The sequence below is a fragment of the Syngnathus leptorhynchus genome, chromosome 6 (genome assembly GCF_054491065.1).
Source record: "Syngnathus leptorhynchus isolate UIUO chromosome 6, UIUO_Slep, whole genome shotgun sequence".
NCBI classification, from domain to species: Eukaryota; Metazoa; Chordata; class Actinopteri; order Syngnathiformes; family Syngnathidae; genus Syngnathus; species Syngnathus leptorhynchus.
In genome coordinates this window covers 7548494-7678063 of record NC_141200.1, presented here as the reverse complement: position 1 = coordinate 7678063, position 129570 = coordinate 7548494, and the positions used below count along the sequence as shown (strand labels likewise).

The 129570-nt window shown below is 41.3% G+C and overlaps 3 protein-coding genes and 1 long non-coding RNA gene across 6 annotated transcripts; 3 read left to right on the top strand and 1 right to left on the bottom strand.

Annotated features, from left to right (window-relative positions):
• The first annotated feature begins 26686 nt into the window (after positions 1-26686).
• On the top strand, positions 26687-43605 carry sema3ab (sema domain, immunoglobulin domain (Ig), short basic domain, secreted, (semaphorin) 3Ab). Of its 2 annotated transcripts, none has more exons than XM_085914931.1 (17): positions 26687-26909; positions 32747-32907; positions 33227-33289; positions 35192-35311; positions 35779-35869; positions 36375-36494; positions 37290-37432; positions 37842-37956; positions 38042-38111; positions 38189-38333; positions 38409-38628; positions 38718-38809; positions 38885-38926; positions 39358-39515; positions 40325-40392; positions 41004-41149; positions 41746-43605. In XM_085914931.1, exons 1-17 carry the CDS (start codon positions 26789-26791, stop codon positions 42253-42255), a joined length of 2385 nt encoding a protein of 794 aa, XP_085771057.1. In that variant the 5' UTR covers positions 26687-26788; the 3' UTR covers positions 42256-43605. The 2 variants fall into 2 exon arrangements, with proteins under 2 accessions (XP_085771057.1, XP_085771058.1); XM_085914932.1 differs by lacking the exon at positions 26687-26909 and adding an exon at positions 29470-29509.
• A 9744-nt stretch (positions 43606-53349) lies between these two features.
• Positions 53350-72875, top strand: sema3e (sema domain, immunoglobulin domain (Ig), short basic domain, secreted, (semaphorin) 3E). Its single transcript, XM_085914933.1, has 17 exons — positions 53350-53488; positions 64156-64316; positions 64488-64547; positions 64762-64881; positions 66797-66890; positions 67037-67153; positions 67337-67479; positions 67587-67701; positions 67779-67848; positions 67917-68061; positions 68919-69144; positions 69433-69524; positions 69803-69844; positions 70064-70230; positions 70445-70515; positions 70614-70747; positions 70876-72875. Exons 1-17 carry the CDS (start codon positions 53350-53352, stop codon positions 71359-71361), a joined length of 2382 nt encoding a protein of 793 aa, XP_085771059.1. The 3' UTR covers positions 71362-72875.
• LOC147055721 (uncharacterized) lies at positions 54806-63228 on the bottom strand. Its single transcript, XR_015066471.1, has 4 exons — positions 63027-63228; positions 62692-62745; positions 55953-56105; positions 54806-55651 (listed from the first exon to the last, which is right to left on the bottom strand). It is a non-coding gene; the product is annotated as an uncharacterized LOC147055721 (long non-coding RNA).
• Positions 72876-83924: 11049 nt separating the features above from the next.
• pclob (piccolo presynaptic cytomatrix protein b) lies at positions 83925-127645 on the top strand. Of its 2 annotated transcripts, XM_085914905.1 has the most exons (37): positions 83925-84743; positions 85341-86009; positions 87516-88268; positions 88343-89149; positions 89748-90665; positions 90736-91569; positions 91738-92490; positions 92594-93721; positions 93798-94826; positions 94919-95260; positions 95408-95956; positions 98744-99529; positions 99638-105998; positions 106314-107857; positions 107943-108208; positions 108539-109373; positions 109471-110515; positions 111248-111316; positions 111643-111669; positions 112788-112876; positions 114574-114649; positions 114731-114856; positions 116310-116418; positions 117119-117186; positions 117260-117501; positions 118489-118536; positions 119025-119155; positions 119723-119749; positions 120123-120216; positions 120834-120905; positions 120986-121277; positions 121610-121804; positions 123190-123334; positions 123420-123478; positions 124419-124556; positions 124861-125006; positions 125137-127645. In XM_085914905.1, the coding sequence occupies exons 1-37, from the start codon at positions 83925-83927 to the stop codon at positions 125278-125280; spliced, it is 21735 nt and encodes a 7244-aa protein (XP_085771031.1). In that variant the 3' UTR covers positions 125281-127645. The 2 variants fall into 2 exon arrangements, with proteins under 2 accessions (XP_085771031.1, XP_085771030.1); XM_085914904.1 differs by having other exon boundaries at positions 94919-95956.
• Positions 127646-129570: the final 1925 nt, after the last annotated feature.

Genomic DNA, 129570 nt, shown 5'->3' with positions numbered 1-129570 from the left:
TTTCTCTTTATTGTGAGCAAACTCTGAGCTTTGTGATGTAACTACAAAAGGCACCAGGCTACCACCTGTTTTGGTATCCCAGCAACCGGAGTCAAACATTGACACACTTGCAGTCATTGTCCACGCATGGATATGTTTGATATATATTTTAAGCATTTCTCCGAAACTAATAAAGGAGAATATTCAATATGTCTCCTTAGTGCAATTAAACTCAATACCGAGGCCTGGAATTATCTTCCTAAATTCAATATTTATGAATTGACTTGGGCACACCCCGACCCAAAGTGCTGTTTCCATACATTGACCACAGTTGTACGGTCAGTTTGGACTTGTGTTCAAAAACAGCCTGTGATTACATTTTGTCTGCGTCAAAGCTTTGTCAATACACAACATACATTCTTGGCATTTTCGCTTGATACAAATATTATCCCACCATGTTTACGCGCTGAACGAGTGTTGGTCTGACTTAGACTTGAGACGGTTCTTATTAGATGGTGAACATATGCTGAATTAACTGGGAAGAGGTGTTATTTGACATTCCACTATTTAAATAATCTTGGAGTCCTTTTGTTGATGGAAGGGTTTAAGAAGAGCTTGGAGTCAGCCTCGGACTTTTGCACTTTGTCTGTTTTTAAAGTGTCAACCTCACGGTTTTCTTTTGACAAAGAGAAGACTAATGTTCTGGTTCACTTTAAAAGTATGAATTTGAAAAACCATCAAATGGGCATCCGTTTCTATTTTCAACATATTGCTTAGATTAACCACTTATCCAGAACTAATGTATTCCAAGTGGCGTAAAAAAACATGACAGTAATAAAAGAAACACAAGCAAAATCTCAGAGTACTCTCAAGAGGAAAGTGATGTATGCTGTTTGAGTCTCATAACACACTGGGGTAACTAAACATTAATGTATCAAATGATTCAGTGCAGTTCAACACCACAAGCACATTGTAAACATGATAAAGAACGACCAATCAATCATAAGTCAACAACATGATATTTGTTCTGGTGGAGTTTTTTGACACAGGTCTCGTGTTGGACCTTATTTTTTCAAAGCATGCAGCCTTTCCAAACAATGTTGACACGAGATTGAATACATGCTGGAGTCAGTGGGAGTCTTAATGCATCACAGATTACAACATTGCTTGCGTCCAATGCCAGAAGAGATCATATTCCACACAAAGTTTGTTATGTATGAGCGTGTGAATATGCGTTCCTCATGTTTCCGAGACTTTGATTATAGAATTAAAAAGAGAAGAAATGTTTCTGCAAATTTTCTTTCCACTTTTGTTAACTCACAGTTTTCTATGATTTCATATTTTAATTTATTGGATCATATAGGATCATATTTTCACTTTGTGTCTTATGTGTATTGTTTCTACAGTGGATGCCTCCTTGAAATACATTAGGGGGGTTAAATACTATTTATAAAAAAAAAGCAAATTGGTTCAATTTGGCAGCATAACAGCCGCAGCATGTGTGTGTTTGAAGCACTAACCCAGGCCAGCAAGTCATCATAGTCTGTTTATTTTATTATTATGCAGGTATGTGACTACATTGTTCTCTCAAAGGCTGTTTAGTGAGGGACTTATTTTTTTTCTTTCGCCATAAAACACACAATGTACTTTTATGTTATTGATGAGCCACATCCTCAAGCCAAACATGTTGCACAAAGTCTGTCCAGGTTTTAATACGAGAACAGGCAACAGGAACAAAAAGAGCAGCGTATCCTTGCTGCGTTGAAAATACAAACTACCTTTTCCGATGCAGCACCAATGCCCCAAATTTTTCAAGGGTCTGCGCTTTATTTCTATGATGCATTTTTACTTTTGTTTACTTCTGTATTCTCTATTCATGACGTTGAAAAAATAAGCTGTATTTTAAAAAACAAAACCAAAATGATTTGGAGGAGCAAAATTCTCCCCATCTCATTTTTATTAACTGAAAAACAGTTTTTCTACTGTTTTTGGTGAAACAGCTGAAAATGAAAAATGTATTTAACCCGGCCTGAAAGCAACCCGCTGAACGCAGCATGTCGCTACATGTAAAATTGATGGATGATTCAGGGATTTCATAAAGGGGTACAATACCTGAAAGTAGAGCCGAAACAGCTGGAATTGTGAGACGACACACTGACAATGTCATTTCACCGATCCATCTTGCCCAGCTTCAAGCTGTTCAAGACCAGGCACAAATAAAAGCGCAACGTTCCACTTGCCTTGTCTGGTCTCCATATGAACAGACTACAGACTTTTGAAACAATGGCTGGCCCAGATGTTACCAAAAGTGCAGTCTTATCAAAACTACCAAAAATCTCCCGCCGCCTTTCCATATAGTTTCTATTGAATATTTTGCAGATGCACTCTTTTGTTAAACAAACTATCTGACTTGACAGGTCAACACGCCTGGCCTCTCTGTCAAAGGAATTATCTTAATGACCTCTTGGTTTGTTAATGATTTAGCGTTATCGTACCTGAGCAGATGCTAGATGACAGTGGAATAAATTCAGTTGAATTGAAGCTTTTGGTGCTTAATGAGCACATCAATCAATCATTTTAAGTATGAACTACTAGATATCCAAGGCAAACAAAGTAAAAAAGGCTTTTTGTTGAATAAAATGAATCAGCATAAGAAATCAGTTGGATTTAGATTTTATAACCAGTTTCACAAACTATTATTGCCTGTCACAACACATTTTCCTTTATGCCTTGCTCTTTGTGCCGTGTCCAAATCTGCTCTCCAGTTGTGGTATGTATTCTTCATCAAAAATGCATACTGCACATTCTTGCTCGACTGTGTTGGAACATAATAGAAAATGTTTTTTCAGTGCTAGTGCTAGTGCAAGTCAGTCTTAATCCTGAAAAAAGTAAAAAAAAACAATAAAAAAAAAACATGAATCTTGTTAAAAAATTAAGCTCTTTTGACATAGCTGTTATCACTCCGATAAATATTTAGGTACCTTTTTCTTACTTTCATGCAATGCATTTTCATTGGATCATAAATTAATTAAATATTTTTTTTATTTTGTTGTTATTTTTTTAACTATAGTTGAGCTAATTCAATGTTAATGTTCAAATGTGCCACTGTGCATAGTAATATATAGAGTGTCTTACTACAATGTTAGGGAAGAATACCTCCGTCATGTTTTGACAACCACGTTGTTGTTTGGAATTTTAATGTTTATGTTACTTGGAGAGCCAAGTATTATTTTTTTTTGAGGTGGTACTTGGCATACAAAATTTGCAAACCATTGTGAATGACTAAACCTATCTCTCAATTTACCCCTCACTAGTTTAGTTGCCGGCATCCTAACTTTGATAGCAGGTTTGGAGAGGTTATTTGAAGAGAGGAAAAAAAAATATTGATATTGAGGAGTGGCAGTTAAGGAGTGGCAGCACAGTGAGTGGCACTAAGTCTGCACTTTTGGCAAGCGTGAAGGACGCGGCAGCGCTCATCAGGCTGGACCACTCTCCCTGGGTGTGAGACGACCTCGCTTGCAGACATTTTATGGCTCCTTCCGCAATGCTTAATGCTGAATTATGGCTGAGAATAAGCAGGGAGTATATTTCACAGCGGACGTGGAGGTCACGTACGAGCAGTTGTGAATTTTATAGCGGTTCAAATTGCGAGACGGGTTGGGGGGGAAAGGCCGGGCGAGAGACATGAAATGAAAGTACTAGCTATCTTCTTGATGAATGGCAGAACATTGTCAGGGAAATGTGTCATTTGCAAAGATTCATTGGTCTTGGCAAGTCTACCTGTTTGGACCACACTGAATGCGCCTTTTTATTTTATTTTTTTCTTACTAAGCATGTCAAATGGTTTTAAAGACTTCATACAGTCTGGAACAAATTAATTCAATTTTTGATTTTAAAAATGAATGATGTACAAGGCCTAAAAAACCCCAAAGCATTATAAATCTAGATTGTTGAATGTTGTGACTAATAGCTTGTTACATATTTTAGTATGGACACCAAACACACTCAAGCACAAAATTATTCTTAGATTCATGATTTGAACAGCTTCATTACGTTCATAGCAAAGATATTCAGTGGAAATATTACAAATGAATGACCAATTATACTTCTGAATGGTGAGCACACAGAAACATGTTTGTGGTATTCTTTCAACGTGACTTTTATGATTATTAGTTTTTATGTTTTCATTTTCCTTTTGTGCCATCTGGTCAATAAAATGTGAGATCACATTCTGCATGTTTCCCTTTATGCAAAGTTCCTGGTAATATGAATTATTTCTAGTTTGCATTAAAGCATCTGCTTTTGTGAGATAAAGGTGAGAGAGAATGATCGCAGTGAGGAAGGCCATCAGTCGGGCTGCAAGTATTGTGAGGTTGATGCTATTATGCAGATGAGGGCGTTAAAGGTAGCGGCACACCAGCCGGCGTGTCATTAAGGCTGTAATGCCAATGGAGTTCAATATAGCAAAACCAGACATCATCCAGTTATTGCCTTTAATATGCTAAGCTTCTCCATCTGTGTATTATTAGTGACAGGGGTTCTGCTCCACACATTACAAAAACACCCCATGTGTTATTTATTTTCTTCTCTACTTGAACTGCTTAATGTAGGAAAAGATGTTTTCCCATGTTGTCAAATAAATTCAGCCAAAATACAATAAGGTGTAGCGGTAAATTACAACCACAATATAACATTTTGAAAAGAATCCTGCTCTGTGCCCTCCTTATCCTTTTGTGCTATTATTCAGTTTCGAGTCAGTCCAACATTGCAGTCACTATTCCAAGCCAAATATTATCCGAGTTGAAATGAAAATAAATCCAATTACCATCCTACTATTGGACCGAGTGTCTATGTGACATAAAAGGTAGCATGAATACACTCGTGCCGTTTTGTTATGATGAGATGGAACACGGTGGAAACCCATTACCTCAATTACCCAATTACATCAAATGATGGGTGATTATCAGACATCACCCACACCACTGCTGCAGTAGACCTGTTTAATAAAACTATACACCATTTTGTACCTTCAACACATTCATTTGGGTGTTGTTTTTGACGAACCTCTCAGCTGTGGTCTGACGTTAACGAAATATTGTTTTTGATAATTTTGTCCTTTCCTTGGGTTTGACTCCCTTTTGGTTTAATCCTGTTGGACAAGTTCCAATAAATTGGTATATTTTTCACCCAAGTTTTGGTGGAACCTTTGAGCACTTAGAGGTCAAACTGAAATCCACCTGACACCTCTGTCTTGTCATCAGAGATAAGAGTCCAAGGTGACCATTGATCCCAAGCGGATCACTTCATCTGACCTCAGTGTCTCCACCCCTCGTCTGTCCGCGTCCTTCCCCTCTTCAGCGCACACCACCTAAAACTCACGGCCATCAGACGCCAGTGATAACGGGCAACTTCAGCACGGTCCCACTGTTTGCTCGCTCTAAAAATAAGAGGTTAGGTTCCAAGTATGTTCGGCATGTCAGTCGCAGCTTGTATTTAAGAGCATGCGTGTTTCTGCATTCGGGATAGGTGAGGGGCTATGGCGTGGATCAGCCTGAATTTACTAAAAGGTCAAATTTTTAAAAGTGTGTATGGAAATTAGTTAATTAATCATGTGCAATAAAAATGATCACACCTGGATGACTAGCAAGGAACATACAACCTGACACTGCTTTGTGTCACAATCAAGTATGTTGACGTAAAATAAGGCGATGGGGAAATATGGATCTTGTTGAAATATCAGAAACACAATTTAGCATGATGTTATTTTTTGTATCGCAACAGTGATCAATGTCAACAGAAAACCCAGAGTGGGGCATTCTGCGACAATCTCCCGTCCCAAGAGTCCTCAACTGTTCCACTGACTGTCGGTAATACATACAAGGGGAGGGGCTATTCTTAGATTCTGTCAAGCCTGTCTCCGGGGAGCCGTCGAGGGGTCTCCATTACAAACACGCACATGCACGCAGGTGTCCTCAGACATCTCCATTTGATCTTTATGAAGCAGTGAAAGCCAATTGGAAAGCATGACGTTCCAAGTACGTGATCATGTTCTGCCACATGTGATAACTCAATTAATTGAGTGGTGTGCAGATTGGGTTGCCACCAGCCAGCAGTTGTTGCACGTTAATATAGAGCGCCCTGGTGGAAAACAAAGAGCATGCGGCGTTTATGTGACGCTGAGATCAGCCATTCCTTCACTCTAGAAAAGGAACATTTTATTTGTGTCACTAAACACATTTACAGACTTTAACGATGACATGATTACATATAACACGGTTATATTTAAACAGAAACAATGATTATGAGGTCAGTTTCAATGTTTGCTTGTGATGTCATGTTTTCAAAGTCGGGAACTTTACATGGGGTACATCATTACATCATTTAAGTCATGACATCATTTTAAATCAGGCCTGTCCATAACCAAGAATATCAAAACTCGTGTCACACTGATTTGAAGCTTTTGTGTGACTATTCCCTCAAATCTCACTGTTTGGGGAGCCCCAATACACACAGTTGTTTTTAAAATGTGTTGTTTCAGTTGTTTTGAAAAACTTTAAAGAATGCAGTGACGCTTTATCGCTTGGCTAAGCATTGGGGAGATTGAGGGAAATGTTGTCCTGGGGGCACAATTACACAGAAGCAAGAGGAGGAAATAGTATTCCTGTGCAAGTAAATGATGTAATTGACCTTCTCTTCCATCCTGGTAACCTTAACGTCACGATAGCTTGACGGCCGTAACCCAACACTCCTTTTTAGATGTGATGCCTGGGACTTTGATCATTTTGCTTTTTCTCGATCTCACTATACGTGTCCCCATTTGTTGCGGAGCCCGTAGCACCTGGCAGTTGGGGCCAGTTTTGACCCCCCCCCCCCATTACCCCATCGCGCTCCATCACATGTAAATCCCGAGGTAGGCGCTTTGAGCACATAGCACCTCATAACGAGGGCATTGACTTACAGACCACACGCAACATCGACGAGGGTAGAAATTCTGTCCACGTGTGTGGTGAGCTTGGGAGAAGGTTTGACTCCATGCAGCTGTCCTTACAGTTTCAGGATTCCAACATTCATCTAGACAATGGCAAATTGTTTCTACCCTATTGTGTGTTACGAGAATGAAAACGCAACCTCGATTTAATATCCCGGATTTACACTGCAAGTCCAACTGTCCAATTCAGATTCAGTGCTTATGCTTGGTTGTCTCCATGTACGCTTCATGTGACATGCATCCATCCCATCAGTGTTGTCGCAATACCTAAACTCTGAATTGGATCACTATATATATAAGTACCTCAATGCAAATACTGAAACGATACCATAACAAATAATTTAGAAGAGGTCTGATTTGGATAAAAAAAAAAAAATCAATGCTGTCTTTTTTATCGCCTCTTTTTGCTGCCATAAGGTCACTAAAATTTGGTATTGCAACATCTTTCCCGACTGCAATGTTGACTCACACCCACACACAGAGCGATTTCTTATTGTGGGTTCAAAATGTGAATTTGAGAGACAGATGCGATATCCAAAATAAACTATGTGCTAGCACAGCCATAAAAACGTACAATACTAACTATTATTGTGCGATTATCTATCTATTGTTTTACTGGCCAATAATGTAAAGGGGTGTTTTACCACAATTCTGAAGATCTGTTTGAACTGCCACGTCACTCAGTGTGTGCTTGACTCAACACTTGCGCAATGTGCGAGGTTCTGCCAAAATAATTTACGAGTGACAGAGTTTTGGCCACTGGTTTTCAATTCAAAAATGAAATTGCAATTGTATGAGACATTGCATGACACATCTCAAATTATAAGCAATAAATATGTAAACAATGCCTCAAAATGATAGAAATACAGTGTTGACAGTAGACAGTGTTTCATAACAATAATTCACCATAATTCATATGTGCCTGTGGATGGATTGGTAAAAATAAATGCAAACGTACTGCACTGGTTACATTCAAATGGATAACAGCAAGCCACACTTTTCAAGATATCTATATTTTATCATCCTTATCCTCTCTCATGTTCTCTTTTTGTAGTACCTTGCTATTATGTATTCTCCAAATGCAGACTTCCTCTAAAAATGTCTAATTGCAGATGACATTTTTACTTAGACACGTTGCTCTCGCGAAAGCAAATCTGTAAAAGTTAAAAGCTGGGTGAAAGTGCACCTGTAATATTTGTTTAGAAGGGGTTGACTCTCATAAACTCCATGTTGTGTGTTCATAAGGAGGTTTCCATACCTTGTGCTGGCTCATTTTTTTGTATCATTTTGACATATTTTTGCTATCTTATCGGCAGTTACTTGATTAAAAAGATTGTTCTTGGGTTTCCAGAAGCGGATGGCATTCTTCTATACTAGGCTGCTTCAGAGCCGTCAAAGATTGGCTTTCCTTGGAGGTGGGTTAGGCTCCTAATCGTCCAGATTATCTTTTTGTTTTGGGTAGAATCCAAAGGGTAGAACAACGTTGTACTTGGATATCTTCTAATACTGTACTCTATGCATGATAGGAAGGTTAGAGTTGGCTTTTGTTGCTCACTGATGGATTGTGCGCCTGCGGTCGTTTGCTCTGCAAGCAGAGCTCTAAAGCTATGTTTCTGGTGTTTAATGGTCTCCCATGAGCCTGCTCCCGTTTTTACTGGCCAGCTCGTGCGAGGGCGGAAAAGACAAATGTGATGATGCCTGAGGGGGAAAGGAATAGAGAAGGGGAAAAAAAAAAGATACGATGCGGTAGCTGAGTTTGTGGAAGTATTGGACGCATCGATAGGAAAAGAGGGTAAGATGGACGTTGACAAGTAGGTAAAAAGAAACAGAGACGCGGGACTTGTGGTGTAAGGTAACTCAGAGCGCTGGACTCAGTCTGACTTGCGCTGATGGATGGGCTGTTCCACAGGAGACGTCTGACGACTGGATGAAAAGGCTCGACTTTAACCACATGACATCCCCTTGAACCCAATATGCTCTCCAACACAGCGCTTGTCCACAAATGTAAGAGCATGGCCGAATGCACCGCTCATAAATCTGTCACTTTTACTTCAGTACTTTATCATTTTGCAAGCTCTTGCAGCACCTTATTGAATTAATACTAAACATGTGCCCCCTCCCAAAATAAATGAAATTTTGTTTCTTAAAAGTAAAAAGTGACGGGGAGAATAGTATATTGTTGTGGATTATTGTTGTGGCTTTGTTTTGTTTGTAAATCAATTTGTGTGATATCTAATCAATTTCCACAAGTGGAATAAATTGACATGCCATGTATCCATTCCAGCCTCCCAAAGTATATTTTAAAAGAGAAACAACATATAATTGTCAAAGATAAATATGGAAACACAATGACGGCATGGTGGAGTAAAGGTTAGCATGTTTGCCTTACAAGTCTGAGATTTAATTTGTCCTTAGCTGTTTTCCAAACTGTGACATTAAAAATGTAATATTTGCAAGACTTTAATGAAGCAAAAAAAAGTCATACTACAGTTGTTGTTGTTTTTTAAATTAAAAGTGGGACTTGGGGATCAGATTCAAGGCTGGTGACAATATAACCCAGCTTGTATGCTTTTATTGGTTTCAGCAGGTCCACCATCAAGTTCAGGGTCACACTATCAGCCATTCATCACAAAACAGACTCCAGCATAGAAGGGCCACTTCTCTTCCCCAATTTAGGACAGCTGAGAATGCAATTCAGACATTTCGCTCTGTAAAAACAGTTTTCAATGTACCTAAAAGTACATGAAAAATATACTTGAGTACTCACTTTTTACTTCTCCCTGTGTTTGATAACATATCTGTACTTTGTATTGTCAAAATAGGCTCATATCTGTACTCCTACTTAAGTAACCTTCGTAACCTCAGATGATTTTCCATCTGATGTGGTGGCAGGAAGTTGGTGACAGAGCTAATTTGGCAGTGGGTGTTTCTGGGTCTCACTAAAAGCTTCATTTGAGGCTTGCTGCAAAACCAGCGGGAAGTCGCGGTCGTACTTTACGACCTGGGTCGTCTGAAGGGATGGAGTCAGTTACAGGGCAGAGAGATGGGAACCTGCACGCAACCACCAGCACTGAAGATATATATAGTGGCTCTCCTCCACCTCCCCCACAGCCCCACCACCCTCCCTCAGAGGTGAACGGGTCGTATAAAAAACACATTTTACAGCTTATATGACCTGCTTTCACACAGACTTCCAAAGCTTTTATTTAGGATGTGGTTGGGGCCACTCTCATATGGTCACCATCACGACTCCAATGTAATTCATGCATTTTTTATGTCAAATATTCTCAAGTAATCACAGAATAGTAATGCGGTCCCTAGTGCATTTAACTCTGAATTTTCTTCACCTCGAATCATCCAGTCAAATGTATTTTCAGATTGTGTTCACAAAATTATCAATTTCAGAATTCGCAATTTAGAGTTTCCATTAAAATTAATCTAAACAACATTTTTCAACCACAACTACCCAGGGTCACAACATGCTGTACTGCACAGGTGTTAAAGAACTGCCTGACAATTCTGTAAGAAAAGTGAAATGGGGTAGGGGCTTTGCGTCGGGGTGGGAAGTGGGGTGCTGACAGCAACAGGATGCATGGACATTGTCACGGGGGTTGACTTGGGGCCCTCCCATAGTGTCGCACACTGCCACCATTGTCCCGAGAAGAGGACTGACCGCTTGTTTGCTCTCGTTGACCAGGTACCTCCATACCAGGTCACCCAGTCCAGACACTCTAAAGCCAAATCTTAATTTGAGGTAAGGGCTGAAATTGATTCATTTTAATCATTCACAGATTTACCTTGACTGACACGATTGGTCATCAATAAAAGGACAGTGACGACAATGAATGAAAGAATAAGTGAAATCAATACAATAAAAATGACTATTTCTCACCATATGGTCTTAAAAAATAAATAAAAATACTCCAGAACAGAAGAGAACAGAACCACTTGAGAATCCAGGTACTAATTCTTGAATGTTGTACGTGCCTAATAAAATACAATCGGTCTTATGTCTGATTGCCAGTAGATGTAGAAGGAATGCTGTTAACATTGCTAAATGCATGTGCCATATGTACTACGTTGTGTATTTAAGAGTCCGCGCCTTGTGCCAATCACCTCCGGTGCGCTGAGAAAATATTTATTCATGTTTAGCACTTCCTTTTGTTACCCTCTGTTTCGTCTCGCACTCCTACAGTGATTTTTCTCTTCACTTGGTACCATGTGGAGTTCCTGGTGTGTAAATCAACACCTTGGCTGACACTCCACAGCATCAGGCTAATTGCTCATTTAACTGACACCAGCTTTACAGTAAATGCAAATTATAACCTCATGCAACACTGAATCGTGACAAAACCAGGGACACGTGCCCGAGATGCTCTAACAAACCCGTATGGTCGGTGCCACAAGCAGCTGGTGCCCCACTGTCCTCGAAACAATAAAGGCAAGAGAGAAGCTCGATTGTGGGAGTGGTGGGAGCTGTTCGAGAACAACTTTGGCTGGGTGAAAAAGACAAAAACAAGCTAAAAGGGTATTGGCCTCTTCGGAGGACTGGTGGCTAATCACACATTCCTAAAACTTGGATCCATCCGTCCATTTCCAACACTGCTTATATGCATTTAAAAGCCACTGCGTCAGAAAAGAAAGGCACATAGTAACACATGCTTGGAAATGCATATGGTGTTCATCACGACAGTGGTTGTCAAAAGTGTAGTACCGTCACTGCATATGGACCACCCAGTGTTAATGTTCTATCTCAACGATTATTTTTCCGTCACTTCATTTTCACACAGTGACAATGTAACGTGTTGGTCATCCACCAATTTTCCGTTGTATCAGACTCATAACTTGTTTGCAAGCCTTTCGGGAAACAACAGTTTGAGGCACCGCATACATAATGGTGCCTTGAAAATTTGGAGTTATGGGTTGCGGTAGTATTAGCCATTTTTATTTATTGCATTTTAAAAGTGGAATTTTGATCAGGTTTCCAACATTTCCAACTTTCAGCACAATGAAATTAATGAAATATAGACCAAATATTCAAATATGTCGTTGGGCATCACATTACTGAACCACAATTGGACGATTCAATTCTGTGTGGCCCGTAAAAGGTTCTATGTGAAAACAGGACATGATTGCGCAACCCGTTTTTGACTTGGCATGATGTACGCTAGTTGTGCTTTTCTGTTCATCCTTTTTTTCATTCCTAGTCATGTGTCCTAAAGGCTTGTCGGTTGAGATGATCCAGTCAAAAATGATGAACATCTGTTCTGGTGATAATGTGGTCATTTGTGTGGGAAATGAAGCTAAAATGAGCTTGTGTCCTGGTCGCTAGTCCTTTTCATTGTCAGCGAGGCTGGACAGTTGTCATTGCGAGACTTATTGGACCACTGTTGGCATGCAGAATTAAAATCCACAAGCTTGCTTGTAAAATTGTGCTTTGGTCTCATTTAATGGGAATACATAAAACATTTGCAATGTTATGTTATGAAAACGAGTTAAAAAATATACTAAATAACTAAAGTGAAATATGGCATGTTGTTATGCTGGCAAAGCCTCTTTTATTTTGTGTTACCCTGACCACAGAGAAAAAAAAAAATATAGCTCGTAAAATGTCTCTTGATGTTCTTGTGTGTCTGCATGTTTGTCAACAAGGCAGTCAGGAGCACAGTAAACGTAAAATGTTTACGTGCTTCAAATCAAACCCAATAAAACTGGACACCATTGAAGAGCAGTTTTTAAATGACTCATTCAATGACAGCTGCTTTCAATGTAGAGTTCTTCATATTGCCAGCCCTCAGTTTGACAGATCTGTCAAAACCCACAGAAAATTTTAATTTAATGCTGTTAGTTTGTATTAAAGTATATTTATGGATATGGTGAAGGCAATCAGATCTGCTGTGCATGCTGATGGGGTGTCAGGAGAAACTAGGAGAAATTCTATACTGTATTTGTCAGAGGATATTAAAATTCTTTCACAACATTACACTGAATAGAAATCAGCAACACCGCTGCTACAAAGTGTTTAACACTTGCTAACAAGGAATCTTACATTTCTTGATACGCAAAAGTATGTTTTACCACTGATGGGAATTTTCATGTGTCAAACTACATCAAGCAGATCATCATCTCGCATGAAAAATTCCTGTCCAGTATGTCGTATGTTTGCCGTTTTCCGCTGTCATATCAGACTGTCTGGTCAGGCGTCAGCATATCAAATCACCAGGATGAAGAGTGCGTATGTTCTGTTAACACACTCGCGTGAATGAAACCATCTGCACGGCATTAGAGCGACAGTCTGTTGCCTTTTTCTGCAGATGTATGAAAACACACACCAGCCGGCCACTCTAATCTGACTCGGTCTGCTTTTGCTGTTTATTATTTCAAGCCGAAATGGAAATGTGCAGTAACTGGACTTGCGCTGGACTGACAATTGCAATGACAATTCCACCGAATGTTGAAGAGGAGGTGTCCGGCAGCACTGCCAACAATTAAGCTTATACCGTAAAAAAATAAATAAAGATGTGACGTACCTCAGCTACTGGTCTCTCTGCGGGAAACCTTGAGGGAGAAGTAAATGTGAAAGTCATCGTAACAATCTTCTTGTATATTGTTTTATCCTAACTCCTGCCGAAATATCTTATCACTGAGAACAAGAGCGCCTGGAGGACAGTGGAACACCAACAGCAGCCAAAATTCATATTTGGACTGTACTTCCGAAATGTTAATTTTCTGAGCATGGGTAGCAGTTTCATAATTAGATTTTGAAGATTTTCGGTGATTGGATTGGACGCGGTGCAATTTAAGTGTCTGTACATCTACTTTGACATTCACTCCATTAATCCTCTTCAACCACAGCTTCTCCGTTTGTTTTTTTCCCCAATTCCTTCTCACACTTTTTCACTGTAGTATCATGCATGTTCCTGCAGTCTTCGTCTATTCCGTCCCTACAGGGGCAGGCATGCCCGACACCATGACCTGTGTACCCTTGAGGTCAGCTCTCTCCACACCAAAGCCAAGACTTCTACTTCTCACAACTTGAACTAGCGGAGGAAATATGTGCACCAACATAATTGATAAGTGCAAATGAGGAATGCTAAGCAATTTCCGTGCTGCTGGAAATACAAATATACATGACCAGCCATCACACAACCTAGACAGATTCTAAGATTGCTTGATGTACATTTTCAACCTTAACAGCCAACCTTAAATTTTGTAGACGAACTAAACCATCATGCTACATTTGGTGTATTCCAACACATTCCTCGTAAATAAATCAGAAACTGCCTATGGACTATAATGCAGTACAAGGAGCAACAATTTATATTGTACGTTTCATACATGAAACTATCTTTTATCCTGAAGTGGTACCTCGGATATCATGTTGCCACGGTGGCAAGTTTACACCTTTCTACAAGGCAGTACATTAAGTTATTGTATTGCTATTGCACTCGGGAACAGACGTGATAACATTAGGAGAGAATTTGCCTTGGGGCGAGACAGCACGACTTGATCTCAAAGTGAGATGTAAATATGTGGTAAATATGCGGGTAGTAACTAAGAGCAAGCATGCCGGCGTGCGCTTTATGATGACATGCAGCCCACTTAATGGATTGATGGAGTGCTCAATGTTTGCTCATAAACTTGCGGCTTTTATAGAGTCTGTATAGGCTCATAATACGAGTGTGAAAGTGTTCTTCCGGGAATTGAAACACTCGCAACTATCGGTGCGACTAGTAGTATCAGTTTTACAGCAATAATAACTCAATAATGATGACTTTGGAATTTGACCAAAATTTACTGGGAAAAAAAAATCCTATTAACCCTTCCCATACATCAACAGTCCAATCAGCACTTCATGTCATTGTTTTACTATTATTGCTCGTAAACATGGCACCAAATACTAAAATTAGCACTTCATCCCAATTTTTTATATTCTGATTTAAGTGCATGTTAGAGAATGTACGTGCGAATGTTTTACATTGCATCATTTTGGATATGCTATATCCTAAAATCAAACTCTACAAAGAATAGAAGTTAGTTTTTGTCTTTAAATGAGAAAATGACCATGTAAACATTCTTCATCCATTCAGGCCTCATTATAAAGTAAAATATGAAAACCCACCACGGCTGTGTTAAAAATATTTCAGTGGTGTCCAAGATCAACAAATAAAGTCCACGCGTCAAATGGAAGGCCTTCCAGAAAAATGTACTGCATCATTATCAATCTTTTCACTTTGACTGGAACAAAAAAGTCAGTGTGTCTGGCACAGTACGAAAATATAAGCTGAAGCCAACGTGCTTGTGTGTCAGTGGGAGAGTGGGAGAAGTTTTCAAGTTTAATAGCGTCGTCAAAAAAAGGCGTAAGAGTTTGTCCGCTGCTTCAATGTGCTGAGAGGACTGATTGTTTAGATCACAATGGCCTAATAAATAACACGTAATACAAACATCATGAGAGTGGACTTGCCTACTTTCCAGAATCATAAAAAAGACATGTAGTGGCATACACCTTTTCATAATGCTTGTAAACAAAGGTACACACCATCATAAGGTTGTTTTTGTTCTTTGACTTGAGAGCTTAAATTTCAAATATGAACACCATATATGGTGGCAGTAGCTATACTCAAATTTAAGTAATTTCTTAACTTTAAGCCTTGAAGTATACTAACTAAATGTCAACAGTTATGGGAAAATGTCATTGATGCGCTAACACATAGCATCTATGTGGTCGGGTATAACGCAACGGATATTTGAACACAACCGGTGCAGGACATTTAGTCAGACAATATAACAATAATCACAGACATATATTTTTTATCCTCTGCAAAGAATCACTAATATTACTCGCGCTCATTGAATCCCAGAGATTTTGAAACTGTAGTTTCGTTTATGACTATTGCTCAGGGTGTTCCCCGACTACTGCCCGATGACTGCTGGGATAGGCTCCAGCATGCCCGCGACCTCCGTGGGGACAATCGGTATTAGAAATGGATGGATGTATTACACTTCCCCCTAGTGGCCAAGTCATGCACAACAGAAGCCGCTGTGATGATAAACATTTTATCACAATTAAACTTTTAAACAATGTGTTTTTGGGGTGTGTTCTTTGAAATCGTAAAGATAATTTGACATTTGAGTGTTTTGAGTTCCGAGCATGATCATGATTTTTCTCAAGGCACCACTGCATTGAAAATAAAAATCAAGTAATTTTGAACTTCTCAAAATTAAAAAGAAACAAACACTCATACTCATTGTTGTGTAAATGTGGACTCAATCAATCAATGCATCTTTAAAAAAATAGTTATATAATAATGTCGAGAAGCACTGTGTCATTTATTCCCCGTCTTTTGCAGTGTTATGGAAGGCGAGTGTGAGAGCTAATTGGGCCTTAAGATGCTAAGTAGAAACGTGCTGTCAGCCAGCTTCCAGCGCAGTCTGTCACTAGCATGCACAGCAAATGGGAGTTAAGTGGTTGTTGTGGTTGCACTGCCATCGAACAATCCTTCTTGTTCAATGTCTGCACATATTTTTCTCTCACTGGAGCCTCTTTGTTGGAGAAGCAGACGTTATCTGGTCTCTACCAATGTGGTACTGCTTAGCTGGAAGAAATTCCTGAGATTGGAGTGGTGAGGTTTTGTGCACTATTGCTCCCTTCATACTTACAGTGAATTTATCACCAAGGATGCAATCCAGACCCACTTGCCAAAGGTGAAGGCAATGTAGAAAGTACAGCCTATAAGTATGTATTTTTTAATTCTAGTATTTATTTGAATATATATATGTATACATATATATATATTATATATATATACACTATAAATATATGTTAAGTTCAACAATGTGACTATTGCCAGTCATGTTGCATCAGATTCACGTTTCAATAGAAGAATGTGAAGCCTTGATATTTGTTGATGTTGTCGTGTTGTACATTATACTCTCTAAGGAGCCTTTATGGCTTGAAATACATCCCAGCTTTCATTTAAGTGTGTTTGTTTCTGGGTTGCTACATTTGAGAATTTTTGAACCACTGTCCTTATATTGTTCTTGTCCATGTGGTTGTCCTTAAAAAGAAAAATTGCTCTGGATCATCCTTCATTCATGTTGCTCCATGCTTTCTATCTGGTTGCTATTATTTCCTCTTCATCCTGTAGCTTCCATCATAATTTTTCCCCATTTTAACAGTTTACCAAGAGCCATGCGTAAATTCAGTTGACAAAGCCATCATTGGGCACGCTATCACACAGACCAAACATTCATTCCAGGGTGGCACTTGAACATGTGAATATTTATCCATCTGAACGATGCTGAAGGACAAAGCCTACAAGCCATCATTTGGTACTTGCTTAACTTGCCGAATAATCTGTCTCGGCCCTCACTTAAGACATCCCAATTAGTCAAACGAGTCATTAATTTTTAGCAGGGTGTTATTAAGATAAAGTTAATGAAGGTAAGGCTAATTAGGTCACGATGAATCGATGTGTCTGGGGGAACCATTAGCACGTTATCTACTGCTGTTATCACACACTTGTCCGCTTTTACTGAAATACTTAAAAACTTTATAAAGTGTCGCTGACTTTGATGAAAGTTAATTTATCCATCTTCAAAACACTTTTAGACATAATGGCTGTTCGTGATTAGTTTTTTTTAAAAGGTTTAGTGCTATGCAGATTATTATGCAAAGAAACATAATGCATGCCCTTGAAGTTTCTATGATGTTTCCAGAAAGTGAGCGAGAGAAAGTGAAGCAAACAAAAAAAAAAAACACCCGAGAACACCAAAACTCACATTATGGCAAGTTGTGTTGAGAACAGTACGGAATTCAGATTAAACCCTTATTCGTCATCTAATTGGAGGCCATGAAAATGTCTCCAGATGAGTGAACAGTTTGTTTCTGCCCAATGACATCACAGCAGCATAATTCATAAAAATGCCATCACTTGCAATGATTAAAGGGATCTACCAGATAAACTATAAATCTGTCCAATATGGCACTAAAAATGGTTCCAGTTGACAAGGCATGCAGAGCAAGTCAATTCTCATAATGTAGACAGGGATAGTTATTGCAATTATATATTTTGTAAAATGTTATGTCAATCTGAAATGAGCGTTTACGAGGCCACATTACAAGTTAACATTGCAGGTAAGCATGGGCCAGAATCAGAATCAACGATATGTTGACCGTGACATAAATATCACAGTTTTGTGATTACAACTCTAAAATGTATTTCAAAATGTAGGTATTTTCCTTCAAACACATTCAGATTTGACTTTGTTTGGGGAAAACCCTTTAAAGTGTGCCATTATTTGTCACTCACCCAAACCACTTATTAAGGTAACCACGTTCGCGAGAGAGAGCAGGAATTAGACCGGCCGATAATATGATTGGATTTGTTTTTGTGTGGTGCTAAATAATCACTTGTGGTCAACAGCTTCCCGATGAATAGGGACCGAGAACACTTGAGGGGAAAACACAATTACGATAAACAATATTGCAAAACTTGTATAATTGGGATGTTATTGACAAAATAAATGTTGTTTGAGCTTTCACAACTTTGCCAATGAGTTGAGGTTTTTTTTCATTTTGCGGTAGCCCAGCATAATGCAATACATCGCATACCACAGAGAGACCAACGGAACTTAAGATAGTTGCAAACATGTTCTTAATTTTGTGTTGTGCTTTAGTCACATCGAATCAGTTCACAATGGCCTTATTAGCCAGTGTCCCGTCTGAAAGAACAACAAAATTATTCATCTATGGTGAGTGGTGTGTATACTAGAAACAACATGCTTTGTGGAGCGGAAAAACTGTTGCAGATAGGTGGCTTGGAATACAACTGAATATGGACCAATAATCAGCTACATGAACTCATTTTTATTGGCTCAGATATCCATAAGGCTATCAAGACCGATGTCAAGGATGTACTCCTTGAATGTAACTTTACTCTATTTGATTTTGGCTTTGTTGTTTTTATTTACCAGTAGCTTGTAAATAAATTGCTTGTGCCTGTAACACCGACATGTCTCCTCGATTTGATTTTGATGGATTGCATCATGATGCAGTTGCATGAATCAAATAGACTTGCCAGGAGGTTTGGTACTTTCATTTGTGGTGATCATGAGCGGTCGGGTCAGAGCTGTGGAGTATGGGTCATGCACCAGAATAGAAAAGCTGCGGATGTCGGTGTGGTTGACTTTTCTTTCTTTTGTTTGGGTTTGAGTGCAAAGCAGCAGTATTATTACAATGTGTCTGCTCAGTGGAAACAAAGGCTCCCTTCATGTTTGTTCACCCGTAGGTCATTTAGGACCCTTTGGGTGCCATAATGAGGCACCCAAGCAAAACAAGCTAAATGCTTTGATGTAGAGATTTGGGACGGGAATTGTAAGTGAGACTGGAGGAGTGTAGTTTGAAAAGCATTAGGCAACTTCTCATTTTCAACATCTTTAGATGAACCACCCAAAGTCTGAAGTACATCAAATTAAATTGCTTGCAATTTATGCGAACTCATTAGTTTAAACACTGTTTTCTGAATAATATTGCATTTTTTTCATCCAACTTGGGCGGGCTGCAATTCCTACAAAAACAATAGGGACATCGCTGTGGTTGCTTGTGCTCAGGCCCAAACAACTGTTGCTGTGATCTGATCTTTCAACTTTGTCTCAACTAGAGGAAGTGTCTGTTATACGGGTCAATGTGGGCAGAAAAAGTCTAGTCTCATTTCAGTCAAAACACGCCTCCCGCCTCAGGTAATGCAGGTCGTATCCATCCCCCGCTCTTCACCGCGACCTACTCTACGAGGCTCAGTACAATTCGTCAAGGCTTTATTTGCCATATTGGAGTTAAAAGGGGCTTTGAATGCTTTCCCAACAGTCTTACTTTGAAGTGTATCTTTTTTTTCTTTAAATCACAAGATGTATTCTGTCAAACATGATATGTTGGAAAAGGGAACCTCAGATTTAACTTTCATGACGAGTCATTGCACAACACATGGTCAGTTCAGTACCTCCGTTTGTTTTTTGTATGAAAGTGACGTTTGTTCAAAATTTCATTCTGAATCATGGATTTTCACTTTTCGTTGAGGTGTTTATAAATGTTATGAAATACTCTATTTCGTGTTTTATGCAGTCATTTTTATGTCTGGTCTGTGTTTTTATTCCGTGCAGTGTTCATAACCGAACTCAAGCGGACAGCGACCGACCTCTTCAATTGGTCCCAGGTCAATAGTTCAGATTAAGGCATTCACACTTGACCCAAATAATGTCCTAGCACAGTTATCATATTGTTTAACTATGCGAACAAAGTCTTAGTGATATAAGCAGTAAAACAAAACAGGGTGGTGGATACTTGACGCTTGGGCTGCCCGAGCTTTCCTTTGGCTTTGCTTTGTTACACGTGATGGAACAAGGGTGCACAAATATTAGTGGGTCTATATGTGAGTCAAGGTTGCGGGTGAGGGTATAAATCTTGACGGAAGACTGCAGCAACATACATCCTCTTCTGTTTTGACCTTGCCTCAACACCGGGAGCCACATTAAAAAAGATGACCGTGAATCGATGGATCGCGGCCCTGAGACTCCACGGCTCTCGACAAGGTCAATCTTCTCCATCATTAGATGTCGAAACATACAACGTTTAAAGGCTCTGTGGATGCTGATTAGGTGCGATTACAATTCACGGAGAAGGACATTGAGTCGTTAGAATTTCGCATACATGAGACTATACGTAATAAACATACGTCAACAAATAATAAACATGCATTCACTTTTTAACGACACGGCATATCGCGGCAACTCGCATGAATTTCTGACAGATTGCTTGATAAGAGAAAATGAACATTGCTTGCTATCATTAACATGCCAGTAGATGTGCATGAAATCGTTTCTTAAACTTAGACTGAATTTGGAGTGACGTTAGATTAAGAGTGAGAATGGAGACACATTAGCTACTGTGCGTCTTGCCACTGTGACCACAATGTTGAGGGTGGGCGGGGGTTGTAGCTTGTCACGTTTGTTGAGGAGCGAATGTTATGTCTACTTCTCAAAGGAATACCATTACTCAGAACAGATCTGGTTTTTAGAACTTTATGATTCATTTCCACCCACTGTTTCCAAACATTTTTTCTGCTTCACACCCAGAGTTAAATATGCCCGCTGGGGTAAAACTCCAAGAGAGTGAACAAGACATTGAGACATGGCAAGTAGAGTGCAGACTAATGAAGCACTTTCCTACTGAGTTACAGCATTTCTTTTAAAAGGTCAGACTCTCATTTGTGAATGAGCACATTAGTCAAGTATTGTGACATGACATAATTTGCATTTCATTTCAAAGCATTAAAGCAGCACTGGCATCATTAGTGTGACATAAGTCCACGAGTTGGATGTTAATTTACATATAATGGGAAACAGAATAACAAATATTAGCATGGCGAAACTAAGGACTTTAAATATTAGTTTACTTCTCTGACTGCCTTCTTGATATTGTCAATCAACTCTACCTGTGTGACACTTGTGCAACAATCCTGGTAAGGCGACAAACCAGAAGGTCAGGCCAGTATGTGCAACATGAACAGAATAGTTTGAGATTGTCTTTAAAATGTGTGGGCTTAAGAAACAAGCATTATACAATAATGTGATGAAAAATAGAACATATAGTATCTGCTTTGCCACAATCGGAAAGGGTTTGCCAATTTCCTATTACTCCATCAACATATTTTCATATTATTGATGGAGTTGGATCTAGAACGGTTGGCATGTCTCCTGAAAGGATAACTGCTGTCTTTAAAGCCCACAGAATGGAAAGTAGAGCCAGTCTGCGGGTACTGGCGCTACCGCCGGAGTCAGAAAAGAAAAGCTTGTGTGTGTGTGTTTGCTGATATCAGGCAGCCCCAGCGATTGAAATACGGATGGATGATGCTTGTTCATGTCCCGTAATTATACAAATGCTGACAGTGTGGATGGCTTTTGTTCCTGTACCTTCACTCACTATCATGGAGCATGAGGTGGCCATGACGAGGGTGTGGTTAGTTCGGCGTTGGAGCTGAAACAGTTCAGCATTGGCAGTAATTAATTTATGGCTCTGAGGTCTTTGCTGCGTTTCCATCTATTTTTTATTACGAAACAGTAAATAACCAACAGAGTGTGGTTTATGTAGTCATGAATTGTGCATGTGCCACTCTAGCGTGTCGTCTCAAATTGAAGAGCTGGCGTGGAAAAGAGTGTGCCGCTATTTGTTTGAACGACCGAAATGTCAGATAAGTTATGGCTTTGTTTTGCCCCAGTTTGCCGCAAAAGCCACGTAGCACTAAGATGCGCATGTTTCTCTTGTCGCATGTTGTCAAAAATGCCTGGGGCGAGCTGGTCAGGACTGGGAATAGTTAGCAGTTTCCAAGGAGTAAACATGCGCTCCTTTTTCATCTGGGCCTGCACACACAGCTGTCTTTCATCACAGTTTGCATAAGGAAATAATGCAAAGTATATACATCATTGTTCACTTTGTTCCTTTTTCTTGTTTACAATTGAGATCGATAGTATCCACGCAATGGCCACAAAGATGGAATATTTGTCATTTTGTGTGTTAAAAATGGATGGATGGATGGATGGATGGATGGATGGATGGATGGATGGATGGATGGATGGATGGATGGATGGATGGATGGATGGATGGATGGATGGATGGACGCAATCTTTGATCATGCTGCTATTCTGTATAAAATGCTCTGACACATAATAAAGGTGTGAGAATGATCTGGCAACTTTCCAACATTTTGCAAGTTGAATTGAAGTAACAGAGATGGGGATGGTGCATGTTTAGGCTCTTTTCTGCAAAAAGCCAAACACCATATCTAATTCAACTTTGCTTGAACAGAATCTTTTTGAGATTCATGGACATTAGCATCACGGAGCAGATACTTTGTCGGACCGAGACAACATGGCTAAAGAAGTAAATATCACAATATCATGTTAAACTTCACCTCTCCATGCATACTCTTATACAATCTGATACTACACAAGAACTCGCCATGTCCACTTCACCTCAGGGCTTGTGCAAGTCATCCATCCATCCATCTTCTGCACTGCTTAGCCTCATTAGAACGTCGGTATGCTGGAGCCTATCCCACTTTGAGTGAGCGAAGGGGGAGACCTTAAACTGGTCATCGGCCAATTGGAGCTTGTGTAAGCCAATGCTTGAAAAGTAGGATAAAGGTACAACGTGTAGTGGAATTTTTGCAATGCTGAAATTGTTTCTTAAGAGAGTGCCTTTCTTTATCTTCAGTCATCTGATTCATAGGCAAATATGTACATGCCAAATTAGGTCTAAACAATATAACACTTGTTGGGATATGCGTTAAATTTAAGGTAATTAAACGCACGTTTTGGTATGGCCCAACAATCACACACTAATGTTTTCAAAATAACTTTGGAAGGTATGTGCGGCGTGATCACACACTTCTGTCAGAACAATATTCATTCGCAAAGCTGTGTGGCATATCAATCTCACACTTGTGTTGTTAAAATAATCATCTTCAGAGCTGTGTGTGGCATAATCCAACGGTCATATAATCAAAAGAATCATTTTCCAAGCTATGTGTGGCGGAACAATCCCACGTTCATGTACTAAAAATAACAATTTTCATAACTATGTGTTACATAGCAATCACGTTAGGTGTACGTGACCTTGAGACTGAAACACAGTTGCACAGTTACACACTTACACAAATAAAAAAATAAACTAGTAATGAGGTAAATTCTTCTTCTTCTTAATATGTAATAATGCAATTCTTTTAATTTTTTTTTCATTTTTATAATTATTTGGAGTCTAGCCTGTAAGTGTTGATCATAGATACTTAATGCAATGATGAAATTAATATTGCATTAGCATACAGTAGGTTGCTTTCCAATTTCAGTACAGATTTGCGTCAGTCGCGGGAACATGAATTTATCAGATTCTTTTGTGAAAGCAACCACACAAATATTTTCAAAGTCACATCTAACACTGACGTTGATGTCAAACCTAGAATTATGTAATTGCAAGATAGAGAGCAAGACAACACAATGGTGCATTTTCAACATTCGCCAGCTTTTTGGTTATGGCTTTCATGTGTCAGTTTTGAGGGGTGATTTTTGTCTGTCCTAAAGTGTTAGGCCAACTGGAATGTGGGCTTTGAGCTTGATAAATAAAGTATGATTCATGTGTTTTACCTGCCGCAACAGAGGTGCCCCACCGCGGTTTAATTGAAACTCCAGCTGTGGGGGTGGATGCATGGGTTGGCTTTAAAAAGGGTAGGTGGGCAGTAAATGTGGTTAATTTGTTTGTCTGGAAACTAGTGGTTCATTTTGCTGAGTCAAATCCTCTCATTTAGAGGATTATGTTCCCATTCTTGTGGAACGAGGAGGTCAGAGGGCCAATGCCATAGAAAAAGTGGAAAGGCAAAAGTGGTTTTTCAGTGGCATGTGAAGAGTGGGGGGATGTGGATGCGGTTGGGGGACTGGTGTACAGTATATGGAAGGTGGAGAGCAAAAATCCGAGGCTTGTGTTGTTCTCAGATACCACTGAATCACTCTTTTTTGTAGACTGTTTTTGTAGACTGTTTTTCATGCAAACATTTTCGACTGCTGTTGCATGTTATTGATTAACTGCTCTGTGGACAAATTTGGGTTACATCGCTACTATAGGGAGAGAGCGCCATCATAAATAACGGACCCTTTAATAGTTAATATGCAAAGTGCATACAAGAGAAGCTATGGGGTAAATTCTCAAGCATCCCATTCAGTCCAAATTTGTCACAACAATTGCTCCACACCAATGGTAGTTTGTGTTACAAGATCCCTGGCATAGTGATGAAAATCCCACAGGGTTAAGAAGAGACTGGCGTGATGCTGGCTCCCAACCGACATTAGCATAACGGCCAGGCCTCATCCACTCAAAACTAGATTAGTTCTGCTCTCCTCCCACTGTCTGATGGCTCTTTATCTGCACAGATCCACCTAAACGCCACTATGGTCGCCGGCGTCATTATCATGCACCACGAGAAGGATTGAGCTCACTGAGAGTCCGCTGTTAGTCGGGAGATTGACATCACATTTGGCACGCTTGGCGAGAAAGGACAGGGACCTCCCCCTTTGACTATGATGGAGTAGCCAGTCAATCTGTCTGCCCTATTTAAGAGTGTTCATCTGGTCTGCTAATGGCTTGTATTCTTTAAAATGCTGCTAAATGAGTTGATGTGGGTGAGCACAATCATTTAAGTGATCAAGCCACAGAAACACATTTACTTAAAGCATTCAATATAGCCTATTGGGTCACCACTGGGCTTTTCTATGTGGGGCTACGTCAACACAAAGCCTACGACTCATAACGTCAGAATTGTACCGAATTGAATTGAGCAGAAGTGAATCTTCAACTTCAATCGATAGTCACAGTCAATCTCACAGAATTCTTAGAACTAACTTTCCCATGTGATAGTTGAAAGGTTGACTGGCGCCATCACTGCAAGATGAAACTATTTGATAAGCGCTTATGGAGTGACATTACTGACTTATCAGACACACCCCTAATCCATTGGTTTTAGGTTAGTTAACATTCATTTTGTAACTGTGAAATACCTGTTGCATGTGACCGCTCTAGACGCTCATTACGCACGCTATGTCGTGTACTTGGCTACCATTCAGCAGCATTAGTGTGCAATCCTGATACTGGTCAGTGCATTGACTGGTTTGACCAACGACAGCTTTCTTGTTTCCCAACAAGATCATTGCTCTGTCAGGTTTAGGAAATAAAATTGCACCCGAGAGAGAAAACTGAGAATATACTGACTTAATCATTGACCCATCTTGGATCTGTCAAAAAAGGCACAGTTGTTTGCCTTTGAAATAGTTACACGTTCAAGTAGATGGAAATTAATGAAACCACTAAAGGGGCTCATGATATGCTGGCACATGCAAGTCAATACATTAAAATCAAAATTAATACCAGACTCCCGTATTCTGAAAAGCGAATGAAAAAGTCATTATTTAGTCTGAATACCAGAAAGGGAAAGCAACACAGTTTCCCGGAGGGCAGAAAAGTGGTAGAAGGCGCATCATGTGGCAATAGAACACATGCAGCTGTAAAAAGTACACACTATTGAGAAACTGAGAGATGTTTGTAACTATTTTTGTATTTATTTCATGAACGGCACGTTTAAAAGATTTCCCGAGATTGGTCTCACAATTAACAATAGTTACATTATATTATATAATAATTGACAATAGTTTTCTGTTTTTGATGTGTTATTTGCCCTATAACCTTAACATGCGCTTCCTCCTCTCTCTCACTCTCTCTCTCTCTCTGCTTCGTTGCGCTCTCACTCTGCCTTCTTGACTGTGTGCGCCTGTGTCTGCCTCAGCTGTGCTCACTTGCACTGTGCAGCATGGACAGGGCAGAGCTGTGCTAATCAGCAGGAAGAGAAGATTTAAAGGGAGAAAAAGTGGAATAAGAGAAAAAGTCAACACAGATGACTGAGGATTAAGAAGGCAAGACAAACAGGACAGTGTTTTCCCTCAGCTGGCGTGGATGGTGATTTAAATGATGAGGACAGATGGCAGATTTACCTTGCTGCTTCTCCACTCCCCATGAATAAGTTCACCTTGGGCTTGTCGCCGGGACGGACTCTCATGCAGTCACAGTGACCCGTAACCCGGCTGCCAAAGTCATCTTTTGGACTGGCTTTCAACTGGCTCTTTAAATCCAGATTTTTTTTTCACTTTTTAGAGTAGTCTGTGGATCTGTAGAAGTACCCCGGAGGTGTGCAGAGGACAGACACCGCTGGCCTTGCTCACTTCAAGACCATGGGCTCCCTTCTCTGGTGTAGCTTTCTGCTGACCTGTGGCATGATTCTATTGCGGAAAGGAGGTGACGGAGTCCAGCAGACCAAGGCCAATGTGCCACGGCTAAAACTCTCATACAAAGGTGAGTTCTGTGCACTTGTTTTTATTTGAAAAAAGAAATCTCAGTTTAAAATAAAATTCACAGGAATTATGAGATGCATGACTTTCATTCCAAAGCAACAGTTTATAAATTGGTATCTGAATTAGGTGCACCTGACTCAATGTGTTGTTTAAATGAGTTATTATTTAGAACATATGCCATGTTTGTTGAATCTTCTTGATACGTGATGATTTTAAGCATATTAACTGATGTTTTTATACTAATATGAGAGAACTCATTTGTGAGACGAAAAACATTTCCATGTATTGTGACTGCTACTGCAATGTCCAGTGGAGTCAAGATGAATACAGCGCACGACACACATCTGCCATATTACCAAGATTAACCTGTTCAAGGAAACTATGCAAAGGGGCATCCAGACTGCCAGATATGAAAAAAATAAGAAGAGAGCGTACTATAAGAAAATGTAATAGAAGACAAGAGAGCAATTATAATTTTACATAGAAAATAGACTGTGGTGCCAATCTTCTTGTCATTTTTTCTGCAGTGAATGACTTTATTTTTACAAACACTCGACATAACCACATGCTCCTTCATTTGTGTCCAGATAACAGCAGGAGCTCCGTGATTATCACATTTCTCGTGCTAACCACTCACTTGTGGTTTCTGAACGAGGATGAAAACATAATCTTAATAATACAGGCCACGCCACAGAATAATCACTCTGGATAATCTTCCAGAGACATTTGATCATTTGATTTCAAAAAAGGAAAAATGCAGGATTTGCAAAAGAAAAAATAAATAAATTAATAAATTGCTTGAACATTTGCCAAATGGCAAATTTAACACAACACGCACCACAGGACAATAATTTAGGATAATCTTTCAGCAATAATGGGGCCTCTGTTGACTTTAATGGCAGGGGATGTAAAATGCAATAAAATTGTCAGATTTTTTTTACAACATACACTTAACAGATACAGTACTTTTTTAGATGAACAATTTAATAAGATACAAATCCTGTGATGTTATTGGGATAATAATCGAAGCAATATATGCTGCTGCGTTTGTAGTAGTTTAGATTTTATGTGTCTGTCATGTAAGCATGGATCTAGTCAACTGTTCATGAACCAAGACTGTCTGAGAGTCACTCATTTCATCTTCATCTAAATTATCTGACAAAGCGCTGTTTGCCGGTGTGTACGTGTCGTGAAAAGTGCTGCCAGATGCCGACTCCCTGCCAGCCAAGTGTCATTTATTTCTTCCCATGTGTCATTTTCCCCCTCTGTGTTCCGCAACGTGCGGCAATTATGCTTGGAATGAATGGTGCAGGTCTGTTTAAGCAGATGGCTTTACCCTCGAAGAGAAATAGTCCTCGCTCAGCACTGGGAGATCCATAATTACACACACGCACACACACATGCTCGCATTACCATCTGTAGATGGCTAATGATACCTGTGAGCATATCAGTCAGTTAAAAAGTACACGCTGTCAGTCGATAGAAGCACGCCCACACGCAGTGATGTCTCCATTGCAGCGGAAGCCAACTAGCTTATTTAATTGTGCACTTCTCAATGAGGCCCTCATTTGCATGAGGCGCTCTGGGGGGCAATATTTAGCAACTGCGCTGCCCCAAAAAGCAGCATTATGAGCAGGTTTAACCTGCCTAAATAAGGTGCCCTTCAACCATTCCCATGTATGTTACAGACATCAGATTATCGCATTATGAATCATTCATACGGTCAAATAAATTATGTATTATCCTGTGATAGGCATAATAGATTCTAATTCACCAGTAGAAAACAAGAATAGAATAAACATGTTTTAGTTCTGCAATGTAGGGACAATCAAAAGAAAATCAATAGAAAACAAATGTAAAAATACATATTTACAACTAGCAATGAGACTGAATTAGAGCAACAATAAAGTATATGTGGCAGCTGTGTATGGGTAATATTGTGTATCGGAACTGAAGCAAAGTACAAATGAAATTGTTAGCTTCTATATCCTCAAAATGAATGACAATATACACACATATCCAAAAACAGTGATACTAGTATCCATAAACACAAGCAGATGAAAATGGAAGATAATACATGAGTAAAATGATATTCAATACTACACAGTTGAAATCAGGAATACATAAATAGCGTAACAACAGACTATTTGAAATTACTTGACACTCTTGCTGACAGTGAAGCATTAAAAGGTCTTTTTTTTTTCTTTGACAGTGACATATGGTCCAATCTTGCATTATCAGCGGCACGTGGGGCGCTTAACTTAAAGAACTCTGACCCCTAGAGGTCAATGCATGGTGTGGGTCTCAACCAGCGGGAACGCAGACAGCTACGTACGACTACAAAGGCTTCCTTTGAATGTAGTATTAAGATGTGTATCTCCAAGTGCCCTCATCTTCCATAGTTCCTAACTATCTGATTCATACTGAATTTTCTCGCCAACACACACACGCGAAGCTGAACCCCACGAGATTCGGACAGATCTTTAGAAGTGACGGCTGAAGGCCAGAAGGTCAGTGGCGCAGGAGGAAAGATAACAACGATACCCCACGGCTACCTAAACACGAGCTAAGGTCCAACTGTATCAACAATCACGCTGTGAGGTGATGCCAAGGGGCCTAACGGGAGTGACAGCATTAAATAAATGCACTTGCGTATGATAAACGACAAGAGGAATGGATAGTAGGATTATTCATAGCCTGCGGATGAATTCATTATCCTGGAAGTAAACCATCTTCCATATGCTTTATGAGCCAAAAGAGGTGTTAACCGCCGAGGAGTGATGAGATGCTACTTTATTTTAGAGGATGTACTGCCAGAGGCACTAGGACATAAAGTCCAATCGTTGTAAAATGGGTGGAAAGTTTTCCATAAATTCCCATGGGAATTTAAATGAGAAACTGAAAGTGGGAATTCAAAAAACGAACATCATAAAGGAATCAGTCAACAAGGCTTGAAACAGCATGTTTTACCTTGAAGCTAGAAACCTTATTTGAGGAGCAAATCTTTTATTTGGAAGAACAATTTTTGCAGGTTATTACCAGGGACACATTTTATTGTTAAAGATATGACAATATAATGAACAAGCAATTGGTTTTCTTTTTAGATAATCAACATATTTGACTTCTTAAATTCCCACTGAATAGCAGCAAACTAAACATTTTCATTGAGGCAATTTCAAAGAGAAGTTTAAACTTAGTATTTCTGAATGGGTTGTAAAGAAAAGCTACATTGATTAAGAAGAACTAGAAAGAAACAGATCTACTGTCATTTAATTTTGGGATCAGTTCCAAAAAGTCACAATCAAAACTATGGACTGCAATACATACATATAACATCTTGCAGAATGATAATGACGACATCCGCAACGTGTACACCCTGATTAGCATCAGACCAACATGCAGCAAGTAAAAATAGGCAGCCGAGATGTTTTCTGCATATCAGCGTCTTTGTATCGGAGAACATACTCGACTAATGAATCTTTGTGGTGCATTTCCTCAGGCATAAATGAACCCTATGTGCTCTGCTTTTGTTTTGTCAATGTGTACATTCCCACAATCAAAAGGTATGAGCGACGCATCAGTCTTCACAAGTATATGCCACACATGGGCTTTTGTCAAGATGTGTTCCTTCTGTTTCTTTGGAAGCACTTAGATAACACTACTGCTGCCCCCCAGTCAAGAAAGAGAATGAGAGAATGTAGGGTAAAAGAGTTTATTTTTGTCAGTCTCACATGGGACTGTTGATTCTTTGCATCAATTCTATTTGCCCTCTCAATGGTGTTTTTTTTCCTTCCGCACAAATTCTTTGCGACGGAAAAAGCAGTAAGACATAGTGAGAGTGGGCGAGAAGAGTGTAAGAAAGAGCAGCTGTTAAAATAGCTCTATCCAGCAGGTGCTGGAAAGAGAAAGTGGGAGCAAATCAGTTGGTGGAAAGCAAAGGTGGTAGGGTGACAGATCAGAGAAAACAACTAACTTTTGGCAGCGAGGCAGCTGACACCTGTTAAAAGCAGCACATCCTTTAATTCACCTGTGTACGTTCGTACACTGTTTGGCACTGGATTGTATGAATGCATTTAAATTCAGATGCCTCAAATTTTTGCTTTGAAATCGCAGATCCAACAAGACAAAATGGGTGTTTGTAGATAACCACAGGGGACACTCTGGATCCAACATGCAGAGGCACATACCATGCGGGAAAAACATCCTCTTTCTTTCCAATAACAATCTCAGTGAGTGACATGAACTGTCATACTATATACCCTTAGAGTGTTTCTCCCTAGATGATTAGCTTTTATTTACTTGTATATATACAATGTTGTAACCTTGGACACCACTCCCATGGAAAGTTCTCATGGATCAGCTGATTGATGATTTACTGTACGTTGCAAAGGATGTAGTTGGCAATGCAGTCCATATACAAACATCCGTATTAGCCAGATTGAAAACAGACTGTTTGCGTTTTGGATCTCAGGACCCAAAGCCGCCCTCAAGTGGGGGTTGCATAAGTTGAATTGATTTGAGTCAACGAGTTGCTGATGACATCATCAATATTTGTACAGGACATTACTGAGCTCGGGTTGTTTTCCTTGAGGGCCATGGGGTGCCCAAGGTTATCTCAGGGGTATAAAATAAATCCCCAGAAACATTATAAATTACCAAAAAGTGAATTATCTTGCTTGGGACCAACATGGTTTGACGGCTTCCTTTGGCTTCACAACTCGAAGAATGCTTTCAAATCTTCAGGGATTTATGAAGTTGGGTATACATATCAAGTTCTCAGAGAATGATGGGAGTGGGGCAGTTCGTACCTGAGGGCTTAGGGCTTTACATTTCGGAGACTGTCTAAATCCTCCCCTACTGCTGAGGCACCACCGGAAACCAACAAAATCAAGGCAATAATGTTAGTGACTAAACATTAGCACACTTGCTACAGCAGATTGTTTCAGTGCATCTTTCAAATTTGGTATTTTTGTCGCTGGAATGATTACATCTTGACTATGCCTATTTACAAAACATGGTTGGTTTTAGTTTGTGCATCATCATTCTCAGACACTTCAGAGCTGAGCGGTGGCCTCTGTTTGCATTACACGAAGGACATTATAATGTGATAATTGTATGCTTACAGTATATGCAGAGATGACAGCTTTCATAGTCAGTTAGACGAGTGGAGCTTTCCGCTGTGAAAGCAAATGTCGCCTTGGCAAACCCTCCGATTACACAGCAAAACATGATCTGAAAAACATACTTAATGTGTCTTAATAGCAGCTGTGGTTAGGCCTAATACTGCAAATACTGCACTTTGGGCTGTGGACTATATTCCTATGTTATATATTCCTTTGAGTTTTCCACTGTGAGCGCATCACGTTTTGCTTGGCTGCTCTGCGGAGTTGACCCTCACTATGCAGGCTCTTTGGCTCCAAATACCTGGGCACTTCAGTTAAGCTTGGCACTGGCTCTTTGGTTTTTGCCTGCTATGTTCCTTGGCCCAGCGTACACTTTTAAACGTCAACTCTTTTGAAGTATGACGGTGTCTATGAAAAATGAAGAAAAACCACGGGTCTATGGCAAAACTGACAGAACTTACATATCAACGCCGCACTGTGTAGAACACCTTCAAAGGTATTCTGTTGGTATTCTCACTTCTACAGAGAATAGCATCTTTGTTACTTGTTAGTCGTCTTTATTGGTAGAACAGGCCAGACAACTATCGGGCTTGTATTTGAGCTTACATAAATGCTCTGGGACAAAAAGACTAAAACATATGGAAACATTTGTCAGCCAAAACGAATTCAAATTTTATCTTTGGGGTGTTTAAACCTCATCCACCTTTCCCCACAGACATGCTGGAGTCCAACAACCTTTTGACATTTGAAGGTCTGCTCAACAGTTCGTCTTACCACACCTTCCTTCTCGACGAAGAGAAAGGAAGACTGGTGGTGGGAGCCAAAGACCACATTTTCTCCTTCAACCTCCTCAACATCAGCAAAGATATTGTACAGGTAAAACAAACCCTTCAGGGTCATGTCTGGCCGGCTTCCTACAATCAGAGCCCAATGTACCGTAGGCTTCTTGTGTTCAGTTTCGGCTGTAAAGTCGTTCATTAATATTACAAGGCAGCACTGTCGCACGCCACCACATGCTGCCCAGGCATGTTTGCTGCTCGGTGTTCACCTGGATGAATAATAGAGTAAACTGAAACAAACTGAAGAACAAATCGTACCGTGACCCTTTCTACCTGCATATACTCTACACATACATGCATGCATGTATACACACGGAAGGAATGATTCTTTCGGTCTGTTTGGTTTGTGCTTGCAGATCCCTTGGCTAGCGTCTCCTATCAAGAGAGATGAATGCAAGTGGGCCGGAAAAGATCTCTCGGTAATGAAGCTTTTTTTTTTCCAAGTTAGGACAAGAAACCGGCCTGATAACCGAATACATTTTTTGACTGTCCATTTAAAATAAAAAAATCCCTTAAATTTATTTGAGGTTATTTTTCTCCAAATGGTCATAACTACTTTCTTTTAACATAGTCTTCTTGAACAGAGGAGGGAATTTTTCTTTTTTTTTTCATTTTTACAGAGAATAATAACACCATTCATATTTTCAGCAATCATGAGGACAACTCTCTGGCATACTTGCCTCAGGTCTGATCACAATCTCTGCACCACATTTGACTTTAATCACTACTAAAGCATTCTACTAAAACAGACCAAGTGGATTTCTATTACTGGAGTTAAATCTACTGCTATGATACCAAGTATGGGCAATACGTAGTCATATACCTAAAGACCATCTGCATCTTTGTGCTGGTGAAGCCTTACATTTGCAGTTTACAAATGTACTTGTTACAGTCATAGTAAAGTACCATACTAAAAGTACCAAAGACCATAAACCTCGAACCGATTAACGCAATACGCAGTGAATCCACTGGGATTATAAACTTCTTTAAGATGAGAGGGGAGGAAAAAAATCCTCACTCCCTGGATATACATGTCTTCAGAGTCATTTGTCTAAATTATGTTGGAAACATAACTGTAGCACTGTGTCTTGTCATGTCATCAGGGTGAGCCCATGAAAAACAAACACACTGTTCTCGTAGTCAAGCATGCTTGAAGTCTCCATCTCAATAAGGCATAGTTGAGGCTCCATGTTAGAGCACTGAGATGATATGATGCCTCAGGCCATGCAGGCCATTTGTGCTTGAGATCACAGTTTAGATAGTGACCGGGACAAGACCTTTGTTCGAGGACCATGAACTGCTCTTTGAGGTATTTCCAAAACATTATGGCACGGATGAATAAAGTGGCCCAAAGAGGGTTTTATCCCTTATAGAGAAAAAAGAACACATTGAGAATCACAGAAGGGATGTGTATTGCAACAGTTAGGAGGGAAAAAAATGCAGAAAATTGTGACTGGACACGAGTGCAAAGATTCAGAAAATGTTGCAATTGGTCATACCATTAAAGCAGGGTAGCCACTTACCATTAATCAAAATGGAGCATTTTTCCACTTTGCAAACAAAGTCAGCAAAGAGATGAGAGATTATCTTTAGCCACGGGATTTATGTGGATAATTACGTGACCAAGATGATATTGGCTAATGACACTATGCAGTGAATAAAGTGCTGTGAGGTGTAATTTATATAAGGTTAAAGTTAGCTTGCACAAATATAACATAAGAGGGGAGCAACATGTTTTCAACTTGCAATAAATTGCACTACTTTCATAAATGCACATGCTAAATCCTCTTGTGTCACAACTGCAAAACTCAGTTGCTGTCTGCGCACGACCTAGTAAAGCCAGATGAGCTTGTGTTATGCATAATTTGTGTCTTTTTTTTTCGCTGCCCTTTTTAATATGTGATGACACAGTTGGTTTCATTTGAGGTCAGGTTAGCCCACCATGTGTTGCAAGCGTGCGCAAAGAAATAAATACGCCATATGGCAGCGGCACAGTGAATACAAACATAATCAGATGTCATACAAGCAGCACAATAAAATGCAGAGTATGTAACGAGATCCTGAGTTAGATAAAGAGCAACATGAGATTGTACACATCTTTATCGACACTGGTAAAGGATGAAGGTGGACGAAGGAATAGAATGTCAATCTGGTGTAAGAGCTCCATGCACAATTACGACCCATCTGTGTGTGGGATTGCGCTTAGATTACAGTCATGTGTGATCTCAAATCTCTTATGGGATTTTCCTTGTTTGCTTATCCCACAGCGCAACCATAACACATCCGACCAGTCTGAAATTGTGTCTTCTATTTTTCTATAGAGAGAGTGTGCAAACTTTGTCAAGGTGCTGCAGCCATTCAATCAGACTCACATCTACGTGTGTGGAACAGGAGCATTTCACCCAGTGTGTTCCTACCTTGAGGTGGGAAAGAAATTAGAGGTACGTCTTTGATATTGCATAGCGTGTTAAAAACACTTTTCAATTCCACAAATAACACAAAGGTGCAGGATGAACTCCAGCTTTTTAGTATAGTATATGACTCAAGTGGAACTCTTGTGTGTGTGTGTGTGTGTGTGTGTGTGTGTGTGTGTGTGTGTGCGTGCGTGCGTGCGTGCGTGCGTGCGTGCGTGCGTGCGTGCGTGCGTGCGTGCGTGCGTGCGTGCGTGTGTGTGTGTGTATTTGAGGGAAGGAAATTTCTTTGTACTTGTGTCAAGGTTACTGAGTCACACTGAAAACCAGAATAATTCATATTTTCCATGAGTTTATTTAAAAAAAAAAAAAAAACGTTCAGTCAACGAAATGGTTTCTCACTATCAATACAGACCTGACAAGTAGCTACCTTTTCCATATACAGCGGTTGTGCAAATAGTAGCATACATAATTTATTTACTATTTACTACATTCAGGACAACATTTTTCGACTCCTGCCACACACCGAAAACGGCAGAGGAAAAAGTCCCTACGATCCGAAGCTTCTCACCGCATCCATGCTGATCGGTGAGTATAAAACATGCCGGGTAAATCTATGAGCCGGAAATGTACAAGGCTAGTCTGTCATTCACTCCAAGTGGATATGCTTTATAGTTGATATTTAGGTACTGGGGCTGCGGACTTAGAATATGATGACTTCTTTTTCAGAGCTGGTTGTTTGTCGCAGATGACACTCAGCTATTGTGTTGGGATAAGTGGTCAGTATTTGGTGAACAAAGAGCCAGACAGTCATCTGGCACCAATTATTGCCTGTCACTTTCTGTGACATCACACCATTTAACCTGACAGATGGCTGCTTTCCAGCCTGTCACTTCTCACCACTACTTTTCTGTCTATACTCTCCCACACCTTATTATGGACAGCTTCATTATTATGATTCCCGTGTGTCCCGCCTTCCATCTCTGCTCTCTTTCTTATCTTGAAGCATTTTAAATGGGAAAAATAAACCCTTCAATGCTTCCATTAAAAGGCTCCATTGTGCTTATACTCACTTCTGTCCCTTTGCTCTCAGATGGGGAATTGTACGCAGGCACTTCAGCTGACTTCATGGGACGGGACTTTGCCATCTTCCGCACATTAGGAAAGCATCATCCAATCAGGACAGAGCAGCATGATTCCCGCTGGCTTAATGGTGAGACACAACTCTCGTTTGAGGTTAATTTGTGCACCATCATACGAGAATAGAATGTATCCCAAACTTTTTCCACACCATTGGAAGTTAGTTTTGTCTCAAATGTTATGGCATTTTACAGAGTTGAATATCTGCAAATACAAAGTAAATAAATTGGCCTTCCTCAGTCTTAATGTTGTTGTTTGAGGTGGCATAAAAGCAAAACTATTCGCAACATGGTCACTGTTGTGCATGACATGTTTTCTCTCAAGATAGATTTTGATGGAAAAGGAGGGCACACTCTGGAAACCCCTAATGGGACAAGATGAAATGAAAAGAAGACAAGCCATACTCCTGATTACTAAATAATTTAAAAAGCCAGATTTTGGGGGGGAACACTGCTTTGAAAACCGCTAGTAGTGAACAACACTTGTTGCATATTTAGACCATAATTAACTGTCCATAATTCTCTATGCTTCTCTTGCTGGTTGGATTTGTCTGAGCAGAGGCAGTTATGCATACATCAGCAATTGATGTATTTCAATAGTTTCACAGAGTACACCTGATCTGTGCGTTCATACTGCACTTGTATTAGCAGATACGACAACTTTCTTTTATCCACATTCAGACGTTCAATTTCATCTTTTTTTCCTCTTTCCACTCCCATGATGCATATCCTTATCACTTGAAAGCAAAATAAATCGGAATTGTGTACAACACGGCCAAGATCAACCCCTGATGACGAAATGAATAAAGTGTTTGGTATTTTGTTCGAATGTATTTTGGTTAATGTGCATCTCTCTTCATGTGGGGTAGATCCCAGGTTCGTTGGTGTCCATCTGATTCCAGAGAATGACAACCCGGAGGACGATAAAATCTACCTCTTCTTCCGAGAGAACGCCATTGATGGAGAGCATGCCGGGAAAGCCACGCATGCTCGAATTGGCCAACTCTGCAAAGTATGATTAATAGTAGGCCCCCCAACTCATTCTCACAAACCCACACAAACTCACTCCCACACTACATTATGTAAAGGGTCTTGCATACTTTGGGGAGGTGAGGAGGGGGAGAAACACTTGACTGATGTCTGAGAGGCTTGCATAATGGCTGCTCTCGGAGGTTGTTGTCTATAGATTTATTTAGACCTTACGGGAGAGTGGGCTTTGTTATGCAAAGCATAATCATTCCCTATGACAGAATTGGAGAAATACTAAATGTCACCAGAAGCTGAGAATCAAATATGATCTCGGTGGCACCACTGGGCTACCAAATATAATTAGTACTGCTTGCTCCACGTACACCCTCCAGAACTTGGAGATGCTTAATCACTGGTTCTTGAGATGTAAAATCCTGCTTTTAATTACTCAGAATGACCTCGGGGGCCACAGGAGTCTGGTGAATAAGTGGACCACCTTCTTAAAAGCTCGTCTCGTCTGCTCTGTGCCAGGAAGTAACGGCATTGACACACATTTTGATGAACTCCGTGAGTTGCCGCGAGATAAAATACACAATTCAGTGCCGTAATTGTAAGCGTCTTTACGAAATGTAGCTCTCCTTTTGGTTTTCAGAGGATGTTTTTCTCATCAGCACCAAGGATCCCAAGAGCCCAATCATCTATGCGGTGTTCACTACATCCAGGTACTGTGGCTGGCTGTAGAATAATTTGATTCTAATTACTGATTTTGCAGCTGAACGTGTTCTTCCCATTTCATTAGCAACATCTTCAAAGGTTCAGCCGTGTGCATGTACAGCATGAGTGACATCCGCAGAGTCTTCCTGGGTCCTTACGCTCATAGAGATGGACCCAATTATCAGTGGGTGCCCTTCCAGGGGCGAGTCCCTTACCCACGGCCCGGCACAGTGAGTATATTAATCAGAGTGAAATAATTCAAATTTCATTGGATGGGACTCACTGATGACTCGCTTGCTCCACAGTGTCCCAGCAAGACATTCGGAGGATTCGGCACGACCAAGGACCTTCCTGATGAAGTCGTAGTCTTTGCCCGAAGCCATCCGGCCATGTTCAATCCCGTCTACCCGATCAATAACAGACCGATCATTGTTAGAACCGATGTAGACTATCAGTTCACACAGATAGTGGTGGATAAAGTAGAAGCTGAAGACGGCCAGTATGACGTCATGTTCATCGGCACAGGTACGTCCACTCACTGAAACAGTTTTAGAATGAGGCTCTTTGGAAGGCCAAATTTGTTTTAAATCAACATTACCCTCCCTTTGTCCCAGACATAGGAACAATTCTGAAAGTGGTATCAATCCCAAGAGGTTCGTGGCATGACTTGGAGGAAGTGCTGCTGGAGGAAATGACTGTTTTCAGAGTAAGTTATTCTTTCTTCATTCCTATTATCGCTACTCCTGCAGGTCTTCTAAGCTTTCCATATTGTGTGTTACAGAAGCCAACAGCTGTTACAGCAATGGAGCTTTCAACAAAGCAGGTATTTATGATCATTAGAAAATAAATTGTCCCCCATAGCTTTTAAAAACAAATGGGCTATTAATCGACAGCTTGCAGCACAGATTGACAAAGTCGAAGACAGTAATTCATGTCATTAGAGTTTAACAACTTGTTTTATTAAATAGTACACTCAGTAAACTAATCCTTCTCAATGAGGAGTCAAAACATTTGACTTGGCCTTTTATTACATGCAGCAGGGAGTGTGTGAGTTGTGTATCCATATGAAACCCATCATCAGATTGGATCCCCACTTGTAAACTATTGTCACAGAACTATCCAAATTATTAGCTTTTGATTGAAGTCAGGGAAAACAGCTGCAGGCCACTTGTTTCACCAATCCAATAATTTAGAACTTTGACCCAGATCATCTATGTTTTGTTCAACTAATAAAATATAATGATCTATCCGCAGCAACAACTGTACCTGGGCTCAGATATGGGTGTGTCCCAAATGCCTTTGCATCGCTGTGAGGTTTACGGAAAGGCCTGCGCTGAATGCTGCCTGGCGAGGGACCCCTACTGTGCATGGGATGGGACCGAGTGCTCAAGATACTTCCCCATGGCCAAGAGGTGCTGGACACGTCTTTTACAATTATATACTAATCTGGGGTGGTTAGAAAATTTTCCCGAGGCCACATAAGAAACGAGAACGGTTGTCGACGGCTGTGCCAACATAACTTCAACTGCGTTCAAGTCGTAAGTCTCTCGCTTGTCCAAGCCACAACTTTAAAAAAAAAGCACAACTTTCAAAATATAAACTTTGCATAGTTGACAATTTATTTGGACTTCATAAAGACTGTGAGGGCCAGTCAGTCAGTAGATGGGCCAGATGTGGCCCGCGGGTTACACTCTCCCTAGGTATGTGCTACATTCTCTGCCAAGATATATTTGGTTTTTAATTCTAATACAAAGATTTGCTATTGTTTTTGCAGATAAATACCAGATGGAAGGTTCATTATGCCAAGAGGCAATCACATTTGAGCACTTTGATCAGGCTGAAGAATTTAATGAGAAAGATTCAATTAGAGATGAAGTAATGAAAATTCCAAAATGATCACTCTATTGGTATTTTCATGATATTATTAAAGTAGACGCATACACGCAAGCATTGCATACAACACAAAGGACCGCACAAAATCCGCATCTACTTAAAATGACAATGGGTTTCATGCCCAAATTCAGTGGTCAAGGTACAGTCCAAATATAGTTCAAGTTGTTTCAATGTCAAAGATGGAGTTCTGTGTTGACAAGTTGGTGATGTTTGGGATCAACATGAAAAAGACAATAGGCAATGGGTTTTGTGAAAAACTGTTTCTTTGTGAGATCTACTCCCATGCAAAGTGGAAAGGTCACCACTGACTGCTTTTGTGTTTCTAAAGGCGAACCAGGAGACAAGATATCAGGAATGGAGACCCTCTTACGCAATGTTCAGATCTGCAAGACCACGGTACAAAAATAATGATGATTAAGCTTGAAATGATTATGTTGCTTTTAGTTGGACGGATCGATAGCATCTTTGAAACATCAAGCCTTGTATTCAAACAACTAAGCCTGCATTTCCACAATGTGCTTTTAATTTGAAATTTAATGGAGTCAAACGAGTGTGATGAAATGCCTGAATGGGAATAATGTGGCCTTTTAGCGAGTATTTGCAGAAACTGGATGGAGACAGTGCGAAAGAATACCCTGGATTGTACTGAAGCACAGATGCAGTTAAAGTTTTTGTCATGAGTTCCTTCAAAATTTTAACAAAATTCTGCCATAGTGCAATATTGAGATTGAGTACAATGAGAAATCTGTTGAGAATATTTAAAGGCAGATTATCCTAGGACATTTTCCTGTCGAACCAACGTACCATCCAAATGACCACATGATGTTACAGGACAGGGATTAGTTGACATAGAAACACGTGTTTCTCATTTTGCCAAATTGGACTATGATCTGTTTCCAACAATAGCCAGATGCTTTTCAACTCCAGTCAGTCGAGTGAGTTATGAGCTATGAAGTGAAGTATATCCTTGCGTGATTTACAGTGTACGCTGTGATTATTTGTCTTAGATGAATTCAGCGAGCAGAAAACCCTGGAGGACAAGAGTGTCTACGGTGTGGAGAACAGCAGCACCTTCCTCGAGTGCAGCCCCAAGTCACAGCGAGCGCTGACTTACTGGCAGTTTCAGCACTCTCCGGACGAGCGCAAACAGGAGGTTGGAAATTCCTCGACACTTTTACAGTCTGATACTCTTTGCAGAGCTTATATAAAAGAAATTCAAAGACTGGATTTACAATGCATGGTTCAAGTGAGTCAGGTGATATGTCATGGTAGTGTAAATACGAAGGGAAACATGATATCAGAATCGGGCCTCTTCTCAACGTATATAAAATCCTGATATGCATCAATTTAATTGTAATGTTATTTCTGACATATTATTTTTTAGATTAATTGAGGGGCCACTTAACGTGTGGGTATGGACCACCAGTGGCTCCTCCCCATCATAGACCGTTTAAAAATGACCCTTAAAGAGGAAGTTGAGTCAAAAATGCTCTTTACTATATGTTCTATGCGTCCCCACTAGTCTAAACACGGCATTCTGATTAATAGTGCGGTTGTGGAATATGAATTAACAAAATATCCTTCACTTCAAAAACGGTCGAGATAATCACAAATAGGCATTAAATTGACATTTAACTCTTGGTCCTGCAGTGTAAATCCAGACATAGAAACACAAACAGCTCAAGTTTTCAGGGTCACATGATACTGCTTATGATATTGCTTATTTGAAAATATTTTTTCCCCTCACAGATCAAATCAGAGGAACGTTTTATTCACACAGAGCAAGGTCTTTTGATCCGTACGCTCAACAAGAAGGATTCTGGAATCTATCTGTGCCAAGCAGTAGAGCACGGCTTCATGCAGACGCTTCTGAAGGTGACCCTGGAGGTAATCGACACCCAGCGCCTTGAGGATCTTCTGCACGGTGACGACGAGGCCGTCACCAACACGTCGGTGCAGGACCTCTTACCACCTCGGGAGGCTGACAGTCACAAGCTGTGGTACCGAGACTTCCTGTCTTTGGTCAATCACCCGACTCTGAACAGCGTGGACGAGTTTTGCGAGCAAGTCTGGAAGCGGGAGCGCAAGCACAAGAAGCAAAAAGCCCACCTGGTGCAGCACCAGCAAAGGCCAGTGCTGAATGTCCACAGTCACATGCACAATCAAGGCCTGGCAGTCAAGTGGAAACACCTCCAAGACAGGCAAAAAGGGCGCAACCGCAGGACCCACGAGCTGGAACGGGCCCCCCGCAGCGTCTGACCCATAAACCATGCCTGAAAGCTCACCCCTCAATTCTCATTCTGTGTCCCTCATGGCTGTTCCCATTAACTGAGCTACGGACTCTTTCCACAGTGACTGGCTTGAAAGCATATTTCTTCCGGCCCAAACTGCCAGCTGCTGTGCTCCGTGTACGGGCGTGCCGGGGCTGAGGACTGTTGTGCCACAGCAGACGCTCGGGTCATGTTATCTCAGCTGCTTGGGGACACTAAGTGTCAAATAGCACGAAAAATGAACACACAAACCAGCCTCATAGAGACTCGTGGCCTCCTGACAATTTACTGTCTACAACTTTGGACGTGACGGCACTGGTGGTGGCTGTGTGGTTTTAATAGAAGCACAAGACAACAGCCCAAACACTGCACAACACTGGGAACAACGCAACGGCACCACAAATATGTAGCTAAAACCGTGTAAATACGATATGACATAAAAAAAAGGGAGTATATCACATTGTTTCCATGTTGTTTCTCATAATAGTTATTTAAGAAGCCATTTTGTACTCGTCTGTGTGTTCGTGCCATAGATAAGCTTCAGAAACAAAGGACATGGGGTATGCTTCCGTTCTGTCCATCTCAGCAGATTCTTGCGGGCGTTCCTTAAGATTCCTCAAAGACGCCGTTCCGTCTCCGTGCATGAAATGCGACAAGTTATTCCAACTTTGAATATAATCTTCTGCAACCTGTATATTTATTGCTTATACTCCTATGTGCATTGTGAAAATATTTCTATATTAAAATGTCTGACTGTTTTATTGGACCAAGCGTAGTATCAAAAATATTTAGGGACTGGAATATCAAGGAGATATTTGTCAATAACAGTCAATGATGAGCACTGAGCAATAACACAATATCCCCTCGTCATATATCGCTTCATTAAATATCGTCCGAGTCTTTCTATGAAGCACACGCACATGCTGGAATGTAGCTGTGAACATTTTGTAAATACAGACGCCATTCTCCATGTTTGCAGACATGGTGAGCTTCTGCATGCGACTATTATTGTAGTGTCCCCATTTTGCTATGACAGTAATGTATTCGTCTCATGGTGAGCACACAGAAGACAACAACAACAATGTAAATTATGTTTTGTTTTTTACTGTAAAATTACCAGATGTCTGCACACCAGATAACATGACATCAAGCAACAATGTACAGTATGTAGAAACAAATGTGCAGCACATCAGTCCAGTATGTCGTCTTGGAAGTGTTTCTCAGCCTTATCCATCATTGTGACTATGGCAGATGAAAATAATATGAGCTAAGCAATACCGTAACTAAAGGTATTCATGCAATATGATAAGCTGATGATCATAAAAAGATAATATATGATTCCAAGTGAGAATATCAAGCTCTGCTGCTGCTTTGGCATGGTGATTTATTCTACTGTTCAAATAAATGTCTCTTCATAAAATAATTCCTTAAGGCATTTTTTTTTTATCCTCCTTCAGTGCTACAAGTTTAGATTCACTTCTATCCAGCCATCAAACGACATAACACATTTCATGTGAAAGATCAGAGATGGAACCAGTTCCCTAAGAGTAAATATTAAATAAGCAGAAGGATGCCACTGTCAAATATCTTTAGCATCGGATATTCTACCGATTTTCCTATCAGTTAATGTAAACACATTTTATTTGCATTAAAAATAACGATTGTCCCCACTTATCGTTTTATTAAACAATTAATGGTGTGATATTGTTTAAAGATTTAAAAAAAAACTGCAACAATTAAGTAATGTCAGATAAGAGGCGTTGAAGTTGTACTCAAACTTTTTTAAATTGATTCGATTGCTGGTTCTGTTAATTTTCCAAAGTAAAGTTTGCAAATTTTGAATAAACACAAACCAACAATTCATGAAGGACTACAGAAATGAGAATAATTACCGCTGAGAGGCTGAACTCAGAGGATTTTAAGTTAAAAACGGCATAGATAGATAGATAGATAGATAGATAGATAGATAGATAGATAGATAGATAGATAGATAGATAGATAGATAGATAGATAGATAGATAGATAGATAGATAGATAGATAGATAGATAGATAGATAGATAGATAGATAGATAGATAGATAGATAGATAGATAGATAGATAGATAGATAGATAGATAGATAGATAGATAGATAGATAGATAGATAGATAGATAGATAGATAGATAGATAGATAGATAGATAGATAGATAGATAGATAGATAGATAGATAGATAGATAGATCAAAATAGACCACCCTGTCTGGTCAATTACACTTTAATCGTGTTGCACTACTTCCCTCCGGTGGTTGGCATTGGATAGTACAAATAACTGGATATTTGTGCAGGCTTTTTCACTTAAGTTTTTTTTCTAAACAGGTCTCTATATAATATCCAGTTTTTACAACAAACTTCAACAAGTATTGTAAACATCAACATTTGACTCCTTGAAGAAACCCATTTGCTTTAATTCCCTGTATCATTAGTAACCCAAGTCGGAGTGCTCTTTCATAGAGAACGAGACTGTCCTCTGGCGGTGAAAATACCACACCTCTACATGAATTATGGAAAACTTGTGACTGGGTGTACTGTAACCTATGAAAGAGTATTCGGGCCGCCCACGGTGCCAAGAGACTTGAGCGGAAGAAGTGACTCACATGCCTAGAATAGGGAGAAGTTGCAGGACACCTTATTTTTTTGGGGCGTGAAAATCTTGCAGGAGCTCGACCGTGTTTGAGTGGGAGTGCTGGGTATCATTGTAATAGTAATAAAAGCATCAGTGTCATGAATGATGCTCTAATGGAAAAAAATGAATATAGAAAACTGCATGTGATTTTTGTGCCGCTTGCTTCAACATGCACAAAGCTGTTGTGAATCTGGCAGACAGAGCCGCTACATTTGAACATTATCTCGCACTTGTCACCAAGTTGGTTAAACCCTAAAACTCTGTAATTGTGATGGAACAATAGACAGACATCATTTTTAATGTCTCAAAATATTTTGTGTTTATAGATGCGGTCATGCGCTTTGATGACACAGAAACTATACTAGGGAAACAATATCACATGTACAGAATGGCATTAATGGATATAAATCCCTAGTTTAAACTCTTATTCAAACATCTTCAATGCATTGGAAATACTAGACTTGACTTTATTTCATTTAGCAATATGAAAATATCTTCCATGACAAGACATGAAAGGCAATTATGTGTATAATTACACATACAGTGAGCGGCAGTTAAATTGCGGTTTTGATGCATTTAGCAAGTTGTCAATATAATGACTTTTTTGGAGTGGTTGTCAAATACAACCTAATTACTGCTTGTCCCGTAAAGTGACAACAGTTTTGACACTATAAGTCAAAACACCATGGAAAGATTCTGCCAGACACTTTCTTCGTAACAGTACACAGAGATGGAAAATAAAGTCGACATATGAGTCATCGTGGTTGCACCCAAAAGAGAAAAATGACAGCTGCTTGTAAGGATCTGCTGCTCTATTTGTTTTTTGTGCACCTTACCAACCAAAAAGAACCAGGGTGTGTAAGAGCGAATTCACAAATACATGTGATGTATACAATAAATGTTGATTACCGCATGGAAATTATTGGGAAATTTCTTCATCAGAAAAATACCGGTGACGAATCTACGTTCTACTCGCACGGAAAATGCAATGTGAAAAGACAGATTGATGGCCGATTAGGCTTTGAGTCAAATGATTTTACCAGAGGCCATATGGTAAAAATAGAGGAAATGATGTGATACGATTGCACAATAGGTGTGAGTCGGATATGGATCAACCCCCAAGAATGTGTCTTGGTATCGCCGACTGTGAATTTTCACACTTGGGCTTTTTCCAGCTGTAACGTGACTGAAATCTTCAGCTTGGCTCATGCTGCTGGAACATATTTGCAATCCAGGGCAGTGTTTTCTAACTTTTATTGAGCCAAAGATACATAGCTGACATTCAAGGAATTTCTCAGCACACAATATAACAAAAATTCCACCAAAAGAAGACACTGGTTAATTTTACCTTCTGCTATTTGGTGGAAGAGCATTTAATTATCAGTTATTTTAAATCACCAGCATAATTACATGAAAAATAAAAAATCCTGACTTGGGAATGATTGATCAAATACATCCTCACAGTACTGAGTCTTTTCCCCGGGTACTATGGCTTCCTCACGCATATTTCTGAAACACGCACGTTAGCTTCATTGAAGACTAAATTGTCCATAGGTGTGAATGCTTATTTGTCTAGAAGTCAGCTGGGTTAGAATCCAGCTCATCCGTGTTCCCTATAAGGTTATGTGGCGAATAAAATCTGTGGCTTTTTGAAAGTGCTTCAGTCATGATGTCAGGTTGTATGTGAACAATAAATAAAAATAAAAAAATCACCATGTTTATGATACTATATTCAAGTCTACACACTTGACCTGTAAAGTGAATTTAGAGATTGCTTTCAAATATACTATACAAATTTGAAGATCATTTTAAAATATAACTTGTATCGTGATAACTAAAGTACTACTGAATTGTGACGATCGTCACACCAAACTGTAAACTCTGTGTCATCCCGAGATGGAGGATTTGCACACAGGTCACTGATAACACCATTTCAGGCGGTCCCACTAATTTATTGACATGTTAACAGTGCCAGAAGGAAGACATCTGGAAGAGGCATTTGGCCTGAGTGCTCCCAATGACATTCTCCTTATTCACCTCGTATTCTCACTGAAGGTCGACAGTGACGAATGCTGCTAACTGGCGTGAGTGATGTGTTGGGTGGAGGTCGAGGTCTTGTTGGTGTACACGGGTGGAGATAAGAAAAGCGTGACTTCAGGCAGGGATTAGATGTTAAGTATTCAAAAAAAGAAAAAAACATTCCAGAAACAGGACCCAGTTTGCCGTGATGCACTCAGGAGGGATACACCCAAAGTGTGACTCAACACTCGATTCATGGTTGTGGGCAACCTTTTTTTAAGACTCTCAACACAACTCGTTTGTTTTCATTCAGTGGCTTCCTACAGAACACAGATGTTTGTTTTTTGTTTTTTTAAAGTGGATGTTTTTCAAATTAACAAACGACAAAAGTTTCCTTATAGAAGGACTTTATTAATAACATGCTTTGGTTGTTGTTTAATCTGAGCCTTACTGACAGAATTGCGAAAAAAACATCACATTTATGAGATCCAATTTTGAATTCAACCAAAATACCTCAAAAATGGTTCAAATCAACATCATATGCAGCTTCAAGTGAGATGTCAGAAAAATCTAGTCAGGCTTTTACTTAAGGCAAACTTACACAAAGTGTACATGTACTTGATTAACTTCTCTTTGCATGTGTTTGCTGGTTAAAATCTTCATTAATACATTGTAGTAAAAGTAAAAGGTTTAATGATTGCTACAGTTGGGACTTAAATTATTCGATGTATTGAAAAAAAATATTTTGAAGTAGCGTGTGGCATAAAATGTCTCTTGACTGATCTAACTTGACTGTTACGGCAGGATTTTGTTCAAGCGCCATGCACGCCGAGAAGGCAAATGTCAGCAAGTCTCCAAAATCATTCACTGTTTGGTTGGAAAATATTTCACATTCCTTTCAAGGTTTTTGTATTCTGACAATCCGCTAATGTCCGTGTGCTTTGATGTTGTATGAAATGTCGGTCATTTTGGTGTGGGCATCAATCACTCGAGCAGAGAGCGAGAGGAAAACAGGCCGTACTAAGTACATGCTGCGGGCAGATGTTTAGTCTGCACTTGTCGTCGTATGATGAACTCAAGAGGAAAATTAAAGGGGGAAAATGAAAACAAAATCGGTGGAAAAAAAATGTTTAAAGAGCATAAGGGGTTAATGATAATATAAAATAATTCTATTGCAATTTTAACTAGCGTGGCAAAATTGTTACTTTAACAGACTTACATACACATTGGTTCTTTGACTTACAAGCGACCCGACTTTTTTGTAAAAACTTTTAACTTAAAAAAAATATATAATAATAATTAAACTTACAGGCATACATTTTTACCATCTGCAAAAAGACTAATACTTTTGCATCTTAATTCAAACCCATTTTTATACTATCATCCAAAGTTTAATTTTTAAAATTCTATTTAAGTGTGTCCAAAATTTGAACAAAATCATGCAAAGCTCAGGCAAATATTTAAATATACTTCAACATTCCTCACTGTCAGATAAGCTTAGTGTGATTGATACCCCAATAAGCTATCTTGTTCATATTGAGTTCTACAGCGCCCAGACCCTATCTTATACCCTACTTATAAACTCCAAGATTTATTTGACTTTTTCAGCATTTTCCCCTAGAAAGTGTTGGTTGAACAACTTGTAAGCTTGATGCTTATGCTGACTGAATGAACTCGTTGTTTGCTCTCCGATACATCTACATGTACTCTCTATTTCTACCCTCCATGTCAAAAACAACAGGAAATATCTACGGCGGTGCCAAAGGAGGATAAAGACAGCTTCTAAGCATACAGCAGTGATGCATGCACACAATCACACCTATAGAATATGAGACCGTTGCCATGATGATGGATGAGGATTCACGGGAGGCCAGATGGTGACTTCCACGTACGTATCACCCGAGCGGCTTCGGCTGGATATCCCATTACTGATTCATATAGAAAGCATGTCAGAAAACACAATGCAGTAGTTTTCATTTTGCCTTGAAAGTGGTAGCAACGATTTAGCTGGTAAATTTAGAATGTATTTACCATTCCACTGTATCCACTGGAGATATAAATGAAGTGTAATGAAGTACTGCATATGTGATTCTCGTCAAGGGGGCTGTGGGATTTTCTTTTCATTATTTACAAATATAGCTTTGTTCATCTACCTTTGCCAGCATCTTATAGTGACAATTACATGCTCTTGCACTTGCTTCCTGCAAGTCTATCTGGTTGTACAGCACTGCTATACGTAGTACTTCCCTCCACACAATCTGTATGTTCAAAAACAAGTCAGAATTCATACAGTACATGGTCACTGTAAATTGGTTCAACCTGTCAAATGTGCCAATTTATATAGTCTCACTCCACAATTTTAACTTCTCCTGACAGGGAAAAACGGCATGAGATCTTTAAGAGAATTTAAGCTGCACATATGCAGTAAGTAGGTTAACCACATGTGTTTTTGACATTGACAGTTCCTTCAAATGCTGAAAAAAAAAGGTGCTGCACCATGGAAGTCTGTTTTACTCTTTCGAGTGTGTGTGTATGTGTCTATGTGTGTATGTATGTATGTGTGTATGTGTGTATGTATGTATGTAGGTATATATCTATATCTATATCTATATCTATATCTATCTCTCTCTATATATATATATGTACAAAGACATGTTTGGAAGATAAAGAACATGAGGTTGCGCATTAGCAGCACTGCAAAATTCTCAACCGTAACGCAAGCACCAAAGCGAGAGCGAATATATAAAAATTCCAATCTGCGCATACATTGTAGATCATAAAAGTAGCTTCATCAGGGTCGCCGTAGCGACAAAGGTGCTATAGACTTCCAAGCTGTTATTTCAAAGCTACTATTACTACACGCTGCTTTAAAACCCTGGTTGTGTTTCTAGTCATGGACAAAGCTCACAGCCCATATGATGGCCACCTGTGTAAACGCTTGAAGTATCTAGTAGCTCTCAAGTGCAGACACCAGAGACCTGATTCATTTTTTTGTGGCTTTTGGAAGTCGTGTAGGCATAAAACACTCATATGTTCTATTTTCAGTCTAGGTTAAAGCGCTTCTTTCCTCCCTTTTGTGCACGCTAATTGTGTCGCATTGCCTCAAAAGTATTGTAGGTTCATCCATGGGGAGTGTGTATATGCAAGTCTATGTTGGAGGCGTCTGTGTATTGACACAGCATTAACATGAATGAAAATATTTTTGCTGTGTTCGGACAGCATGTAAGGAACACCCCGAGTATTTGGACGCAGCCTATCCAAACAAACACCAGACATCAGCACTCAATCAAAGCCCCATTTCACACTCAGCAAAGCTCCTAAAATCCCAAAAGGTGAAGGGGCTTCCGACGAGGTCACTCTGGAATTCATGAATGTTTAAATGATGTTGAAGCATTACATACTTGTGGTGTAAATTTGTGTGAGTAAATTACTGAGGGTCAATCAGCTCTCCAAAGCCTTGGTGCGGCAAAAGAAAAAAATTTATTGAATGATTCTTGTATTTTGTTGATTCAAGTACACATATGGAAAAGCAGTGTTTGACCCCTTTGGGCTTTCAAGACACAAACTATTTTGTTGCGGTCCAACTACCCATTTGTGTATGACAATTCAGCATGAAGGAAAAAAAAAAAAAAAAAAGATGTTCTGTTTTTTTTAGTACAGATTGTGTTTACTATGATTTTTATCAGATCATTATTCAGCTGAAAATAATACTGATAACCAATTGAATGGCCGATTAATTCAAAATCTATATGATGAACACATTTTATTTTTAGTCCCTTAATACTTACAATGAATTCCAATAAAAACATTTACAGTTTTACAATATTTGATTGATATTTGGGTATTTGAATGTACTATCTTAATCTCATGTTATAATGCATAGGTGTTAAAGTCAAGGCTCGGGAATTCAGATCCGGTTTGCAACATCATTTTTGTGGGCCCAAAAGCAAATGTGCCAATTGTATCTTTAAATTATTAGGTGTGATGAATATTATAATAATAATAATTATTATTATTATATTAAAATAATAATTCTACAGCTGCTGTGGGAGATATGTGCGACATGGGCAGCATCAAGCACTACACAAATCAAGAGGAGGGGAGGGAAGTGGAAACTGAGCGAGGATTAAGAGGCAATATGTGTGGAACCTGACTGTTGCCATCTATGGTAGAATGTCGACTGATTAGATCTGGTCGGAAGGAGTAAATGGATACTGCGCCCACTGGCTATGTACATTAGCCTTTTTAAAATGGCTATTAATCTGGGCCAGGGGCTTAGGCAAAAGGGAAAACAAAATCCCACAGAGCACCTTTCATCAGGTTGTAAGGTTAATGCACACGCTTAACAAAAATGCCTCAGCCTCCAGACGGGTGATACTGTGTCAGTCAGCCACATTCCCCTGACATTGAGCAGTTGTCTCGCTCAGACCAGCAGACGAGAGGCTATAATTGCAACAAGGCAGCGGTATAACCGAGTTTGTGTATGTTGCGAGCCCACAAAGTCCTTCTGTTCTCTTGGGAACAGGTGCAACGTGGGAGTTAAAGCTACAAGATCCCCCACATTGGTGTTAGGGGCTGGGCTGCAGCTGCTCGCTAAAGCAGTCGATTGCAATTTCATGATCCTGACTCTGTTTCAATTTATACTGCTGTTGTAACTTAACACTCCAATACACTGTACCGCCTGTGTCGTAAGCAGTCAAACTACTAATGAACTCACTGAAGACATTGGTTTTGCATGATTTGCTTCAATATAGTTTGCCAGAGCCATGACCATAGGTTGGAAAATGTTTCAGTCTACGACATTATCCAAAAAAAGAGTTTACGGCGTTTTTCCCCTTTCCAAATCCCTTAGATACTTACGCTTGACTGATTAGCATGACATCATGTTGGTGTCACCGCAAAGATATGAAAAGAGATGTCAAGGGAAAACAGATGTCTTAGGCGGGATACTGTGGCTCTCCGAAGTGGATGCCTGAATTCCTGGCCAATCCCCTGATGTTGGTCACAGGTTTATTTTCCTTGCCAACCGTGTGTAGGATGCCATTTTGTTGACATTTTATGGGATAAAGATCATATTCAAAGGAAGCCGCTCCATGTATCTACATTGTTGAATGACAGGCTTGTTGCTAAGTACCAATTTGAAGAGAACATTAGTTGTTCATTTAATATTTGGATTAGAATTTGAAATCAGAGCATGCCAAATGCACGCTCTACTGATGTAAAATTTCAAAGAACGCCAAGTAGGTCTTTTAGGAGTACATTTTTCTTTGGAATACATTTTCAAGAAACAAATGACTCTGCCAAATTAAAAGATGTGTCCAAAGTGATAGAGTAGCGAAATCTTGGGTTTTTTGTCTTCAGATGAAAAGACCAAAAAAAAAAAAAACCCACCAAGCACAGGAACCTTGGCATGAGACCAAATGAAATTCCATGACAAGGATGCTACTCAATGTCTGAGGCACTACAAAGACGACAACAAGGCAAAGTATGCAAAGCTACAATACAGTCAAGGTAGGAGTGTAAAAGGATGTTGTGAAAGTGTCAGGAGATGGGAGAAGAGAACCGCACAAACGTTCTTGGTGATGCCAACTGCGTCCCGATTGACAAGGAGCTCTTCAAACAGTTGAAAGCTGTTTTGAAAGTCTTTAAACAGCAAAGCAGTCATTATACAATGGCACCAGGCCAGATCGGTAGCGGCACTAGCAATCATCTTTACTGACTCACTTAAGAGGTGAGGTTTGGGGATCCTCCCTTCCTGTTTGAGCAGATTCACAGCTTCACTTTCCTGCCTTGTACAGAGTGAGCGCACGCCAGGCGTGAGGCTCCCTGCTCCTCCCCTCTCCTGCTCAGGCGTTTCTGCAGGGCTCCCATCCAGAGATTGACAGACTCCAGAGGACTGAAGTGGAAAAGACGCACTCCTACCTTCCTGCTTGCTGGGAAAGACTAATGCGATGCATATTTATTGATCTGCTGTGTGGGATTCTCCGCTTTTGTTTTTTATTATTTGCTTCCATTGGAATAGGAAAGAGCAGATCCGACTCAACATCCAGACACGCAAACAGAAGGACCAACATATGGAGAGTAGTGGGCACTGCAGCCTGAACGCAACAACTGGACCTCTCTTCTCCCTGGTTACGAAGAGCAAGTGAGAAAATAATAGTCAGCGCTGTCCACCAAGCTTGTGGGTGGATGCGGCCAGCAGACTGCAGACTGCTTTTACGGAGCAAGGAGACTGTGAGGAAGCAGCGTGAGCTGTGATGATGATCCATAAATGGAGCGTTACCTTCGAGGAGACTCGTTTTGCTTAGTTCATGCCAAGATTCTTTTTTGTTAATTTGATTCAGAAGGAACAGTTTTTCCACTGATGCTTGGGTTTAGCCTCCCTTGCAGGCTTTCTTTTTAGATGAATGTGCAGCTTGTTCCTAGGAGGATGGAGGACTGCTTGAGGACCAGCTTTTTGGTACTGATGATATTGTATTTGGTTCCAAGCAGAGTTGACACAGCCAACAGCGTTAATCCCAGAATACGGCTTTCACACAAAGGTAAGAAATGTGCAGTGTGTTGTTGCGCGTGATTGTGTTTGTCGCCAAAGTGGCAGATATAAGCAAACAAATATAATACTTGTGTATAACCCAGACTTGTGTTTTGTTTGAACTCCCAATGTTTGACCATTTTGAACAGGAATGAGGAATTCTAAATTTAAATGACATTTTCAGTATTCTATATATTACAATTATGCTTATTACACAAACATACAGAAATATTTTGACTAGCTTTCAAGTACTGTAAACGTCAGAATTTTACCTTCACCTTACGGCGTTCCAAGAACACATAAAAACTTCACGAGGGAAGTGGGGCATTGAAAAGGGTAGGAAATTCCTGTAATAATTCTTGGGCTACATCAAAGTCTACAGACAATGCCTGGTAATTTACGAGCAAGCCAAATGGGGGAGAAAAAAAAGAATCGGATCCTCTCACAAAGTTGAACATTCTGACTTTCCCCATTGCACATGTCCAATTTCTCAAGTATGTTGGCCAACAAAGTGACTCCGTACTTCACTACTGATCAAACAAGTTGTAGTGACAAAAAACCCTTGGCTGCAGTGAGTCACTGGCAAAAAGGCGCCATCCTTGTGTTTCATGAAATGAAACCCGAGGTTGTCATTGTAATGTGTTCCTCATAAAATTTCATCTGCCTACGCCAACACACAGACATTGTGTAGTGTGCCCGTTTTTATCCCGCAAAAAAAAAAGCTAATTATTGTTTGTTTTTGAGATTCCATGATGAGGTATAGCGATGGAGGAGGTACTTAGCAATAGAAAGGTGTGCCTGGATGCTTTGTGATATGCCTTACAAACTGTCTGCTTCATTTGATGGCGGTTATGATGATAAGAGTTGATTCTTTGCAGAGTAAACACTGTCATTTTCTCACACATATCTTTGATCTCTGCAGCAACAGAATGGTAATTCCACATAAGCCTGTTAGTCATGGTTGGATATAGGTGTGGAATTTCAACGGTCAATAACTTATAAACACATAGCACGGTTGGAACTTTAGTAAAAATTTTGGGGTCAGCAGTTACATCTGTGAAGCACCTAGTACGATGTTTATTCATCTGTGCGCCATGATTGGTGTCAGCTTTGATGTAAACGCAGGAGTCGCTTTTAAAAAAAGTGAGGAAGTTTACATTCTATTGACACCTTTTATACAAAGTAGCCTCATTTAGGTAATGTACACAATATTTTTATGCCAATAATTTTATTTTCATTTTCTGATTTGATATTGTTCAAGGCACTGAACTGGAGTGAGGAAGTTCTCAGACAGGCTGTGAAATAGATTTGTAATTGACGTCTTATGTATATGCCATTTAGTGCAAATTTTGGCAAAAAAAAACTGTTGTGTGGAAAATATAAACAATATAATTAATACAAATTGAAAATTATTCTGGTGCAAGACATACAGCAGCTCATATGTTACAGCGTTCCTTTCCTGTGGAAGTTACTTAAAGCAAATTCCCATAGAAGACGAAACGTATCACGAGTATCATCACTACAAATGTAATTAATTAAAAAAATTACACATTTACGTTTTATAAAAATACTTCTAGTTAATACATACACATCAAACAAAAGAAGCATATCAAGTACAACAGAACATCGGTTCCAATGCCGTGTGGAGAAGAGGCGCATCAAAAAATGAATCAGAGTTTTTTTGTTTTTTTTTAATCCCAGTTACTGAACAATATTCAATACCAAATTTATATTATCAATTCTAACAGACAGAAAGTTACATACACATTGCATTACTGCGTTTTATTTTACAGCTTTGGTAGTTTCCTCTTCACGCACTTTTCTCACATCAATAATTTCTAGTGCAAAAAGAAGAGTTGGTGTTCACTTGACAGTTTTTCTTGTGAAAAAAAAAAAAAAGTCTGCTTTCCCAGAACAAACAAGCACACCCCTGATGGTGTCCTTAGAGTGGAGTGCATCCTCTGAGGTGCTGATGATGCTCGCACACAGAGATATCTTGTTGTCAAGTTTGAAAAAATTGGCAGATAGTATCCCTCACATTCCACAAACCAGCTCACTGGATTCACCAAGAGAGATGGAAGACAGCTGTATCCCATCCTGAACCTTCTCTGTGATTCTGAAGAGAATTAAATCTTGCTTCAAGACCTCATCAGCTTGAGCTCTTTAGCTTCACCTGGAAAAAAAGAAAAAAGACAATCAGGGTACTTGCCACCAAGTACTACAGAAACTGTACAGTCTTCATTGGCACCGAATAATTTATTCTACTCTCAACCGTTTGTTAGCTACATCATCTTAACATAAACCGAGACTAACATCCGAACTAAAAATCACATGGGAGTCAAATTAACGCACCACAAGATGCACATATTTGTGTTTTTTATTTATTTTTATTTAACCTTTATTTACAGCATTTGCTCACAACATATTAGTTGCTGTACGTTAACAAAAGGATTTAATTTTGTGTAAATGTGTACCTGTTGAAATGGCCAACATGGCGTCATCTCCGGTGTTCTTGAATGGTTGGGATTTGGAGTTGTAGATGAAATGTTCAGTCCCCGGCTCTCATGGTGACGTATAGCCTACTTATTCTTTAAATTCAGGTCATTGTCGTAATGTATAAGTAAGAACTGTAGAAGAAAGTGCGTTTGATACGGCTTGCCAAAAATGAACATCAAAAAGGAAAACAGGCACACACAAGCCTCTGCGACTAATACAAAACTGATGAACAGTGTCAGTTATAGTTTTTAATAAACCACCCAAATAATGAAGAGCCTGTAGAAAAAAAACTTCAAGTGCTTGACACCCCACCAATCTGCAGTGTCTGTCTTTAGTCTTACATGTTCTGGCAAAGACTTGAGGGATATGCAGCAAATGGATCATACTGAGGAATGAGAAAAGCCTCCAACTAAAGCATAAAGTCCCTGGCCAAAACATTAGCATCTGTAAATTATGAGATTGAATTCAAAAACTGGTTTGATACATTGTAGTCAGATGTACAGTATTGTGTCAGTACTGCGGTCGTTGTGTGGAACTCCACTGCGTCAAACAGACTGAGGTTGGGGTTTTTTTTTCTCCCTTTTTATGGATCCTTTGCTCAATGTTGTGGTCTGTAAGTGGATGCCTACTGTATATTTTCCCCCCGACTTGAAAAGTCCCACTCATGCGCACAGGGACAACTGAATTTTTCACAAGCTGGTGGCTTGGACGCAGTTCAGGGAGAGCGCTGAGATGGATTCAAAAGTTCTTCCTCAGAGTATAGAAAATACTACAATAACATCTGCTATCATAACTGTGAGGAAGTATCCGGCTCTACCTCTGCGAATGACTGTCAAGACTAATGTAGAGCAAATATTTGTACAAGAGAAATGGAGCGATCCACAAGGGAGGTCATCTTTTTGAAACCATCTCTAAAACAGAGGAGGGTGTTTACTAAAGTTCCCACAAACAATGCATTTCTTTCATCCATTCCAAAGAGATTCAATAAATTTAGCCGCCAATGAATAAACAAAAACAACACAGTTCTTTAGGCCTTATGGTGTTGAAACCATTTTTACAACGGAGTGTAATATTCAAGAAAAATTCAATTGTGGCTTTTGTGTATAAAGTGAATTTGCTCAGACGAGAGGGCAAAGTTCTCTTAAGACAATTAGAACCAATTAGACAATTGGAAGAATCAGTATAGTTGCAATTGAATCTATGGCGTAGTGGTCTCCAAACTACGGCCCCCGGGCCAATTGCGGCCTGCGATCCATTTTTAATTGCCCTACAAGAAATGTTATAAGTAGAATAGAATATGACCTGCACTTCAACTTTTGCCTGAGAGTAGACCCTGCGTGCTAAGAATATTTATCAAATGCTGTATGAGCACTGAAACCTTGTAAGTTTAACCTGCTTGGATCAATAGGAATCATCGAGTTTCTTCTGGCTTCTGCATACGAATTCCTGAGGGCAAATCTGCGTATGTGTCTTGGGTGACCTTGCGAGCAAGCAAATAATGGCACGTCTTGATGTTCATATTCACAGTTATCTCCACCCTTTCTTTCTTTCTTTCTTTCTTTCTTTCTTTCTTTCTTTCTTTCTTTCTTTCTTATTTTCTTTCTTTCTTTCTCAGTGTGTTTGATAGAGATTCATTTGAGATAACCACAAAACTGCCGACATTCCAAGTTTCTACTTCAATCATACGGTGTACTAAGCAAACATCTAAGATTCCAAGCTGTATTTAGAGCAGAAGCTGACCCCGATGTTTGATGATGCAGCATCCAACCCTTCTCAAAAGCTTTATCTTATTACACTCCCAGTTTTGTGTAAATTAATCACAGAGAAAAAAAAAATATATTGCTCTAGTTTTGAGCCCTCTGCGTTAGATGGGAAGTTTTCCCTGCAGTACTTTTTTTTTTCTTTTCTTCAAAAACAGTCATAAATTGTGATGTTAATGAAACATTTCACAGGGTGCATGTGTCAGGGATAAGGCCGACAGCAAGTTAGGTGGTCAGGCATGAGCTGCGGTCAATGTAATGCAGCAATTCTATGACCTAATTAGATATATTGCTGAAGGATTGGTACTTTTATTTTACCCAGTGTCTTGGAATACACTAAACTGCAGGGCAGGCGACCAAATGAGCAAAAAGAAGAAAACAAAACATAAAAAAAGTAAACACCCCACCCAAAGGGCCACAGAACATATGGATGTCCAAGCTACCATGGCAACAGCATCTTAGCATGTCCTGCGGCAATACTCACATACTAAAACAGGATTTTTTTTCATACTCCTGCTTACAGAAATGTGCTGGCTTGTCACAAATCATTTGGACAAGGTTTCATACCTCATGCACAGTTTATCTTTCAAGTTAAATATTGCATGCCGTGTCATCAAGCAAAGCAAACAACTATGCTTGGCAACAATAGACCAACATAAGTGATTACTCACATAGTAATTATAGTGTAATAAAGCCTCCCTGCCTCTTTGGGTTGTAATTTCAGACCTTCTACTGCAGACAAAATGGCAAGTCCTATATTTTGTAGCTTTGAAAATGAAACGGTATCTACTTTGCTCCGAGAAGGGGAATACCGGTGTCTAATTCTTCAAATAGAGGATGGGATTTTTTTTTTTTTTTAAGATGAGGTGAAGTGAAAACTCTAATTAACTTGAATGGTACATATTCACCTTGTGGCAAAATGGATGTTTGATGTCGATTGGATAAATCACACTTTCTAGGTCAAAAAGGAAAAGTAATATCTTCTTCCTTGGTTTTCATCTCTCTACCTCATTTTGTCTGTGGACAGTTGGCCTCCCACTGTGTATGCACGTTCATTAATCGGGTGTCAAAGGAGGAGGGGGGGTGCAGCTGGTGAAGCTCCAGTGTTCTGTCTGACCTTATCACCATGAAAAGAAAACAAGAGGACGAGGGTGTGAAGACAACGATTACGTGAGCTTTCACAGACTGCATTTGCGTTCAGGAAAGAGTTGATCACCATTAGATGTATTTCACGTCTCCAATCCGGTTTGTTCTGAGGACTCACAAACCGGTGAAGGCAGTCGCTTGCGGATTGAAATTAGGCCTGTCACGATCATTACTATATTGACTTATCGCTCGATGACCAAAACACGATTCGACGGATGCAATAGTTTTGTCAGACTCGATAAATGGTACAGTCACTCGCTTTTGTTGCCTCCTCGTCGGTCACACTGTCTTCTAGTAGACATTAAGTCAGTGAGCAAACGCCAAACAAATGCAACGTTTATGAATTTTATCTGTCAGTCAACACAAGATGCCACAATGAGTGAAAGTATCTGATCTCCGAGTTTGTGCGACTCAAATCCCTCTACCCCGTCTGCTTTGAGACTTTCAAATGAAGAAGTAGGTTGCTCGCTGGCAAACGCATTGTCGTCTCAATGTTTCCATACACACCCCAGACGAATGCAAATGTTTATTTGGATTGAACGGTTCGGAATCGTCTGAATCTTCTTTCACTGTGTATCAGATGAAAGTGTTCGCCTTAGGGGGGAGAGGGAAGCCCCCCACCCCCCCTATGTATTTTTCATTTGATGTGGGATCTTGGCCAACTGTGGAAAACCCTGCGCCACCTCCTTTTACGCCTGGAGCTAGTGGCAAAGAAACTCCTCGCTGGCTTTGGATGACAGGAAGCAAAGTTTGAGAAGGAAGAGCAGGAAAAGGAGATGCAGAAATCCCCCAAATTGCTTTTTATCAGTTCAAGACGTGGCTACAGCTGCACATAATAACAGGAGAGAAGGAGCAGTATGATTGCGGAGCACACCTGTTGAATTTTACATTGAGAGCGCTCATGGTAATCACAGTAATGGGTTCAACACACCATAATAAAATCCTAAGCATTTTTCATTGACTGCATCCTTTTCTAGCTTTTCCGTAATTGCTTGGGTCCAGTCTCTATGTCCTTCTTCCATTCCATCTTTCTGACCTACTTCCTCACGACACAGTTTCGTGTCTTTCCAGAGTTTCCAGTTTCTTATTTCCTTTTTATCAGGTTTCATTGGACAGGCAGTACCCAAACCCAATTGCATTACTGTCTTCTGACGACTAACGTTCCGATTGTTTGATTCTCAGTTTCGATATCCTGTCTGTTGACCTGGATTGTGCCAGAATCCTTCACGTTTTAAGATTCTGGTGCCTTGTTTCAAAATCCCTTATGATGACGCGCACCTATCCAAAGCGTTCCTGAACTTTGTTTAAATAAATGAACAGGATTTCGAGAATTCACCATGAAATGTTGTTCTTTTCATCCATTTTCTTTCCATAGCGCTTCTGTCGACCTCATTTCCTTCGGGGATTTATTTAGTTTACTGGTTTTGCCACTTCCCTTCTTGTTTTGCTAGTTTTTCAACATATTCTGTTATTCCTGATTCCTGCATGGCTTCCTTCCCTTTCTCCGTGCTGATTTCCTATTTCCTTCCTGTGCGTGTATGTCAGCGGCAATTATCCCCATGCTGTTATCAAACAAGACAAGTGAGAAGTGGACGAGCGAGGGCTTTTGGCGTGCGTGCCATTTAAGGCATCACTTTAAATAGCCATCGATGTCTGTCATCTAAATAAGTGCTAGCAGATTTTGACTGCACACCAAAAAGAAGGAGTTCCTTGTTTTGTGAGCCAGACTGACACTCAAGCGTCAGAATGGAATGCACTCCCTCGGCCAAATTCTGTCTAACCGAGAAGCGACCGCAAGAGGTGCAATCCTGCGTGTGTGCCGATTCGATAATTACAGGGAGCACGAATGAATACTTGCCACATCACCTCAATGGCAAGCACCGAGCAATTCCGGACCCCAGAGCTACTCAAACAAATACTTCTTGTTTTTACAACATTTAAACCTTAATCGCAACAAAGGACTCCTTGCCTTCACCTACTCCTCTGTGGATACATTACCCTATTTCAAACAAATTGGGAGGAGCGGGGTGGTTGCTATGGTTGGAATATGAAAATGGGATAAATGACCTCTGTATCTATGTCCATGATCAAGTTTCACTAAAATATACAAACGATAGGAAAGAAAATCCAGCAATTAGCCCTTGCAACCTCAGCAGGTAGCAAGACTTCAGAACAAGGTTCTCCATTGTTGTGGTCCACATAAGTGAGACATTTAGTCAAAGTGCATCACCTTAAGTAGAGCGTTCTTGGTGCTTGCTATTTGAAAGTCATCTTGTTCAAACTTACATAGGATTATTGTTCTTTGTCAGAAGAGGAATTCAATGCATTAGGAATATCCGGCAGGTGAGTGAGGCAGCTATGGTCAAAGCTAAATATGTCAGTAGAGTTGGTGTTCAAGGAGTGCCTTATGTTTTACTGACTTGCAAAGTTTTTGGTTTCTGTTTTGATACGGTATAATATAGAGGCATCAACTAAGTTTATTAGGGATGGGATGGATAAATATCAATATGGTGAGTTCATATCATCATTTTTTATGATACACCGGCAACAAATAATGTCAAAGAGCATAAAGAATGACTGCACTAAAGTACTGGATTTAGGTTTTTTTTTACTCTTTTAACTGACTTTAAATCTTGAGGCAACATAATGCTGCAAGGCATGTTTTGACACCTCGTACAGTTTATGTATCCAAGAGGATTAATGATTTGCTCAAGCTATTTTCCACACTTTGTATTGCACTTAATGCTTGCTATATTTTTTAGCAACATGTCGTGATATCACACGATGAGTTTCTCCTCTGAAGTAATTTTTCACATTGACCTCAACACTTTTTTGGGTGTAACCCTGCTTAACATACACTCACACGCCAGAACGGAAGTGATAAAAAAAAAAAAACATTTATTGAGACCTGGTGCATGGCCAGTGCCCAAATTAAATTGTGATTTATTCAAAATTCAACACACACCCGGTCACCCATGTCCCCCTTCACAAGGAACACCTGGGGCAGGCTTTATGGGAACAATGAAAGCTTTTTTTTTTCTCTCCTTTTAGAAACCCAGGGCTGTTGGGACTCGGAGGAAGCATATTGAATTCAGCCTTACCTCTTTTTCAATTGCTTCACCTTCAAAGCTTGAAGTGCTTTTGCTTATTTGCACCCTATGCTCATGCCGCACATGGAGAGCATGTTTAGCGGAACGGCCTGTCAGGCTTAATCAGATCATCAGACCCCCGTTTTGCATGCATTCTCTTTTGGGCATATTGAACACATGAGCAACTCTCTATTGAAAAGCACGCACATTACAAAATCAGTGAATAAGAATGCACCCCTTTTTAGTCCAAATTTGGTAAACCAAACTTGAGACAAATTACATTGAAATAGAGTTCTAGTTGTGGAGAAACTCAGAACAACTCAAATACCATGCTGTGTAGTTTGCTTGCATTGTTGGTGTATGACTGGCCGAGTGATGCATGATGTTACACAGTTGAGAACAAAAGGAAGGTTTACCACATGAGAAGAAGTGATGAGATTAAAAGATAGCCCTCTGCTATATCTCTTGACTATTCTTTTGGGAAGTTGGATTTCAAACACATGGCACATATGTGCGGATGTGACTCAAACAAAACTTTCATATCAGCATTTATAGTGAATATTTCATTGATGTGATGAGTGTGTGTTTTTAACAGATACAGACATGCATAACTGTAAAGAAATATAGATTATGTTTGAGACATATATTTATGGGGCATTTTACACATTACATATGTTATGAAATCCATCAGTAAGGATGTAAGTTAAGCAAATTACACTTACCAGGTCTTATTTAATGTAGTCTTTAGGGGGGGGACACCAAAGGCAAATTCACACCTACAACCACGAAAAAAATATGTTTCAGCGCCGATCTGACTCGTTTATGGCTTACAACATTGCAAATATTTACTGTTATTTTGGCTTTCCTGCTGCGTTAGTGATAAACTAAGGCAACGCGTGCAAGTCTTGCATACAAACTCGGGTTACTTCTGCACGATGCATCAGGCAATACAGCTATTATCGATCGTAGTCACAATAAACGCAACACGTTTTTTTTTTATAGAGCAATTTGCAGCAGAAGCAACAATATTAAAAATGAAAGTAAAGCATTTACTCACCAAAACTACCGGAGTGTAATATAAAAGAACAAAATCCATCCTCCTTTATTTCCCCTGAGTTCATAGCGGTTGCGGGGTTAGAGTTAACATTCCAGCAGGTCGGGTTTGCCAAGTTTGTATTCCTCTCGGAAAATCATCCATTTGTCGGTAGGAGGATCTTGTGAGATTAAGGAGTCAGCCTTAAAAATCAATTGCGATTTCATACCAGTTTAAGGTCGGTGCGCCTACTTGACAGGTAATGTCATTTAGAATTGAGTGTCCAATCAATGGTTTTAAATCGCTGACGTCATCCTACGTCAATTTACTGACCTGTCCAGGTCGTGCAGACTCAAAATTTGATTGTTGAAATAAACAAATAAATCTGTCGGATAACTCAGGCATGTGATTGGATTTTCAGATTACTTTTTTTTATTAGAAGCAAATAGGCCCTGGCTTAAAATCTTAAGGGTGCACACTGTAAATTGACTTGCAAATATTATATGTAAATATTCACATCAATGTTTTCAATTCATAATTTACTGTGAGAATAAATAACACAGGTTAAATGGTGAACTTTTCTTATAATGTTTTGACCGGCAATGCAAATATCAATAGATCCCACATTCTGCACATTTTGCTAGTATTGATGGCAACATTTTGACTTGAACTGGTCCTAACTTGGATGCAAGCAGAATTGGTTCAGCTCAGTATATATGTGAGTGTGAATGGTGCTCTTCCGCTAAAGCCATCAGTCCAGTATTTATCTCTTCTGGCACACTAGCCTTCGCCATCATTCATTGTTAGAGTAATGCAGGGTCAGACATTTAAAGTTTTTGGTTGGTGGCCCTAAAGTGATACTTAAATGAATAAAAATATTCGACAAGTTATGACATCTCTATTTCTAAAAGGTCAACCACAGTCTTCATTAATTGTAAGGCTTTAAATTTTAAATCACACTTATTCCAACAGACTGTAAGTATTGCAGTCAATGAACACGGACAGAACAAGGCCACTAAGGCTTAAACTTAATAAACCAAGTCAAACATGGTAACCTCTGCACTGTTTGAAATACAATACAAACCGCCGCCGCCGTATTGTCATAATCATTTTTGTTAATCTTCAATGTCTCATGTTGATGTTATGGCAACAGAACTTTGGCAGCTGAACAGGACTTGGGTGTTCCAGGGCAATGGAGTGCCTCTTCAGCCCCAGGCCATGCTGCTGGACGAAGGCCATGAGAGGCTTTATGTCGGGGCCAAGAATGCTCTTTTCTCCCTCAGCCTGGACCAGGTTAACACGCACCACAGAGAGGTATCCTGGTCCAAGACTAATGAACTCTTAAACCCATTACCGGCTCGTGTGATCTTCTCCGATGTGCATGTTTAGACATAAATGGAGCTGTAGACAGCCATGTAATTTGAGTTATATTTTCAACAATCCCAGTAATTCTACTGTTATTTTATTCCCTCTACTCTATTCCAGATCCAGTGGGCCAGTACTGAACCCCAAATAGAAGAATGCTTGATGAAGGGCCGGGAAAAAGTATGTCAACCGTACATTACAGTACAGTTTTCGTAAATCACTTCACACTGAGTAGGTTGTGTGGTGCTCTTCAGCAGCACAATGACCTTTGTCTCACCTGCCCTAGTGACATTATTGATAATGCAGTAAACGTCTGGCATTTTTCCACCACACATTTCCCCCCTGATGCCTTGTCATCACTCTAGTGATTTATTCATCCTCATTCTTCCACCAGCTGGAATGTGCAAACTACATCAAGGTTTTGCAGCAGTACAACCAGACCCACCTCTTGGTCTGTGGGACAGCATCATTCAACCCCATATGCGCCTTGGTACACGTGGGAAACACAGGGAAGGTGAGTCATTGGAGTATTGGGCTCCTCATTCTCCACTGAGAGTAGCTGCAGTTGCATTTTCTTAGTGTGCTTTATCTACAGCTTCCATATCTAGATTTTGCATGATTATACTCCACACTCCCCAGTCTCTGTTTTGCTGCAGTGGTCTATTTTTGTCATCAACTCAGTCTCTTCTTCAATGAGACAAATTTAATTTTTGTATCTGTTTGATCAAGCCAACACTGTGTGGCAGATTCATTAACCAGTATAGCATAATTACATGAAGTCCTTCCGAAGAGATCATAAATGTAGTAAATATGAAATGAAATTTGGAAATTTGCCTCCATTTGCCATGAAAAATGCAGACTAGAGCTGCAAGATCGCACAAATTGGAAGAAAGAACCGGTTCATCTGGTCAGCTCAACACGTCAGGACAGCCCCCTTGCAAGACTCCTAATGATTGAAGAATGCGGACATTTGACACACCACGGGGATGAATGTTATTAACAACCTTCAGCAAGTCAATCAAATGAGGCTTCAAAATCGTGAAAAATCAAGCCAATTTCTCAACTCAAACACTGTCGGCATGTCTACTGAATATGTTGAAGCTACATCTTGCTCAAGTGTCAATCAAACACCGCAACTCCGACCTGGAAAATTTATGTTTCTGTCGACCATACTTTTAATTATATGGTTGAGCCATGAAGAAAAAAAAATCTGCTTAAAGTGGAACATATTCCATTGCGTCAGCACAAGGCTTTCCCATGCTACAACAACAAGGCGTTTGAAAACAGCCAAGTCAAGTCAAGTCAGGTTTATTTGTATAGCCCTAAATCACAAGCAGTCTCAAAGGGCTTCACATAGACAATCAATTGACAATTATTCTCAAAGCATCCCCTGATCTTGGGCTCCCAAAAGGGCAAGGAAAAACTCAAAAAACCCTACCAGGGAAAAAATGAGAAACCTTGAGAAGGGACCACAGATGGAAGGATCCCCCTTTCAGGATCACCAGGCTGCAATGGATGCAAAGAGGGCACATAAAATACATAATATGGAAATCAAAAAGTGGATGTCCAGGCCAAAGCGAAGAGCTGTCGGAGGTGCCTTCAATTGTCCTGGCAGTGTCCTCTAGGAGGGTATTCCGCTGCAGTTCCCTCATGCTGAATTGGTCCACGAGAATCTAGATAGCCGTCGTCAGCCCCGCCAGTCTGAAGCCCTTGTCCACATGCTGGCTGTTATGTGAGACTTTATTAATGAGAAAACATTTCCCCCTCGTTCTCTCTCTTCCGACTATCTTTATAATGTGCGCACACTCACAACCATCAAGGCACTGTCGAGCTGCCACACCAGCTCGCGGACAATCTGATGTGACTTGTTTAGCTGCAATTGTGCTGATGTGAAAGCTACTTAAGTATGTTCATCGTGGGGAAGCTGCGACTCAGGCTTCTTGGGGAATCCCTTTCCCTCCAAATTTCTAATAAACACAAATGATAAATGGATTAAAGGTGTGAGTTGCTTGTTTGTGTGGTGATTGGTGACCCTGAAGCTGGCCTTTGTTACAGTCATCGGAGGGGCCGTATTCACAGCACAGCAGGCCTCCAGGACCTTCCACATAAATCAATGACAGTTCTGTACCACCCGTGTCGGTCGTAAAAAGGCAGGGATCAATGGTTGTATGCGTGTGTGTATGTGTGTGTGTGTGCCACCTGGTTGTTAGAGCTCCGAGATCAGTCATGCATGAGCGTTTAACTCATATATACCTGTAAGAACAACAGGCCTTTTATTTTGGCTCATCCATCACTTCCCCCTCCCTCCCTCCCTCCCTCCCTCCCCCTCTCTCATCCATCATTTTCGACCCATAGTTCACACATCTTGCTTTGTTTGGATGCTTGTCTTTTTGATGCATAATAATGCTCATGCTGATTTGTGCTGACAGGACAGCCTGTTTAATCTGCAAGAGGAGAGCATTACGAGCGGTAAAGGACGATGTCCGTTTAACCACAATAGTCCCTGCACCTCTACACTCTCAGGTAAATAAGAACAAGAGGTAAAAACGCCCTACCAGAAAGCTTTAAAAATTCAGTCTATTGTTTTTAAGCGTCTCAATGCTGCCATCTTGTGGTTTTGGTTACATCATGTATTCATGCCAACCTGTGCCGGTGCTTATTTGTTTCAGGTGGAGAATTGTATGTCGGACTCTACACGGACTACTGGGAGAACGATGCTGCCGTGTGTCGACTCAACAACCGCACTTACACACGCACTGAGAGGGATGACAGGCAGCAGCTCAATGGTCAGTTGAATTCCATCCATCCATCCATCCATCCATCCATCCATCCATCCATCCATCCATCCATCCATCCATCCATCCATCCATCCATCCATCCATCCATCCATCCATCCACACCTTCAAGGTGGCAACTGAGGCTGACTTACTGTCACTTCAGTAGAAACTTTCACATTTGTCTCTCTGCAGAACCGAGATTTGTCGGCTCAGCGGTTATTCCTGATAACGACGACAAAGATGATGACAAAGTTTACTTCTTCTTCACTGAACGTGAGGTGGGTGCAGAGGGTGTCAACAAGGCGGTCTACACTCGCCTCGGTCGAGTCTGTGCGGTAAGGCTTTGATATATTGTTAGTGCTTTTTCTGCACAAAATCCATCATGAAGCCAAAAGTGCTGAGAGCGCATTCAGCCATCATTTAGTGTCCTATTGCGTCTCAGAATGATCAAGGAGGACAGAGGATGCTAGTGAACAGATGGAGCTCTTTTCTGAAAACTCGACTCATTTGCTCTGTGGCTGGACCCGATGGCATTGATACTCACTTTGATTTACTCGGTGAGGACATGTGGTTTACCTCTTTCATCCTGTATCTACAGTATTTCCAAAATAAATTATGCATTTTTTTTCTTTAGAGGACGTCTATGTGTTGAAGAACAAAGATGGAAAAAACCCAGAAATCTTTGGCCTTTTTAGCACAACAAGGTGAGGAAGACAACATTTGTGTTTCATGGCATGAAGGCAAACTGATCACTTAAAGTCTTCTTTTTCAGTGCGGTGTTTAAAGGCTATGCAGTGTGTGTCTATCACATGGACGACATCCGAGCAGCGTTTAATGGCCCCTTTGCCTTCAGAGAGAGACCTGAGCATCACTGGACACCTTCTGAGGATAGAGTGCCCTACCCACGGCCTGGATCTGTACGTCCTGTTTCTTAATTGATTTTTTCAGACAATGAAACGTAGATCTGTGTCACCTGGGCAGTTGTGGAAGGACACATGATAGCCGCGTATTTGCTGACCTAATGAAAGCATGTGCAGATTGAACAATAGGTGTCACAAGATTGACCCTTGAGGGACCCCACAATTTATACACGTTTTATTTGAGACTCACTAACCAATTGCAGATAGGACTTGAACCAAGGAATCAAACCAACTTAGAGAAATTTAGTTTTCCACCCATTGTTCTAATCGCTGCAATAAGATGACCCGCAGTGAATGAAGTGCTACATTCACAACGGAAAATGCAATACATGCTAATCCTAGAATCATGTGCATTTTGAAATTTGCATTTACTTTTTTAGCTTGGACAAATAAACACCCTCTTAACTCCGGTGCTTGTCACCATGGTAACAAAAGCCACTCTCACAGGGCTGCACACTCAAAACAATTTGATTTTAGAAAGATTAAAAAACAAGAGAGTGAATAGCACGCTACAATTCTTGATCCTTGGGGTATTTTTGGTGAAAGCAAATCAGAGATGCATCCTAAGAACTGTTACATATGTATTGTGGTGACAAAAATGCTAATATGTCCCAGAGGCCTGTTGACTTGATTCTAAAAGAGCCACAATTATGCATTGACTTTTTATCTTTGACTGATAACAACACAGTGAGCATGTAAAACACCATCCTGAATGTTAGCCACCTCTTACCAGGGGGAAATTGCAGACAGACCACACCTTACCAGCTTTTTGTCATCGATACATCAAAACCGTGCCAATGCAATTACTTACCTTCTCTACTTCCACCGCTTTAAATCTGTCATCTTGTTGGTAGTGTGCCAGCAAAGTCAACGGGGGCGGCTTTTCAAGCTCCAAGGAGTTCCCAGATGAGGTTTTGCGCTTTGTGCGCGCTCACCCCATGATGTATCGTCCAGTTCTTCCACAACATCGCAGGCCGGTTTTCCTGCAAACAGAGCCGAGCCCGAGAAAGTTGACACAGATTGCGGTGGACAGAGTTCAAGCCCAGGATGGACACTACCATGTTCTCTACATTGGGACAGGTACAGCTTGTTCTTTATGGCAACACACATTGTTTACTAGCTCTACAATAATGTTTTGTATAATGAGATGTGACACAGTACCCAACAAAAGGATGACATGTTATGAGTGGTATGTGATACAATAAAATTTTGTAAATATTAAACAACATGTACAGTATGGTTTTATACATTGGTATGGTACCGTACAATATGGTATGATATGAAACAATTCAGTATGAAACGGTACTATGGACGGTTTGATTTGTCAAAACAGAACCTAAACAATCCACTTTTGTCTCTTTCCTTTAGATGACGCGCTGGTGCTCAAAGTGATCACAATCTACAACAAAGACGCTGACACAATGGAAGAAGTGCTGCTGGAGGAGCTGCAAGTGTTTGAGGTGTGAACGTGGCAACAATAATGCTTCTTTTTTTTTTAGTTTTCAGAATTTTAGGCAATTGAATTCAATTACAAGAAAAGAAACATTCACACTGCCATTCACAACTACAATCACTGAATAGGAAATTAACTGTATATACTCAACTACCAATAACCATAATAAAATGAATTTAGTTAATGGCCCTGAAAATATAAAAGCATATTTGTCTTTAATGCATCGTATGCATATCCCCATGCTACTATTGTGTTGACACAGACATGTTTTTTTTTCCCTCCCAGGTTCCAGCTCCAATAAAAGAGCTTATTATATCAGCAAAACGGGTAAGACGGAATATCTATGTGCACTTTGTGCAAGCATAATACATCCTATGTTCCCTTTTTATATTGGCTGGATTCAAATGGAGCATTCCTGCATTTCTGCCTTTTAACCACAAGATGATAATGTTGCATCACTTTGCATGGCTGTGCTCTGTCATCAAACCTGGGAGTAGAATTGTTGATCATATTGAACTTCCTGATGATGGTTTTGGGGGTTCACAGCAACAGTTGTACGTGGGCTCGGACGTGGGCGTGGCCCAGGTTAAATTGCACCAGTGCGCCCTCTACGGCTCTGAATGCGCCGACTGTTGTCTAGCTCGAGACCCCTACTGCGCTTGGGATGGTTTCGCCTGCTCCAGCTACTACCCAACTGGAGTCTACACCAAAAGGTAAGCACAGGGCCGAGGTGCAAAAGTACATACATGCTTTCATAAAAATATAAAAAAACAAAAAAACACCTTTGCTTAAATGTATGTATAAAGTACATACTCCATTCTTGTACTATATTACTACTCGTGGCCTTTTTTTGTTGTCCACCAATGCTTCTATCGCACATACAAAAATCCCCCTCCATCTATTTTATTTTATGCTGCTCATTTTCAGCAGACGATTCAGGCGACAGGATATTCGCCACGGCAACGCCGTCCAGCTATGCAATGGCCTGCAAATTGATGGTGAGTGGAAAAGAACAGGCTCCAGTTGCTTTGTATGTCAAAGAAATGCTCTAAAAATATGAACAATGCTTAAATGAGATCCTAATGTGTCCATCCAGATGAGCAATGGCATAAATCCGAGGAAAAGACGGTGTTTGGTGTGGAGGGTAACAGCACGTTGCTCAGCTGCGTCCCTCGATCACTTCATGCCAAGGTGCTTTGGTTCCTACAAAATGGAGACGACAAAAAACAGGTCCGTTTCGGACACCATGAGGCGCAGAGAATTGTAGGAATTGAATGTATCGATGTTTCATTAAGTTTCTGTGTTAAACGTTTTTTTAATCCATAAATTTAAGAAGTCCCATTGATTTATACTGGCAGGTTCACGAGGACGAGCGCGTGATCTGGACCTCGCACGGGCTTCTCCTTCTGAGCGTCACCAGCTCTGATGCGGGCGTGTACGTGTGCCAGACGGTTGAACACGGCTACGTGCACACGTTGCTGCGCGTCACTCTGCACGTGCTCAGCGGGAAAGCGTTGGCGTCCGCCATCAGGCCTGACGACAAAAGCGGAGCCCCCTGCCAGTCGCACATCAACCCCGTGGCGAGCCCCAGTTTCAGACCCAGGACTCTAGTCCCTGCTTCCCTGCCGGGCCCACACTCCAGGCAGTGGTACAAAGAGTTCCTCCAGCTGATTGATTACAGGGACGCCCAGAGAGTGGAAGAGTATTGTGAGAAGGTGTGGTGCCCAGATAAGAAACGCAAAAAGAACAAAAAGAAGTTTATCCCCCCAAGTGGTGTGAAGAAAGGTAAAGCCAGGGCGGCTGAGGGTAGTCATCGAGCCCCCAGGCACACTCTTGACACCTGAGAAGCACAATCACACTCACTCACATCTGTTCTTTAGAGAATTTAGTACCAAAAAAATAAAAAACACATTGTAAATAATACAAATGATCACACCTTGGATTGTTTGAAAGTTCATCACAAGCACACACAGACAATTTCACATTCACAACCTATGCATATTTTAGAGTCGTCAGTGAACCAAACGCGCATGATTTTGGGAGTGTGGGAGAAAAATAGAGTTCCTGGAGAACAAGCCACAATTCGAATTTTAGTCTGTTTCAATGTTGTCCAGAGTAGTTGCATCCAATTTATCAAGCCATCAGTTTTCTTTAGTGTTTGTTTGTATTAAGGTAGCGGATGAGCGAGAGACTTTGGGACAAGAGGTGGAACACACCCTTGATTGGTCGCCTGCCAATCGCAGGGTACAGTTGGACAAATTCACACTTCCATTCAGTTTTAACTTAACCTTAACACGCACGTGTTTGGAAAGAAAAAATGGAATATCCCAGGCAAGCAAACGCCTCATTGAAAGATCTGAGAATCAAACCCGGAAGCTTTTGATTGTGAGGCGAATGTGATAACCGCATTATTTACCATGCTGCCAATTTCAGATAAACTGTTTTGGCATTAGAGCATTTAATCACATAATTACATCATATTTGCGGAACATAACATATCCAGTTCCCGTGTTTCATACTCTTCCTACTAAATTCCAATGCGAGATGTTAACATTTTGACATTTACTGTCGTTTGGTTTTCAGACTGACTTTGAAAAGACAAAGTGATCATCTGTCAGAGACGGGTTGTGTGTGGGTCAGCCGTGTGAAAAACGAGGGCCTCCCCTCTCAGAGGCAAGGGGGCGCCGGGCAATTAGGTGACAGGGACATTGATCCGCGGAGACAAGACACACTGTAAATACAAGATCCTGTGGACTGACCCCGCCGTCAATCCCAATGCACTCTGCCGTCTCTTTACAACTGTGCGTACTAGTGCTCTGAACGCACTGCATGTGTATCTCACTGTATCTGTCATGACAGAAATAAAACAGCTCTGGTAAAAATTAAGAGACCAAAATAATATCAAAGTTGAATGTTTTGGCAACAATTCCTTAAGGTATTGGATGTTTGGTGGAAACACAACCCTGTGATCACTCCAAAAACTAGAATGGAGCATTCAGGTGGCAGCAATTTGGGGGCTGATTTGGAAAATTGGTGCGTAGATTTTAACATTGACTGTACATATCTAGAGCAAAATCTGACAGATAATTTTGAAGTGGTCTCAGTTTTTTTTCCAGAGTTGTGTGTGTTATAAGTAAATCCCTTCTAATATTGTTGTTATTAATATTACTACGGTGATGTATGATGATAATTTATTCTGTTTCTGGGTTATGTAGTTTTTAGACAAACATAAACTGGAAAATGTAATGCTGTTGTTCTATTTGTTTGTGTTATGAACGTTTCATTGTACAGTTAAATGAAACAAAACCACTATACTGTACCAGAAACTTGTTTTTTTTTGTATTCTAATCAAGATCTAAAGGACAATAAAAGAAACATTAAGCACTTGAAGGCGCTAAATAAATGTTAAGTGTCATATTAGTGAACAACAGATTGAAATTTGAAGAGATGGGGGGGTGGGAAATGTTTTCGTCTTTTGGGTGGTGCAACAATGAATAGAGAAGCACAGAATCAACACAAATAAAAACCTTTTGGCCCTAACCTAGATTCATAACATGACAATATATATAAGAATTTTAGCATATAGCAAGTGAACATAGTTTTATGTCACTATTTTACCTCTTTAATTGTTTATTTTGGTGGGGGGGAAACACAAAATCTGTTTCACCCCAAGGTACACACATACACACACACTCACACACACCAGTTTTTCCTAATCCCTTGAAGCTAAACATATCCAAATTAGTGCATAAATATATTTTATGATCTGATTTCAGTAGTTAAATTCAAATCTTGGAGAAGTCGTAGCCCCAATTTTTTAAACTACGCATCTCAGTCAAAATGATGGGTTTCACTCTTCCCTCCCCCGTACTTACCCTCAAAGAAATTACTTTGAGAAGAAGAAGTTTTAAATCTGTTTTATTTTTGGAGAAAAATCTCATTTGGGAACAACAAACATGACAAATCTGCCGCACCACAGTTGATGACTTCCTTCCTTGGAGCAAAATGCACGACCCAGAAATATTTTATTATGTGACTGCAGGTCATTGCAGTCATCAGAGCTTATTTTCCTTTTAATGGTTCAGCGTGATAGCTGTTGAAGGACATGCTACTGATTTTGTTATTGCACACACACACACACACACACACACACACACACACACACACACACCATCATCATCATCATCGGCGGTCACTCGAGACGAGTATGACAGTCTTCTTCTCAGGGTTGTCTACTTGTGGGTAGACACACACACACACACACACACACACACACACACACACACACACACACACACACACACACACACACATTTACAGAGCGGTTTTCACACTCATTCAAATTCAGCCGTGGTCCACCTGAGCCAGCGGGGTACTAAAGGCATCTGAGGATGGAATTCATGCTGCTGATAGATTCCATGTGGCTGCCATAGCAACAAGCTCTGAAACAGCTCAACATACGTCCCCATCAAAGCACTCTTTCTCCCTCTCTCTGTCAAGTCCAGCATAGTTAGCTGAGGCCTTTTCTACAATAGCTACATACATACAGCAGAACCAAAGCGGGCAAGGACCAAATTAACTTCTTCAACTGTAATTTGGTCAACGCACTTAAAAACACTCAATCAAGCAAGTATGCATTGCTTATAGTGTTATAGTTATTTTTAAAAATTACGATTGAGGGTAGATGGACTCCAAAAAGCCACTCCAAAGTGGTCAACTTTACAACATCCAAAAGCGGAGCTCTTCTTGGAGTTCTTTTTCAATGTACTTTGTGGGCGCAGATCTCCAAGATGGACTCTAGCGAGTTCTTGCGGCATGGAGACCACACGCCTTTCCTGTGCTGAACTTAATTGGGTGATAAACAAGTTCACGAAGTTGCCCCCCCCCCCAAAAAAGGCACAATATCGTGCTTAAATGTGTGCATATGCAATTAACTTAAAAATTCTTCAAGAAACTGTAAGAAAATATTTTTCCCATGACCTGTGAGCAAGGACTTAATGCATGCTCATTATTCAAATAAAAATTAGCCGGCGGGCTGGCTCCAAATTCTAACTCAATCTGTTTAACAAAATGAGAATGTTCCTTGATATTGAGTTAAAGAAGAAAATGTCAATTCAAGAACCGATGCCAAAAAAGCCCTGTTGCATATTCTTTGCAATCAATGTGATGTTTAATTTAACTAGGACAGTAATTAATACACCAAATATATATATGTATAAATTAGCAATCTTTCGAGTAAAAGAAGTTTCTCTGGCAGAAAACTAATCCAAACTTTGAGCAGATATCAAAAATAAAAGAGATTATATAGGCACCATTGATAAGGTCTGTAGTGCACAATTTAAAGTAGACAATTATTATGAGGATGTTCTTGCCCTGGTTCAAGAAAACGAACTGTAATTAAGGATCACCACTACAATCATTGGGCAGAAGACAGCAATCTCTTTTTACTTTCATTCAGCGTTTTTTTTTTCTTACCAAAAGTGAAGGTTAAACTGAATCCAGCACCCGATTACGGCTTTGATATGCTCCACAGAAACACTATCAGCGCTCGGGCAGCAAGCTTGTCCTTCTGCATGGGACACTTGCCTCTCTGGGAAAGAGCATATTTGTCACTGGCAAACATGAACGCCGGTGCGCAAGCACACAAAATGTGCGCAAAAAGAGATGATAAAGACAATAGCAATGGGCCAACACATGTTATCTCAGTGGTGCAGCTGCTCACATCCAATACATTAAAGTGCAGTTTGAATACATCAATTTGAGTGTTTGTTTGCCTTGAGTCTAGTGAATGTCTTCTAGGAAAGGGGGTTGAAGTGGAACTGGAGCAATGATGCTTCAGTGGCCTGCTTCATATGATTTCACACATGCAGTTTTAAGTCCCAATATAGTAATAATAATGATATTAATGATAATAATAATAATAATAATATACTTCCTGTTAAAAGAATAACGTTTTCAAATATGTGTATTTTGGGTCAATTAGCAACCTGAGGAAGCCTGAGATCATCAGCTGACAGCTATAGCCAAACGTGGCAAGTGTTGACGTAAGCAAAGCACATTAAAACGTGTGGAATGAAAAGGAGCAAGTCCGACCTGAGACCATGCACCATGACTCCCACCCCCCCCCCTTTTTGCACATGTGCGTGGGCCACTCCTTACTCTTTCGATGATCTGGCATGCAATTCAGCAAGACTCCAAGTGGGTCAGGTAGCAGATGCAAGTGAGAAAGACACTCATGAAAAGAACGAGCCAAATTCCGAACCTCGGAACGCAAGCAGGTTCTCAACTGGTGGGCCGGGACCTAAAATTGGGTTGCGCACGAGTAAAAAATGACATGTATTTGTATTCACATTTTTTCGGAACAGTACTGAGGTGTACCGAGTTTCCACACATAAATCATATTATGTAGGATAAGAGTCAGGAAATGTTCCTTAATACCATTTTGGAATTGGACCAGTTCTGGTCACTAGCTACTCAAATACAATATAGTGCAGACTTTGGTTAGTCCAAGCTAACAATATGCTTCTGTCAAACTCGTTTGAAATTGTCTTTAGAAATGAAACATATTGTACAAATATTTTCTGTGGCTATTTTGGACAAAAGAATAAATGCTTTATTCTACTTAACGTTTATAAAAATAGGTCGCAAGTTGCAACAATAGAAATATGCCGGTCCCAGGGTGACCACAGTTAAGAACCACTGTTCTGTGCTCACATATGGTTAAGCAACAACTAGTCTTCCACCCTGACATTTGGATTTAGTCCTGTTTTACTCTCCTCTCTTCACTCACATCTCTTGTTTAATGATTTAATTTTGGGGGGCAAACAAGAAGAAGCCCTCCAGTTATGCTGGATATTTGCTCCAGATATTTGGCCTGACGGAACATTTAGAGGTTTATAAACTTGTATGTTTATATAATTCCAGTGTGTGTGTGTGTGTGATGTAGCCCGTGCGATTAATCTGGGTGTAATCACTACTCTTGTGACTCTGTCCGGAGGGGGTGTGGTTTTCCAGTCCTCGCTAATCCCGTCCTTTCTTCATCCCTGCATCATTGCCGTTACATCACTCGTAACGTCAACAGCTGCAACTGTAATACACCAACAGATGAAATCATGGCAAATGACATGTTCTATGTCAGATGATGTTTTCTCAGAATTTGGCAAATGTTTGTCATTCATGTTCCAAACTTTGAATGTCAGAGCTCTTCAATGGTAGATTAGCAAACCAAACGAGGTAATTTTTCTCTGTATTGTTAAATGCTTTGCTGTATTTTGGCCTGATCTAGTTTGTATTTTTTCACATAAATTACGGTAACCATAGCTGTACTCTGTGCTATAATTTCATACCTTAAGGTTAAAAAAATAAAAATATAAATATTGAATAAATAAAAAATGTATACATGAAAATAAACTGGATGTTTACACCACACAATGTTTATCATCTAATAAAATCAAATCATTTTAATGCTCCTTGTAAGCAGTGAACATGAGAGGAACTCTTAAGGCAAATGTTCACAAATGCAAGGATTTATGTGAGTGATTTGATTATACACGTTAAAGACTTTTTTCCCCCCACACGTCCTTAATAGCATCTGCAGAAATATCCATCCAAATCTTTGCAGAAGCACACTAATGCTCATTAAGTGGCCACAAAGGTGCTCCAGTGCCACGCTTAAAAGAAAGATTTGTCTCACATGTAATACATCACCTAACGCTTAAGATTAGTGTGTAAGGTTCGATTTCGGAAGTGGAAAAGTTAATACCAACACAATATTATAGGTGTGTGTGGCTGGTCCACTCGTAATAAGCCCTCCTAATAAGGCTTTTCTTTCTTTCTTTCTTTCTTTCTTTCTTTCTTTCTTTCTTTCTTTCTTTCTTTCTTTCTTTCTTTCTTTCTTTCTGGAAGGGGAAAAAGGCATCATGTGCCTCGTTTTATATACGATGCAAAGAAGAGCACGGGACTGCATGAAATTTGAAAGCAAAATATACATAAAAACATGGCCTCTTGAGGCATATTCTGAGCGTGACTGCATCCATCAGGCAGCCATAGCAGGGCCAAAGCAGCAGCAGGCTGCTGGGTGCTTCACTGGTGAATATTTGATGAGAGAATGGATCTCCTCCTTCTGCAGGTTGACTTCAGCGTGCACACACGCAGATGACACACACATACACATGCATGCACACACAGATGGTACCATTTCTCCGTCTTAATATGCCAAGCAGAAAAGGTGCTAAGAGAAGCCATAGATAAACGGCACACCTGAAAAGTAATGCTGGAACAGCCTTGTGGCCTTTGTTTTGAAATTACTGGACAAGACAGATACTTGTTCGTGTACCTACTGTAATAGGTATTGAGCAGACGAGTTAACTTTGCCACTCCGCATGAACATTTAGGCAGTGAAGTGGATTAATCCCTGATCGCATATTTTCTGCATTTCATCATCCAATTTATCGAGCACTTTCCACTCATTGGCAAAAGATAATCCGATAATAAGAACAGCGTGTGGACATGTCACCGTGCATCCATGAAGCCTTAATAAAGGCCACTTTGGGAACATGTCTGAACCGCTGGAGACTTCTTTACTTCTCTTTAATCAATGAGAGTGACGATGAGAGCTGCTCTGGTAATTTTCTCTGAAACCTGAAAGCATTTCCCCGTTCAAAAATGTGACGTATGTGTCACACTTTAATTGGGATAAACACATCACACAGGGTGACTATTAAAATGCATTTAGTCTCTCTGTAAAGCAACCGTCACTCATCCATGCCTTTTTATTTTGGGCATTTTTGACTTTCATTTTGTACTCAAAAGGCCCATTCTGAGGCCAGATGTCGCACCGCTCCTCTGTTTGCCAGCCTGCTCATGAATGAACATCAATAATTGGACTGTGGCTCCTCATTATAACCGGGTTACAGCTCACTGATTTGAGAAAGGGGGCTGTCGAGACTGAAACAAGACTGGAATAGAAGCAGAGATTAGAACTGTGCTGATGTCTCTTTAAGGATATTTTTAGCAAGGCGGACAGCCGTGGTCACTTTGAACCGATGGTGGCACGTGAGATGCTTGTGATGCTGGTGAGTGAAGGAAGGAGCTGGCGACTGATTGCCACAAATTCATGCTCTTAAAAAAAAGTGATGGTTGGGCACATGCAGACTTGGTCTCCTAGCCTAATGCTAGCATATGATGGGAAATCAATGTAAGGACTTTCGTGGTAAGCAAAATAGCCACATGAGGTGAGCTTCGTGTAAAATTTGAAACCCAAAATAGAAGATTCATCTACATTTCAATTTGACCACAAGCAATGTATTGAATATATATGAAATATCTCTACATATTTACATCAGGAACGGACTGAACGAGAACAGCGGTGCATGTGGCAGTAATACATGAATAATAAACATTATATATAAATATGTATACACCCACATGTGAACGTGATCAGGAGCAAGTAGTCAGCAGCTTTAAATATGGCCCAAAAACTTATACAGTCTGTCGCAAAAGTAACTCCCTGCATAATGCTATACGACACCACACTATGCGATTCCCTTTCCTGCACATATAAAAACAAAAAGCAGCAAATATAGTCAGCAACATCGAAGCATCAAGAGCAGTGTTACTTGTAAAGTCAAATGTGTTGACTTGGCGGGTTGGTGTGGAGTCCAAATTCGCCCCCTTGGGCTGCAGATGTAAATTTAATGACAGCGCCGAAGTGTGCCTTATCATATTACTGTATTGATTACATGCTGACAAACCCACCTTCTCCTGTCGAAACACGCAGAAGGCACACGTACCTAAAGACCTACACAGGTTGCCATCAAAAACGATGCCAGGGAAAAACTGTTTCGCCTTCCTGAAAGGTCGCCAGAGGTGAGTGCTACTAAAAAAAACATGTACAAATGTAATTGGGAATGACTTGGTTATCCAAAGTTGCATTGAGTCTTAACTTCTACAATTGCATCCAAAAGGGAAAAACCTCCATGCTGCATTACGCTCTGCTCTGTCGGCCTAATTAAAACGAGAGCGATAAGCACTGCTCGTAAGCTCTGTTTGTTTGACTGAGAGCCAGCCAGAAAGAGAGAGACAGACAGAAAGGGGAGACAGTGTGCGTGTGTGAGTCAGTGTTGAACATGCGGGGAAGAGAAAACAAAAAAGTACAAAAGTGATGGTTCCTTTCTAATGTCGGAGTGAAGGGAAGGCAGGCTTCCAAGATTGGACAGAAAATCTTGGTAAATGGCATATTCTAGCATGAGAGTTGACATTCACAACATTAGGTACACCTCTTGCTTTTTTTAGCTGGCAGAATTCCGCAAAAAATATTTTATTTCCTGACACAGTTGAATAATCAAAAACACCCCAGTTCAAAATCTAAACGATGTATATGACTGTCACTGAGGCTCGAACATAACAGGAGGGTTGAGAGGAAATAGTACCTTTTTAGTCAGCAAGATTTCCCAATTTGTTTGGTTTATAATACTTTTGTGTAAATAATCCCACCGTGGGTCAAACTGACCCTGCAACGTTATTACTGTCTCTGAAGGTTAAAGATTGTGCAGATACTTGTACAAAATGGTGAGTGCGGTAATTATATATTGCTGCTTGGGATTCCACTGTAAAAGGCTTTCTGTCCACTTGTCCTTACAATCTCAAGAGACTTTTGAAGGATAGAATCCCGTGACCGTCTACGCATGACACCGCAGTGGGAGCACGTAATTCATTCTTCTTGTTCGACTTGACGGCGCTTGAGCTATTGCGAGGGATTTAAGTGCGTGGGAGGAAAGTGGATGGCCAGAGTGCAGGTTGTAGTTTATAGGCTTTAGCCCGCGCAGCTTCCTCCCCTCCTCCCCAAAAGCCTTAACAACAACAAAAACAACAGATTTAAGTACCGTGTGATGAGGATGAGTTGGAAACTTTGCATGCAGTCCAAATTGGATGAAAATGATTTCTGACTTTTGTTCATCTTCTAATCACACAGGATTCCCACGCGTGAAAACACACACATGCGCACTTTCGCGATCTCAGTCACTCCCCCGCATCTCATTCACACTTCAGCACCAATAAAGGATGAATTCATCCATTGTGCAAATATTAACGGAAGACATACTTGCAATACAACTGTGCTTTACCATTTTATATTTAAAACACTTGAACATATTAAATATTCATAACACTGTAAATATTGCCAAAAAGTGTTGCATGTAGACACTGTTGCAACAATGCTTATGTGCTGATTGTAACAAAGCAAATTAATCTAAAACATTAAAATACAATTGACTTGACAAACTGAGCTCTTTCGAATGAGATTGGAACACAACATCAAATTTGAGAGGTGGTGAATGAAGCGTGCACTGTAAGTCATGATACATGGAGTATTTTTTACAAAAACATGCTACAGAAGAGTTTAACAATACACCTGGGAACCAACAGGCTTACAATTTTACTGAAGTCTCAGGCCTTTATTCTACTACACTGTTTTTTCCCCCAGTAAGATCAGGTGACAGTGAGCAGGTTGTCTGAGCACATCACATCTAAAACAGCCAGTGTGAAGGCCACTAAAGGTGGAGCACTGCCCTTACAGAGGTGCATTCTGCCTCTGGATATTTACTGTCTGGAACTCATATCCTCATTAAAATAAAGGGGGGTGGCTACTAAAATGCACCCTAGCAGAAAATAACTGGAAAGCTGCATGTCCAGAAATGAAAAAATGCTATGCAAGCAAAATTTGCTCACTTAACGTTATGACAAATTCATCTAATGTTGACATTTGTGTGATCATTCAGAAATTGTGTTGGCTATTCTCCAGACAGCATGTAGACATTTTGATCAGAGAGAGGGAGAGAGAGAGAGAGAGAGAGAGAGAGAGAGAGAGAGAGAGAGAGAGAGAGAGAGAGAGAGAGAGAGAGAGAGAGGAAAATATGATTTTTCTATTCTATATTGCAGTGCAGTACAATATATCAACAAACAACTGAATCAAAAATATTATTTTAGTATACTGACGTTTATTTACTACTACTACCATCACCACACTATTACCACTAATAATCATCACCATCATCATCATCATCATCATCATCATCATCATCATCATCATCATCATCATCATCATCATCATCATCATCGACATCATCTTCATCATATTTTCTAAAATTACATATGCATTGTTACATACTGTATATATTATTATTAACATTAACACCACTAGAAATAATAATAATAGATCGGTTTTATATAGCGCTTTTCTAAATACTCAAAGCCAATAAAATGAATGAATGAATGATGGTGCAGCATTGCATGCAGAATCTGAGACACCCAATACAATCTTGTGTAGATCACATCCTTCATAACGATTTCTTGACGTCGAGTTCGCGTGTCATTTATAAGATCATCACATTGCGATAGTTGCATTTCAGCAAGCTTTTCGTTTGATCACGCGAGTCACGTGGACCCAAACCCGCATGTCCCCTTTAATTTCCCTGGCCGTGCTTTGCGATCACCTGTCAGATGCAACGCATGCGCACTTTCACGGGAGGCATACCCCCCTTCTCCTCTTCTGGAGGATGTTGCTGATCATCGCTCCCTCCTTCCGCCGCTGCCTCTGTGCCCTACACCTCTCTACAGCCACGCACACGGCGAGCGCGTCGGGGAGCAGGATGGCCGTACGGATTCGATCTCACTGAAGGTAGACCCCTGCTTATCCTCCGCAAAACGGGAAGAGACTTGCCATTTGACATTGTGGCCGCGTAGGGTGAAGGATGCTGCGGGGTGGTAGGAGGATGCGCGAGTCCTTGTTTTTTTCCCCCTTTCTTTTAACACCACCCAGCATGACAGGATTTCCCTCCTCCGCTTCTTTGATTATGGCTAATTTCATGCAATCTCAAATAAAAAGTGTGGCTTCCTGTCAAGGGCATGCACACATAATTGTGGAGGATGACTCGTTCTCCATCCGTCACGCTTCACTATCTCCCACAGGCGTTTCAACATATCGTCGTGAGGTTCTTCTGTGATGTGATTTTCGTTACGCTGTGGATTGGCTGCAACCTATCATGTGTTGGGGGCGGGTGGGGGGGTTTACAGGACCAGTGCTGCAATGCAATTTGTTGTTCTCGTCATGAATACATGGACAAGGATGATGCTAGATGTTCCACTGAGAAAACGTGCACCTCAAATGGTCATTTCAAATGCATGGTGGTGCCCATGTACACATTGCCCCACGTTCCATTGGCTTTGTCAGCCTCATAATGGGCATGCGGTGGTCACCCAACCAGTTCTGACCCGCTCCATGCACAAGCAACAGTGCCAGGCTGGATTTCCAGTGGCTCGGAGTGATATGCAAATGCTCAAATCAGACATTAGTGGAGTTTGAGTGAGTGCATTTGTGCATGTGTGTGTGTACAGAATTAATCACGTGTTACGTAACAGCACGAGTGGACACCACGTAATAATGGGCATGTTAGAGGAGTTCTACTCGAGGACGATTGTGTGGCACCACAATGCGAGTGTTATTCGTGTGCTTGCTGCGTTTGTTGCAGTGAGTGGTTAAGAGACTCATCACAGTGTGGTGAATGTGGTCACAGTGTTCACCATTAATTGAAAATTCTTCATTGGGCACTGCCATGAGTGATCGGTATTTTCTATGTTGGACACTGCCAGTGGGAATTATTAAGATTCAACATACAGTGGTTCTAAAACTTTTTACACCAAGTATATAGAACCTACGCATATTATATATATAATGTATATTTTCATTTCATACCACAAGAGGAAGCTCAAGGTTTAACTAGAATGAAACTATATTTGAGATTGCAGTCCCACCATCAAACTGTCGACACTGTAAAAAAATATGACCGGGGGTACTTTGTTAAATAGCATTCTTAACTCTCCTTAAATTCCAGCAACAACTTGGCATTGCCAATTCGCAATAATAAGGGTAGGTGCCCACATCTTTTGACAACGAGCCTCGAGTTTGACACGATTGCTGTAGCGAATCCTGAGAAATCCAGTGTATTCAACATTTATGTTTCCGGTTGTTCAACATGCAGTCAAATGCACCGATACAGAGACTGAAGTGATGTTAATTTGCTTCCCTTCTATCATCCCTCCATCTTATCTTGTTCCCTGTCAACCCTGACCTTCCCCTCGCTCCTCCATCTCCCCCTCCTCCCTCTCCAGGAAATCTCATGTAGATGCCGAGCCAGAGGAGAGTCCAGGGAGCAGCAGCAGCAGCAGCAGCAGTAGCAGTGGGACTGTCGATGCTCTCTCCTCAGCACCCACTGCAGCCCCCCCACAGGTCTTGGCCGGAGCGCCAGGAGAGGAAACAGACAGTGGCTCCTGCTCTGACTCAGACACTTCTGTAGACTCCAGCTCCTACACGGAAGAGGAAGACGAGAAGGAAGACGAGGAAGATCCCGATATGTTTTCCTCCAAATTCCTCAGTGGGACCAACCCGTTGAGTGCCGTGTCGAGTGCTGTCAACAAGTTTGGTCTGTTTGGTGATGACGTGGATGGGGATAAAAAACAGAAAAGTGGAGAGCAGCAGGCAGGTGTGGGCCCAGCGAAAGGCCAACCACAACAGAAAGGACTCGCAAAACCCAACCAGGGTGCTCCTGTGCAGAGGAGCCAGCCCCCTGCAAAACAAGGGCAGCCGCAATTACACGGCAATGGACAGGCCGGACCCCTGAAACAGAATGAAGGTCAACCAAAAGGCTTGCGGCAACAAGGTGCAGCCAAGCCTGATGATCCACCGGAGGCTCATGGAGATCAATCCCGGCGACAGCAACAACAGGGATCCCCTAAACCATCCCAGCAACAATCAGGACCGCCTAAGCCATCGCCACAACAACAGCAGTCACCTAAACCATCCCTACAACAACAGCAGTCACCTAAACCATCCCCACAACAACAGGGGTCCTCGAAACTATCCCAACAACAATCAGGGCCGCCTAAACAGTCTCCGCAACAAGGATCACCTAAATTTTCCCCACAACAACAGAGCACCCCCAAAGCCCCACCAGTACAGGCCTCATCCAATGCAAGAGCATTGCAGACCGCCCAGCAGCAAGGTCCAAAAGGACCTGCCACGCCAGACCTCAAGCAAGGCTCTTCAGTTTGTCCGGTTTGCAACACCACCAAACTCAATGTACACACCAAGGAAACACCAAACCATAAAACGTGCACGCAGTGCAAAACTCAAGTGTGCAACCTGTGTGGCTTCAGCCCTCCTGACGCCGATGTAAGTATTTTATAGTTTATACCTGGACAAATACTGTCACCATCCTTGCAGAAAATGAAAGACTGCATTACAAATGCAATGTTTATCCACATTTACTGAGCTTTTTTTGGGACAAATTTAGAGAATTGACAATTCAGATTCTCATTTTCATCATTTCTTAGTTATATAACAGGAAAAAATGTTGATCGTTGTTCCCCAATTCTTTGCAAATGTTTTGTTTTGATCCAACACAAAAATAATCACTTTCACGGAGGACTACCGAAATCTGAAAATATTCATTTTATTTGACAGGTGGAAATTATGATGATTTGGGCCATATTAAATAAAACAAAGTCCTGATTACTAATTGATTATAAATTAAGTATCAATTAACCATTAGATTTCAATTAATTGAATGCATCTCTACAAAATACCATCACAGCACATTGTAAAAACAAAACAGGCTATAAACAGGTGCAGCAATCATGTTTAGTATTCCCCAAAATGTAAACAATGTTGTGTAGGTATATTTTCCACCTACACTGATAAGAATAGCCCAATTTAGAATTTACTAATAAACAGAGCATTATTTTTATAACTACTAATATCTGTCTCCAGGCATCCGAGTGGCTTTGTCTAACCTGCCAGATAAAGAGAGCTGAAGGACCACCAGTGAAAAAGCCAAATCCATCCCCCTCTACAACGCCATCACCTGCTCCATCAGGTTCAACCAACAGAACACAAAATAAATCAGCAGCCAAAAGTGAAGCTCCCAAAAGCCAAGCAAGTCCCAAACACATTGGAACGCACTCCCAGAAACAGCAACCAGAAAAAGGTGATCCAGCGGCAACTAATGAACGGGAATCTGGAGGTTTATTTGGCTTTGGTGCTTCTAAAACAGCAAAGCCTGAGGAGACAGTGACTGGCAAAATGTTTGGATTCGGTTCTTCCATTCTCAGCTCTGCATCGACCCTGATAACCTCAACAGTTCAGGATGAGCCCAAAAACACACCGCCGGTTTCTCCCAAAGTACAGACCAAATCTGCTGCCGTCCAGGAAAAGAAACTGCAACCGCAGCAGGCCAGTGTTCCTCCTGGAGGACTTTCTCCATCTGACCCTTCGCAATCACCCGGGCACCTTCCTAAAAAAAGCCAATCCTCTTGTCCTCTTTGTAAAATGGAACTCAATGTGGGCTCTAAGGACCCTCCCAACTACAGCAGCTGCACAGAATGCAGGAGTACTGTCTGCAACCAATGTGGATTTAACCCCATGCCAAATGTTAAGGAGGTAAGACTCAATCATACGAATTATATCAAAAAGTGAAGGGGTACTATAGCTCTCTCTCTCTCTCTCTCTCTCTCTCTCTCTCTCTCTCTCTCTCTCTCTCTCTCTCTCTCTCTCTCTCTATCTATCTATCTATCTATCTCTATCTATCTCTATCTATCTATCTGTAAATGACCTTGCTCATCTGGTAGTAATACCAATTAAAAATGGCCCATGACAACAACATTTTACCCAACCCTTATTTTGCATTCATGATGGAAAGACGAATGCTTTGTTTTTATGTGCAAATGGAATCAATTTGGTCTTGGTTACATCTGCTGGTTAAGTCTGACTGGGCCTGACTGTTTGCAGTGAACTTAACTTGTGTTGCTTTGATCCAACATTGCTTAAGGGAGATTGCTTATCAAAAGCAAATTCATTATTATTCTGCTGTGTCATTGATGGCTAACAATAAAATCCAATTCAGATCCCTTACATCTCTTAAACTCTGCTAAAAGCAGACATCAGATGTTTGCTCCATGCTAAAAATACACATCTACACCTCGCAGGCTTCTACTATGGAGGCAACCGAGCAGACACTGAAGTAAATGGATAAGGCATCTTACTGGCAGTCTGAAGCACAAAGGACCTGACACTCGACTCTGTAATTCAATGCACAATGTGCAGTTCATAAGAACAAGCCTGCCAACGACACTCCAAGGCTGCTGTTTCCTTCTGTAGCAATGATGTGCAGTCTGATCGAGCTATTACACTGCTCTGTATAAAAAACTACATTACGTATCCAGTAATTTGACTGTTGTTCTCTCTCTCCCAAAATCAAATTAAACGTGTTCATTGTCTGGCAAATGAGACACCTACCCATTGTGTTCCTTGACTAAAATGTGTTTTGCTTGGAATTGGATGTCTCCTTTTGATGCTATTGCCTCTTTTTCAATTTACTGTTGGTTCAGTTTGGTCTGCTGTGTTACGATTCTGTAAAAGTTCCCAACAGATCCATTTTACAGTATCCATTTGTTGTGATATGTGTCCCTGAGGTATGCTTCGGTACACTCTTCCTAGTGGACTGGTTGACGGAGAACTTCAGCTTCTTCCTGTATGTGTTACCATACTGGAACTAAAGGAATGGGACAAAAAACAAAAGTGGCATTTGATTAGATGGAAAGAGGACTGAAAGCAAAGTTTTTTGATGACCGGAACTACAGATAAGATTCTTGTTGAGCAGTTTGGAGTTTGAGACGCTCCTGTTAGTATTTTGTCTGTACTTCCTATTTCCTTGCATGGGTTTCCTCTAGATACTTTGACTTCCTTGTTTTTCTTCTAAGAACATGCATGATACGTCATCAGACACTGTGAAAGTTACTGAAGATTGGGGTACCTCCTCTTGCTTGTCAGTTGGAATAGACTCCAGTTCAACTGATAACCCAAATGAGGACATGAATACAAATGAACTGCTTTGTGGAAATGTGGCTGATCAAAAAAGAATAACCTTTATCTCCTCTTTTCTTTAAGGGCAAGGAGTGGCTTTGTTTAAATTGCCAAGTGAAACGTGCGACGAAAGGAAACAAACCTCCGATGGACACCCCGTTGCCCAGATCCCCATCAAAAAGAACACCTGGAGAGCATTTACCCCAAATGACTCCTGCCCAGTCATCCAAGGCAGAAGATGTTAAAGCACAAGACAGTCAGAAACAGGCCAGCTCAGCTCCTGCTCAGAAAACGCGGCAGGACAACATGAAGGCAGATGTGCAGAAAAAAACTGAGCAGTTACAAAAAGAGGCCAATTCCTCTGAAGCTCCACAGCAAGAATCAGGTGGTTTGTTTGGTTTCGGCAGCCCTAAAAAACACCTCGATGCCACTAAGCCTACCGAGACAGTGACTGGGAAGATGTTTGGATTTGGTTCCTCCATATTCAGCTCTGCATCCACATTGATGTCCTCCGCTGTGCAAGAGGAACCAAAACCCACACCAACACAGGCTTCTCCCAAGATGCCTGCTTCGAAAGAGTCCCCATCCGTTAAAAAACAACAACCAGATAAGAAAACAGAACAAAGCCAGCAGTCGAAAGAAGACAAGCTTTCATCGGAGCCATCGAAGAAAGTATCTCCTCCCAAAGTTATTTCCAAAACTATTCAGTCATCATGTCCTGTCTGTAAATTGGAACTCAATGTTGGTTCTAAAGATCCCAACTACAACACCTGTACAGAGTGTAAAAACACCGTCTGTAACCAATGTGGATTTAACCCTGTGCCAAATGTGAAGGAGGTAAGCCACTTTATTTGGTATTTATTCATTTACTCTTGTGACTTTTAACAAACACCATATCCACTCATGTATAGGTCAAGGAATGGTTATGCCTCAACTGTCAGATGCAACGTGCTCTCGGTGCATCAGAGCCTCCAGGAATGCCCATGATGAAACCACAGGTCTCGCCAAACAAAGTTCCTACATCTGCGACCATCCCCAAGACGGAAAAACAGCATATATCACAAACAAAAGATGAGCCAACACTTGCTGAGTTCAAAGTGAAGGACACACCTGCAAAGGAATCTGCAAAGATAGACGTTGCAAACCAGAAAACTCTCATTTCAGCTTCGGGGCCAAAAGCTCAATCAGAAGACCAGAAGAAAGGACCCCAGAAGCCCTCCGAAGCAGCAATTACAACTGAACTTAAGCAGACTAATTCTGCTTCAAAGGCACAAGAGTCCCGCGGTCCTAAATTACAGTCTGATGCAGTTACGTCCAATGACTCAATAGGCGGGAAAATGTTTAGCTTTGGTTCCTCTATCTTCAGCACTGCATCCACTTTAATCAACTCATCAGGTCATGAAGAGCCTAAAACGACACCTCCACTGTCCCCCAAAATACCTGCCGCAAAGGTGACCAAATCACCTGCTGCCCTGGAGAAAGAATGGGAGAAGAAACAGGAGTCCAAGTCTTCTAAAATGTTACCATCCAAACCTCCATCAGATCTTTCAAAGATTGTCCCCCAGGCCTCGTCCAAAGAAGGTCAATCTACTTGCCCTGTATGTAAAGTAGAACTCAACGTTGGCTCAAAGGATCCTCCCAACTACAGCAAATGCACGGAATGTAAAAACACTGTTTGCAGCCAGTGTGGATTTAGTCCAGTGCCAAATCTGTCAAAGGTAATTAATTTCATATAATATGGATGGATGGATGAATTAATTTAGTATAAAACAGGGAAAATTATAAACATGTTTCCTCTAATACAGATGATCCAGCATATTATGCATTCATGGATTCACAATTTCAATTGTCCCAGTGCATTGCAATGGGTTTCAGTTATACACTGTCCTCTCCGTGGATTAGAACATATTTTGTCCAAATTTAAAATGGCATTTTTCATATGGTTACCAAGTGGTCCCATGTGTCCCCGCCAATAGCCGGCCCCTATCATCATTTAAGTTTCCCATCCCAATTGTGAATGGTTGTCTTTGTTTGTTTGATTGTATTTTGTAACCTTTATTTAACCAGGTAGATTAGTTGAGAACTATTTCTCATTTACAATGAAGATCTGTCTTTCAGTATGTACCCAGTAATTAACTGGCAATCAGTCCTCGGTGCCTCTCGTCCAGAGTCAGCAGGGAAAAGCTCGAGTTACCTGTGACTGAAATGAGGACAAGGGCTATAGAAAATTGATAGATGAATGATTGATGCTTGTCATTGATAGAAAACAAAATGCAATTATTTCTAATAATTGACATTTTTAATTTTATTTTTTAGGTAAAAGAATGGCTATGCCTGAACTGTCAGATGCAAAGAGCTCTGAATGCATCTGAACCTCCAACAAACCCCCCCAGTGCAGTAAATAAAACACCTCCATCATCCATACCTCCGAAGGCAACTGTTTCAAATAAAGTTGAAACAACCAAGAAGGATGTATTAAAAGCTGATGTGCTTCCGAAAATGCAGACTGCAGCGTCTGACAAAAAGGTTTCTGCACCGAGCACACCACAAAAAATCCCATCTGTAACTGCTGAAGAACCAGATCAGAACAAACAGGGTGCCCCACCTAAGGACCAGGAGCCTCAAATGAAGTCTGGCTCTCAGAAACCATCAGACCAGGCCACTGATTCTGGACCAAAACAGAGCAAAGTCACTTCAGATGCCCAGAAAGAGTCATCCAACCTGTCTGGCGCGAGTAGCCTGAAAACCACTTCTGATGCTTCCAAAACAACAGACTCGATTACTGGGAAGATGTTTGGTTTTGGAACTTCCATTTTCAGTTCAGCGTCCACTCTGATATCATCAGCTGTTCAGGAAGAGTCACGCACGACACCACCAAGCTCTCGCAAAATGTCTGCCCCAGTGCAGGTCTCTCCAAAGATGGCAGCTGCGCCCAAGGTTTCTCCGAAAAGTACACCAACAACATCTCCCTTCAAAGCACCGCCAAAAGATTCCGGAAGTCTTTCTCAGGAAGTCAAGAAAAATAAAGAATCAAATCTGAGCAAGCAGGATAAAGTTTCATCACAGCCAGCAAATGAAGCCATAGTGTCCCATACCCATCCTATCGAAAACTGTCCACTATGCAATGTAAAATTAAACATTGGCTCTAAAGAACCTCCAAATTACAATAACTGCTCTGAGTGTAATACCACTGTCTGTGACAAATGTGGATTTAACCCTCTGCCCATTGGAAAGGTAACTCTTTACTCTGCCAATTATGTACTATGTATTTGTATTTGTTTGATCTATTTTTGCTTCATTTCAGAAAAAGGAATGGCTGTGTCTTACCTGTCAGATGAAAAGAGCGGTCGAAGCATCTGAGCAACCGGCTTCTCAAAAACAAGAACAAGTGCCAGCTATGATCAAGTCAACAGACATCCCCAATCCTATGACCTCGCAAATAAAGTCAAATGTGGATTCTGCTGAGACCCCACAGAAAAAGTCATCCACAGCTTCAGTTCAGTCAAAAAAACCTGAAGCTTCCACTACATCAGTGAGGTTGGATAGCGCAGCACCTGATGCTAAAACACAACAGAAAAACGATAAGCCCATTCCTGAGAAACCATCAGCTCAGATAAACCAACCTGGGCGCAAGCAGAGCAATGCCGCTGCAGCAAAGCAGCAGGAGACCGGAGGATTTTTTGGCTTGGGTGCTACAAAATCGAAGCCAGATGTAGAAAAACCAACCGATTCAGTGTCAGGAAAGATGTTTGGGTTTGGCTCCTCAATCTTCAGCTCGGCGTCTTCATTAATATCATCGGCTGTTCAGGATCAGCCCAAGACCACTCCTCCAGCTTCTCCCAAAAAATCCCCTGCAAAAGATCTTAAATCCGACAATTCTCAGAGTCGGGAACCACAGAGGAAGTCATCAGAGGCAACACAGTTGGGAACAGCACCATCATTAGGTCCGACTAAAGGAGATAAAGACACACCGAAACCTCCAAAGGCTGTAGAAGTGACTAAGTCAGCTGTCATACCAGGTTCTACATGTCCGCTCTGTAAAGATGAACTTCACCAAGCCAACTCCAGTACTTGCACTGAATGCAAAAAAACTGTATGTAATAAGTGCGGGTTTAATCCCATGCCAAATGAAGCAAAGGTAAAGCTATATATATTATATTTATTTTCAAGTGTGATTACTTGTCCTGGAATCATTCCTTTAATCAACCTTAATGTATACCCTAATTTTTATGCTCTGTTTACAGGTTGTTAAACACTGGAATCTAACTTGAAAACGTAATTGGAATAACCTTACTTTCTTTTTTAGGTTCAGGAGTGGCTGTGTCTCACCTGCCAAATGCAGCGTGCTTTAGGTGTGAACCAACCCCCAGGAGCTATGACTAAAAACGCTCACATTCCTGCAAAAGTTGAACCCGAAAACAAAATGACATTGACACAAAGCTCACCTCAAAAACAACCAACGGCTGGGACAGCAAAGCCTACTACAGCTTCTTCGAGTGCTAACAAGTCAGATGGTCTGAAAGACAAGATTCCTGCACCTGTTAAAAAGACTCCACCGGATCCTCAAAACATACCAGGTGTCAAAACATCACCAAGCCAGACAAGGCAAGCTGAACGTAAAGATGGCAACGCCACAGATTCAGGAGGATCTTTTGGTTTTGGGGGCAGTAAAACCCATCCTGACGCCTCAAAGCCTGCAGAATCAGTGACCGGAAAAATGTTTGGCTTTGGATCTTCTATTTTCAACAGCGCCTCCACTTTGATAAACTCAACTCCACCAGTCTCGCCCAAGATGTCCCCCATGAAACAGAGTCAACCCCCTTCTCTCCAAACGAAGGAACAAGAGACAAAACTGGATCAAACTCAGCCACCTAAAACAACGTCATCCGAGCAAACCAAAGTGGATAAATCTCAAAAACATGCCCAGTCTACTTGTCCACTGTGTAAGGTTGAACTCAACATTGGGTCCAAAGATCTCCCCAACTATGACACCTGTACCAACTGCAAAACTACTGTCTGCAAGCAGTGTGGATTTAACCCTATGCCAAATGTATCAGAGGTGAGTGGATTGTCTATAGATATTGTAGTTACGTACAGATACAAAAATTTTTTTGTCAAAGGACATTTAATTAATAATCAAAACGTTTTTGTTTCTGTCATAGAAAAAAGAGTGGCTGTGTCTGACATGCCAAATGCAAAGAGCTCTCTCAGCAGCAGAAGCAGTGGAGCCACCATTGATGAAACCTCAGCCATCACCCAAGAAAGAGACATCACCTGATCCAACCTCCAATCAAATTAAAGAGACAAATTCAACTCAGAAAGCAGATGCTCCAAACAAAAAACAGACAGAAGAAACATCACCAATAACTTTACAAAAGTCAGAAGACAGCTCAGGCAGTGTCTCAGTTGCAACAAAGCAGATAAAAACTGTTTTGGCACCTATGAAGGAGGGTCAAATGTCATTGGCATCTTCAGCTGAAGAGACGCGGACTGCAAGTCCACTTACTGATAAACCACTGACTGATGAAGCTCCTCCTGTTCGGACAGATGTTGGATCTTCTCTGAAGATAGACGATAATCTTGTATCTAGCTCCCTTGCAACAACCAAGTCATCAGATAAGCAAGTGCAGGGAACAGAAATAAAATTGATGGATCAAGTCGTCAAAATTGATAATAATAAAGAGCTTCCCAAAACTCCTAACAAAGAACCTAACCTTGGTGAAGACGTAGTTCCAAAATCTGCTCCCTCAACAGTGCAGCCAACTAAAGACAAAGTGATTGATAACAAGAAATCTCAGGAAGGGGTCTCAAAAACAGCCGAGGCAGTGACCGGAAAGATGAAGGGGTTTGGGTCAACGCTCTTCAGTTCAGCATCGACTTTGATAACCTCTGCCGTTCGTGAGGAACCTCGCACAACACCATCAAGTTCTCGTAAAATGTCTGCCCCCGCACAAATCTCAGATAAAGTGTCAGCATCTCAGATTCTACCAGTCAAGCCAAGCCCTGCCGGCTCGCCACGCAAAACATCCATGACAGAGGTAAAGTCAGCTGAAGAAAAGATATCAGAACAAGTCAAAGCCGCTCCATCACGAATAAAGAGAGCAGACCAGGCACCTTCAGAAGAAGAGAACTCCAAAGCTGCTACCAAAGCAACACAACCTAATTGTCCTCTTTGTAAGGTTGAACTTAATATGGACTCAGAGGATATACCCAATTACAACACGTGCACTGGATGTAAATCCACAGTCTGCAACAAATGTGGATTTAGTCCTATGCCAAATAAAGCAGAAGTAAGTGATATATTTTCTACTAAATTAAAAAAAAAACGTTTGTTGTTAAAAATACTCATCTATTTTGTTTTGCCAGGGAAAAGAATGGCTGTGTCTCAACTGTCAGATGCAGAGGGCCCTTGGGGCTTCTGAGCCTCTTGGGCTTCCACTTATAAAATCTCAACCATCACCGAGCAAAGAAATGCCCCCTGCCTCAATGGAGAAAGATGCTGTAACACCAGCGTTTCAGGAGGACACTAAAGCCATTCCATCCAACAAAAAGATGGTCAGTGTTGTCACAACTAAAGAAAGTGAATCCCAAGATGAACCCACTGACAAGTCAACACCTGTGACTGCTTCAGTACCTGAAAAGAGTGGTCCTGATGCAATCAATAAGTCTGATGTTCCATCTGTTTTACTTGAAAAGACACCTAAAGTTCAACCTGGATCAGCACAGAAGAAGCTTCCAGAAACTGTTAACTCTACTGTAAAGGTTGCTCCCCCACCACCAGAAGCAGCAAAAACAGCACCCCAACCTACAAACACTTTGAAATCTCCTGCCAAATCTGTAACCCCACCAACATCTCAACCTGCAAAGCAAGAATCTGGAGGCTTCTTTGGTTTTGGTGGTCCTAAAATACAACCTACTGCAGCCAAACCTGCTGAATCTGTGACTGGGAAGATGTTTGGTTTTGGATCATCCTTCTTGAATTCAGCGTCCAGTTTGATCAACTCAGCTGTTCAAGATGAAAGTAAAACAACACCGCCAACCCCACGTAAGATGTCCACACATGCCTCCCCTAAGACAACACCACCGGCCTCTCCTAAAACAATACCTGCAAAAGACACCAAAGCTCCAACTCTCCCGAAAAAAGTGGACGAAAAACTACCGGTGAAAACGACTCCACCCATTATACAGGATAAAGTTGCTAAAGCTACAGCCGTATCTCCCAAGGCACCAAAAGATCCTCAGGGATCTCCAAAAGCAGCTGAGTCCACATGCCCACTCTGTAAAGTACAACTTACCATGGATGGTAAAGGTGCTCCCAACTTCAACAGCTGTACGGAATGCAAAATGACTGTCTGTATTCAGTGTGGATTTAATCCAATGCCCAATGTATCGGAGGTAAACCTGATTTACAGAATTTTTAGATTGCTTATCTTGAAAAAGCATTGATTGCTCTTGTTAATAACCTTTTTATGTTGTTTCTTTGTCAGGTACAAGAATGGCTCTGTCTGAATTGTCAGATGAAGAGGGCACTTGAAGCTTCAGAGCCCACTGGACCTTCTGTGGTGAAACCACTGCCCACACTAGTCAAGCCTTCTCCCGCAGCTTTGGAGCAAAAGAATACAGTCCAGCCAGAGAGGTTCGTCAAAAAAGAGGACAACCAGGGACAGGATACGACTACCCAGATTGTAACACCAAAAAAGACTGATACAAAGTCAAAAGATTCTTCAGGTGGTGACCAAGGAAAGGCCCAGGATGTGGCCAAGCAGACACAGCAAGCTGGAAAACCACAGCAGGTAGCTGTTTCAGAAACTCCAAAATCAGAAGTCAAGGCAGTTGCTTCAAAACTGGCAGATGGAAAATCCTCTCAACCACCTTCTGAATCCAAAATTGCTGCTGTCAATTCCACAACACCATCTGCTGTGTCTGCAAGGAGAGACTCTGGCAATGTTTCTCAAACCCCAAAACCAGGAATAAAGGCTGTTGCTGCAAAACCAGTAGATGAAAAATCACCTCAACAGCCTTCTAAATCCCAAACCCCTGTAAAATCCACACCACCACCAGCTGCGTCTGTAAAGAAGGAGTCTGGGGGATTCTTTGGATTCGGTGCCCCCAAAACGCAACCTGCTTCTGCTGCAAAGCCCGCTGAGAGTGTCACTGGTAAAATGTTCGGATTTGGCTCTTCTATTTTTAGCTCCGCATCCACATTAATAACATCTGCTGTTCAAGATGAGCCCAAAACAACTCCCCCAGTCTCTCCAAAGATGTCCCCTGCAAAGGCTGAAGCAAAACAACAAGCACCTCAACCAGGCAAACCTGCTCCAATGGCCCAATCTAAAGTTGAGACGAAGCCATTAGAACCCATGGAAGTGGCAGACGACCCTAAAGCAGATATGCCCACCTGTCCACTGTGTAAGGTTCAACTCCATGTGGCCTCCAAGGAAGCTCCAAATTACAACACTTGTACCGAATGCAAGAGCCTCGTGTGTAACCTCTGTGGATTTAACCCCACGCCTCATACAGAAGGGGTAAGTGGAATACTTGAGTCATCGTTAAGAATTGTGTTGGTATTAATTTTGACAATTTACCAGTTTAGTTGATGACAGATGATGATTGTCTGAATGAATCAGCAATTAATAATTATAGTGCCCCGGCATGAAAATGTGCGGTGGCCGATTATTGAAATTGGTTCTGGTGAAAATTATGTTTTTGTTCTTTTGGTTATTTTGAGAGAAGGTTGCTGAGGTGTCTTTGTATTTCTCCTTTGTCTGTTAGTATGTTTGACTCATACAAGGAGATTGTTGTTCATGTCTTCAGCAGACCCTAGGAAACACATTAACTGTATTAAGGCTGTTGTGCAACGGTATTAGCGAAATGGGATCTGATGTCAGAGCAGAGACTCCAGCGAGGGCACGGTTGCCAAAGCCCGTGACTTGAGATGGCAAAGTCGTGCGATATGCCAATAAAGTAGACATCAGGCAGATTACGTCAAACTCGATATTACGTCACAGCAGGAGAGACTTCCTCTCGAGCCTTCTGCTCTATTGCTTGAATCAGCGGTGCCACGTAATTCTACAATTTCCTTTATAGTGTGGGTGGACGGTACACAAATTGTATGTACCCGTGACACGTACACTGCAGGTTGCCATTTGGTGTGCACGTTTATGCTATAATGTTTTTGCCAGAATGCTAGACGTTTGCATGTTCTTCTTTGTTCTTTACTCTGAATTCAGGCCCACATTGCAGAAACATTTGTTGTTAAATATCATGTCTTCCAAGAGACAGTCCAGATTTTGTAAACAATGAATAACTTTAAAATAGATGTCCTTAATTACTGTATCTAAGTGTCACGTTGCAGTCACCAGAGAGTGCAAAGCCTCAGGGGAGAAGAGCTGCTTGGATGACCTGTATATACCGTCCAAGATGTTCTGTTTCCCTCCGTAAAGCTACTTGAACATGTGTACACAGGAAGAGTAGTCTGTTTTATAGCAGCAAAGAGCATGGCTTTTGGAGTAGGACAGAGGGTTGAAAGGCTTGAAAAATGTGTGCTGGGGGCGTGTTTCTCCATTAAATCCTTCTGATTGTTCATTGTGCTGAGGCCCATTCCATCAAAAAGTGACCGTTGCCCCGATAAGTAGGACACACATGTATCATTCTATTGTGCATGAGGAAAGATGATGGGAAGATTGAACTCAGCCAAAGATTTGTGTTTACCTTTGGACCGAAATAGTTCTCCATTCAGTGTGAGCTCAATATACATTAGAGCCATACATCAGAGGCATCACCACTTGCTGCAATATCCAGACTGCAATGCCCGTGATGGCCTTGAGTCATAGATGTTTGTGTTTGCGTTAGAGGAGACTCCTTTATTGCAGTGTATTTTTATCATGTCTTTCTAAGATTTGTCTGAAATACTTCATCACACCCACAAATTACCAATACAGTGGAGCCTCGGTTTTCGAACACAATCTGTTCTAGAAGGCTGTTCGAGTAGTGAATCATTCAAATTCCGGATCATGTTTTCATGCAAAAAAAAAAAAAAAAAGTCATTTTTTCAACCGAGGCTCCACTGTATATTATAAATGCAGTATAGAAGAATGATGAAATGAGACGGGTTTTAAATTGAGGTAGAGTACTTTGTATATTATACTGCAACATTGTCAGTGAGTGAAATTTTTATGTCATATAAATGCGATATTGGCTTACTGATTATTAAATTATGTAGCATGGCCTTTTTATTTATATATATTATATGTATAAAACTATTTATATTGTACTGCAATGGCTGAGAATGAGCACTAGCTATAAACTCTTTATGGACCTCATCAAATGCAGGTTTCTCACAATAATTGACGTCATTGTCCCTGTCAAATAAGGCAAAATAAAAGAAAAATACCGTGGTGAATGTAGAATGTGGCTGGGACGTTAAAGGCAGTCTTCAATCTTTATTCATTGCTAGGCATTGTCTGAGTTCTGACCACTGTGACTCAACAGCGAATTAAAGTTGCTGCTATCAGCAATTTTTTATGACATCTGCTCAAACTCAAGTGAGTCCATTGAGGCTTTGCGTCTACTGGAATGCAGTGCTCTGAATATTTGCATAACTTTTTTGATCTTGTTGTATCTGCAATGCTGTTTACTGCAATCGCCTAGGGGACCTCCATTTTAATTAGATTTGCAGTTTATAGCTTTTATTTATTAATAGAATGTCAACTGGGATTCGTTGGGTTTATGTAGCTACTGTTGTATTGTTTGTAGTGTTGTCAATGTTAATTGTTTTAATCATATTTTTCCTTCCCCTGAATGGTAACTGTACTAAACAAGCCGTTCAATATGTGACGTTGCTTCACCTTATTCCATTTCGACTTTTGCCGACTGTGCCATTTATTAAAGTCTCGCATTTTAGAGATCAGTGGGTCAATGCTGTGTGTGCGTGTGTGTGTGCACGCGTGTGTACACGACAGATAGGAGTTACAAAGATCTGTGCTCAGTATGGGATGCTGAAAGCTGAGCATCTCCTCTTGTGCCAAAGGAAAGTCTGCCAGAAAATCAATAGCTCACTTGCCGCCCCCATCAGCATAGCAGTGGGCGATCACTAATCAGAGGTTTAGTATCATTGTAGTCCAATTGTGGAGGAAAATATAGCCTTGGATTCATGTAAGATCAGGTTTAATTTTGTCAAGAGGTAACTCACCAGGCCTTTATGAGCACTAGAGGATCGTCTCTCATGTAGAATATGTATTGAGTGACACAATTAACTAATCATGCATTTTGATGATGTACACCATGTTTTTTTATTTATTTTTTTATTACAGAAAGAGTGGCTGTGTCTCACCTGCCACACCCAAAAGGCTATGTTGGGGCAACTCGGAGACTCAAGGAACATTTCTCAGCCTTCACCTATATTGACACCACAAGATACCCAAGGCATACTTGCAACCAAAAATGTAGAGCCGAAGCTAAGCTCTGCAAAGGTCGAGCCTGCAAATGTAATTCAAAAGACGCCAAGTACGCCAACCTACACCAAGACTGTAACGACAGGAACAACAACAAAATTGGAAACGCCAGAAGTGGTAGCTTTGACAAAGGCGGAACACGAGTCTTCACTTTTACCCAAAACAGTGAAGGACACACCAGTTCAAGAGGAAAAAAAGCATTTAGTTGAACCTGCAGCGGAAACTGTGCAATCAATAATGGTCTCTGAACCTACATTGCCAAGCACAGATGTTTCCAAGAGTGCAACTGTTGACAGAGAAGCAGAATTACAGAAAGCAGAGGCAAGTGGGAAAGAAATTCCCCAAATATTAAAACCTGACCTCTCAGAAGTAAAAGCAGAGGTTTCTGCAGAGGAAACAAAGCATCCCTCATCAGAGCCGATTGCTGTCAAAATGTCAAGTGCCGGAGACCAAATTAAAGTAAGTGAGCCTATCAAATCTGCTCAGAAAGTTCAGGTTCAGGAGCAGTCTCAAGAACCATCAGATGTCTTACAGTTGACACCAACTGACAGCCATAAAGTTGTGGAAAAATCCGCTGAAAACAAGACTAACATGGCCCTTCTCCCAAAGTCACAGTTAGATTCTACAAAGGACATGACCATGACAGTAAGAAAAGTTTGTTTTTATAAGAACACATGTGTTTTTATCATGGCCTAATAGAATTGTTCTTTGCAAAAGTTTTTTCTACAGATAGGTTGTGTTTGTGTGTTTTAGGTGGGAGACGATACAGAAAAAGAGCCTATAAAATTGGAGAAATCTCATGATGAACTCGAGAACCAAGATGTGCCCAAGCCAGTTTTCAAGGCAATGTCTAAAGTTGAAGATACTCAACCCCAGATATTACCCTTGTCAGAGGAACCAAATATGGAGCAGGGTGTGTGCAGTGTGACTAAAAATGACGCAGAAGAGGAGAAAATCCTGCCAGATAAGGAGGCTGTTGGAGGTGGGAAAAGGCGGCTTAGTTTTCCAGCAATGGAAGAGAGCAGCGGGAGTGATTTCACACCTTCACCCTCCCCTGAGATTCAGAGGAGGAGACTGAAGGTGACCGATGTATCATCTATCAGTGAAGAAATCAAAACGGAAAGCGCTGACTCGTCTGTAGAAGATGAAGACTTCCTTCGCAGTCAGATCATGGATATGGGTGGCGAAGAGGAAATGTCTCTCTCGGAGGAAGAGAAAGAAAGGAAATTGTCCAATGAGGAACTTATCAAGAAAGCTGAGCTTGATAATGCCTCCATAAAACGCAAATCACTGTCAAGCAAAGGCTGCACAGACAATGATGGCGCGCTAGTATGGACAAAATCCCCCCTAACGACAAGTGAGGCAACTACACATGAAACAATTCCCAGCACGACCTTAAAGAAAGCTATTCCAGTCATTAGACATAGACAAAGCACTGATGAAGAGGTAGAAAGCATCACTGAATCCCTGTCAAAGGGCTCATCGAGCGTTCAAGCGTCTAGCTTCACTCCAGGGTCGTCACCTACATCAGCATCATCACTGGAGGAGGACAGTGATAGCAGTCCAAGTCACAGGAGGATTAGCGGGGACAAACAGTTTCGCAAGGGTAAACACAGACATGCGACCCAACCACTCCCCACCATTGAAGACTCCTCCGAGGATGAGAAATTTCGCAAAGAAAAGAGCCAACTCAATGTGCATGGTCAATTGTCCTCCGATCAAAGTACATCCTCTGCAGAGGATCTTAGACAAGCAAAAACATCTGGTTCAGAGTACTGGGCGAGCATAGAATCAGAGCCAGAATCAAAGCAGGCTGTACAGAGAGGAGACAAACCTTCTCCAACAGTGATACCATTCATTTCATCTGAGTCATTTGAAGAGAAGGAAAGTATTTCAAAATCATTAAAGAGTGCAGAAGAAGCATATGAGGACATTCTCCAGAAGGCCAAAGCTATCCCAGGTGACAGCCCTCCAAGTGTTGAGCCGCTCTATGGTGGCATGTCAATCGAAGACTATCTTTATGAATCCTTGGTTGAGGAGCCTGAGATAATGATGACTGACTTTGAAGTTATCAAACAAGAAATCAGCCCTGAACCTTTGAAGAAACTCAGGTCTCCAGAGGAGGTTTATGAGGAGATGATGGAAAAAAAGAGGGAATTGATGATGATCGAACAAGAGTTTAAACAGGCCCAGACAGCATTGGAATCTGTCTCATCTGTGTCTCCTCCAGATTCCGAGACCTGTGTTGTAATCATGCCCACAGAAGTCGCATCACACACTGGAGAAAGCATGACTCCTCAAACTGGTGAACCTTCTGATGAAGCACCAGTCAAGAAGAAAAAACGACCAGCTCCACCACGTCCCAGTGAACCTCCTAAGCGATCTGAGATAACTGTTCCAAGCACTACATCTGGCTCAATAGATTTTGTTCGACCCATGGTACCGCTTGATCCTGCACTTAGAAAAGCACTCTTCCCCATACCTGACCTCAAAATTACACAGTGTTCATCAGGAGAGGACGAGGATGACAGTCTACCAGATGAGTATGGTGTTGGTATTTCATCCGACATTACCCCGAGTGATGATTCCGAAACTAAAGATGATCAATCCATAAGCCCACCTTTGTCCGAGACAACCGAAATGGAACCGATATCGCTGGTCTGTGAAGTCCCAGAACCAAAACCTATTCCAACTCCAATATTAGCCCCAGAACTGACCACTACACCTTCCCCTGTATCGCCACAGTCACCACCAACTTCACCGGCCACACCCGATTCCAGCATGGAATCTAATGCCACGTCTTCATCCTACCAGGCTCAAACACCTCAATCATCAGACTCAACGCCTCTTTCGACACCGACAGCTTCTTTCTTGACTCAAACTGCTCGAGAGGGTTCATCATTCATGTCCGCTAAAGATGAAGAATCTTCTAGCGAAAGCACTACAGTTACAGTAGCAATTCCAGATGTGGTGTCCGATCCAGCTAAAGCGGAAACAACTGAACCAGTCCAAGTTATGTCATCTGTTCCTGTACCTTTAAAGTCAGCCTCAGGGGAGACTCCTCCTCCAGTTATAGTTGAAATGCCAGATCTGGTTACATCTCCCTCCCAAATGCCTACTGAGGCTCCGTCAGTGGTAGAGGTCTCAACCTCAAGACCAGAGCCTGTCCCTGTCACAGTCAAACCAGCCGGTCAGTTTACTGGATCACTAGTTACAAGTAGTTTTCAAGGATCTGTTCCATCTCCAGCTCTTGTGCCTACTTCGACTGTTATTCCAGTACCCTACCAAGAACCAGTAATTGTCCAGATGCCAGACCTAGTTTCAACTACATCTCAATTTCCAACAGAAACATCTGCACCACTCTCAACAATCACAGCAATCACTGCCCAGGCACAACCAAATGTTGTACACTCAGTCCAGCCAGCATCCACATCGATGGTCCCTCTATCTATCCCATCAACTACTATAGTAAAAAAGAAAGTTCCACCTCCCCCTCCGCCGCGATCAACATCAGTTTCACTACCTGAGCATGGTGGTAATCAGCTACCGATAAAGGGTGCTCAGAATGTCTCCACCATTGTGTCTTCCACTATCACTACAGGAGTCACTGTTGCGGCCCAGCCAATGCAGTCTGTAATTGTTGATATACAGCCAAGAATGGAGGATATGAAACCTGATGATGTGGCTGTAGCTCAGATAGTGACCCCAACGAGAGCAGGGCATGTGGTGATCATAGTGCCAAGTGTTGAAAACACAGCTAGGATTTCCCGAAGCCTTCAAGACAGCACGGCAGCATCTTCGGCATCTCAGGTACCAACCAGTCAAACAGTCACACACCATGGGACAGATTCAATGTTACAATCCTGTACAGTGTCAGAAGTTCCACCACTCCCACCTAAACCTGCTGTGGGAACTAATGTTACAGAAATGGTTGAAATACCTGTAGCTGATACACCTCCACCACCTCCTTTGACATTCTCAAAGCCCAGTATTTATCCAAAGCCTCCAGTTCCTGCTTCAGCAACAGGATACCAGGATTCGGTTGCAAAAGCGGGCGCTAGTCCTTCTTCCAAGGCTCCTCCACCAATACCACCTAAGCCTGTAATAATTCCAGCTGGACTGGTTTTCAGCCACAAACCAGGAGAAAGTGTCAAACCACCTCCTGTTGTTGCACTAAAAGCTGCAACACTGCCTAGGACCAAAGCACCTCCAAATGCCCTGTCACTCAGTTTGACTCGACCTGTAGAGAGTAAGTCAGGGGCAACATCTCCCAAGTCACCGTTATCACCAAGGCATGCCAAATCTTTGAAAACATATGTGGTGATAACTCTGCCGTCCGAGCCTGGTTCACCAACAGAAGTGATTACAGTCCAGGCACCAATAAGACGAGGATCTATTCCAGCTACAAAAGGGCCAGAAGTTCGAACCACCCCTTTAGAGCAGAATATCCCCAGTCAAACATTTTCAGCACAGGCCACTGTACGGAGGGCATCGGTCCCCACTGTAAGGCATCCGCCCCCAATACCCTTAGCTTCAACTGTTCCATTAGAACAGGTGTCACCTAATAATACGGCGGTCTCTAAAGTGCAGTCCGAAAGAGATTATTTTGTGGCATACACTGATACGGAAACATTAATTCAGGCCCATAGTGTACCAGACCCAATAAAGAAGCCAAACACACCTGTGATAATGCAGCAACAACAAGCCATTTATCAGCCCTTGCCATCATCAACAATGCAAGAAAATATCTTTGAGACTTCAACAACAGTTGAGCAGAGTACAAGCTCTGCAAAATCACTGTCTGACTTAAATATCACTCAACGTAAAAAAATAGTCTCAGAAGGCATAGGACTTTCACAAAATGTTTTATCCGACGCTGAAGTTCCTGTGGTCCAACTACAAACAATGCCAACCCAACAGGCTCCCACCGAACATGTCTCTCTTTTTCTAGAGCCTAGATTAGCTTCAGATGTACTAATTCCCCAGGAAAATACAGTTTCAGTATACTCTAGTGGTCTTTGCCTACAACATGAAATTGAAATGGAAAATGTGCACTCACAACCAGAAACTGCTGATGGAATCGTGGTCACAGAGACAGCACCAAGGTCACCAATCGCAATGAGTCAACATCTATCTGCAGCAACTCAGCCAATACCCTATTCTGCAGCCGGGTGGAGGGCCCCTCAACCACCTGTGACAGAACCACTAAAGGATTATGTCGTTACCATTCCAGATATACCAACATTGCATCAAGAGGTTGCACCTGCTTCTGAATTACTTCCTGCATCTGTTGTAATGGAGTCAAAACATGCAATACCGCAGCGAGAAGAGCCTCCTGTTACTTACTATATGCCTGAAGTCTATGGAACAACAGCCGTGCCATTTTCAACACCTCCATTTGAAGTCATTGCATTGCAACCAGACCCAACACATACTGAAACAATGGAGGTTGCTGTGAGACAAGCGCCATTGTCGTCCATGATACAATCTCAGGCAGTGGATTCAATGTCACGTGACGTTACAGCTGAACAAACTTCAAGTGAAAGGAGGACCTCAATATCATCCATAGGAAAGCAACCATACAGCACAAGTGAAATATTTACCTTTCCTACAGATTATGAAGTGTCTGCCCAGGTTGTCAACACTGGGGCCGTTTCTGCCACAAGGACACAGTCTTTAACCATGCAGCAGCCCTTGGTAATAAACATGCCAGCGGAAAAAGAGATTCCTGATTATGGGTTTAACAGAACAGATTCATTTCCTCCAGTTGAACCACCACAGCTATTAGCATATTCATCTGAATATGATCACCCATTAGAGATAATAAAAACAGAGGCGTATAAAAGGAGAACCTCAATACCTGCCGCACAGGACATCCCACCCAGTGGAGCCATTGCGCCCATCACCATCACTAAAATTCAGCAAGAGTCCATTGAAAGCCAAGAGATTCGAGGACCTGAGAAAGTTGTCTCTAGTTTGAGTCACAAGTACTCTTCTTCAGTTTCAACTACAGGTCAGCCTGCTGAAATTCAGCCAAGTTTAGTCACTCAAGTCGTCACCACAGAGGTCCAGAGAACTACTGTGTCTGTTGTCCATGAAAGACTTCCACAGCATACTCCCCCCAAAATAGCGCCCACCATAAAATCAGATGAAAGAAAATACCAAACTCACCCGAAGCAAAATGATAAGATAATCTATCGTGGAGATGTAATGGATTTACGCACCATGAAGGTTGGTGAGAAGATGACTGAACAAGGCATGGATTTGACTCCACCAGAGTTATATCGACCGTCATCCAATGATTCTGTGCGTCAAATCACAGCTGTGCAGCCAAAAATAATAAATCTTAGTGCCGAGGTTGTCCCTGCAACTACACTGGCTCTAGTAACTGACAGCATCACAATCGTCACGTGCACGGCAACCATTGCTTCATTCGGCAACCCTCCAGCAGAGAAACCTCTCGACTTGCAGGGGCCTGTTACATCCTTACCCTTGCCTCTCACCACATACAAACCATGCGAACCAGTAGCACAAATTGTCTACAGACCAGTGAATGCCCAGCCTGTAGTTGCTGCTGTACCATCCACAGCTCAAGACATACCAATTAATCTTTCATATGGAGCACTCATCAGAGAAGGCAAACAATCGGTTACCTCTGCCGCAACAGATATCAACAATGTACTATCTTTGGAGGCAACAGGTGCCATGGATTTGTCCAACTATAGACCAGTAAGGTCTATGGTAGCTTTATCCGGAACAAGCCCTGAAGTAGTAACCACTGTTGTTGAGGATGATGAGACACCAGTTGACCTCACAGCTGGTAGAAGGAGTGTATGCTGTGATGTCATATACAAATTACCCTTCACAGGAAGTTGTCGAACACAACCACCTGTCACAACTCAGCCTGACAACCGTTTGGTCCACAGAGATGCCAACCAGTACGCTGATGCTGGACAGAATGTTCTCACAGGTATAAATGGTGAAAAATCATCACTACCTGAGACCAGCCTCAGAGAGGTGCGACTCTTTCCCTATGATCCCAACAAAGACTATGACTACCTCAATGGCTCTCCAGATGGAGCTATAGATCTCACTGCCACCAAACTTCCGATTGGTGAGTATAGTGACGTTTGTGCTGCATGATAAATTGGCCTTTCAGTCGTTTTTTTTATTTCTGCGTCTTGTTGCTGCTCTTTTAATTGTATTGTTTCAGTAACTGTGTTGTTTTTTCTTTTTCAAACAGATGCATGTGTTTGCCTGCGTGTGCTCCCACAATATTTTGGCTTTGCATCTTGTTAGCCAAAATGACTTCAAATATGCATGTGCATGGACATGTTCTGAATCCGGTTTAAGTGGCTTTAATTTCATAGACAAAATCATGGTGTGTATTTCAAATAATAAACAATATCCCCCTGTCTTGTTGTGGCAGGTAAAGCTCTAAACTACACTAGTAAAGCCACATCAGACTTTGCTGGAGTGACTCCTCCATCTTCTCAGGACACACTCACTGTGTTTGGTGTCACCAGTGGTCTAAGAACTTCAGAGGGAATAGTTTACTCCTCTGTCTCAGCCCCTGTTCCATCAACATATGCTGTTACCACACAACCTGGCTCCATCTTTAGCTCTACCTTAGTCCCCACATCAACAGTCCAGAATCAGGTTGTGCCCCAACAGTTTGGATTCATTCCTCCCACAGACCACGGTCAAATCATTCCTTACGACACAGGGGTACCAAAGGAATTTCTACCCACAGCATTGGCCGACATCATAACAGGGTACCCAGAAATGTATTCAGATGCCACATTGGAAGCACTCGCAGCTTCTCTAGATGTATTAGCCTTGTCTCCAATATTCCCTGGTTTAGACAGCACCAAGATGGCTCAGTACCAGATGGAGAGGGAGTTTCTAGAGCTAGAGAAGCTTAAACAGCTCTGTCTTGCTGAGGAGTTAGAGTGGGAGAGACAGGAGATCCAGCGCTATCGTGAACAGGAGCAACTTATGGTGCAACAAGAGCTTGAGGAGCTCCAGGCTCTAAAACAACAGCTTCTCATGCAACAAGAAGAAGAACACCATGCTCACATGATGGCCCAACAGGAGACTTATACCCAGCAGAAAGAGCAATTGCAGCAAATCCAGCAACTCCAGCTTCAACTCCAACGGCAGTTAAATGAGCACTATGTTAGTACAGGTACGACGACAAACCTACTTGAGGCCAAGTATGCAGGAGTAGGGGACAGTGGACAATACTGGCCTGTAAAGGATGAGCCTTCAGGTCCATCTATTGGAAAACAATTAGAGGAAAGTCAGGACCAGCATAACACAGGGAAGCGGCTTCAAAACAATCAGGACACAGGCAAAAAAATCATTGACAGTGGGGTGCAGACAGACGATGAAGACTCAGCCGAAAAGCAGCATGTTGGAAGACGGAAGAAGAACAAAAGAAACATTGATAGTTCGGCTCAGAGTGATGATGAGGACCAAGACGAATGGGATGCTCCTGCAAAGTCTAGAAGACGTACCCGAAAACACAGTAGTGAAGGAAAACATAGCTCAAAGGTGTCCAGCATTGCTGTCCAGACAGTTGCTGAGATATCTGTTCAGACTGACCACTCTGGATCTATCAAAAGACCCAAAGTCCAGATGGACACCAAGGTGGAAATAATCAAACATATCTCAGCTCCTGAAAGCTCTCGAAGAGGGGGCAGTCTGAGCTGTCAGACAGAATCGGACAGAAGGCATACACCTGCTGACGTGGGTTACAGCACACATCTCACAACTGATGCCACTGCAAGGTCGAGAGGTTTCTATACATCAGTGCCCCCTCTATCGCATGATACATCAGTTGTAGGACAGAGAATGCTCACTGCTGACCCAAGCAGATTTTCCTCTTGTCCTCGGTTGAAGCCGGGTCAGAAGTCTTTGAGTCCTACCACAGAAGGCAGAATGGGAGTCTACTATGCTGACACATATTCAGTGAGTTACAAAGTCAATTTCAGAATACAATCAGCAATACTGATAAAAAAAATCGTTTTATTCACTCTTTGTTGATGTGTTCCAGGGTCGAGGGTCCCCCTGTAGTACAGGTAAGAAGGTCAAACGGACACTCCCCGACCCACCTCCCGAAGAAGACCCGCTAATGGGACGCGCAGGCTACAGCACCAACTCTGCCCGTCGTCGGCTTGCTCGCAGTACTACAATGGCCAGGGCTAAGATCCTGCAGGACATTGACAAAGAGCTTGATATGGTAGAGAGGGAATCTTCAAAACTACGCAAGAAACAAGCTGAACTGGACGAAGAGGAAAAGGAAATTGATGCAAAGCTACGGTGAGATGCTACAGATAAAAAAAAAAATGCTTTTATAGATTGTATGACAGTCTGTTACATGATTCTGGTTGTCACCCATAAATTTGATTAATACCATTGCTCTCATCCCTTTTTTGCGATCATCCTCCCTAATCCATCTGCATGATGCCCACACTTACTAGCTTATGGGCTAAAAGGCTGCCTTGACATCATTCAGTGAGACAGCTCCAAACTCACACATAGTGAAAGGTATTATTGTGTGAGAACCGATAGTATTTTCCTTGTTTGGAAAGTTCTAAGAAATGTTCCTTAATTAACAACAAGATGACAGATGATACTGTATTATTGCAGGTACCTGGAGATGGGTATCAATCGTCGAAAGGAGGTCTTGCTGAAAGAGCGAGAGAAAAGGGAGAGGGCCTATCTCCAGGGGGTGGCAGAAGAAAGAGATTACATGTCAGACAGTGAGGTTAGCAACATTAGAGATGACAGAGGTGATGGCCTGGAGAGGCCACGCACGGCGCCCCAGTCAGACTTTGATCAGTTCATACCCCCGCATACAGAAGCTGATTCCCAGTACAACACACTCACAAGTCCCTACTCTCATTACGGCCAGTATGTCCCCCAGACTCAAACCACAAGCCATTATACCCAACACAATCTGTATGAACCGCAGTCTGTTTACCATCAACAGGTGTCTCCGTACCAACATGTCTCAACACTTTCCCTCTCCCACAGTCAGGATCAATCAAGCAGCTACCAGCATGCTCTGCTCTTACAACAAGGAAAGCAGCGTCAAACCAACATGTCTGATTTAGAGCCCAAGATCTCCACTAACTATGAGGTCATCCGTAACCAGCCTCTAATCATTGTGCCAACCTCCTCAGAAAGCGGCTTTGGGGTGGCCCATCTCGGAGGCAAATACGGTAGCTTGGACTTGAGGCTTGGGCTAGAGGAGAGAAGCATGGCCTCTAGTCCCATGTCAAGCATCTCTGCGGATTCATTCTACGCTGACATCGACCACCACCATGCCAGGAACTATGTGCTGATTGAGGACATAGGAGAACTTACCAAGGGATCCACAGGATTGGGTACCTCTAGCTTGGGTTCTGGATTTAACCTGCCTGATAAAGAGCTATCCAAGACAGACAGACTACTTAGGGCAGCTGAAGTCAGGCGCACAGAGGTACACCCCCATCATTTTTCTTCATAATCACCTTTGTCAACTCTTTCTCCACTATCCTTTCTGTTGCACTTATAATTTTTCCTTTTCCCCCCTTTAGGTAGCAGATTTTTTAGGCCAGTCCCAACTTCAAGGTTATGGTAAAGGAGAGGAAGACAGTATGGAAGAGCCCTATGAGTTAAAGCTACTTAAGCAACAGATCAAGCAGGAGTTCCGTAGGGGAACTGAAGGACTAGAACATTTATCAGCCTTGGGCCTTCCCCATTATCTGTCCAGCGATAGCAGTTTTCGACACTTTCCTAAAGGTGAAAAATACAGCATTGGAAGGCTCACACTTGAGAAGCAGGCTGCAAAACAACTCCCAGCTGCTGTAATTTACCAGAAACAGATGAAGAACAAAAAGGCTTTAATAGACCCAAAGGCCATCACCAAATTTTCCCCTATTCAGGAGAGTCGGGATTTGGAGGCAAGCTTTGGCAGCTACATGGGATCCGGAGCTTCCTCTGTCACAAACCTGGCTGCCAGGGCAAGGCTTCTTCAGGATGAGATTACGTTTGGACTGAGAAAGAACTTAACAGAGCAGCAAAAATATTTGGGCTCCTCAGTGGGAGCTAATCTTGGTGGTTCTCTGGGGCAGTCTCTTGGACTCGGGTCCACTATTAGGGCTTCTGCCCAGGATGATGGTACCTATCCAAGTGGCAGCCGTTCCAGACCATCATCTCGTCCTTCTTCCCGACCCTCCTCTGTCTATGGCTTGGATCTATCAATCAAACGGGACCTTTCCAGCTCCTCACTACGACTTAAAACTGAGGTGGAAGTGTTGGACGCAGCATTTGGTCCTGGCGTGACCAGAACAAAGCCCACCAGTTTGCCTATCAGCCATAGCCGGGGCCGTATCCCCATCGTGGCTCAGAACTCTGAGGAGGAAAGCCCACTGAGCCCGGTAGGCCAGCCAATGGGTATGGCTCGGGCATCAGCAGGACCTCTCCCACCAATTTCTGCTGACTCCAGGGACCAGTTCGGCTCAAGCCATTCCCTGCCAGAGGTCCAACAACACATGAGGGAAGAATCTCGAACTCGCGGCTATGATCGAGATATCGCATACATCATGGACGACTTACAAGGTGCCATGTCGGACAGTGAAGGTAAATGGAACCAGAGACTGTTGCAAGAACTCAACTGTGTGGACTTGCTTGTCATGCATGCTACTGTTGAATGATCTTACATGTTATTTATTCTATCATCAGTAGTTACAGTAAGCGTTGCTAGTTCCATGTTACTGTACATTTTTTCTCTGTCATGGTGAAAATCATTCCATTAGATATGTTGCAGCATGCAGTTCATCATTTTGATGCTTCCACTTGTAATGCATAAGCTTGCGTTTATGTATGGCACAATTCAGGTCTATCAATATTTCTTGTGTGATTTCATATGCATGCACTGTCATTTTGTTTTGTATATTTTTAGTCTTCATTACATTATGTTTGTACCGCAATAAAGGTATGCAGTAATTCATTCTATTGCCATATTGTGTAAATTGTGTTAGGTTAAGTGTCTTTATCTGCATTTGATTTTGCATCCTTGCATGTTTTTCGAGATGCATTCAGCGTATATGATTTGAGTTTCTGTCCTAATAAAGTCAATGTGTTTCATATTTTCAGTTATCCTCATTGGTGTTTTCGGTAGAAATCCAGATTTGTAGCAGAAAAACACACATTCACACAACAAATTCAAAACACTGTCTTGATGAATTGAATGAGTATGACACTCACATACCATGCAGCGTGTGGACTGTTTTAGAAGGCTGTTTGTCAGTGATAAAAAAGATGATTTGTGTGCTGACCCCACATATAAATGTCAATCTGCCTTGATTACAGGACTCAGTGAGTCCGTGCTGGTGTTGAACAGAGAGGAAGCCAGAATCTTTCATGAAAGTATCGCACACGGTAGAGTATCATAGTTAACCAACTCTCAAGGCCCATTTACACACTGGTTGATGGATGAGCTTTTCCCCCTATAGTATATCTTGTGTCTTTTTCATAGTGACTCTCCTTTAAGTGTCTACAAGTAGCGGTTAGTTGGTTGCTGTAGTTTCAAGCATGCATCATACATTAACTCCCGCTTTTAATGCATGTGCCAACATACACTCCCAGTAGGCTACATAAAAGCTTAGTTCCTTGACTTTACAGGCTGCTGCACGCTTTTGTTCCAAAAAAACAACAACATTTCTTTAAAAAATATATATATAAACATATACAATTTTGTATCCCAGCTGGAGGCCCAAACTGGAATATAGAAGGTGAGACAGCATTCTCCCATGTAGCAACATACAAAATGTACGCCTCCATGTCGCACATCATTACTCTCCTGAATGATTCGCTTCTCTTTAAGTTATGAACATACTGACTGGATCCATTCTGGAATGACCCGCATCTCAGTGGTAGAAAGTCCCATGCCATTTAGTGGAACCCTTAGTTGCAATTCATTTTGGGAATGAACCATCACAATAGCGCATCTTCTGCACTGACTCAGTGAGTATGCATCATTGAGGAATGGCTGCACATCACATTGATTCCGTAAAGCATATCAGTTCCTTTTCTGGTTACACATGTTCATGTATGTTTTTCCCACAGAGATGTGTGCTTGGATTTAAGTTTCAATTACAATTAGTTTCTGATTAAAAAAAAAAAAATCAAGGTTGATATTACTGCTGCACACTGATCCTTGATAAGAATGTTTCCCTCTAATTCTGATAAGCGCTCTTCAGCCAAGATGCACAGAAAATAGGACAGGATAATAAGGCAAATTCAGTAGCTACAGAGCAAAGGGAGATTAACGTTTCTCAAGAGAATGGAATCTAAACAACATATCAATAAAAGATACTGCATAGTCATACTAACATTCTTAACCTTCCCTCATACAAGTAAACAAATTGACTTAGCCGCTATATGTTAAAAGGAAATGAAACAAGAATTAAATTAGAATTTGCTACCTATAATTTGCTAAAACTCCAGATGAAAAAAAAATATCATTAAATTGATAACCTTTCAAAAACTTATTACCATCCTTGGAAAGACAGAATAAAACGTACTAATTAGTTGGTGAAAGCATATAAAGTATATAAGCCCTGAGGATCCAGCTGATGGAGGAATAATATGTTTAAGCATCAATGGAATTTCCTCCACCGTGTCAAGGACCGTGTCAAGCCGGAGAAAATGTAATCATTTTGGGCAATATGACATCAATTGAATTGATGTGTAACAGACTTTGTGATGCATATCGGAAACAGCGTTTCCAAAGCTTGATTTGAAGATTTAGTTCTACTTTACTTACCCTAAACTAAAGCATCCAGTAGATAGACTAACCCCTATTCACTAACATTTTTTTTTTTTTTACCGGCTACCTTTCCTTGCCCAGCCTACCATCTGAGACGAGAGGACACCGACTGGTTTGACAAGCCAAGAGAAGGACAGCCACAGGCCAGGCACATGGCAGACAGGAGACAAGTGAGTTACCGATTCACTAAACAATTATACTACAGCATATTTCACACATTTCACAATGCCTACTTAACAGTAGATTTTCCAAAGAAATTAATACGATGATGCATGAGTGATGTCTAAAGGGTAGAGTGGCCAACAGTGGTGGCTAATGACCAAAATGACCAGTGACCAAAGATTTTATCATGTTTCTAGTTTATTTGGTTTAGATTTGGACTTTGATTAGTTTGGATACAGGGCCGTGGCTTGGTCACGAAATATTTCATTTAAATGAAATAAAAAAACAATCAGGGCACTACTGCTTGTGGAAAAGCTGAAGAAACAGGATATCAAAAACAACGGGCAACAAAGTAACAATTAAACACTAACAAAAAAGACTTGGGTGTGACTTGGGAAGCCTACAAAAACAAAGCACGTAGGTCAGATGGCAAAGAACAATGACCAAACACACACTGAACAGAAGGAAAGGAACTAAATACAGATAAATTGATGATTTATTGAGGAATACCTGGACAAGACATAATTGGCTGAGAAAGCCGATTGGACGATACAAGGGGCGGGGCTAACAAGAACAGGTGGGAACAATGATCTAATGATACATACAAAGAACACCAGGAAACTAAGAACATGACAAAGACCAGCCAATGACCGCATGAGCAGTGACTAAAATACAATAGAATGGAATACCTGTATTGTCATTGTACAGGGTCCGGCAAAATGATCTGACTCCGTTGTTGGTTTAATAAAATGCAAATAAATTAAAGAAACAAAAAGTACATATAATGCCATTCCGTTTTCTTTCGTTTCGTTTCATTTCATTTTTGTTTCGTTTTCTCATAATGTTATTTTGGTCTTACCGCTGCCACATTTTCTGGAGTTCTGGCGGTGTGAGGTCGGCCGGTTGATTCAATGCTGATCCACTGGCTCTGAAGTTAGTAATCCATAACAAGATCGTGTTTCGAGCAGGTACGGGATCTTGTCTACCAAGTCTGAAGCGCAAACGGAACGCTCGTTGTGTTGCAGTTACAGATTTGTTCTTGATAAACGTTTCCACAATGAAAGCGCGATGCTCACCCGTCCAATGTTAGCAATTGAAACAAAACAAATAACATTATTCGAAAATGAAACGAAAGGAAACAAAACAAAATCGCATTATATGAACTTTTCGGGGGAAAACAACGTTTTTGTTTCTTTAATTTATTTACATTTTATGAGACCTACAAATGTGTCGGATCATTTTGCCGGACCCTGTACAACCGGTATACAACAAAATTGAAAACTTGATTCAAAAGAAGACCAATTAATGATTGTGCATATGTTAAAAACACGCGCACGTATGCACGCGCGCGCACAGGCACACGCGCACGCACGCACGCGCCTACGCACGCAGGCACCCACGCACCCACGAGCGCAAGCACCCACGCACGCACCCACGAGCGCCCGCACGCACACACCCACGAGCGCACGCACCCACGCACACGCATGCACGCACCCACGCACGCACCCACGAGCGCACGCACCCACGCACGCGCACCCACGCACGTACGCACGCACACACACACACACACACACACACGCACACACACACACCAACATATTTTCATGGCAGTGAAGGTAGTGTGATCTCTAAGTTAAGAACTTTTATGCATCATTCTGATTTCTAGATGATTCCATTACGTAATGTTAATCCATGTCTTTTTCAGATGAAACTGGCCCCTTACGTCTTCCCTCACACTCGTGTCAAGCTCACCAGAGACCAGAGGGACTCTAGCGTGTCAGGTACAAAGTCATACAGACACCATGAAGAATCTCCCTTCTTGTGGACAGACCATGATTGTCACTTAATGTTTGCTTGCTTAGGGAACGGTCTGGGTATCCGGGTGGTCGGCGGCAAGGAGATCCCGGGCAGCCGAGGGGAGATTGGCGCCTATGTTGCGAGAGTCATCCCTGGTAGTGTCGCCGAACAAACAGGAAAAGTCATAGAGGGTAAGAAGACAAAGAGAGGAAGCAGAATGAGTTTCTTTTGCTTTTGAAATTGTATCATTCTAAAAGAAGAGGTTAATGGATTTTTGTTCCCATTCCCACAGTTTAAAACAGTTCCCAGGGATCTGTAATATTTTTTCCATTTTATCACAGGAAGGCTCAAGAATTACATTATACCCCCCTTCCTACTGTATAACCTCACTGAAATTAACATGTTTTGGAGGGGTGGTTCTGTCTAATCCAAATGATCCACTGACCACCCTGCCTCCCTTGCTGCAAGCCCCTAGTTTGATAAAAGCGAATGCATCCTACTTTCCAGAGATATTGTTTTGTCGCTATGGATTTAGCAAGTATGCAAGCCCTGATGAGCAACAAACACAGTCATGATTGGCTTTTAGAGATTCTGTTGTCAGGCTGTTAAAATGGCGGATCTTGGATCAGCATAGCTATAAGTCAGCCCGTTTGTGAAAGTACGTTTTCCACGTGTACGTGTGCCCTTTATTTGTAAAAAAGGGATGTTTATGAGGCTTGACAGAATCATTGAGTCACATACATGCTGTCATTTCTTGGTGCACAGAACATCACGTCCTTTCAGTGTACTTTGGATGGTGTTAGTCATTAGACTATTTTTAGCAATTCTTACACAGCAGAGGCAATTCTAACACACTGAGGTGCAATTTGCAAACAGGGGAGATTAGACGCTCAAACCAAATCTCACAAATACAGCTTGTTTTTCATGATTGTCTCTAGTGTTTATCCGCAGTGGTGACCCTCTCATGATAATTTTGACTGAGGAAGGTTACTCTATCTTTAAAAAGCTGATGTGTAGCTGAGAGTGCATGTGTTTACCCACCACATGCTGAATGGGGACGACGCAGAGCGCGGCACGGCAGAACATGCCTGCAGGTGTAAACCCAAATAGGCTGGGAAGGAGGAGGTGGAGGACAAAATGAATCACGTGGGAGGCTACATAGTGACATTTTTGGAAAAAAGACAGAATAATTTCAGCTACTTGTCGTTGATTTAGTACTTGTAAGCGAGAAGTCATTCAGTACAATTTTTCAGCAAATAGCTTCAGTTTGCACTGCTGTGGTCTTTGTTCATTGTGCAAATCAACTACCAGTGTGAATTGATGCACTCATTAAAAAAATGTACACATAGTACGATTTCTCACATTTTAGTATGTACATACCAATGCCAAGTACTGATACGTGATGTCATTGCATCTTCCAATTGTGAAGAAAATGTTTTATTTATCAAACATTTCTTGAACATGGCATCTGTTCAACACAAGATCAGCTGCAGTGGAAAAAGTGTTTTCCAGTTTGGGAAATGTCACTTTTAAAGGCAACACAACCCACAATAATGACCAAAGCTGTCATGAGGACAGACAATCCAAAACCTTAAATAATCTTATCCATATCTCATTTTTTCCCCTCCTACGACGCCATTACAGGCATGCAGGTGCTGGAGTGGAATGGTGTGCAGCTGACAGGAAAGACCTACGAGGAAGTGCAAGGCATTGTGGGGCAGCCATGTGCAGAGGCGGAGCTCTGCGTACGACTGTATGTCACAGCTGCCACCGTTTTGTTTATCTCTCCCTCTGAAATCTCTTTGACATGCTGGATTGACCTTTTCATAATATGGCCAGTGGACTTTCAATTGACACATGACACATTTAAACTATGTCTGAGAGCAAGGCGTATACAGTGATTCTCAACCACTGCCTTGACCAGATGAGATGTAAGGGGTTTGTTTACTGGTGGTGCCATCTGAGTTTGTAACTCTGAGTTACCCTACCTATAAGGTCCAATGGGTTGGAATATTTCTGGTAAATTAGGAGTCCATGAGAATTTATGAGTTAGAAATAACAATTAGGGGGATTTTGGACATTCAAACCTTCCATGGGAATTAATAAGAAACAATTTGAAACTGAGAGTGATTTATTGTAAATGTATCATATTTAAGCATAACTCAGGTTTCCCATTCGAATCCCCTATTGAAAGCCAACCTTCATTTTTTTTAATTTCTAATCTATTCTTGTTAATTCCCATGAGGTGTTCAATTTGTAAAATTCCCCGAATTTTGCAACCATAGTGACGTCATGGTGAAAAGGTCTATACGGCTGATCTCTGCATGTTTTTATTTCCCTCCTCACCCTTCTGTTCTCACTTCACCTCCTCATCATCTGACCACTCTTATTGATTGCTGCAAAAATGCAGTGGTTGATATTACAAATGTCCCCAAATGTACGATTTCAAACAGCGACCTTAACATGCTGTCCGATCCCGAGCACCCACAAGTTCTGGAGCACCACGTCCAGCTTAAGGCTGGTATGTACAATGGATTTTCATGCATGTGTATTACACTATCACAATGTGACTACACAGTTGCTTGTTTCATTAGGAGGCCAGCGTTCTCCCGGCGTAGATCCCAAGCAGCTGGCCGCTGAGCTGCACAAGGTTTCACAGCAGCAGGCGCCGGGTGCGATGGGCACGGGTCTTGAAGGACCTGCCGGTCTGGGCGTACTCTCGGCACTGGAGCGATCGGCTCTGCTGCATTCCGGCCCTGGGTCAGCCACATCCAGCGGGGTGCCCAGCCCCGGCCAGCCTGCGTCACCTGCCATAAATAAGAAACAGCGACACAAGGTACTCGAGTGGAAGATGAAATAAATTATATTATTATATTTATTTATTATGCAATACTATCCATCCATTTTCAACACCGTCTAGCCTGTTTATGGTTCCAGGGGGTGCTGGAGCCTGCTACTCAGTGTTATATAATACAAACAAAATACTAGTATCAAAATTATGATATGAAATGATAACTCTCCCTCCGTGCCCCTGTGTCCTGTTCCGACCGTAGGGCTGCCTGTTACATGCCTCAGCACCATCCTTGTTCACCTCTGCCATTTTCATTCCATTAGCGTGACATCACATAACGCGTCCAAGGGGAGGCCTTCCCCAGGGAGGAAGGTCAAATTCTATTATGCTTTACATCAGACAATGACAGGCCAATTATGATCCGACAAGTATATGCAATGGAGGTGTGCAAGGTCGCATGCATGCTCGCACGCACGCACGCACGCACGCACGCACGCACGCACGCACGCACACACACACACACACACACACACACACATTGATTTACATCACTTGTTTTGTTTGCAATTCAGTCCTCACAAAGATTTACAGTGGATATAAAAAGTTGGCACACCCCTATTCAAATGCCAGGTTTTAAGACACTTTGTAAATGAAACCAAGGTAAATCATTCCTAAAATTTCATAGAAATAATTACCACCATGAATGTGATAACTAAAACGTCTGAACTACGTTTGGAGTTAATGAGAGGCACTTTAAATAGTCGGAGGTCTGTTCTGACTCTCATTTAACATGTGCTGTAATTGGTTGAGTAATCCTGATTAGTTGAATGTTATCCTCATTGAAAAATAGTGAATTTATTTTAAAAATAGGGACATTTCTAAGTGACCCCAAACTATTGAACGGTAGTATATGAGTGGGGATGCGGGGGCTGGAATGGATTATATATTAATATCATCATGGAATAAATGTGTTTTTGTTTTTTTTATCGATCAACGAATTCAAATTATGTCTTTCTGTTCTCTCTTTTTCAGCCAACAGACATGATAAGGATGTCTCATCCCATTACCGGAGAAATTCAGGTATAAAACACATTGCACCAACAGTGAGTAATAGTAGTCGTAAGAGCTTCAATGGCGTCTGCCCGGCTTGGCGTAAAATTAAGCGCACCTCTCACATTGCCAGATTGAGCAAAGATTAACTACCGTAGTGGTGTATTAAATGGTTGCACAGATTGGCAAAAGTTTGGAGGTGGGAAGGATTCTCTGTACAGACTGGAGCAAAATGAGCACCAAACAAAGCTTGCAGAGGAAAGAAACTCATAGAGGACAAAGCTATTTGAGGACACTGGGATAAAGCCAGTGTTGAAATGGTTTAGACTTTATGTACTTTAATTTTACATCTGTTTATTTTGAGCTACTGCAATGGATTTAAGGCAAAATACTTTCAACAACCTAGAAGATAACAAACACTTTTTCCTTAATGATACTTTAAAAGCAAATAGACCAATGGAATTTCGGTCTCATCTCTTGGCCGTACACCAACAGTAACGATCCGTCTCCCAACTCAGCTGCAGATCAACTACGACAGGAATGTGGGGAACCTAATTGTTCACGTGCTCCAGGCCAGAAATCTGGCGCCGAGGGACCACGACGGCTACTCGGACCCTTTCGTCAAAGTCTACCTGCTGCCTGGGAGAGGGTAAGCGTCTGCGAGCGAGCAGTCATGTCTCTATGGAATACAGTGCAACATATAGAAACAGTTTCATTCCTTACAAGTCAGCAAACTTGCAAATTCAGCAGTTTTAAAATGGTTGTTTCCCCTGCTGTTTTTGTTGTTGTTGCTGCTCTGACTGCTCTCTTCGGGAGAGCAGGAAAGTAGCCCAGGGATCAATAGAGCCATTAGTCTCCCTAACAGTATTAAAGACATGTTTGTACGCAGTAGGGCTCGTTCCTCTCCATGTGTATGTCCAACGTTGTTGTCTGACATAGCACATACTAGAAGAACACTTTTGATTTTTCCATCGGCCAATTGCGTTGAAGTGTTGATGCTTAGTCATGCATTTCCAAGATGTAAAACCCTGTGTCTGTTTGTATGTAACCTTGGAGAGAGTATATCGGTCCGTTTCACTATCCTTTGAATGACTTTTCTTTGAGCTCGTTGGGCTTCTCTGACTGTTTTGTTTTCTGTTTTTTGTTTTTTTTGTTTTTTTTTGTTTTTCTTATTTGTGACAATCCGCCCTCCTCTTCCTCTTCTGGACTCCCTCAGCCAAGTAATGGTTGTCCAGAATGCAAGGTAGTGTGGCGCTGATCTTTGCTTTCAGTTAGTGTTTTTTTTTTTTTTTCCACCCTTCCTCCAAATTCTGTGATGTGTTACTCATCCTTTTTGTTCTTTGTGGGTCTGATCGGTGTAGTAGTAATGTTAAGACAAATTGTACCATGATTTCTGCTTCTTCCACATGCCTCTCACCTTCAAATCTCCCGTGCCTTTTTTGTACAAGAATCAATGGAAGCATTTATTATTTCATCTCTTTCAAACCATGATTTTCAAACAGTCATATTGACAAGCATCTATTCCTTTACGTTCATGTGAATGGAATATAATTCAGTCTACTACCAAGATGGCCAAATGGTGATCAAGTGTTTTGTGTGTTGCCGCAATGCTGCAGTGTGGACAACAAGAGAAGGACAAAATATGCCCAGAAGACCATAAACCCGGAATGGAACCAGACCGTCATATACAAGAACATCCATCTGGAACAGGTACATGTTCACGCATGCACGCATATTTATTTTACTCAATCGGTACTTTGGTCCTCACAAACAATTTGGTCCCAGCATTGTGAGTGTTTTCAGATCCATGTTCCAATAAACTATAACAACGCATGAGCACACACAAATGCACGCAGTCATCTTTAAAATCATTGTAATTCATTAACACACGCATGCAGATGTTGATTTTCATTAGTCGCGTTGTTTGGGATGACATTTAAGCACCCACAAAAAATTTATTTCGTTCAAAGCCATAAAAACGCACACAAATGCTTGTGCACATCCACTTTTAATTATATCACTCATTTTACTACAAAGAAACACACACTTCTGAAATACTCTCACACACAAATAAAATGCTTTCATACGCAGGAGTGAAACATTCTCTGACGCGACTGAAACGCTTTCAGACATACTCGCGAAACGATCACACAGATAAATGCTATTTTTCTTCCACACTAACTTCTGAAACGCCCCTCACACTTGTGAAATTCATTTCCTCTTATACATCACAGCATTTCATTCATGTATGTGAGAGGTTATTCTGAATTGTACCCATGACAGTCCCACATGAGTTTATTCTCTTCCAATTCTCCTCTTCAATCTAGCTTAAGAAAAAGACCCTGGAGGTGACAGTGTGGGACTACGACAGATCCTCATCTAATGACTTTCTGGGAGAAGTGAGTCAAAGCCTTTGTCTTCAAACAAACCCAGTAAATCTTGACGGGGCTTATTCTGCAATGTTTGCGTTTGAACTCAGGTTTTGATCGACTTGTCCAACACGACTCAGCTGGATAACACACCCCGCTGGTTTCCACTCAAGGAACAGAGCGAGAGCATTGAGCACAGCAGAGCCCACCACGGGGTTCAGGGGCCGCCCGGGTCTGGAACCGGGCAGGGGCACGGTGCCCAAGGTCACCTGTCAGGGTCTGGCACGGGGCCTGGGCACGGTATGGGACAAGGGCCAGAGAAGGGAGAAGGGAACTACGATTCACCCGTTAACTCTGTAATCAAGAGCAGAAGCCATGGAATCTTCCCTGATCCTTCGAAAGGTGAGGAAAACACTTGGCTTATAACAGGTGACCAAGCGTAATGGGCCGCTCGTCCACTTTAAAAACACTGAGACCTACAATTGGGATTGTCTACATCTGCTCGCCTATGCAAGAGCAGGGGACGTTTAGGTTCCAATTGACGTGTATACACTCACCAAGGACAGTTCAGTTTCATTCATCATCTTTCACAGCTGCCCAGCATGATTGTTTATTTGTAGAAAGCCTTGACAGAATAAATGCTAAGTGAATGCTGTCTAGCGTCCCTCCTGCAAGGTAACAATGACTAAAAAAATGGATGCTAACACAATAAATCCACACTATCGTCACAACAGATTCGCAGATGTTGTCCTTGGAAAAATCTCACAGCAGCCCAAGCAGCTCCAAGTCTTCCTCGGATGGCCAGCTCCGTTCGCACGGGCCGTCGCGGAGCCAAAGCAAGAGCAGTGTCACCCAGGCCCACCTGGAGGATGCAGGGATAGCCATCGCTGCCGCCGAGGCTGCCGTGCAACAGTCCCGCCTGCAACCAAGTAAATCCCTTCCCTTCCCTTGATGCACATCCTTTGACACACTTCTCCCCTATTTTTCCCGCTCCCCACTTGTGCATGTAGCTAACACTAAAACCGCAACTTAAACAGTTTCACTTTTTGAATTTACTTCCAGTGAACCCTTGCGCGTTTGCGATATCGCATTCCTGAGTTTCATGTATTTTCTTTCCTTTTATTAGGAACCTTTCCACCGTTATTATATCGAATACTGAACAATGTAAAAGTCCTGTTCCTAAAACAAATGAATATGCTTGTTTTCCTGAATTTAACTCAAACAAATAAAGCCTCTAACTTATGTTATAAATCACCAACCTTCAAATATAAAAACTTAGTGTGCATGTGCCAATCCCAAGCATCTGGTTTTTCTAAATCCCTGAAACCAATGCGGGATGGTAGTCCCTGAAGTTAGCAAAATGGACAAAATATAATCATAATAATAACAATAGATTTCTATTATGTGTTCTAAAGTATAAAAGCATGACTTTGCAGCTCCCCTGGCTTTTCTACTGCCGCTCTTTGTGTGTGTCTTTGCATGCGTTTGCCATGTGAATGCACCACAAGCAAATGGCAACACACACAAATGCACATACACGCCCACATATGGCACACAGAATCCCCCCCCCTACCTGCTACTCCTCCCCGGACCCCAACCCTTTTTACTCCCTCTGCCCTCAACATATGGCGCTCAAAGCAGGAAACAGCATCATTGCGAGCCTCATCCACCAATGAGCGCAGAGAAAAAGGGAAGGTGAGGCAACATACAGGAACAATAATCAATATCATTATCCAAAAAGATACTAAAATGATTTAAACCTTAGTATAAGATTGTAAATATGTGAATAACAGACATGATATAAATAAATATTGTAAGAAATGTTTCCTCAACTGTAAACATGTATGTACTGTATTCCCTTAACAATATATTCTTTGTATCAATTGATTTTGTTTTGATTATAATTACTAAGTCACTGATTTTATTCCAAATATGGGCACTTGTTGGTATGGGTGGAACAACTTTGCCAGAATATTAGGTCCATCCACAGTCACGGAAGAGTCAATAAAACAACTGCTGACTTATCAGTATTAAAATAGAGACTAAAGAGTCTATAGTCAGTCTATAGTATAAACTATAATATAGTGACTATAGAATATACTGCTAGTAGCATTAATACTACAGTATATGGTATAAGGAAATAATATGGTGCAACAGATGTCTAATAAAAGCCTACTAAGTCGTACTAAAATAATAATGATAAAGTAGGAGTTATATACTCACACACACACACACGCACATATAAATATGTAAAATATATATATTAAAAAAACACTCTCTCGCTTTTTCTTCTCTCTCTTTCTCTCTATGACAGGACCAGGGCACCGGCTAGGCGACGTCTCAGGGCCAGTGGTGCTGTCTGCCCCAAGTCTGGTGAGCGATGCCTATGGGGGTGGTCTGGATGGAGGTGAGGGTGGAGGGACCGGAGTGGACAGTGCCATATTTCAAGTCCCCCGCATGTGAGAGAATACATTAAACCAACATTTAAAACTCGACTGTGACTGACAGTGCCAATGCTAATGTTGTTTGTCCTTGTTGTCGCAGTGGTACGACAATTCCCAACGGAACGGACAAAAACCACATTGGAACTCCTGAGAATGAAGGCAAGCGGCTTACATTGAGAACTAGAGGACAGTGAATGTAGCATATTCATAAATTTGCTGATTCTCACACTTTTTGGTAACCTGACCTTTTGATATTCACCAGCAAACCTTCACAGTTTTTGTGCTAAAGCCAAAGTATGTAGATGTCCTCCAAATATTGTAGTTTGTACAACTGATATATAGACTGATGATATTTTGGATAGTTTTCATTTGAGTTCAAGTTACTCAAAACCAGAAATAAACTCTTGGTACAAACAGTTGAAAACACAAATAGAAAACAAAAACACAACGCGCATGAAACACACACAACTACTGAACTAACCACCTCATTGCAACACCTAAGACTCGCTAGGCCACGCCCCTTTAAGGCACACATCAACACACACGTATACAACAGCTTGGGTGTGTGACTTGCGTCTTAATTGTACCTTATATAAACAGTTCATTTCTTTACATTCTCTTGAAATATGAAATACTTTTTACAATGAAATGTAAACCATGTCTCAATTGTGTTTTGAGGTGGGTTGGACTGTCAAGGGACCACAATGTTAGATTTCTCATATTTGCAGTATATGTCACCACCTGCTGGCCACTCAGTAACGATAAAAAGAGTCCGCAACTTATTGAAATGCCAGATTTTTGTGATATAAAAATGGAACGAAGATAATAGTTTCATAGCTTTTTCCTCAGTTAATATGACCTATAACCTTGACAACCCAATTGAAAAAAAATATTTTTAGAGAGGAAGTAAGGAGAAACACTCGAGGTAATGTGATTGCATAATTGTGCACACCCCCTTGTAACTGTAAATGTGGCTAATCAGTCACATTGAAACTCAGTCATCATGCGGCAGCCACCATTTAAAGTGCTTCCTATATAAAGTTCAGCCGTTCTAGCTGGCCTTTCTTTTTTTTTTTTTAACCATGAGCCTTTTTTGTAGGTGGGAAAACTCAAGTGATGGGTGAGATCAAGGTGGCCCTGAAGAAAGAGGTGAAGACAGACGGCGACCAGTTGGTCCTGGAAGTCCTGCAGTGCAGAAACATCACTCACAAGTTCAAAAGTCCCGACCACCTCCCAGGTGGGGGTGAACTGCAACTGTGTTTTTACATGTGGATATCAAAGTGTAACTCCAAAGAGAGGTTCATTCCTGAAAATATTCCAATAAATATCCACGGGAAGTTCCACAGGGATTTTGGAAATTTTGAGCTTAATCTAAACATTGTATTTTGTCTTCTGAAGATACCCATGTGAAATAATATTTTCAAAGCATTATATTTCAACTTATTTATTTGTAAGCACAATTTTTGATGACATTTTAAATAATTTGGCAAGCCGAATCTGAAAAGAATTTTTTGTCTACTTTCGCCCCTGTGCTCCATCAGACCTGTACGTGAAGCTGTACGTGGTCAACGTGGCCACTCAGAAGAGGATCATCAAGAAAAAGACCAGGGTTTGCCGTCACGACCGGGAGCCTTCTTTTAACGAGACCTTCCGCTTCCCACTTAACCCCACGGGACACTCTATACAGGTACGCCTAAAAAAAAAAGAAAAAAAAAAAAGTACACGCTGCAGTCTTGTTATGGTTTTATGGTTCTGTGTTCTGACAAGCATGACAGTTGTGCAAAACACGGAGCAGCTTCATTGTTCTGCCTTTACAGCTTTTCCTGGTCTCCAACGGAGGCAAGTTTGTGAAGAAGACTCTGATTGGGGAGGCCTACATCTGGTTGGACAAGGTGGATATGAGGAAGAGGGTGGTTAGCTGGCACAAGCTGCTCGTCAGCTCGGCGCCCAGCAACCTCTGAGCAGATAATGCAATCATAATCAGAATCATCACCATCATTTCATAAAGAAAAAACATTATATTCATTGACATCCATTCAGGAGGTTTGACATGCTATCAACTGCCAGCATCGACTTGGACTTGTGTTATCCTCATAGCAGAAATGTTGGAATGGTTTGTGGATTGGAGAGATATTATACAGAGAATATAAATACATGTATACACAGTATGATGCAGACAGATATGTTAAATAATAGCATTTGCCTGTTGATAATCTTGGAAAGTATTGCACGCGTCGAAAGACCCAGAATGCTAATTGTCGTTCTAGAATTTGGAAACCATGTGCCGGCGCTGGAAGTGACGTCATGGAGCCAAAATTGCGGATGAAAATGCAGCCTTTGAATTTGGATCCCGCTAATATGCTCTGATTTGTTCTGACTCAAATCCGAAAATGCTGATTCGGTCTTGGTTTTCAACAGCTAATTGACAAGTCAAGTCACCATCGATTTGTTCACATCCATTTTTAATCGCTTATCCCCATTTGGGTTGCAGGCAGGAAGTCTAGTCAATTTGACTTTGACCCAGGATTGGTCACCAGTTCAATCATAGAGAACAAATAGGTAAACAAAAACTATTTCCCATTGAGCTTGTCCTCAATAAGGTTCCATGTAGACTTGACCATATCCTGGCTGACCCTGGATTGGTCACCACTCAATCACTCAGCTAGGCAAACACATCAATTCTCAATATCTTGTGTCCTCATTTGTTTGGGTGAGCTGGAGGCTATCCGAGCTGACTTTGTGTGCGGAAGGACACCTTGGATTGATCACAAGACACAGATAGACAAACAAGCACTAACTTTCACCTCGATTGATACTGTAGCGACTTATTCTTAGATGAACCTAACATTTACAATTTTGTAATGTGCTAAGAAGCTGTAGTGCTGAAGCTAGGCCCTCTCAACTGTAAAGCAGAAGTGCTTACCACTACTACAAAAAGAAATATTGCTGAAGGATCAAAGAAATGTTCTTATGATACGTGACAGGTTGCCGTAGGGTCCCCATACTTGCCCTCAAGACGTTTACGAGTGGCCCACGACAATGGTCACATGCAGTCAGCCTTTTGCACATAATGCAGTACCGCGGGGATTGTGCCGACACTCGAGGATGACTAGTGTTCGTTTATCTCGTATCAACACCTCCCTCCCGGTCAAGGTTCCTCTGTTTATGTGTGTGTGCGTATGTGATACTCCCGGTGCAACATGGTGAACCAGCCTACTTCACTGCCTCTGACTAAAAAACACACCGTGGGCACTTAATTACAGTGCAGGTCAACCCTGTATAGTGTCGTGACCATATTGAAAAAAAAAAAAAGTCATAAAACACAAAAAGCGTCAATGTGCATATCACTAAATATGAAGAGGCTAAGAATAAGATGTCACTTCAACAGCAAAAAAACAACAACTTGAAAATATATTACAATAAGAAAAAGAAAATGGAGGATTTTTGTGGTATCGTGCCATTTTTTTTTGCTTCTTTTGAGGTACTTCTATGCAACATTTTATTTTTTTGTAATTATATGTCTGTCTGTTGAAAAATAAGGTCTAAAACAAAAAAGAAGGACGGAAAGTATTTTATTTTGAAATGGATTTGATTCTATTTATAGGCGTGGAAGCTTGTGCACTTTATGGTTTTCCTCATTCATGTGTTGTAATGTTTCTGCACTGGAATGAATTGAAAACGTGGCAGTAGAATGTTTAACGTGGCGTGTATTTATTTATGTCTATGTAGCAGATTTGAAAGAATAACAAAAAATATATATGGAGAAAGAGAGAGAAATAGATGGGGGAGTTCCACAAAATGGCAATGCACAATCTGACCGTCCCAACGCGAACAGCAGTCTACTTTAAAGCAAGTGAAAGCTTTGTTTCCATGCAAAATTCTCTCTTAATGACTGTTTCCCAGTTCGACTCTTCTTCACCGTTTGTCCAGTTGCCTGTTGATCGTCCAATCATCCATCTGCGTGAATGTGAATTTGACAGTGTACATAAAGTATTTATTTTCTACAGAGTGAATGTTTATTTTGTCCAAATATGAGCATGCGAGGGGGTGCGAAAAGAGATATAAATTAAATGTACAGTAATTAATGCGTGTCTATAGTTGTACAACAAAGATGAGAGGGAAAAATGTCTTCATGTCGTGGATGTTGCATGTTCGGTCCGGCACATTATGTATAAATTGATCTGTATGCTGACTGTAAAGAAATATGCTTGTAAAATGGTCTTGTTTTTCCAACCCAAAAATAATAATAATGTAATGGTTATGTGGTTGTACACAGGATGTGTTTAGACATTATGCAAATTGTGCTGTAAAAAAAATAAACCCCTCCACGAGTCAGACAGAATAAATATTAGGAAGAGACTATATTACAAATGCAGAGTGGCATTTGGTCTATTCTTTCATGCATGAATTATCAATTATGTCTCAAAGCACTAGTGACTTATGCAACCTCCAATAAATCTGCAGTGTGCAGGTTTCAGGCAAAATACATTTTATAATAAGATTATTATTATTATTGTAAAAAAGTAGTTTTCCTTTGATCTAAAGACATTCTGAATATTTAATATTATAAATATTTAGTATTATAAATATTAAATGTTTAGGGACAATCCTCTTCCGTACAGCATGGTATATCCATTTAAACAATTTATATTTACTTGTTCCAACACCAAAGGTGTTGTATGGTCAATGTATGGCCTTTAGAGGGCAGCATTACTTTATGAGTAATAAGTACGTACCTCAGGAACCCAGGCTGCACGAGCTTCCAGTGAATTATGCTGAATTATCCTGTCCTCGCTCGTGAACAAGACCCCAAGATACTTGAACTCCTCCACTTGGGGCAGGATCTCATCCCCGATCCAGAGAGGGTATTCCACCCTTTTCTGACTGAGGACCATGGACTCAGATTTGGAGGTGCTGACTCTCATCCCTACTGCTTCACACTCGGCTGTGAACCACTCCAGTGGAGATCACGGCTTGAAGAAGCCAGCAGCACCACGTGTGCAGAAAGAAAAGATGCAATACTGAGGTTCCCAAACCGGACACCCTCAACGCCTCGGCTGCACCTAGAAATTATGTCCATAAATGTTAGGAACAGAATCGGTGACAAAGGGCAGCCTTGGCAGAGTCCAACCCTCACTGGGAACAAATTAGACTTACTGCCAGAAATGCGGATCAAACACTGGCATCGGTGATACAGGGACCAAACCGCCCTTATCAGTTGGTTCGGCACCCCGTACTCCCGTAGCAGCCTCTACAGAACTTCCCGAGGGACACGATCGAATGCCTTCTCCAAGTCCACGAAACACATGTGGTTGAGCAAACTCCCATGCACCCTCGAGGATCCTGCCGAAGGTATAGAGTTGGTCCACTGTTCCACGGCCAGGACGAAAACCACACTGCTCCTCCTGAATCCGAGATTCGACCTTCCGATGGACCCTCCTCTCCAGTACCCCTGAATAGACCTTACCAGGGAGGCTGAGGAGTGTGATTCCTATTTAGTTGGAACACACCCTCCGGTCCCCCTTCTTAAAGAGGGGAACCACCACCCCAGTCTGGCAATGCAGAGCCACCATCCCCGATGTCCACGCAATGCTGTAGACGGGTGTCAGCCAGGACAGTGGGACACGCAAACCCCTCCACTAAGATAAGGTGACGACTCACAAAGTAATCGCAGTTCAGTTGTATTTAACTTTTCAGTACAGAGGTACTGAAATGAATGCCTTTACTTATGTTTTGTTTTTTTCAACAGAAGAATAAATGCGGACAAGGCTTTCAATATAACATTTTCTTTTCTTGTTTTGTTTTAGTAACATGTTATTTTTGAAGAACACAATCTTACAAGGCAACTGCATTGTAGTTTTTATTATTTTAAATTTACTTGGAGAGCCAAGCATTTTTTGAAGCAGTACCTGGTGTAAAAAGTTATTCAGAAAAATTCTGAAAAAATCAGCCAAACGTGTGTCTTTTAAATGCATCAATCCCATGTAGAGATGTGAAGTAATTATCATGATCACGTCCGTCAGTTCTTTCAAATTTTAGGACTTGCATCGTCAAAGCCTTGTATTCGACATAAAAGGTGTTGCTTGGATGAGTCTGACACCTATTATTCAGGATATAGTGATATTCTTTCTTGTTAATGAGAAAAAAGAAGTTATGAATATCTGCCGATGCAGCCTGTCTTTACTTTTCCTTTGCTATTGTATCCCTTGCACTCGCTAACCCTCTCCAGAAGCGACCATTCCTTCCTTCGC

Bases quoted from the DNA above. Each gene is read 5' to 3' on its own strand.
- pclob (XM_085914904.1), top strand. From the start codon at position 83,925: ATGTTTTCCTCCAAATTCCTCAGTGGGACCAACCCGTTGAGTGCCGTG. The intron at 95,957-98,743 runs GTAAGTGGAATA...TTTTTATTACAG, and splicing joins CCACGCCTCATACAGAAGGG to AAAGAGTGGCTGTGTCTCAC. The intron at 117,187-117,259 runs GTATGTACAATG...TTGTTTCATTAG, and splicing joins CCACGTCCAGCTTAAGGCTG to GAGGCCAGCGTTCTCCCGGC.
- sema3e (XM_085914933.1), top strand. From the start codon at position 53,350: ATGAATGTGCAGCTTGTTCCTAGGAGGATGGAGGACTGCTTGAGGACC. The intron at 70,516-70,613 runs GTGAGTGGAAAA...GTGTCCATCCAG, and splicing joins CAATGGCCTGCAAATTGATG to ATGAGCAATGGCATAAATCC. The intron at 70,748-70,875 runs GTCCGTTTCGGA...TTATACTGGCAG, and splicing joins ATGGAGACGACAAAAAACAG to GTTCACGAGGACGAGCGCGT.
- sema3ab (XM_085914931.1), top strand. From the start codon at position 26,789: ATGGGCTCCCTTCTCTGGTGTAGCTTTCTGCTGACCTGTGGCATGATT. The intron at 33,290-35,191 runs GTAATGAAGCTT...ATTTTTCTATAG, and splicing joins GGGCCGGAAAAGATCTCTCG to AGAGAGTGTGCAAACTTTGT. The intron at 38,334-38,408 runs GTGAGTATATTA...CTTGCTCCACAG, and splicing joins CTTACCCACGGCCCGGCACA to TGTCCCAGCAAGACATTCGG.